Below are 144179 nucleotides of genomic sequence, written 5' to 3' on the forward strand. Positions count from 1 at the left end.
GACCAAAATCAGTGTGTTAATGGCAGCATGGTCCGTGAACAATGGACTTACACTGGAAATAGGCATCCAAGGCCCATAAGTTAAATATGGACCTGAGTGGGTGTTATCACACAGGATATGGTAGCCAAGACCTCTTTTAAGGTTCTGAGTGCAATTTTCGCCAATGTGCCGAAATCTGTCTCTTCTGTGCATAAAAGAAAGAAAAAAACACTGCCGACGTATGTCATAAAATAGACTGCAAGACACATAAAAAGTATATTTGGATACAATTATTTTCAAATCTTCCTCCACAGACCATCATTATTCTGGACCAACAGCTGCAACAATAAACAGCTTCCCACCAAGGCATGTATTCTTGTATTGATCAGTACCCGTTGACCGTTAACTTTTGCTGCAGCATGTACTACAGCAGATGCTCGATGTACGCTGGAGCTTTCTTCTATTGTGCACCATACAGCAACACTGTCGCCATAAGCCCCATACTGAACTCTTTAATTTGGGGTCACCAATAGGAAGACGCCCGTTATTGGTCAATGCTGGTGGAACAACGAGAAGGGTATACCTGCATCAAGTAAAGTTTCGATATAACATGTTGGTACGGACAGTGGAGAAGATAACTTTTGGATCTTCAATGGTTCCGTGTTGGCACAGGAGAGGGACTGTAAAGAGAGACCGCACAGGACGCGAAAGGAAGCTGTTACTTCCTCAGCCGTGAAGAGTCCAAGTCGATCTTCTAGGAGGAAACCACCTGACAAACTGCAGCTGTCATTTGGAAGAAGGGGAAAGTAGCAGTAGATTGATTGTAAAACATCTACGATGTTATATCATCTTTGTATGCAGATATTAAATTGTTATTGTTGATTGGTTGTTAAGCATGGAGTTAGCCATGTTGTAATATTTAGAGTTATGGATAAAATTATTATTTTATATAAAATCAAACCCACATAAATTTATATTATTGTGGTTTTAACGCAGCAATGTAGAGAAAGGTTAGTCGGAACCAGACCTACTGTTTCAAGTGGGATCCAAACCACTATGCGCCTACGCCAGTATTATCGATCCTGAGACCCCTTGATTGCAAGGCAATGATGTTGCCACTACACCATTAAGGAAACACAATATTATCATCATTTCATCTACTGTATTGTGAATGCAGTTTCCAAATTCAAATACTTAGGAGTAATATTAACAAATGAAAATTATATTAAAGAGGAAATAAAAAGTAGGCTTAATTCAGGAAATGCATGTTACTTCTCTCTCTTCATAAACTGTTGTCTTCTCGTTTAATATCTAAGAAACTAAAAGTTAAAATATACAAAACAGTAATTTTGCCTGTAGTATTATATGGATGTGAAACTTGGTCCCTTACATTGAAAGAGGAACATAAATTGAGAGTATTTGAAAATAAGATCCTTAGGAAAATCTTTGGACCTAAAAGGGATGAGGAGACAGGTGAGTGGAGAAGGTTACATAATTTGTATTTATGTCCAGATATTATTAAAATAATTAAATCAAGAAGACTTAGGTGGGCAGGCCATGTGGCATGAATGGGAGAGGAAAGAGGAGTTTACAGGATTCTTGTTGGGAAACCTGATGGTAAGAGACCTGTAGGAAGGCCAAGACGAAGATGGACCTAAGGGAAATCGGTAGGGATAGAAAATAGTATATAGAACTTTCTCAAGATAGGGAAAGATGGAAGGCCTGTGTTGCTGTAGCCATGAACCTTCGGGTTTAAGAAGACTAGAGAGTTAGTTAGTTAGTATTGTGAATGTGAACACCAAGTAAGAGTAATGTGTAAAAACATAATAAAATTATCTTGTAATCCATAAGGATAAAATGGTTGTACAAGAAAATTATTGGAACCATGATTTTACGTTCCTGGATTTATATATTTTCCTGCATTATACATTCAATCTTTGTGGTCCCAGTAGAGCAAAATGTTTAAAAAAATGTCGATTTTAATTAATCTCAGTCCCCTGAAAACAAATGTACAATCTAAATTTTTATTTATATTTAGATATACAATGATTTCAAGAGTTATAACTTTCATTGGAAAACATATTTGTAAAACTTTTGTAACTTTGCTTTCAGTACTAAAGAACCACATACATATTTATGGCGTAAAAGATCAAGATTTTGGTACAAAAACTGGGCACATTTCAGGCAAACTGTACGTAGTATGGAAAATAAACATTTCCTTCTAACAGCACATTTATGTAGTTATCAGAGTATTATGTTTATTCCTGTATGAAGGAGTGCATTTTTGCTTCAGAATTAATCAACTTTGTGATTTTGCATAACTCACACAATAATTCAAACTTCAGAAAGTTTTGTGTTAATAAACTAAATTTCTGGCTTAAAGAGTTTATTTTGCAGTTCATTCCACATAATTTCAAAACATGGCAAGAAAATACACCTCAAGCCATCTAAAACAAAATATGCATACCTCTAGCAGTTAATTTTAAAATGTATGAATATTCTGAATACAATTTCTATTGTTACATTAAGTATTCAAGCATTGGTATCGATATGGGTTCAGTGATGTTTGCTCACCTCTTCTGCCTAATTGTAGGTTATCTGTAATGTTCTATTTATAGGAACAAAACTAAAAACCACCACACTTAATGCAGCACAATAATCAACATTCAAGGGTGAAAGAGGAAGTTGTGTTTTCCTCCTGTGTAAGCTATGTGCCCATCCCTTTCAATTGGATAAGGTTCTTCACAAACGTGGGACAATAAAGTTTAATGTACACTTGATTTAGAAAGTAAAAATTTCTAGTGAGCACTGCACTCACACTTTGGACAATGGATAGTCAATAATCAACAAATAAATATGTTTTCAAAAGAATATATTCAAGTCAAATTACACAGTATATACAGGAAATATTTGACAATAATTTGAGAGATTCATACATACACTTACATCATGATACATTCACCCTTTTAACATGGCCATCAAAATTTTTTTTATAATGGAATAACCATCTTCACTAAACACCGGTAAAAAAGGCACTTCATCAATCCTTATTAACAAAACATGAATACTTTCAATAAACAATGTAGTTCGAAAAGAAAAGTTACAAGAAATATATACATACATATACAAATTTGTGATTCTTTACATCTTATTTCCCCAGTTTTAGCCACTTAGGAGCTTTTGAAGGCAGCCCTGCATTTGTTTTACGAGGGGCATAATCCACTGGATGCGGAGGCCTCACTGGCTTCATGTCCGGAACATTGTGCAGAAGCACTTCATCCTTGTGATCAGTGCTATCTTGAGTCTCTGAAGGACATTGTTTCCTGAAATGTATAAAATCTGTCATGTTGTTTGTTACCATGCAGGTTAATGTACATCCTAAACCTTTGACTTGACTTATCAATTAAATCTTATACGAGACTTCAATTCTTGTTGTGTTACGTGCAAACAAACTATGTTTTCTTGAAGAAGCTCCAAATAAATTGGTATGGAATTTTTAATATAGTGTCAATTAGGGCTGAGCTGATACCACTTAGAACCAACACCCATAATGATACTGGTGCTAGAAAATTGTAATAACTAAAATTTGTTAAAAATATACAGGGTGATCCATTTAAGATGTCAGAAAAGTAAACCGTTGTGTACAATAGGTTAATGTAGGTATCTCTGAGCAGTTGTTGTAATACAAGGGCTGCTGGAAAAGTTTCTACAAACTACCACCAACAGTGGCGCTAGTGTTCCGCTATAATAAAAATCGAGAAAAATAGACCTTTTTTATGTTTAAAGTATCTTCAATTGTTTGTTTAAGCCTATTCGTTTATTTTTCACAGCAGTTTGAAGTAGTAGTTTTGTGTGAGAAATGGAAATTTCTCGTGAACACTTTCAGGCAATGATCTTTATGATTTCAAATGTAGTTTATCTTTATGATTTCAAATGTAGTTTAACACCAAAACAATGCATCGAGCGACTTAATCTGGTTTTTGGGGATGAAGCACCATCCAATAGGACTGTGTACAATTGGTTTTCCGAATAAAGCGTGGTCGCACATTTCTCAGTGATGAATTTCGTGAAGGTCGTCCATTCATGTCTGTTATTGTCAATAATGTTGATGCTGTGCATAAAATGATTGAGAGAGATCGGCATGTGACATACCGTAAGATTCAGGCATCCTTGAACATTGACATGAAAGCAATACATACGATTTTGCATGGTCATCTGAACATATGGAAACTTTCAGTTGGATCCCGCACAACTTGACTGAAGCTCAAAAAACAGGCTCGTGTAAATTGGTGTAAAGAAATGCTCAAAAAATTCAACCGAGGCAAGTCAAATTTGGTGTACTACATCGTTACAGGGGACGAAACTTGGATCTATTCATACGAACCCGAAACTAAACAGCAATCCACTGTTTTGGTGTTTCAAAGTGAGCCGAAACCAACAAAAGTTGTTAGTTCGAGGAGTGCTGCCAAGCAAATTATTTCTTGTTTCTTCGGTTATACCGGACATGTGGCAACAATAGCTTTAGAAGATGGAAGGACTGTAAATGCTGAGTCATATACAACAATTTGTTTGCCAGAGGTCATCAATGAATTGCGTAAAACAAACCAAAATTGTCGCATTATTCTTTTTCTGACATCTCAAACGGATCACCTGATAGATTAATATTAGTGTGTACATATTGCATTCCAATTATTAGCATCAATTTATCAGAGTTCTGTTTCAAAATATCCAAGAAATACATCAGAACATTAAAAAACCTCTGACATAATCACAAAATACAAGTTTTCCACACAATATTGATTTAAAACAAATAGAAACTTTGAATCTGGCATAATTTCAGGGATAATTAGACTTCACAAAAGTGTTGCGTGGTATCTTTTCGAACTCTGCAAAAGATCAAAATGTCAAACATATCGGTTAGTATCAGTAAATAAGATCCAACCAAAACATTGGCATCAGTATCGACTCAGGCCTAGTGTCAATTTGACAAATGTAAACAATGAATGGCTATAAAAAAGTAATGAAACCATTACTTAAAAACCATTTACACATCTCAGTTCTCACCAAGAAGATTGGTGGCACAGTTGATACGGTGTCAGACTGCCACATGAAAGGTCCAGTTTTCGGGGCACGAGGTGGATGATTTCAGGCAAAAATATTCTTCTAAGTGACTTTGAAGCCTATCCAGTTTCTAATCAATGTGTGTGTATTGAGGAGGGGGGAGGGGGTAAAACTGGCCACAGCACAGTGCTGATCACATCACTTCCAGTATTTATTTATGTACTTTCAGATACAATATTGAATTAATATTTCATGCTGAAACTGTTGTAGCAGCAGAAAGAACACAAGTCAACACAGGAAAAAAATTACATGCACACTTTGTTAATGATTGTCAGAAACTGTGTTCTGGCAAGAAAATGACATTTGGAGGTAGGATGTTATATAATTGCAGAAGCTTATAGAAAAGAGGGTAATGGGGACAAAAGAACCTTGTAGTGCGATTCTGGGCATACTCAAAGATTAATTGATTGATTAGAAATTCAGTTTTAATTTTGCCATCAATGATTGTATGCAAACATGGCCGAGATCAAGAATGCGTGGTGGAATATCTCCACGTGCCTCCATGGTACAGTGCAATGCACAGGGTTTAACTTTATTTGATGCATTTATTCCATTGCGTAATCAGTGTCCTGATCCACAGAGTATAAATATTTCTAGTCAAACTGGCCGACTCATGTTGAACCTCTTTGTCATCTGAGCACTTTCTTTAGGATTTAAAAAAACACAATCTAAACCAAATAAATTACCCTACTACTAACAAAATATAAATCATAACAAAACAAATAAAGTAAAAAAAAGAAAAGTGCTCCCCTGTGCTTTGCACCATGCCATGAAGGCATATAGGAGGGGTGTTGAGTTACGGCACCACACTTTCTTGATCATGGCTGAAGGTGGGGGTGATGTGATCAGCACCATGCCCCTGCCACCTTTACCCCAAAGAGTTTCCTTCAGGTATGCACTTTACACAATGCTGGGTCAGTGCCGGATCTACTTGAACAGGTGATGAAAAAAAAAATACTGTTATCCCCTGTCGAGGATCAAACCTGGGGGTCTCTCATGGTAGTCAGAAGCCCTAACAACTGAGCTACCATGGCTCTATTACAATATAAATACATAATGTTTGGAGAAGCAAATGGTATCTTGGAGATCAAACTCCTCCACACACATGCATGCTATTTATGAAATAGGGGTTCTTGAAATTGATATATATATATTTTTCCACAGTTTTGTAGATACCCAAATCTTTGTTTTTTATACAGATTTGTGAACTTTTCTAGAGCTATTATTAAAATATCAGGTTAGTTCTTGTAGAAAACATTACCAATAAACGGATACCTACTTGTGGGTAAAACTTAATCAGTTAATTATCCAGGTAAAATATTCCACTTCCTTGTTTTGAAAGCACTATTTGGCTAGCTGTAAGAAAATTATTACTTTCAATATCATTACTTTCTGATAACAAGACCTGAATATTTGAAGCTATCAATCTTCTTGAAAATTCCTTTAAAAACAAAAAAAAAAATTCAAAAGTTTTGTTAAAATTGACAAGACGCTATTTTAAATTGAATCCTTTATTTCAGAAACTTCCTATCAACCACTTTTGGCGAAAACATTTTTAGTTTTATATAACCCCTACGAAGATGCATCATTTGATGTAGAAACTGCTCATATAACTGCATCCCTAAGGCAGGCAAGTGGCCTTGAAATATCCATTTACTGCAGAAACCCCTCAAGCACTGTGACACAGAGGCTTTCTGCAGTAAAGATGTAACTTCAGTTTAACTGATTCAATCGCATGATCTGTACAGTTGGTAATACTGCATTGTATCCAAGAACAATTGTTCTCCTGTAGAATGGTGTGTTTAGCATTGTCGTGAATTCAGTAATGTGCCCAAGGGAGGGAGCTGGGTGTCATACCCCCTTTGGCCCAGCATTCCTGAAGAAAAGAACGTCAAAAGCAGGAAAACGTGGTGGCAAAATGAAGGCTGACGACTAAAAAATGTATACATAGCCCCCCTCCACTCGAAAATCCTGGGCATGTCTTGCATGAATTGTTGCCTGGACAGTTTCTCCTCAGCTACCTTCAGCAAAAGCCAGTAGGAAAGGTCCCCATAAACAGGAAGAAACTAGACTATATTTCTAAGTTGCTGGATTACACACAAAAATATGAGAACTTCTATGACAACTCTCTGCTGTTGCCAACACCAGATACTGAATGCTTGAACTTGGGCTATAAGGAAGATAGCTACTACGTATTTTGTTCTCTGAAAATGTGAATTTTTATCTGTTAATGTGGAAGATTTTCTCTTTTGTTACCCTTAAGTTTAGCTCAAATAATTTGAATAATGATTATTCTGAAGAAAACAATACATGAATAAAAAATAAAAGTATTTTTAATGATTCGTTGCAATTTTCTATCTCCATAAACAAAATAATAATAAATTAGCATTATGAAATCGCTCAGATAATGTTGTAAAACGAATGTACAAAAGTGGTTTACTGCAAAAAAAAAAAAAAAAAAAAACCTATGTAAAAATTAGGAAAATAATTATTCCCCCACTACTAAATATCGGAAACCCTCAAAATCCACATAAAAGTGTTTGGACAAAGGGAATTAAGTTTGACCAATTTGCTTTACTGCACTCAAATATTATGTGGGACAATAGCACTGAAGTTTACAAACCAAAACCCTTCTTTATATGAAGTTGCTACTATTCACACTTGTCACTTACCGCATTTTCATTGCTGCAGCTGCTGCAGAGTTTGGAGAAGACAATCGACTCAGGACATCTTGGCGCAGGAAGGTCCCTCCATCATCCTTCCCGACTCCAAAATGGAGGACTGCAGTTGGGACAAGGTCCATTTTCAGTAGCATCAAAGATGGATCAAGGACTTTTTTTGGTGGTGTAAGATCTGCAACCAAGGGTGGATGTGACTTATAACTACTTGGCATTTGTACACAAGTACAGGCATATTTCAAAATATAAACACTCATTTGTGTATGAATTTGAGAAAGGAGCCACATACAGAGGTCAAACAAAAAGAGCAATAAAGGTAAGAATGGGAAATTAGGCAAGAAGAAATCTGTAAGGGTGTAGAGAACGAAAATTTTCATCAGAATTGGAAATTCAACATACCCTGACAAAACCAGGAAATTTATGGGAATGGGATGGTCAGGATTTCCCAACACTTTGTATATCTCAAATTCTACAGCATTTCTCTATTTCTTCCTTTCGCATTTCTGCAATTTCCAAGACATTTCACGTATTTATATTGAAGAAAACCTCTAGAATTAGGCACCTTTTTATACATGGCCATTCAAAACTTCCCAACTGTTCAGGATCCCAAAACATTGGAAAAACACTTCCCAATGTCAGGATTGAGACAAATAATTTTTTCGATGCCACAGCTCCAGAAATCAGCATTAACTATGTATAATAATAAATTAAAAACATTGTATAAAGAAGGTAATGAAATTAACGGAAATACTCAATTAGAACAAAACACCAAGGAACTACCCATCAAAACAAAATGTTGAAAAATATAAGACTTTAAGGCACTTTACGTAATCTGGAATTATATTTTTTCCAAGGCAAAGTTAAGAATCATCTGTTCCACATGAATATATTAAAGAACATAACATTCAACTTGTGATTTAAAATTTCTCTCAGGTTTGTGGATTATCGATATTAGTAAATGTTAGACATGAACCAATATGAAATTTTTGCCAATACTGACAAAATATTGATATAAAATTTCCTGATGCTATAACCCAATATTCCACCAATCTGATGTAGAATTGTAAAAAAACCTGAATTCTATAATCAAAATTGATTATCAAATTGGTGCAGGCAATCCGTATTGAATCGATCATTTAGTTCTGCCAATAATTATGAAGAAATTAAGCCCACTTACATAAATAGCAGTCCATATCTGGATTTTGGAGATATTCTTTCACAAAGCTCAGGACTTGACTGATTTTCTCCCATGGTTTGAAAATTCCCTGCAGGACAATCCTGTCTGGAAACTGAATGCGGATGACTGTGCATTTGTATCTATTTAACTTTAACAATTCTTGCTTTGTTGCTTCCAGCTCTCTATACGATTTAGTTTGCAAATGCGCATTCTCCATGTCAGTCCTAAAATAAAACACTGAACATTAAAAACAAACAACTTATTAATATTCTTTATATATGACCTGGATATGGACAGCTCACAGAAATTGAAACAAAATTCAGTGGAACCTCGATTTTATGTTTTTCAGGGAACCAAGCTTAAAAAACTTAAAATGTGAAAAAGTGTAAAATCGAGTAACATTTTATTACATTTTGCTGTGTTGTGGCCTTCAATTGATTTGATTGATTTGCTTTATTTTACTTCGCCTTTCTGCCACTTTTGGCTAATTTGCAAAGATGTGGATGAGTGATGATGTGATGAAATTGATGAATGGACACTTACAAACATCCATGCCCAGGCTGGAATTTGAACCTGGAACCCCTGGCATCGTAGTGTGTCATGGGGGTCATCAAGTTTGACTGTATAATGTGGGAAAATGTAAAATCAGCGTTCCACTGCATTTTCAACATTTCACAAACTTCTTGTTTGCATCATCAGGGACTGAAGTATTCACACCACAAGATCAACTCCCTTTATTGGGAAGTAGAAATATGAAGTTATCATAATGTTGCCAGGCCATCTATTTAGAAATGTTCGGTCTTTTAGATGAAAATTTCATTTTGTGATAATTTGTAAAATTGTGCAACGCGGAAGTACGAAATCTTCTAAATTTCACGTAAGTAATGTTGTTTACGTTACTTGGTATTATAGTGCATTTGAAACTTATTGATAATGTATTTATTTCAGTGTAATGTAATACATGTTATTGCCTATTTCATAAAGCAGACACCAAAGTTAAGAAATTTTCAAGTACATTTAGTGTGAAAAAAACAACAAAAAAAACACACAAGTGTTTTGCCATGTTTACAACAGGGCATCTAGTTTTTGTACATCTGCTTTTGATGCTATGTACAGCTTTCCCCAAAAAGAAGGAGCAGATTACAAATCTTTATTGTGATAACATGGTACAAACATGTGTTATGCATCATGGTAAGAATCAGTTTTAATAACCTGCATAGAACTTCTGTTGCATTCCCCACAGTGCCGCTGGAGGTGATGTAAGCAGCATGGTGACTCCCAAGGAGAAGTAATTTTGCATTCCAAGTGTAATTCCACAGTGCAAGTGCATTCTGAGCTCAATTCAACAACCAGGCACCATGCCATAAGCAAATTTACATGTGTCGCAGTGAATTTGTGGAACATTTTGCATCTACAAAAGAAGAAGTCCAGGTCGTTCATGACTTCCAGACACTGTAGACCAGTTGAAGCACGTGTGGAATGAAAGGGATTAATGACGTTTGTTCACATGGTGCCCATATTAACTGCATTACTCTCTTTGGTGACACACAGCACATGTTTGTAACTTTTACCGTGTGTCCACATTAAAGTCTGTAATCTGCTCCTTCTTTTTTAATGACCCTGTATATCTCCAATTGCATATCATTTGATTGAATCATGCATAAAGAGCAACACATGCACTCTGTTGAAACATGTTTGCTTTGTATTTTGCTGCCCAAACATCAACATCTTATGAAAAAGCCTGAGAGTACTGTGCTAGTGTATACCTTGTGTGTAAATACAGTATCGGATGTAAGATAATACCACCTTGTGCACATACAGGGTGACAATTAAAGAACTATATGAAATAAAACAGAAATTAGTGACAAACCACGTAGTATACAAACTGTATTGCACATGTAAACGGCACTACAGACATTCGGATTTAGGTTATGACATGTTCGATATGTCTGCCATCTCTGGCGATGATGTGGGGCAGACGAACAGCAAAATTCTGCATGACCCGCTGAAGTGTCGAAACATCGATGACCTCCTGAATGGCAGTTTTCAGCTCGGCAATGGTTTTGGGGTTATTTCTGTACACCTTGTCCTTAACATAGCCCCACAAAAATGAGTCACATGTGTTCAGATCCGGGGAATATGGCAGCCAAGCGAGTCCCCTTCCAGTGGCCTCTGGGTAACCCAGAGCCAGAATGCGGTCCCCAAAATACTCCTGACCGTGACATTTTCACTTGCAAATGGCCGACATCAACATGTTGTGTGCGCATACGCATACAAATTCCCATCATGCCCTGTGGCCAGCCACGCAGTTTGGACGTCATCACGCGAACCGTTCAGAAATTACGACGGTTTTATTTCATATAGTTCATTAATTGTCACCCTGTATGAGGACTCTTGATTTTACAGTACATGAAATACAGGCCCATTAAACAAACTCCCTCCTTACGTACATATGCTCATTTCAAGGCTTCTTTCAGAAACAGCAGCAATTCTATTACATTCATACTTCAGGTTAGTGCAACTTACTCACTTCTATTTATATTCTTTCATATTTCTAAAAATTAAAAATACAAAATTATTTATTACTTACGTAAAATGAGTATCAATTTTGTACACCGACAACATTTTGGGAACCACTGTTCCCTTCTTCAGGTCCTATATTTCAGCTATCCGAAAATCACCATAGCCTCGTCAATTCATACCCTCCTCAGGAAAAGGAATTGGTATATTATAGTAAAGGTAAAATATTTGGAAAACGCTAAAATCTTTCCTTGACTCATGTTTACTGCTATTTGTTAAAATATCACTATAAAACCCTTCCACTTAAAAACCTGTGCAAGTTAAAACTTTTAAAAAAGAAAAGATGCCCCCTTATCACACTATTCCCATGCGGTCTGAACACGGTCGTGTGGCCACCAGCTGTTACTTCCTTATAGAAAGCCGTGTGAGGGATTGGAATTTTATAGTTTTCATTTGTGTGGAGGTTCTTTATACTTGGTGCGTACTGAAAGTCGTGATCAACTTTTTATTTCAGACGTAAATGTTTACGTAGAGCGATGCGCTGTATAAGACAGTTAGAACCATCTATTGTGACAACATACACTTGAAAGTGGGGTGATCGGCGCAGTACGATGCACATTAGCGAGTAGTGAGTAATGGCTCCGTTTGACACGTCATTTCGCCAGCGTGCAGTAATTGAATTTCTGTTGAAGGAAGGAGAATTGGCATCAGATATCCACCGCCGATTGCAGGAAGTGTATGGTGATCAGTGTATGGCTGCCAGTAGCATCAGGCGATGGATAAAACATTTTAGAGGTGGAAACACAGACATCAGTAATCTCCCTTGCACAGGCTGCCCGAGAACTGCCTCGAACAACAGGAACGTGGCTCGCGTCCAGGAAATCATCCACGGGAACAGGCGTGTTTCGGTTAGGGAACTATCACACATTGTTGGAGTAGGGCACAGTGCTATCCAGGAGATGATTGGTGTACTGGGTTACCAGAAAGTGTGTTGCAGATGGGTGCCAAGGGATTTGAATGCGGCACAAAAATGAAACAGAAAAGATGTTTGCACGGAACTTTTGGCACGGTACCGAGCAGAGGATGGAGGCGAGGGTTTCTTGAAGTGTTTGATTACTGGAAACGAAACCATTTTCCACCTCTACAAGCCTGAGAGTAAACGTCAAAGCCTGGAGTGGCGAGATCAAACATCACCAAGAAAGAAGAAACCGAGGACAATGTCATCAGCTGGCAAAGTAATGGGAACTGTCTTCTGGGATTCGGAGGGTGTTCTTCTCGTGGACTTTCTCACTCCAGGGGAAACAATCAATGCTGCTCACTATGTGCGCACTTTGAGAAAACTTCGTCGTGCTATTCGTGAAAAACGTCCTGGCAAGGACAGTGTTATCCTCCAACACGACAATGCCAAGCTGCACACAGCACAGCTAACGAGGGATGAAGTTGCCAGATTTGGGTGGGAACTCCTTCGACATCCTCCCTACAGTCCAGATCTGGCTCCTTCTGACTTTCACTTGTTTTCTTTTCTGAAAGAACACATGCGGGAAAACAGATATGACACCAACAAGGAAGTGGAATTTGCCGTTAGGAGAATACTCAGACGTGCCCGAACGGAGTTCTACAAGAGAGGAATTTTCAAACTTCCAGAACGTTGGCAAAAATGTGTCGATTTAGATGGTGATTATGTTGAAGACTAATAAAGGTATGTACTTTAACAGGCATATATTAGATTCTTTTTGGTACAGTTTACTTCCTTCTTGTAACATGTTGATCACGACTTTCAGTACGCACGATAGTAAGACGGTATGGGATACGATCAATTTATATTTGACGAGGACAAGTTATATCCAATTATGTTTTACCACTTCAACCCACACCCTTTTCCTTGTTTGATATAACCTGATGTGGCAATGTGGTAATACGTGCCTAAGGAAAGCCTGAAGAAGGGAGCGGTAAGACCCCCAAAACGTCACATTTATCGACGGATGGTACTCACTTGTCGTAAGCTACACAATTAATTAGTCAGAAACAACTTTTGTTTTTAAATTTGCAAGTACAATTGACAGCTATAGTTCATGACCGTTTTAATTCTTTTTGTATTCTAAATCGTATGCTTCCTTCAGGAATGGAATTGTGTTGAAGCTCAAGCAGATATTCTCCTCTGATTAGTTTCTAATTTTTTTTTTCCAATTCATGATTGAACAAACCTTTGCCATCAGCTGTACACAATGTAATATAAATACGTGGGTGAATCAAAAAGTAAGTTACACCCCCTGTAAAAAAAAAAAACACATTAGAAAGAAAAAAATATTGGACGAAAACGCATGAACATTTAACTTTTTTCGACATAGACACCAAGGTGTTCCAAGCACTCTTGGTATTGTGTAACAAGTTTTTCGATTCCTTGTGTGTAAAAATTCCATCCAATTTCTTTGAACCACTTTGAGACTGCTTCCTGCACTTCCACATCTGACGTGAAACGCTGACCCCCTAGGTCTTGTTTGAGAGGACCGAAAAGGTGGTAGTCACAGTGTGCCAAATTGGGGCTATAGGGAGGGTGAGACCACATCCCACTTGAATTTCTGCACTACATCCTATGTAACACCAGATGTATGGGGTGTACCATTATCGTTAACAAGAAACAACCCCATCACTCAATCTTCCAGGCCTTCGATCTTTAATGGCTTTTCTCAGCTTCTTTAAAGTCTCGCAGTATGTTGCGGCATTGATTGTTGTTCCTCGGGGCATAAACTCACTGTAAACAAAACCTTCAGAATCGATGAAGATCATCAGCATGACCTTTCAAAATGTTGGGACACGTTTTGGCTTTTGTTGGTGGTGGCGAATCCTTGTCTCCATTCCATGGATGCCCTCTTTGGTCTCGGGAGTGTACTGGTGCACCCAGAACTCATCTCCTGTGATGATTTTGCTCAGAAACTGCAGACCATCCATGGAATAACAGCGCAGCATCAACAAGCGTGACACCCAGCGAGAGCACAGTTTACGATAACCCATCTGATCACAAATCAGCATAGACGCACTACCATAGGATATGTTCAGTTCACTTGCAATCTCTTTAATTTTCATGCGGCGGTTAGCAACAATGATTGCATTCACACGCTTCGCATTGTCGATAGTGTTCATAGTTGCAGGCTGTCCGACACGTGGTTCTTCGTTCACGTTCGATCTTCCCTCTTTGAACATCTGACACCATTTTGCGATCATAGGGCATGACACCGCATTCTCACCATACACCTCGACAATTTGGCGATGGATTTCACTCCGATTATGACTTTGTGCTGACAAAAATCGGACGACGGAGTGCAGCTCAATGTTGGACGCCACCTCAATATGACGTGCCATACTCGCATACTAAACCAGCTGAAGCACGGCTGCTCCTGGTGTGTGAAGAAAACATTCCAAACAGTGTTGTCACCAAGCGTGATTATTTTATCTCTCTTAGTACAGGAACACAGGTCGGGTGTAACTGACTTTTTGATTCACCCTAGTAATAACAATGAGGTAAGGTAAAACTATATTAAAATCTACTGTAACGTTACTCACTGCACACAAATTACCACACTACGATGACTACAAATTTAAATGAAAAATATTTGTAATCTCACATGAGGTCCTTTGAAAAATTAAGCTTCTAAAAAACAGTACGAGAATATGAAACCACATGCCTCTTTTTCACTAATTCTGCCTGCAATTTCTGAAGTTCATGGGGGGTTGGTTCAAAAAACTCATCAGGAAGATCAAGGAGTGGCATCACGTTTGCCATTTCTAAACTGAAAACAACAGCACTTCTTTCACCAAGCTAAAAATAAAAGGGCAAAAATATTAATATCCAGCAGTGAAAACAGACCATTTCTTATATTTATGTAAAGTGTGCAGATTAAGGGCAAGTCGATACCAACAGCCATTTGAAATTTATAACAGTTCAAAGTACTTTAGAATATTTATTACTTTTAAAATATAAGCATTCCAATGGAACTATACCTCTGCTTTAAAATATTCATTACTTCACATAAGATAATAATTTAATCGGTTAGTTCATTTCTCCCCATAATGCTGTTGCAAAAATAACAAAAATTATGAATTTTGTATAATACATGTAATTTTTACAGACTTCAGAATTGTACTGGCCAGCATTGGTGATTAAATTCCAACTGATATTTCTCAATAACGATGTATTGATATCTGTATTGGCTCAGTCCTGGCGCAGATAAATACAATTCATCCCTTCCAACATGTATTATTTCATTACAAGTTTAGAAAGCCAGAAAAGAGAGATGGTGGAACTTGTGTTGACCACGAATCACCCAACGAACAGCACTTGGCATGCCTTGGCACTCAAAGGACTGTTGTGTCCTTGAGCTTCCTTTCAACAGATTCAACACATTAATCTCCGCCTACTACAGCTCTTCAAGGTACCAGCATCTGCCACAAAGTGCTTTAGGCAGGGAGGGGGTTATACATGGTCAGTGCAAATGCAAATGGATATGACATTTCCCCAAAGTTGAAGGGTTTGATGGATAGAAAAGTTTGGAGACCAGACCTCATACCTTTTAGACTTTTACTTCTGGGGCTACATCAATCAAAATATGTGTAGTGTTTGTGTCAACAATTTTGAGCACCTGAAATCGAGAATCACGAGAAGTTGTTCAAACTGTCAGAGCTTATGTGCTTAGTCATGCATGGCAAGAAATTGAATGTAGGGCAACGGACGGAAGAAACACTGAATTGCATAAATATACAAAGAAAAGAAAGGAAAAAAACCTTACAAGTTGGTCTTTCATTTTGTACATATTTAAATTGCTTACTGTTCATAGTTCTTTCAATAAATAGTTTTGAAACCCCACCATGACTTTACAGACACACTGTATTATTAATAAGAACTGTTCCTTTTGTCATTAAACTTGCTTATTACTTAACAATTTAGTCATTATAAACAAAACATAAAAGGCAAACTCTGTGAGATTAGATAATTATTAGATTATTTTATTTTAAAAATATATGCAGTAAGTCATCTGATATAGTAACCCTTGCCTAAAAATCACATGTATCTTACTTTGGGTCTCTCTTGTACAAGTTATGTAGGGATCGGAGGCCCCTCGAAGGGCCATCCGCTTTATTCAAAAGTAACACAAGTAAGGCACTGTAAAATTCATAAAAACCCACATGAATGGAAGGCAATTCCAAATGTTGGAACACAATCTCTCCTGAGGCCCATGTTGCCGCCATAGAAGTCTCTGTAACATCGGTGTACACTCAGGCACTGGGGCACACTGCGAACATGTTTTAAGTGTTGCCATGCCCAAGACCACCAAGCCGAAAATTTTGAGTGTAAAGGTTAGGTGACACAATGAGATAGAGAAGTGGTGGCCTGCACCCACGTGATGTAACCTCGAAGGACACAATCAAGGGGTCCTCAGTTCGATCCCCAGCACGCATGCTGCATGGTGGTTCAGATGCCACTTTAAGCTGTAGTTCCAGTATCAATCAGCCTATCTGAGCATAAAGTGGACATAAACAAACCATACTTCAATTTTATCCAAATCTTTTGATTTACTCCGATCCTTCACACATGAAAAGGTTGTTAAAGGAACTAAATCAGAGATCGCATCAATGGAGAGTGGCTAGGCACCATTTCGTAGTGATAATAATATAATGAAGGGACATTTATTCTCATGCCCAGGCATAGATTAGAACCTGGTATCTTCAGTGGTGAGATTATGAGTTATTCTCACAGTGACTGTGGAGAAAAACTAAAGAAAGGTACAAGTTGTGACCAAGCAACAAGAACTCGGCTACAATGGACGAGCAACGTATGTCACCTGGAAACAAATTTTCAGAAAAAAATGCAACCTTTCGTAACAGCGTGACATGACAAGCTGCACATGTCTCTCACCCTGAGATGTTTTATCACTTGCGCCCATCATCTCATTTCAGTCTGTTGGTCATGCTTGCGCAGACTAGAGGAGCTAGTGTTGCTTGTCACTTCGACGTGGAACCCCCACGTTGGTTGTCATTTGCAGCTTGTTACTTTGGTCTGAAAACTCTCTAACATGTTAGATACGAAATATCAACATTTTTTATTAACGACCTACCCATCTTTTTGTATGATAAGTTTCAAATATTTTTCATCTGGGCACTGATTAAATAACACAGCCAGATGCTGGACACATCTAGTACAGTCCTCTGACATGACCAATATTGCCATTACACCTCATAATTTCAAAAACAAATACTTTTTTATGAATATGTCATAATTAACACCATAACTCATCTGTAATGCATCAAAAATTATCATTCCTTTATCAGTTTGATAAATAGCCACAGACCATCAATACACATTGAAAATTTTTGCAAGCCACTCCACAGTTGTCCGTTATCCATGTTTGTTTCTACTTTGTATAATTTTTTTTTTTTTACACTTTAGAAACTTTTTTTAACATGATTTTCTTGTTTAATGTTTTAAAAATATCCACAAAGACAAAGTTAATACACAGCGTAAGTTTCATGTTTATTGCATTTTACAAAAGTTGTGTACATTCAGTCTCAGTTGACTTTTTTGGACAGTCTGCAGTTTATTGCATGAATTGGTTATTTTTACACCAAAAAATTTAACAATTTACTTACAATGATGGGTTCCTCCACAGCATCTACTGCCATGCCATCATTAGGCACGGCTGGTTCATTTGGCCTTTCTTCATCTGCCAGCCGCTTTTCAACCCTTTCTCTGCCTGGATCGGCATCAATTTCCATCTGGTCGTGCGCAATGTTTGTTACGTCTTTCAATGTACTCGAATCTCCAAGCTTTCTACCAGCTGTTGTTGGGAAATCTTTCATTTCTACACCTGTTTTATTTTCATCTAATTTTGTTTCTGGATTTGCCAGGGGAGGAGTAGCAGATCTTCGAGGCAAAGTAAGAGTTTTGGATGTTCTCCCCCCAGGATTTTCTACATTGTTTGTTGATGGAACTGAAGATACTCGCAGAGGTTCGGAAACGTTGGCTTGCTTGTGTAATTCCTCTTCTGTTCTGTGGACGAACCTGCAGAACAAAAATTGCTTGCAGCAGCAGTCTAGTTCACTATAAAATAAACTCCTGTGTCCACAATTTTATCAAAGCTACCACCTTTAGTCAAAATTACTACAAAATAACAAGACTTCTTGCGTTAGTGGTTAAACACATTAAGTGGTCGACTTAAGGTCTGCCCATTAAAGGTTCTGGGTTTGAGTCCTGAGCTGACCATTTCTTAGTGGATGTTCATTCATCAATTTCTTCTATGAACACAAATAAGTATCAAAATGTGACGGAAAAGTAACATAGACCTTAAAAACACAAATACAAAAAAAGAAGAAGACAATGAAATAAAACACACATGTACAAAGAAGTTTTGTAAAATAGCTTTGTTAGGTTGTCTTGGCTTCTTTCAATTGATATTATGTAACACATTATTTCTTAAATTCTTACATGTCTTAGTATAGTTAGGACAAAGAATATGTTCTCTAGAAGTGTGCAATTTTGATGAGATGAAACAGTGTAATAGTATGGAAATAATATAAATACTTGCTGACAAAATATCACACAGAAAATGTTTCCGGAGTCCTGCCCTCTTGAGAGATATTCTAAATGCATTGCATTGTAGTTCGCAATATGTAGATATACGGGCAGAGAAATCTGATAAAATGTGTTGGAAGATAATTTTCAATTTTATGACTCCGTATCATGATAATTCACACAGCACAAATATCACTTGAGCAGGACGATTACCTTATCAGAGCTCTTCCACCAGTAAGACCTAGACTTCTTAAAGTTGTCTTTTCCAGAGCCTCTGAGCCAATAACTTCTCTCCTCATGTAGAGGGCAATGGGACTGGACTCTGGATCTGCTTCTTCCGGAGCTAGCTGGCTGATCACTGTCCACAGATTATCTGAGATGACAAAAAAACATCAGTCATTCTTTCTGAATCTGTGCATTAAATACATAATCATAAATTGGCAATATTTCAATACTCTGCCAGTCTTTTTGTGAAGCTACGTAACTGATTTTCTCTACATGTAACTATGCTTTCTTGTATATATGTTAACAGTAACACCAGAAAATTGAGAAAATCAAAACAAAGTGGGTACATAGATTTGAGGTGGTTACATAGGCAGATTTTTTGGCAGAAGTACAAGTACAACATACTTACACTTTGTCATGCACAATTTGTTTCCGTGCCTCCCTGATGGCATATTGGTCACTCTGTCAACTTGAAAGGAGCTGTGGGTTCAATCCCGATTAGCCTATCTGTGCATGAAAGGGACTTAAAATCAAAACTCAAACTCAATTATTATTTGTGATGGCAATAAGAGCCAAGGGTTCAGAACTTTGCCACAATGTAGCTGAAAGTTTACAAAATCCACAGGCTAAAATTACAATGCCAGATATCAAGCAATCTGCAAAAATTGAATTTGGCACTTACATCTCAAAGTGACAACATGATTGTATTCATACTGAGATGCTTCTAGTTCCATACCATGGTACATTCACCACTTTGCTAGAGCGACTGGCTCTTTTCAATACTTCCACTGTTATAGGTGTTGGTGTGAATAGCAATGGCTTTGAGTTGAGGAGGAGTCTTGTTGACTGTAGTTCAAAGCTGTAGATTTTCACTTGTTCTCATGCACAATATCTCTGGCGATTTCCACTAAGGCAAAACAAACTGACTGACTGCTCTTGACTATCTACACGTGAAAGAAACCAAAGGTTGCTTCAGGCACTTTTATAAAAGTATTACAGAGAAACCTAACCTGTTGGAAGAAAAGTTCCTGTTCTTCGATCGCCAGATTCCAGCTGAAGGCCAATTGTAACTGGTGTTTCCTGCCTAACTTTCTGTGCTGCCACCATCTCCAACTGTGCATTGTTTGGAAGCCCTGAGTACCGGAAAACAACATTTGCATCCAGGGGTTTATTTAGATGTCTGGAAAATATGAAAAAACAATAATGTTCCAAAATGAACAAACTTGAAAACAAGAATTCTGCATCAATAGTCTAATAAAATGAACTACTAAATAAAACATTCACTTTCCACAACTTCCACTTCTTGGATACCCATTACATAGTTGTTCTTAGTATCTCAGGCATATTGTACATCACAAAGGTCACATCTCTTTTCACATAAAAATTCATTACTGGTAACTTCAGATTAACTGATACCCAAAATCTGCAGTAAACATCTTTGAATAAATATAAGATAGTGTTATATGATCTAAACGAGAGAATATTACATGGCAAAATGTTGTAAAAAGTGAACAAAAAAGAAAACCCCGTTGAAGAGAAGTTTGTTTGTAACACATTCCTCAAGTTTTTTTTCATTTCTTTTTTTCCATAAAGTTGCAATTTTTTAAAGGAAACTTGGATTTGAAATTGTTTTTAAGTCTTCAATAAACTTGGAATGCACATATAATGAATATAAAATGTGAGAACCAGTTCTACCTAAATTGTTACTTTTAGCCTACTGTTTTTGTATTTGTTGTGTAACTTTATAAAACTGTTCAACATCAGGTTAATGTTTTAATATTTGTTACTGAATTTAGATGGCAAATCAGTAAAAGTTTTGTTGCCATCGATGTAAGTAAATATGCTTTGTGCATATAAACTTGTGGCCGAAATTGCAGACATGTTTAAGAAAAACTCTGTTTCTAAGGTCTGATGACTCAATTTATTTTCGAAGAATAGTAGTGCCATTGAATTGACAAGGTAGAATACAATGCAAAAAACTGTGTTAAATTATCTTTATTCTACAAAAAGTTTTTATGCTTTTCCATCCGAGTGAGAACAGCATTTAATGATGCTATGTGTACATCGGGACCACAGTTCCATGTATATTTTCCTACTTTGTAATGTATATAAATCCTCAGTCTATGCTCATAAATAAAAAAGAAGTGCAATACTTACACAATGTCATAACTCTTTGAATCAAATCCCTTCTTCTTACAAGTTTCCTCCAGAATCTGAAACAAAAGCAAACTAGTTAATTCACTCTATAAGCAAGTCACCTTCAATGCATCTACCAAAGCTTTGCTTACAATGTATATGGTGATAACTTCTGCCCAATTTAAAAATGTGACAATAGATTTGCTATTGTGTTAACCTACTCACATAATCATTTTTATACGGAAAAAAATATTTCAAACACAAATGGACAGAATATGTAAAGCAAACTAATCTTACTTTGTACTCTGAAAGACAACTGAAAATGCAGAAATGCACATAACACAAATGTTTCAAACATGGTAGCACTATGTAGAAATTTTCAGCTAAAAATGCAGGCTCGACCTGGACACAAACTCGGGTCTCTGGCATACGGTGCCATTGCTCTTCCACTGGGCTACCTAACCGGCTTGGCCTCTCCTGATTTTTCACTGTCTCTGTTTTACCTGTGTGGAATAGTCTCTGCCAGTGCTACCGCAACAGGGTGTGTTGCCTTTGAAACACTGTAGACTTCGACGTTGAAAATTTCAATGTAGTACATCTGTGTGTGCCTAATCTTCAAGAATGGTAGCACTTGTCCATTACCTAGGCACAAAACATTGCAGCACCTGTTCATTACCTTGTCATAAAACACAGCAGAAAAAGTCCATTACCTAATCATGAAACATGTCAGGACTAGTCAATTACCTTGTCATAAAACACAGCAGCACTAGTAACTTACATGGACAACAGTTCACAAATTGCCGCATCATGTAAAAAATATTTACGATAGTATATGGGTCAGTGCAATATTCTACAAAAAATAAAAAAAAGGACTAAGTAAGCATTTATTAAGTCCCTGCAGGATGTGCATGCACCTGTGTAAGGATTCAATATGATGTAGAACAGGCACATCCATAATGATGACATTAGCATCCAACAACTGTGAGTTGAGTCAAAATTATAAGCTGAGCATATTTTCAAACAAGGAAAAATGGGTGAAAAGAAGTAAAGAACACAGTCCTCCATGAAAGTATTGGGACCAAACTTTGACCCTGTTGTCAATTTTCAAAGATATAGATTTAGTAAAAAAAATTCGCTCACTTACTCCACTCAAAGATTTTCTATCGGTTCGTAATCACAATTAGCGCAAAACCATTCACGGATAGCACCTCTGACCATTCTCGGTTAGGTTAGGTTTAAGCAAACATAGTTAAAATTTAAGGTCGTAAAACCATGCACGGGTAGCCCCACAAACCATTGACGAATAGCCCCATGAACCATTCATGGTAAGGTTAGGTTAGGCAAGCATAGTTAAAATTTGGGGTTGTAGTAACGTCAGGAATATATATTTCGTTCCTTAAGTATTCAAAACGCAAAATATTGCGATAAATAATGAGCAATCGTGCATTGTCGGTTGCAATCACGGACCCCCTTATTTTGCAATTTCTACGCATGACCCCCAAATTTTAACTTCAAATTCGTGATTAGGAGGCCTCAATTAGTCAGTATGCAAAATATTACAAAAATCGGGGAGGGGTCCAGTATTGTAAATTCACTCCAAGAAAAAGAAAATGTGTAGACGTGTGCCTGTGACATGAATCCATGATGGGAGCCCTGAAAAACCGCAAAGACGCTACATAGGTAAGGAATTTGTATGTTCTGCAACAGAAGAAAGGAACCAAAAGAATTACTTGTAATGGAACCAAAAGAATTACTCTTAATGTGAAAAATCAAAGTTATTTTCGTGTAAAAATCATAATGGCACCTTCAACTATGTTCCGCAATACACAATTGGTAAGTACGAACCATCCAAAACACAAAATGTTCGATTTTAATGTGTCTCCGATACAACAGACATTTACCGATTTTTTAAATAGAGTAGCACAAAAGGGAGGTGATATCCAAGCCAATCTGTGCACGCTATATAATCGGTGCTTCTTATAATGTGTGTCAAAATTCTAACTTATTATTGCATCACACTATAGTACACAACAAGTTTAAAAACCTGAATTGGAATAGGTGAGCATTTTTTATGATGACAAAATTGCGATTTTTCTATTTTCATTACTGATGATTTCAGTGTAAGGTACTACTTTACTATACCGGAGACACCTATCAATGATTAATTTCGCAATTTTTTACATTGCTAACGTACTATTCTGCATTGTGAAACATTTCTTTAGGTGAAATAATGAATTTCTAACGAAAATAATGTCTATTTCTTACATTAACGAGTACTTACTGTTGTTCCTTATTTCCCACAAACCATTGACGTTAGCCCAAAAATGCACAATAGCCCCACGAACCATCACGGGGACGAGGTATGCCTACTAGGTTAGGTTAGGTTAGGTTCCATTAGCACTCCTTTCGTTCAATTTAGCATATACGGACAAGACGAGAGCGTATTGTGCTCTCGTGCGAAAGCAAATGGCGGCGGCAGCAGCAATAGTGCATCGGAAATAGATTTTTGTAGAAAACCACATGCATTCACATTAAAATGGATCAAAACTACATTCCCGAACGCTACAGAAAATGATTTGCGTAAGTACTTTCTCCTGTAAATTTGAAGAAATCCGTCTCCGGTATAGTAAAGTGTTACTCAGTGTAATTTGGCCACTATATGTTGTATCTGAAACGTTCTCAATAAATAGATAAATTTGTATTTTACATGATGCAAGAGTGGAGGAATGTGGTGACAAATGGTGTAGACTAATCATGTATACTACCATACGAACTCTAATTGCAATTACTTGATAATGTTTGACACCATCGTCCATCGTAATTGTCGAGATTAGCATAAAGAGGCAGAAAATCAACGTAAAATAACAAGATAAAAAACAAAAAAACATATTGTGCTTGGTAATGGTAATCCTTCATGGTGGATACTACAGGCAAAGCATGTAATAAAAAATTAAAAGCTATCAACAACATATAATAATCTTTAATATGTTCTCCTCTCCCTTCGTGATCTTCTTACCTGCAAGATTGTTATATCACTTGTAACATTTAATTTTACCCGATGCCCAGTTGGTGTTAAAACTGTGACTACTTTATTCGTAGCCATTGTGCACTGTTTCTTGTTTACTGTTGCGCAGTATCTGTTTCTCTTTTGTTTGAGTACCAGACAGAAGAAAAAGAAAAGGGGCATACGTTTGGAAATATCATGTGAAACCGAAGAAGCAAGCGGTGAGGGGCATGAAGAAGAAGAAGAAGAAGAAACCGAAGAAAAAGGAAAGCAATCTGTGCCTCTGTGGTTTGTAAAAGAAATATCTAGACGCTCTAGTATTCACTTTGACTTTTCTTGTTTACGGAATATTTCTTTTGTAGAAAGAAGCTCTAATTGAACTTAACCATGGCTGAATTCGTCGAATTTAGGGCAGAGGAAATGATCCCAGAGTTGGAGCAAATGGAAAGACTTCATTTGTTGGAAAAGCATGAAGTCAGGTAAACAACACACGTATGCATTTGTAAAAATGTGGAGTTTGTCGTTCGAGTTCCTTGGGATAACATCATCTGTGTCATCTAGTGTAATCAGAACTGCAAGTAACATTATAGTATAGGGGTGACGGATTTCTTCAAATTTACAGGAGAAAGTACTTTCGGAAATCATTTTCTGTGGCATTGTGGAAGTTCGTGAATGTAGTTTTGATCCATTTTAATGCGAATACATGTTGTTTTCTGCGAAAATCTCTGGGTACTTGTTTACTATCCTTCGGACACATTTATTTATTTTTACAGAAGAAACTACGGTACTACTTTACTATACCTGAGACACCTGAGAATCATTTCTTTCGCACTTTTTTACATTGCTAACGTACTATTCTGCATTTCGGAACACTTATTTAGGTGAAATAATTTAATTTGTTAGGAAAGTAATGTATATTTCTTACATTTACGAGTACTTACTGTTCTTGTCTATTTCCACACACAACATGGCGATAGCTTACCGTTGATCGTTCCTTGAGCCAGAAAAACCATTGACGTTGGCCCAAAAATTCACGATAGCCCCACAAACCATCACGGGGACGAGGTATGCCTACTAGGTTAAGTTAGGCCTGTTAGGTTTGGTTCCATTAGCACTCCTTTCGTTCAATTTAGCATATACGGACAATACGAGAGCGTATTGTGCTCTCATGCAGGAAGCAAATGGCGGCAGCAGCAATTGCACGTCGGAAATAGATTTTCGTACAAAACCACATGCATTCGCATTAAAATGAATCAAAATTACATTCCCGAACATCAACAACGCTACAGAAAATGATTTGCGTAAGTACTTTCTCCTGTAAATTTGAAGAAATCTGTCTCAGGTATAGTAAAGTGTTACCGAAACTACTTACCGTAATAAGTTCCTGTAGCATTGTCGAACATCGGGAAGGTGTTTTGTGTGATGTTGGAATGTTTCATAGCTGAAATTCATGTTGTTCGTTGAAAATTAATTCTCCGACAGAGAATAACTAGCCCCGCGATCCATTAGCGCGTGGATAGGTTAGTTCTGTTAGGTTAGGAAACATAGTTAAAATTTGGTGTCGTGTTAGTATCAGGATCTAGAAATTGGAAATAATTGCGAACCATTGGCGCTAGCCCCACGAACCATTGGCGCGTGGTTAGGTTAGTTCTGTTAGGTTAGGAAACATAGTTCAAATTTCATCAAAACAACGTTGATACACCTTCAGGAATGTTCCGCGAAGCAGATATGTAAGTACGAATGTCAAAAATTGACAAAACGAAAAAATTAGAGTTGTCCGAAGGATAGTAAATTTTTACCGGCATTTCAAAAATGTACTTGCACCATGACAACCATTACAACCTTCTTTAAGACGTCCAGTGCTTCTCATGAACTGCGAGACAATCGGTGGGTGAATCACGAGGTTAAAACGTGAAACATGCTTCAAGACCCGGCCACAGACAGTTGTTGTTCAAGAAAACATTGATGCTGTGCAAAACCTAATACTGCAAGATCGTCATGTGACATACTGTGAGATTGAGGCAACCATAGGCATTAGTTCCACCAGCATATATAAAATATTACATGATCATTTAGCTGTGAGAAAGGTATGTTCTCGTTGGATCCCACACAATTTGACAAAAACTCAAAAAGACGCTCGCGTCAATTGGTGCAAACAAATGCTCAATATATACAATCATGGTGCTTGAAAAGACGTATATAAGATTGTAACAGGTGACGAATCATGGATATATGCATATGAGCCGGAACGTAAACAACAGTCGACTGTATGGGTGTTTCAAGATGAACCCAATCCAACAAAAGTTGTTCGCGCTCGAAGCACATCGAAACAAATGGTCGCCTGTTTTTTCTGGAAAACTGGTCATGTGGCAACTGTGCCTTTAGAGGAACGTTGAACGGTCAACTCTGAATGGTGCACAACAATTTGTTTGCCAGAGGTCTTCGGTCAAATACGGAAAACAAACAAACGCCGTCGGATCATTCTTCATCAAGACAATGCCAGCTGTCACACATCTCGTCTAACAACCGACTTTATGAACAGTCAAAAAATCGAATTGATGGGTCATCCGCCATACAGTCCTGATTTGGCACCCAATGACTTCTTCTTGTTCCCCAATGTCAAGAATAAATTGCGTGGACAACGATTTTCGTCGGCGGAAGATGCCGTTGATGCGTTCAAAATCCATATTATGGAGGTGTCTCCAGAAGATTGGAAAAACTGCTTTGACAAATGGTTCGAACGAATGCAAAAGTGTATTGACCATAAAGGAGAATACTTCGAAAAACAATAAAGCAGTTTTCAATGCCAAATTCCTGTTTTTTCATTGTTAGGCTCAAAATATAAATAGTGACCCTCGTATCTAATCGTTACCCAAATCTTTGCACGAAAGTATGTATTTTCCGGTGAACGAGATTGCAGCACTGCATAAATCGACAAAACACTCGCACAACGTGCCCTAAACCATTACGCTATCGCCTGCCATAATGTGTTACAGAATCGAAATAACAAGTAACAGTAAGTACTCATAAATGTAAGAAATAGACATTATCTATATATTAGAAATGCATTATTTCACCTTAGGAAATGTTCCGCATTCCAAAATAGTACGTTAGCAATGTAAAAAGTGCGAAATATATGATTTATAGGTGTCACCCCCATACTATTTGGTCTAGGAATTAATTCGTGGGCCTGGACAAGAGATGGCGTAACGAGCATATCGTCCCACAGTTCCGTGTATCCACACATGCGTTGAGAACTCCTGTCAGCGCGCATCGTTCATAGTATAGGGCAGTTGATTGACGCATCAACAACAGCATTTTGTAATCAACTGAACATGGAGCAGTTAGTGCCAGATAAAGTGTTTTTGCGGGGTGTTCTGCTTCATTACTTTAACATGCAGAAAAGTGCTACCGAAAGTCATCGTATTTTGGTGGAAGTGTATGGTGACCATGCACTAGCTAAGCGAACGTGTCAGAAGTGGTGATTTCGGCCTGGAAGACCAAGAGCGACCTGGACAGCCAAAAAAAATTTGAAGACGAAGAATTGAGACCATTGCTCAATCAGGATTCGTGTCAAACGCAGGAAGAACTTGCAGAAGCATTAGGCATTGATCAAACAACATTTTCCAAATGCCTCAAAGCCATGGGAATGATTCAAAAGATGTCACATTGGGTTCCACATGAATTGAAAGACAGAGACGAAAGATGAAAAACCATTTGCGAATTGCTGCTTCACAGACAGAAAAGAAAGGGGGTTTTTGCATCGCATTGTTACTGGCGATGAGAAGTGGATCCATTACGAGAACCCGAAACGAAAAAAGGCCTGGGTGAAGCCAGGTCCATCACAAACGAAACGAGATATTCACTGTGCAAAGGTTATGCTGTACATATGGTGGGATATGAAAGGTGTGGTGTACTATGAGCTGCTGCAACCGGGTGAAACTATTAATGGAGAACGTTATCGACGACAATTAATGCGTTTGAAGCAAGCTGTGGCCTGGAAACTACCAGAATGGGAGAACAGACATGATAAACTTATTTTTCAACATGATAACGCTCACCCACATGTCGCAAAACCGGTCAAAACCTATTTAGAAAATGTCGGATGGGAAGTTTTACCCCACCCGCCGTATTCACCAGACGTTTCTCCTTCGGACTACTACTTGTTCGATTGCATGAATAACGATTTGATTGGACAGCGGTTCACTTCTTCAGAAGATATCGAAAAATGGGTCTCTGACTGGATCGCTTCAAAGGATGAGGACTTTTATAATAGTACCAAGGGTACGATACTAATCTGATATTCCCCGGACAGATTTCTTCATTTTTACAGAAGAAACTACTTACGGTAATAAGTTCTTGTAGCATTGTCTAACATCTGGAAGGTGTTTTGTGTGATGTAACGGATTTCTTCAAATTTAAAAGTTTGGGGCTCATTTGGGAGCAGGTGACTCCGGCCAATTTCTAACATGCCTTTAACAGGGACTCTATAGATAAAGCCGGAGAGCTGGAGCGGAGGCGGGGCTGCATTATCAGTTAGGGGCGGTAGGTCAATTACGCCAGGGGCGGAGCCTGGAATTGGTGGGAAATTTGGACTCAAAAATTTCAAACAAAAATAATTTTTTAGTTTGAATTTCAAACCTTTTTCGGGATGAAAAACATGAATACACCTTAAAGAATGTTCTGCGAAGCAGATAGATAAGTACAAATGTCAAAAATTGACAAAACGAAGAAATTATAGGTGTCCGGGGAATATCAGATTTTTACCCTGAAATTGCCAAGTGACACACAAATCACTACAAATGTACGGGGTATCCTTTCTCATGTAACCCAAAATACACTAGTGTCCAAAAGTTAAGCATAATCAGAAAAACAGATAAATGAAAGTGGAGAAAGATAAGGAATCCCTGTAACTCGTTTTCAATTAGTGTGACTCACCTTACTGCATTGCCACAAGATTTCACCAATGTCGAATAAGCCCATGGTCGAAAGGTACAATGTACAATCACAGTACATCAAACCCAGATTGTTCTCATTCGTTAGTGTTCTCTCTTGGTGAACAGAGGTGCTCTCGTGGTAAAGTGTGAAGTGTACAGACGCAATATGCCACCAAAACTCCAGTTTTAAAACCCTGTTTTAAAGGGTAGAATAATCGGACGCCTTGAAGCAGGTCAGACACAGACCGTAGTCTCAGCAGCTCTCAATGTGAACCAAAGTGTCATTTCCAGGCTTTGGCGACAGTTTCAAGACACAGGACATGTTAATCGTAGGTGAGTACAAGGTCATCCAAGAGTAACAACTCCGCAACAGGATCGATATCTGTCCTTAACTGCACAACAAAATCGGACGATGCCTGCACGACAACTGTCCTCAGAGCTTGCACGTGCCTCAGGAGTTAGAGTTTCTCGACAAACTGTGTACCGCAGGCTCAGGGCAGCTGGGCTCTATGCCAGACATCCAGCAGTGTGTGTCCCACTCTCTGAAGTGCACAGGCAGGCTCGTTTACAGTGGAGTCGGTAACAGTTTGATCTTGGTCGAACACATTTCCTTATTTTTACAGAAGAAACTACGGTAATTATGCAATATCGCCCGAACCCTCTCACTAGTTTATTTCATTAATTTTAGCATTGATACTTACCTATTCTGCATTGCTGAAGAATCTTTAAGGTGAAGTTATGCCTTTTTCCATAAAATAGTGTCAGCTTTTCATATTACGAGTCATTATTTATCTTCCTTGTTGTGTTTGGGTAACAGACAATATGGAGTGCACTCGTCATGGATCATCGCGCGTCGTGCTTGTGTTTTGTCGATTTGGAGTGGGTATGCAGTGTTTCAACCTTCTTCACCGAAAAAATACCTACTTTCGTGTTCATTATGTCATCACAAACCATTGACGGATAGCCCCAAAAAACCATTCATGATAGCCCCACAAACCATTGACGGATAGCCCCAAAAATTATTCACCATAGCCCCACGAACCATTGACGGATAGCCCCAAAAACCATCCACGATAGCCCCAAAAACCATTCACGATAGTCCCACGAACCATTGATGGATAGCCCCAAAAACCATTCACTATAGCCCCAAAAAACATTGACGGATAGCCCCAAAAAACATTCACGATAGCCCCATGGAACATTTCCGGCAAGGTTAGGTTAGGTAAGCATAGTTAAAAAAAAGACGAGGAAATTCTCGTTAAAAAAAGGCACGTTTGGAAACACTGTCGAGACTGCGTGACTTTCGATGTTTGCTCCATCTGCATGTACATAATGGAAACAACGGCATAATGTGGTCGCTTTACAGAAAATGCAAGTACCTTACATAAAAAGTGATTATTTCTTGTTCTGCAGCATTCTATGGTGAAGTTTTCAGTTTCCGTGAAAGAAAATTCCTCTAAGAATTTTGACAATCCTACAGAAACTGATTTCAGTAAATAGTTTCTCCTGTAAATTTGAAGAAATCCATTTGGGCGATATCGCATATTTACCGAAACTACTTATGGAAATGAGTTTCTGTAGCATTTTGAAAGTTCATGGAGGTATTTTCTTTCATCGTGGAATCTATTTCACTGGGAACTCATGCATTTTTCAAGAAAAGTATCTCTCCGATGCACAATTGGCATTGTTGCATATGTTTGATAACGTAACCCCCTGTCAGTGTTTCCAACCACGCCGTTGTTTTGCAAGAAGATGACGTGTCCAGGATGTGTCGTGAAGTTGTTGCTGGGTATGGAAGATCCAGTTATTTTTTTATTTCAATATGGAATTGTGAAGAAAAAATAGAATGTCCAAAATGTGGCAGTGCATGTAAGCTACACATTCGACCAAATAGGAAGTGGATACATGCCAGGGATGTAGTAAGTTAAAGTACAACCTAACCTAACCCATGCATGGAACCCTTTTTTTTTTAACTATGTTAACCTAACCTAACTATGTTAACGTAACTAACCTAACCCATGGATGGGTCGCGAGAAACTATGTTAACGTAACCTAAACAAACCTAACCTAACTCGTGCATGGATCGCGGGGTATTAGCATAATTTCGAATCCGGGGAAAAAATATGAATTCAGTAACACGAAAGTAGGTGTTTCTCAGTTTAGAAGGTTGGAAACACTGCATACCCACTGATAATCCACAACACTACTCAAGATGTGCCTGCCATATTGTGTGTTATGCAAGTGAAAAAAGGAAGAACAATAATTACTCTTAATGTGAAAAATTGAAATTATTTTCGTGACATAAGCAGAATAGGTAAGTACGAATGTTAAAAGTTATGAAATAAACACGTGAGAGGTGTTCGGCCAAGATCGAACAAGTAATGTGGAGTCACCACATCACAATTGGACACTGAATGAATGGTGGAACGTGCTCTTCACAGATGAGACCAGATTCAGTTTGCAAAACTATTCCTGTCGCACAATAGCCTGGAGAGAAAGTGGAAGCCAATATAATCTCAGCAACATCGTGGAAAGGGACCAGTTTGGTGGTCGTGATGTAATGCTGTGGTCAGGCATCGTATGGAATGGGTGTACGGAGCTGCACGTTTTCACTCAAGGTACCATTAATGCCCAGAGGTACAGAGACGAGGTACTGCAACCATATGTGCGACATTTTAGAGGTGCAGTCGGCCCAAATTTCATATTCATGGATGATAATGCCCGTCCTCATCAAGCCAACATGGTGTACGAATTTCTTCAAGGTGAAGATATCCACCACATGGACTGGCCAGCAAGGTCTCTGGATATAATCCCATTGAGCATGCCTGGGATACTTTAGGGAGACGAGTTGCAGCCCACCAACAATGCCAGACCTTTGCATGGCTCTTCGTGAGGAATGGGATCAGCTTCCAGCAGAGGTGTTGAATCACCTGGTAGAGAGCATGCCATGATGCTGTGAGGCCTGTGTGACCGTTAGGGGTAACCACACTCCATATTAACCACTCTTTTGTTGTGCAGATGCTATTCAGATTTGTTTTATCTTTTCAAATTTGTATCTTTCCCTCTGGATCCTTCCTACCATGTTTGGTGCCATTGTGACTTGTCTTCAACAACATATTTTGTAAAATCTTAATTATGCTTAACTTTTGGAAACTAGTGTATATATTTACTCTCGGCTCAAAATTTGTACACCTGAAATTTCCGTATAAGTGAATAATTTGCTTTCACTACAAATTAAGAAGCAGCGTCACAGTGGAGAATGCTCACAGTACAGTATAGGGCACATGAAGCACAAACAGATGCCACATGATTCCCATCAAGGCAGTACCAGCAGTAAATCTCCCACCCAAGTTTCATTTCTATCTCTAAACCACCAGAACTCCTGACGATGCTACTTCATAACAGTTGGGCTGAAAAGTTCGTAGGCTGACTCATAGATGGCGTTACTAGAATTAAATCCATGTGATTTTTACTTAGTACTAACCTTCAAAAGATACGTGTATAAATTTCACAGCTGCCGGATAATAGTTCGTGAGATATAGCATTGTGAGTGAAGCAGCTTTTGTTATTGTGAAAAAATGGATAAAGAAGAATTTCGTGTGTTAATTAAGCATTGCTTTTTGGCGAAAAAAATATACTGTTGAAGCCAAGGCTTGGCTTGATAAACATTATTCGGACTCTGCACCAGGAAAATCAACCGTTGAGAAGTGGTTTGCTAAATTTAAACGAGGCGAAATGAGCATCGAAGACGATGCACGCAGTGGACGCCCCAAAGAGGCTGTTACCGAAGAAAACATTAAAAAAGTCCACAAAATAATTTTAAATGATCGTAAAGTGAAGTTGATCGAGATAGCTGAGACTTTAAAAATATCAAAGGAACGTGTTGGACATATTGTGCATGAATATTTGAACATGCGAAAGCTGTGTGCAAAATGGGTGCTGCGCGTGCTCACAATCGATCAAAAGCAACAACGTTTTGATGATTCGGAGCAATGTTTAGCGATATTCAACTGTAATAAACACGAATTTTTCCGTCGATATTACAATGGATGAAACATGGCTCCATAACTACACTCCAGAGTCCAATCGACAGTCAGCCGAGTGGACTGCATGTGATGAACCGAATCCAAAGCGTGGAAAGACGCAACAGTCGGCTGGCAAGGTTATGGCATCAGTATTCTGGGATGCGCATGGTATTATATTCATCGATTACCTCAAAAAGGGCCAGACCATCAACAGCGATTATTACATAGCGTTGTTGGAGCGTTTAAAGGATGAAATCACGAAAAAACGGCCCCATTTGAAGAAGAAAAAAGTGCTGTTTCATCAAGACAATGCACCGTGTCACAAATCAATGAAAACGATGGCAAAATTATATGAATTAGACTACGAATTGCTTCCCCATCCACCATATTCTCCAGATCTGGCCCCCAGTGACTTTTTCCTGTTTTGCAGACCTTAAAAGAATGCTCGCTGGAAAGAAATTTAGCACTGATGAAGAGGTAATCGCCGAAACTGAGGCCTATTTTGAGGCTAAAGAGAAATCGTACTATAAAAATGGCATTGAAAAATTGTATGACCGCTATAATCATTGTATCACCCTCGAAGGCAACTATATTGAATAATAAAATCGAATTTTGTCAAAAAAATATATTTTACTATGTTAGCCTACGAACTTTTCAGCCCAACTGTTAAAAGGACAAACATGATGTAATTACATGTAACTTGCTTCCAAATTTTCCATAAACCATGATGCAAAAAAAAAAAGTAACATTTTATAAACCCAAATAATGCCAGACTTCATGGTGTAGTCATTAGCACAGCATGCTATGATGCCAGGAGCTTCAGGTTCGAATCCCAGCCTGGGCAGGGGTGTTTTTGTGAGTGTCTCTTCATCATTATTGTCACTCATTCTCATTTTTGTAATTAGCCAAAAGTATCAGAAAAGCAAAGTAAAATTAACCAAACCAATCAATCGATCCAAATAAGGATGCATCATATGTATACTAGCACCAAGATTTCTAAAACTTTGGAAAATATGCAAACTTCTGGCTTCACAGTGACTTAAACAAGCGACACTAGCGCCACTGATCCCACACCAGGGTTTCAAATGCGATGGTGGATCCCTAATTTCCCACATAGCTCGTATCGCATGGAGTGACAGTAATGTATTAACATTGCCACCTAAAATCCCCTCATAATTTCACCATTTTAACACATCTCCACCACCTAAAAACAACAGAAAATGTTCATATAAAACCATCTACCTAGACTGTGCAGGAATTTTCACTTTAGCAGAGGTATAAAGGGTCAAGAAGATCAGCAAAATCTTCTACGAAGAAGTGCCAAAACTCATTTCATTCTCTTTTGCTGCAAAAGTTATTTAGGTGCAAATTGCATCTAAATGCTACAGTCCAATTTTGAACCACCAATCTTAATTTATATCTGGTTCAATAGGAATTTTTCTTACCAGTAATGTTTCTCATATATATTTTTGAACTTTTTGTAGGAATATAATGAAGAGGAGAAAGGATTATGAGTACAAACTTCAGAGGAGAACAAAATGCAAAGAGGACTACTTATCATATATTCAGTTTGAAATGGATGTTCTGAAACTGATTAGAATTAGAAGGGAGGTAAGTTACAAATCACACATTGTGTAACAAACTGTACATATATCACCAGTTTCTTGCTAATGTCAAAGAGTTTAAAAGTACACTTTTTACAAGGGTGTGACCATCACCTCCGAATTATTCCGTGCATAATATACACCACTGTTTTTTTGGGGAAAAGTGTGCATTATGCATGAGTAAATGCAGTAATTTTTCTTCAGAAATTTTGGAATATTCCGGTTCCTCCCCTCCCCCGCATCCATATTGTTGTAATCCCGTTTACCTGGGATCTGAGGTCACAGGGAAGTTTCAATTATACATTTAGGTAGAGCTTAATTGTATCTGTTGGCTGAACCTGCTCCGATTAGGAGGGTAGAGATATGGAAAGTTGATGTAAAGGTTATTTACGCTTGTTCATACCTGGTAGGTGTGTGATGTTCTTGTCCTGATGCTTCTTGCAGACCGAATTGTGACAGGTGCCAAGGTTCTATCCTTCGACCCTTGGCTCACCAAACCGAGCGATCCCTTGCAACTTGTAGCATGCTAGGCAGCCGTAACTCCGTGTTCCATCGTCGTAGTTCAGTAGTGTTAATGTGTTGTAAAGTAATCAGAGACTAATTATCCATGTGAGCGTCGATTAGAGTCAAAATCCAAAAGAGAGCAAGCTCCGGGAGTGAGCTTGCTTTTATAATCTTAGGCTTCGAAAGGTTGTTAAACCTTTCGAACGCGCTAGATCTTGTTTTGATCCACGCGTCTGCCTTTCAGTTCCTTGTTTAACGGAAGTTACAAGTTAGCGCATTCTTGGGATCACCCGCTGGTTGGACAATTCCAGGAAATAAACAAGCGTGAATATTACCATGACGAGGTTTTCTCGGTTTAATAATCTCCATATCTCTACAATATATACACTCAATGTGCATAAATTGTATCTAGTCCGAATCTTGGTTCATTCCGCATATAACGGTACTTGATTCATCCGTCAAGGGCATCGGTTCTTGAACTTTCCTACACCGCGGACCCCCTTCAGATATCACCCTCAAGAATTAACTCAAAGTTTAAAGCCCGGAATTTGCATCATACATATTTATGTCTAAGTGTTTCATCACTGATTTTTACCAGTTAAGGAAGGGAAAATTAAATGAATGCACACATTTTATTTTTATTTGCATTTTATTGTAATGTTAATTGTAGCAATTACATTCAATTAATTAAAAGTATATAAAATACAATTTTTGTATTAATAATGAATACTAACAAGAGATGACACAACACTACTTGTTAATCTTATTTCCTGTGAAAGGGATGATGCTGCATTTCACTGACAAGTTGTGATATATCGGGCTTAATGGTAGAAACCTGAATCCTAAGTTCTGATCCTACATTTTCCAGATGGTTTCTGTACGTGTTTTAAGATAGGTGAGAGCAGAGAATGATTTTTGACATAAGTGGGTTGTTACAAAAGGCATTAATACTTTCATGGCCTTCTTTGATAGTCCAGGAAAATCATCCTGTAAGTAAGCTCAAAAGTTTGCAAGTGTCGTTTCTTTGAACTGCATGTCTTCTTCTACTTCATGCACGCTTCTTGAAAATAGATTCCTGATCCAATTTTTGCTTGCATCAGGCACAGGAAAATATTCTCTGAACGACTGCTGCAAGTGTTTCAAATGTTGTGCGAAGAGTGACTTGTCATTTTCTTGACAACTCTTCTTCCGTGCAACGAAGGAAATTAGAGAAGTTTGGAAAGGTCTCCTCATATTTTCCATTCAGTATACGCTGATGCAACAACTCCAACTTTTTGATCATTGCTTCGATTTTGTCTTCAACTAAAAAGACTGTTACTTTTTGTCCTTGAAGGCTTAAGTTTAGATTATTTAAATGGATGAAGATATCTGATAAGTATGCGAACTTGACTAACCAGAAAAAAATCATTCAAACGATCGCTGAGATGAAATTGCGTATCCAAGAGATATAGTCTTATTTTGTCTCTCAATTCCCAGAATCAAGACAAAACTTTACCTCGTGACAGCCAGCGAACTTCACAGTGAAGCAAAAGTTGATGATATTCACTGTCCATTTCTTTGCAGAGCTGCTCAAAAAGTCTTGAATTCAGTGACTTGCTTTTTATGAAATTGACAATTTTCACTGATTCATTTAAGGTCTGTTGAAGCTCTTCTGGTATCTTCTTGACCACTAGTGTATCCCTGTGTAAGCAGCAATGGAACCATGTTGCTGACGGGGCAATTTATTTTATTCGTGCTGCAAGTCCAGTAAGCCTTCCCAACATTACTCGTGCTCCATCTGTGCTAACTCTAACGCATTCCAACCAGTCCATATTATGAGATATTATAAACGTGTTTAAGCTGGCAAATACTGTCAAGTAGGAGATGAAGAGTAAGTCCTTGTAAACACTTTTGAGATGTTCATATCTAACGTAACACATCAATGTTGCTTTGTTTGTAATGTCTGTGCTTTCATCCAGTTGCAAAGCAAAAAGGGGGGACATGCGAACTCTGTCTAATAACAACCTGAGAACGGGCGATGCTTAGTCATGTCTACGTTTTCGGCTTATCTACTTCAATTTCTTTTACCTCAGTAAATAAACACCGTAAATTTGTATAATTTTCATTCTCTCATAATTCATTTTTAGTATTAAAGAGTAGATGCTCTTGTCTTAGTATTTTTCCGAACCTTTGTGGAACACTGGGAGGGTTCCGCGGACCCCCTGAGAGGGTCTGCAGAACACAGTTGAAGAACCGCTGGTTAGGGCAATTAGCCTCCAATATACAGGCATTTCAAGGTAACTCTGCAATCCGAGGCTTGAGTCAGTGGCACACAGACATGTCGTTTGGGGGGCTACAAGTCGTGTTCTATTGCTCGTATGATAATAGTGCAATTATTTTCTTGTTCCAAACATGCCTGCGATCATTACCATGTGTATTTTGACAATGTCCTGTACTTTATTGTCCAGGGGCGGAGGGGCATTTTTCTTCAGAAATTTTGGAATTTTCTGGTTCCTGCCCTCCCCTGCATCCATATATACACTCAATGTTCATGAATTTTATATAGTTCGATTCTATGGTTCATTCCCCGTATAACTGTACTTGATTCTTCCATCTAGAGCAATTAGCTTTGGACCAACAGTCATTTCAAGATAACTGACCATTTTGCTGAATGGCTCAGTAGCGTACAGACATATCGTTTTGGGGGTACAAGTCGTGTTGTATTGTTCATATCATAATAGTGCAATTATTTTCTTGTTCCAGACATTTCCATGTGTATTTGTTGTCCAGCGCGGAGGGGTGAAGGGCCATTTTTTCCTGAGGTTTTTGAATTTTCCAAACCCCCCCCCGCCACATCCATATATACACTCAATGTCATAAAGTTTATATCGTCCGATTCTATGGTTCATTCCGCATATAATGATATATAATTCATCTGTGTAGGGCAATTTGCCTCTGATCTACAGTCATCTAAATGAAACTCTGCATTTTGTTTAAAATTGGCCCCGTACCGGGGAGTTTACCTGGCAAAATGAACTTGGTAATCAAAAGGTTAATCATCATCGGTCATTCATTTTTGTGTGAATTCTGTTTGTGCTTCTATTTCGGCTGTTTTATGTTGTTTTTTCTACCTCCTAGGTAATTGCAGCAAAGATGATGAATGAGGAATTGATGAAATTGATGGGACAGACACACACACATCCGTGCGTTACCAAGGATTCAAACATAGGATTCTTGGCTTGATAGCATGATATGCTAACTACTGTACCGCAGAGGCTGACTCGTATCTTTTGTTATGGGTAATATCAGCATAAAAGTGTTCTGTTAAATGTGAGACTTGTACAATTGAACATCTTCCCAATTGAACAGCCTGGGAACTGCATCAAAATTTTCCAAAATCCCCTTCTTTTGTTTTATTTTGTACATTTATGATCTCAATTCCTCATAGAAGTAATATTGTAATAATTATTAATTCCATTATTTTTTACAATTACTTTAGAAAATGGGAATTACACAGAAGAAAGGTGACATTGAATATGCTATAGCCAACAGAGTCAACAAACTGTTCAAACATATGCTTTTCCGTTTTCAAGATGATGTCAAGTTATGGATTTCTTACATAAAGTTCTGCAAATCAATGGTAAGTATATTCTAGTGTATGACGTTTACTTTTGTACAGGTTTCTGAAATTCAAAATCAAATACAGTGGAACCCTGATTTTACATTTTCCCACGTTATACATTCAGTTTTGATTGTCTGAGCATAGCAAAACATTAAAAAATTTCCCCAATTTTAGAGTTTCCTGCTTTTCAAGTTTTTTTCAGCTTGGTCCCTTAAAAATGTAAAATTGGGTTTCAACTCTATCTATTAGCCTGTTTTTCAAGTTCTTAATATCACTTCTTCTTGACTGCTCCCTATCTGAGCCATGGCTTCTAAAACTAAACTTCGCGGCTTCATTCTTGCCGCCGCTCACCATACCTCCATAAGTCAAAGCAATCCACAATGAAAAATAATAATAAAAAATCCTCAGTTATGCTACAAGTTTTCCCTTCTATGGACTTCCAGAATTTTATAGGAATCTCCTAATGTTGTTCTCTCTGAGCATTGATAAGTAAGTAGTACTGAACCAATACCAATATTCTTTCCAATTTCCACCAATACCGATGTTCCAAAACTATAACCAGTAAAAGTTGTTCAAAATGCTAATTAATGTTAGTGGATGAGTATTACACTTCAATTTTATGTGTCAATTTACCGTTTTTCTTCAAAATATTGGAAAATAACATAAGAATATATTATAATTCCGGTTATGTATTCACAAAATGCAATATTTAACACAACTTGGTGCAAAGTAAATGAAAACTTTGAAACTTGCATAACTTCCAGGATAATTAGAACTCGTGCAGCATTTTTGTGGACCCCGCAAATTATCAAAATGCCAGAAAAGTATTGACTGTTATCAGTAAATTAAATCCAACAGATATGTTCTGCTACCGATGCCACTAGTATCTGCCAATACCGATGCATCGGTATAGGTGCAACCCTATTGATAACAATTAGTATGTAGTTCTACATTGGTTAATCTACACTCAACAAGCATTACTGTAGAGTGACTACATGTGTATAATTGTGTGTGTGTGTATCTTGGTGGTATGAGCTGGAGAAAGTTTTAGGGAACTGGTACAAAATATGGCACTAAGGAAATAATACTTTAGTAGCAATAGTAACACCACCTTGTTTTGTTTTTGTTGTACTAGAAGAAGAAATTCAATCTCAAGACAGACCTCTTGAGTGCTAAGGCCTGCCAAACAGGTTAGCATTGTCAGTGTATTGAGTCCCATTGCCTCTGTTTTCTTTTTCCTGAGAGCCAGCTTCTGTGGCAGAGTAGTAAGCACTTCACGCTACAATGCCAGGGGACCCGAGTTTGAATCCTGGCCTGGGATGGGTGTTCTTCGTGAGTATCCCTTCATCAGTTTCATCATATCATCACTCATCCATCATCACCTTCGCAATTAGCCAAAAGGTACAGAAAAGCGAAGTAAAATTAATCCAATTTGTAATAAACACATAAGATGGCTAATTGTGTCATTGCACATCACTGCCTATAATGCAATTTACAAATTTATATTTATAAATTGTGTAATACAGTCTAAGTATTACATGCTCAGAGTCTATGTGGAGACAAAACTTGGAGACTTTCTTTACATGCATATATATGAAAGTTATATAATTTGTAATCTTTGTACAATAAATGAAGGAAAGTGTTAATATATGTACACACTGTATTACAAAATTGATAAATATAAACCTGTAAATTTCATTACAGGCACCATAGTGCAATGACACAATTAGCCACCTAATATGTTATTACTGAAGTCTCGAAAAAGATAAAGCAAAGGAAATGAAGCTGTTTGGCAGATCTTGGTCATCGTGAAGGCTGTTCCACTAATAAGTTTAGGAATAAAAGTTAAAAGTTGTAAGAGGGCTGGAAGGACCATATCGTACTATGCTACAAGAAGTGTTTACGTATAGTTGGTGATTACATAGAAAAGTAATAGCTCTTGCATTGTACTTTTAAATAAATACAAAATTAGCCCCAAATGTTCTGTACATTAATACTGCTGCAAAATATGTTCCAAATGATGTAAACAGCAAGGTAGTGCATTTTGTATGTCTGTCTGTGTTTTTGCTTGGTGTACTTAGTGTTTCCTGAGAAACTTGGATAATTTGTTTATATGCCATTTCTTACAGGGATTTTACAGTGCAGTAAGCCCAATGTTGGTAAGAATGCTACAGGTTCATGGAGATAAACCACATTTCTGGAAGCTGGCAGCAAAATGGGAATATGAAGAAAACCACTCAATTGAAAATGCTCGCCAGTTTTTTCTGAGGGGTCTAAGATTTCACCCAGAATCGCATCTGTTATATACTGAAGTGAGTTTACCTTCCCTTTTATTCTCTACAATATGCAATGGAACTCCCTATTTTATGTTCCTGGACTTTACATTTTCCCACATTATACATTCAATATTTGATGATCCTAATATTGTAAAATGTTATGAAATTTTCCTGCATTTCAAATTTTTTCATCTTGGTGCCCTGAAAAACTTCAAATCAAGGTTTCACTGTAATTATTTGTTTTGTTTAAGTCCACTTTATTCTTTGATAAGTTACTTAGGACTGAAACTACAGTTTAAAGTGCAATCTGAACCACTGTGCAATGTGCCTCCATCAGGGCTTGAACTCAGGTCCACTTGATTATGAGGTGACAACATTACTGCAGCCATAATTTTAATTTCATTCATTCTATTAATACTTCACAGAATCACTGCCTGACAGTATTTCATATGTCCACATAATATGACTCTTATGGGTGATTGAATTCAAATTGAGATCACTATCTTTATCAGTTTTACCCTAGTTTCAGACGAAGTATTGGAAGAAGAACTTTTTATCCCATTCCAATAGCGTAATGAATACATGTAAGCGAATCACTCTCTCCATGAGACTTGCTTTTAATGGTTCCATTAATTTCGGTGGCCTCTGCCACCATCTACTTGGAAACTTGTTGCTTGTTGGGAACGTGTATTTATTTTTATCCTAAATTACTTGTAAATTGTCCATGTAGTAACATTCACAGTAGAACTGATTAACCTTTACTGGCCTGATGATACCATATGGTATCATGGTGCTGATTACGAAATGAATGTGCTTTTTGGACCTTCATACTCTTATGTTATGGTGGAAACTCTGACACAGGTCTGGAGCAAGCCTGGGAAATTCACATTGATGACTTCCCCTCCCCCCTTTCCCCCTCCCCGCAACATATCCATGCCACGTTTCCGAACAGAGTTTCACATTTTGGCTCATTATTCAACTTGTATGGCACCCAGGAACATGAAACATGTTTCATTCTCTTAGGAAACGTCCATTCTTTGAAAATATTACTAAGGTTTGCGCCTTCTCCCCAAAATAGCAGGAGAAGAAGGGGCAAACTCCAGATTTTTGTTGTTTTTTTCCATTGAAATTCGGGGGTCGTGCCCCCCAAGCCCCGCTTCCCCGGTCCGGTGTTCTGAATTGTACACGGTTGTATGCGCTGATGTTTTAGCTGCAAAACAAAAGTTATCTGAAGTAGATTGCTCCCGTAGTGCCTGAGTTATAACAATTTTCCTCCAAAGAGTTTCGAATTTAAAATTCCCGCTGAGAAACCTGGGTCAGAACCTTCATCAACCTGCTTGGCCATCTAAAGGTTAAAACTATACACTTCGACACAATTTCACATGTTTCTGCAAACAAAAGGAATATAATTTTAATTAGTGCACTTTATGATCACTACATAACCTTACATAAGGTTTTTTGTAGAGCTGAGCCGATGCCACTTTCAACTGATACCAATACTCTCACTGATTCCCACAGATACTGATGGTTGAATATCGTAGTAATTAAAAGTTGTTCAAAATATTGATGAATATTAGTGTGTAAGGAGAATTCTACTCAATTCATATGCATCAATTTACCAAGATTTTTGCTTTAAAATATTCAGGAACTACATCCGAGTATTAAATTCCATATTATGTTATCACTAGAGACAGGATGTTTAGGCACTAAAAACATATAAAATAGGCAGGCAAATAAGCACTTATAATTTTAAAAATAGGCAGTAAAATAGGCATTTAAATACAAATAGGCAATAAAAGAGGCAATGAAATTTAACTCAAAATAATGAAGATTGACATACAAAAAGAAATAGGTGTTTAAAAAATATAGAAACATACCTGTACATTCTTTATAGTTGCTTAAAATAAACCAGGAGCTCATCATTAGAGACAGCAGTCCAATATTGTACTTAATAAATCACTACAAACAGGAGTCACGTCAGCCCAAAATTTTCCATTGTATAATGGCTACACACAATAGTCTGGCAAAATAAATTGTTGGCTACTTCCAACCAGTACGCAAATTATTTAAATATACACTTTATCACTGCACGCAGGGTTATTCCAGTTAAAAAATTTACGCTATATATTCCACACAGCAGTTCGAACTATGAAACTGTTTAAATGCATTTCAAGTTTGTACTGTACGGTTTGGCAGTCTCTGAATAAGAAGCACTAATTGTGGTTGCACATCACAACAAGGTATTTCTTCAGGTGATCAACCGACAAGTTATGTCTGCGATCGGACAACACATTTTTTAGAATTGAAAAAGATCTTTCAACCTCCACAGATGTTACCGGAGCACACTTAAAGCACGCGAGAACATGTGGATCTAACTCAGTTTGTATATTTTCACCTTTCAGAACTTGTTGAATTGCCCTTAATTTGTCCAAGTCCTTATTAGCTGCAATAACTCGCTAACTGTTATTTTTAAATTTCTTGGAAGCATCGGAAACTAATCCTGGGAACAGGAAATTGTATGCACAGAGTTCAGTCATGTCCCAATTTTAAAGAAAATGCCTAAAATAGGCAATATCTGGCATTTATGAAATAATATAGGCAATATCGTATGAAATAGGCAAAATAGGCAAAAATAAATTGCCTTTAAATGAAGCTAATCCCTCCCTCCTGGCCTTCGCAACATTCGTTTTCATCATATCTCTAACAGGGAAGAATAGGCATTTTGCCTAACATCCGGTCTCTAGTTATCACAAAATTCAGATTTCCACACAAAACTGGTGCAAAACAAACAAAAAAAACTTTGAATTTGCATAATTTCCAGAATAATTAGACTCTGCTAAATTGTTGCGCCACATTTTTGTCTGTGACAAACCAAAATGCTGGAAAAGTACCGACTGGTATCGGCAAATAAATTCCAACTGATACTTTCTGATACCACTGGTATCAGCCACAACACTAGTTTTTTGCTTTTAGTAATCAAATTTAGCTTTTTCCCCCGCCTTTAAGCCATCATTTCTAAAATGTGAAGGACATCTTTAGAGCCATTTGAAAGTTGTTGATTCTTTGATTGCAGGCATTCCAGTTGGAGCTGGCCCATGCCCAGATGCTCCAACAGCAGAAGAAAAATGAAGAGAGTGAAGAGCAGCGACAGGCACAGGAGGAGACAAACGAGCAAGAGATGGACGGAGGAGCAGCTGAGGTTATGTACATGTCTGCCAGGAGGAAGATACAAGATGTTCACTTCATTGTCAGTATGCTTAAGATTGCACAAGGCTTTGAATTCACCAAGAAGATACAAGATGCAATTGTGAAGTAAATACCCTTATGTACTTTAAATATACACAGCAATATCATGCACTTGCTAACCTCCTCAGCAGAATGGCTAGCACACCATGCTTCGATGCCAGGTCATGGCCTGGGCATAAGTGTTCTTTGTGGCTGTTTCACTCATCCTTATCTTCAGGGTTAGCTAGAAGTGGCAGAAAAGCAAAGCAAAATAAAACAAATCAATCAATTTCCTGCAGTGGTCTAGTTTATAGAAATCTGACGGCCATGTTTGATTACTGGGGTGATGTTCTCTAAAGCCCAAGTGGCTCTGGGACTCACTCAACCTCTTGGCAGTCTCAGAAAAAAAATCCAGTGTTTTTGTATGTGTTACTTTTATACTCAAATAAAGCCACAGGTTCACGAAAAATATATATATTTCAAGGTTTTATTTGAAGCTTTACTTCCCTGATATATATTTGGTGGTACTACCATGTATACAGGTATTCAAGTGGTGCCAGATTTGATTCTCAAATCAGCAGGTAGTGCTCTAATTTCCACTTAGGCTTATCTGCATTGAAAATGGATTTAGATCTTTGGTTTGAACCTCCTTTTCCATCAGAATTTTGGTTGTTAGAATGGAATACTAAATATCTTTTTTCTGAACTTTTATGCTAATTGTGTTATTTAACACGTAACCCCTTATTCAGCATCTTGTTATTTTGCACATCTAACAGGATATCAACAATGCTGTAGGTTTGTATCAGTAATTGTTAACTTTTTGTTTCAGTGACTTGTTGGCACATTTCCCAAAGGAGAAACTCACATGGGATATGATGGCACAAAGGGAACTGAACGGGTTTCCATTCACAATTCCAGGCACTCCAGAATCAATGGATGGAAAGGCAGAGAAGCCATGTTTGAAGGAAAGGATCCGGTAAGTTACAGGAACTCATTTTGTTTCTATTTGAATCTATGTTGCAATGCTTTGCTTTCCTGTGTAGTAGTTACATTAATATTTTAATTTTGTTTTTGGAAAACTAGTGATTTGTGTCTTGAAAGGTTCTTATTAATACAGATGTAAACATTCATAACACACATTGACAATGTCATATTGTACTCCCGACTTGAGCAATTCACTTGCGCTTGTTGAGAGCAGGGAGTGCTCGCTCACTCTTTCCTGCACCCTGCATGAACACCATCGACAAAGCCTCCTGCCTCCTGTTCCTCTCTTACAACACTCCAGTGCTGTTGCTCGCTCCGCAGTCTGCATGCACAATAAGAGCAGGTTGGCCCTGCCTAGCTTACATAATAATGAAGAGGATAAAGTTATATCCAAATCAGGGCTGAACTGATAGCATTGTGAACAATACCCACACCGATGCTGATACATAGCAGATATAAGTAGTTCATTGTAATTATACCGTATCCAAGTTTTGCTTTAAAACAGGAATGGACAGATATGAAATTGTGGCAGATTCCACAGTACCAATACTGATGTGATATTAAATTGCAAATGTTCGAGGAAGAACATGAATTATTGTTGATTTTATCAATGCACCAATGCGTATATATTGGCCAGTACCAGTAGAATGCCAATCATTCTGTTACTTTGTACACAATGTGGTGCAGAATGAAAATAAATTACGCGTTTAGCAAACTACATGAAATTGTCACACGCACATTTTTGCATGCTGGAAGATACCAGGATGTTGTCCATGATTAGCATTAGAACCAAAGTTTTTTTGATACTCTTACTAGTATTAACTGATACATCAGCAATACTACCACACCTCCCCCCATTTCTGATCTTTAAATTCCATCACTGAGTTGTCATCAGGATGCCTAGTATGGTGGAAGCGAACACTAGATAATCACTATATGGCGTACGGTTTTAGAAGAAGTTCAGCCAATACGCAGCCTGTGCTGTCGTGCTGTTGCCAACCCAACTGCTAGCGGAAGGAAAACACATTGTGTCATATTATGCAACTTTCTATATGTAATGCATGCATGTGATATTTGAGTACAATGAAATATATAGTGAAGAATTCTACACAGGATTATATCATATCACTGCAGCATATAAGAGAAACTCATACCTGAAAGAAGTTTGAAGGTATTTATTATAGAGGAATTGCAAGGTCATCATCGTTGCTCTCGTTTCTGTGTTCTGTCATATTTCCCAGAGATTTGAATAGGGGTTCATTGATTTCTGTGGTAAGATACTTTACGCTGTTTTATAATACACAACACAGCATGCACGCATACACCACACGCTTTAGCCGTAAGTTCTCGACTATAAGAAAACACTGTTTCAGCACGCACATCTTCCGATGCTAATTCCTTGAAGTAAGAATACACTTTAAAACTAAGATTTCTGTCTTGTGAACGTAATATTTTTCCCTTGGTGTCTGTACTACTGGTGCTAGGTTTTGAGAGCATCATTATTAATTTAATTTGATTTGCTTTGTTTTATTTTATTTTATTTTACTTTGCTTTTCGGTCACTTTTGGCTAATTGTGAAGATGGGAATGAGTGATAATATAATGAAATTGATGAATGGACACTCGTAAACATCCATGTCCAGGCCAGGATTCGAACCCAGGACCCCTGGAGTCGTAGTGCGATATGCTAACCGCTCCACCATGCGGGGCCAGCGCGACATTATTAAATAACACTCACGGAACACACACTATTGCACAACTATCGAACATAAGGGCTGCATTGCACAGCATGCTGTGATGCCAGTGGTCCCGGGTTTGAATCCCGCCCCAGGCATAGGCGTTTGTAAGTGTCCCTTCATCAATTTTATCATATCATTACCCATCCTCATCTTCACGATGAGCCATAAGTGACAGAAAAGCAAAGTAAAATAAATCAAATCAATCAATCAATCAATAAGGGCTGTATTGAATCCTCTCACAACTGTTCTTTGTGGCGTACAAGTAAAATTATCTTACACCGCCCTTATTACGAAAACGCTGAACTCAAACTGACTCGCAATGTTCGTGAACTCCCACGACAATGAAGGGTCATTGTGCATATTCATCTGAATTTAACACTCATAGCGTTACCAAGACACCACAACTCAGCGGGGTCAAGACGGTGGTAACGAAAAAAACAGACTGATTACGGAATGAAAACGAAAGGCCATTGTGTGTGTGTAAAGACATGTTGTTTCCCTTTTTCTTCGAGAAAACGAAAGGCCATTGTGTGTGTGTAAAGACATGTTGTTTCCCTTTTGCTTTGAGAAACGATAACTCCGGCTGTAGGCAATGGAAATTCATGGGACTTGGACTGCCAGGTTCAAAATGTCGTGCCCGTTTTATGAAAACTTCTTGCGTGCAAGAAAAATACAGAACACGGCATTTAACTTGCACGCCGCAGTTTCCTGACTGTACAATGTTGCACTCCTGCCATTGGCTGATCGCCAAGGACACGCTCTCTGTAGCTCCGCCAGATATTGCTTCTAAAACAGCGTCGTATAGAGGCACATATTTTTGGTAAACGGTACAAAACCAGAGCCAATTTCGGGTTCAAAAGCGGTAAATAAAATAAAATTTCTGTTATATAGCCATGAAAAATTGGATCAAAAGCAGTATGTAAAATTACATTTTGGTTTTAAATTTGTGAATATAACTCTAAATTTGATTTAAAAACAGCACTTACCACACAAAATAAACATATCCCTTCTAATAGCACATTTAAGTAGTTACCAGAGTATTAAGTTTATTCCTGTATAAAGGGGTCCATTTTTTATTCTCAAATATTTACAGCAGAATTCATCAATTTTCCGTGAATTGCATAACTCACAGGATAATTCAAACTTCCGAAAGTGCTGCATTGGTACATAAACTCTAAATTTCATGTTTAAGAGTCTATTTCGCATTTTGCATTATTTCATGACAAAACAGGGTAGGGAAATGTACCTCACGCCATTCAGAAATATGAGAAATTAACATTACAATGAGTTATTTAACATTTCGTATTTTCGTCAAAAACAAAATATGCATGCCTCTAATAATCACTGTTGTCAAGAAATGTACTAGGAATGAGTCTTCAGAGTTGGTCATTTCTGTCTGTTAAATATGTCTTCCTCTTTATGTTAACCTTTGGAAATAATAGCTAATGTGTCGTTGTTTTTTTTTTTTTTTTCTGTGTTTGGCCTTTTGCAGTCGATGCTGTGCAGTATACAATGCTGCAGTGGAAGAGATGAAATCAGAGGGGATGTGGTCGCTTTATTTGGAAGCTCTCCTTCAACTATATCAGGACACAGTTCATCTTCCAAAGTACAAAAAGAAGCTTCTCCTAACTGCCCTCCAGGGTGCACATGATGCAGGATTGCTTCAGCAAAAATTCTACCTTCAATGGGTGAGTGTTTCATGTGCCATGGATATGTTCCAGTATCCAACACTCTTTGTTTGTATGTCCTGTCTACATTTCCAGTTTTAGTTAATACCGAGTAACTGCATGAGAGGAGTTAGTAAGTAGACTATGAGTGATATTAGTAGTGTACTAGAACAGATAAAACTTGAAAACCATTTATTATTACATCTGCGTATATCCTTATTTCTCAACATAATTTCCCATGTTACCAGTGCCTCTTTTCTCAGTTAAATTTGCACCTTTTACTCAGCCTTATTATTTTGACTTTCACCATAAGCACAATTTTCAGAAATTTGATCATGCATTATTCTCTAGGCTAAACCATGAGAACACTGTGTTGTAATTATGACATTGTTTGATGAGATCATCTCCCCTCTCCCTACATTTGCTATGGGCACAATCTCAACAGGATGACTGGACTGTCTTCATCTGTAAGTTTAGAGAATCCTTGAGTATGCTTTACAGGCACAGTGACAGAAAAGCATAGTAAAATAAACCAATCAATCAAGATATGTCTCCATGCTAATTCCTCTTCCCGACTGTTCCTGTTGGCATCTAAAAAAGCTAGAGAGACTTTTATTGCCTGGTTAGAGTTCACTTTGGAAATTAACTGGATTAGTTCCCTCAGGGGACTTCAATTTAAAAATTACTCATATTTTGATTTAGGTGTACTGAAATTCACTAAGAAAAACAGTCATTGGCAGGGAGGTATTTGTTTTATACAGTATCAGACTATTGAGATTTTCCTGCAAGATGGATCACAATTTTCTGTTCTATATGGATTTTTTAAAACTTTTTTCGTTTTAAATAAATATGGAGAAACTAGTTCTCACTTTTATCCACGAAGCTGTTTTTTCTTCTTTTTCGATTAATTTCATTGGCCACTGCCACCATCCTCATTGGAACTTGCTGCACTGTTGCTTGGAGTGCATCTTTTGTTCGTAGTTCTCTGGTTGCCGCTAAGTGCACTGTGCATCTTGGTTTGTCGTCTGCTATTTCCAGGCGATAACTGCTGTAGTAGGGGAATCCAAGTGTGGTGCACTTGCCCGCTATCTATGTTTAGTTTGTGCTGGAAGTGCATTATGGCGTGCGTTTCCTTGATTTTGGTGTGTATGAGCGTGTGGGCAGTGTGTTTGACTCGAACCTTTTGAATTTTATGGCTATTGAATTTGATATGTTTAGCAAGACCAGTAGTGGGTTGGGCTTTCTTCGCATCTGCTAGGTGCTGTTGGATTCTTTCATTGACAGATCTGATCGACCTGCCGATGTAATGAGCCTTGCATTCACACTCTGCATTGTATACACCTGGGTTGTCAAGGGGGGGAGAGGAAGTACCGTTTGTGCTTGTTCAGTTTATCAGTTATTTTGGAATTGGGTTTGTGCGCTACTTCGATGCCATATGGGAGAAGGGCTTTGGCTATACGGTTGGAAGTGGTGGGATGGTAGGGGAAGGCAAACCATTTATATTGGTCACTGGGGCTTGATTGTGGTTGGGTTGCTTGTAGATGGGTTGATTGTGGTTGGTTAGGGTGTCTGACCTGTATTTCCGCTTTACTGCACCAAGTGGAAAGTTGTGATTCAGTGTAGCCATGTTTCAGGGCTATTTCAGTGATGGTGGCTATCTCCTCTCATAGATCCTCTTCTTTGCCACAGTAGGAGAAGGCTCTTCGATAGAAGTTCAGCCACACATTGGCTTTTTGCTTATGGGGATGGCTAGAGAGAACATGTATGTACTGGTTGCCTGCATCCGGTTTTCTGTAGACTGTGGTTGTGAATTTGTTAAGTGCACGGCTGATGGTGATGTCCAGGAAGTTGATTTTACCAAGTTTTTCTGTTCTACGGTGAAGTTGAGCCTGGGGTGGATGCTATTTAGCTTGTTCACTAGAAGGTTGAGTTCTTCTGTTTCTTTGTATATGACTATTGTGTCATCTGGGTACCTTCCATATCAGATGTATTGTAGTTCTGGAGTGTGGAGTATCTCTTTTTCAGCCAGGTGCATGACGATGTTGGCTAAAGGAGCTGATAGCAGGTTGCCCATCGCAAGGTTCTCGGATTGGTTGTAGAATTTATCCTCAAACTGAAAGTAATTGTTTTTTAGACAAACTTCCAATAGCCTGGTTATCTCTTGTACCTCTAGGGCAGGGATTCTGTTAGTTGTCAGTCATCTTTCAACTGAACGCAGTGCTAAGTCTGTGGGGATTGAACTGTACATATCTACTATGTCAATGCTGGCTAATTTTGCACTGTCAGCTTGCACTATTGAAGTCACCAGATTTTTAGCATCGGCACTGTTGCGGAACATTTATGTTAGTTTGTGATTGAATTGAGATATTTTGTTTTTTAGCCAGTTTGTTAGGTGGACCGTGGGGTAATTGAAGCCAGCTATTATAAGGTGCATGGGGATTCCAGGTTTATGAGTTTTAAGAATGCCATAGGCAATGGCAGGTGAAGGGTGGGGGTTGAGAAGGAATTTCTGGTCTTGTTCACTAAGTATGGCACTAGATTTCACTGCATTTTTCACAATTCTATTGTACCTGTCTGTGGGGTCTTTTTTGATGACACTATACGAGTCACTGTTTAGTTTGTCTATCACTTTCATAGAGTAATCACCTTTGTGCATGATTACGAACTGGTTTGTTTTGTCAGACTTTAGACACCAAACGTCATTGGTGTTCAGCCATTTGCCAAACTCGGAGAGGACAGAAGAGATTTCTTGGTGCACTGGATTAGGTTTCCTGGTTTCACTGTTGGTCATCACTTTTGCAAAAATTCCAGCTGCTGACGTTCTGATGTTTTCAGAATCTTGGGGTTTGGGGGCAAAACAAGCTGCTTTTTCTGCCGCACATATGAGGTCGAGGGTGGGTGGCTTACTGTTTTGTACATTAAACTTATCACCGTAGGAAAGGAGTTCTTTGAATTTGTTAGGGATCGAGAGATTCGACAGATTTATGATGTTTTTTCCATGTCCGCCATCTGGGTTGATTGTATTCTCACTCGGCCATGTTCCTCCTAAGTGGTGAAGTTTGTTGCGCAGAGATCTAGTTTTTTTGGTTTTCCAAGATTTGCAGCATGTATTTGATGATGTTCCCACCTAGCGGGTGGTAGCGTGGTTTCCAGTCGATTTCTTTGTCGTTCGCACGTGTGAGACAGTCGGCGAATTTCGGCATGTTTGTCAGAAATAACGGCGGAAAGCGCACGTTTTTGTGAAATATGGATAACGTTCTTCATTCTGTAACTGCTATTTTGCACTTTCCACTTAATGAACTTGGGAAAAACATCGCACTGTTTGCACGCTTTTAAGAAAATTACGTCCAATCGACGCACAATACAATACCAATAATAACAATCATGTGTTGTTAGAAATTTGAAGTTGTTCCTAATGGAACACAAATATTTCGTTCATGCGATGCTAATATCTGGATGACATCTGTTGTACACTGTTCCACATGTGTATTGACATATGAAATAATAAATTGTTGGCTTTTTAATTGGATGTTGTTTTTATTTCAGTTGCCTGGTTTGCAAGTCCAATTTTTTCATATTTCTGTGTTGAATAAGTTCAGGGTGACAATCTTATCCACATAGAGTTTCATTCTCTGAGTGAACAGCTAAGTCCTGGTGGAGAGTGGTGAATGGTTATTGTTTTGCTCATCAGCAGACCTATATTATTGTGCCAATTGATCTACTAATCCTGTTTACATTATTATATACAGTAGATCCTCAGTTTTACCTTCTTAGAGTTTTTGTAAAGATTTAGTTATGTCACATTTTCCAGGATTTTACATTTTCCCACATTTTCAGTTTTTCACCCTGGTTCCCAGAAAGAAACAACAACATAAAGTCAAGCTTCCACTGTATTGAGCTGACTTTGTGCATATATTATACCAACACAGTATTATACAGTTATACATATTTCAACTACAGTTTCTTACATAACTTCATAATCCTGTCACCTTGTTATCAAAGGGCCCCAGATTCAATACCTGGTGGTAGTTGGCATCCCTCTTTAAATTGTAGGTCCAATCCCAGAAAGCAGATTTAGGCTCAAAGTGAAACTTTTACAAAAGATAAATGCTGTAGCACAGACTCTCTTCTATATTTTATCATCTTCTTCACATAACTCTTATCAAGTTCCTAATGTTGTTAGGTTTTAGTTCTAATTTGTTGTGTTAGCATTTTTAAAATAGAGGACTGGGGCGGTGTGTATGTGTTTATAAACCTGTGCCATTTCTTCTAGGGCTGAGCCAATGTCAGTGATATCACTATCAGAAAGTTTCACAGGATCTGCAAGAGTGATGTTCAATACTTTTGCATAGTGTAAAATTCCTGAAAATTGTGCATGATGTATAATTTTTAATTATGTTTGCAACAACTTTATGCAGGGTTCCCACACACCTGGAAAACCTGGAAATCTCAGGGAATTTGAAAAAAATACAAATCTCAGGGAAAATCTTGTAATTGATTAATGGTTCCCAATGAAGCAAAACTGAGGGATTATAATATTCTCCTGTCTGTGGATAATTTAGGCTGTTGTAGCATTTCTCTTTCAGCAAGGAACTCGTATCTATTTGTTTGTCTGTTTCTTGTTTTTAAATGTGATTCCAGGGCTGGTGACCAAGTGTATACCCTCATAAATTTTGCACTTTATAAAATTTAATTAGCTGATTTCGATCTTTTACATGAAGTAAAATATATTTCAAGATGTGGAAAACACATAATAAAGATAACCTGATGTCCAAAGTTAACCAGTGTTGATCTGATTTCCCTTATTAGGGAGTAGTTTTAAGTTTTTTCTTCCTTCTTTTTTTACAAAATAGTATAAAAATGGAGTGTCCTGTTTAGGGAAATATTTATTTTCTGCCATCTTTTGTGTACAATATTGTTGATTGTGTATTTACTGCATTTAGAACAGAATTTTAAATATTTACTTACTAGTGCCATATATGAATTATGTACTGTTCATAAATACTTGTTGTTTTTGATCATGTTCAACTATTGTTATAGTCATGACATGACATGTGAATTTTTACATGCCTCAAAAGCTCACATATGTGTAAAATGGAATTACTTGTAGGACCAGCAGATCTACATTAATATCATGAGGTGAAGGCCAGTCGAATGGTGTATACTTAAACCCCCATCACACTTGCACTTGCAACTGTCACTAACTTACCATTACGTACTAGCATTCCTCACTTCTTTATCTTAGATTAGGATTTTTTGGAGCACTGTTAAGTTGGTTTTGATTTTATCACATGGCAATGCATATGTGGAAAGTGGGTTTTCTGTAAATAAGCAGGTTTTAATAGAAAACTTGAAAGAAGAGTCTGTTGTGGCTATTCGGCAAGTTTATGATGCAGTGAAAGTGGTAGGAGGAGTGTCAAATGTAGAAGTAAGCAAATATATGATCCAGAGTGTTAAAGGTGCACGTATTACATACGAAGAAGCATTGCAGAAGATGAGAAAGAAATGTGATCACAAAGACGACAAAAGGAAAGAAATGAAACGTAAAGCAAGTGAGATCTGTGCTTTACAAGCCAAACAACAAAAGATGCAAGAAGAAGAAAAGGCTATTTCAGAACAATTAAAAAAACTTGAAGCTTCTGAGAAGTAAAGTTTCTTAATTTGCTGTATCAGACCTTAAGTACATTTCTTGTTTTATATTTCAGTCTCAGTAACTTATTATTCCTTTTTAAATCGGTACTAATAATTGTCACTTCATTTTTATGTTTTAAAAATTCCAATAATTTGTTTGTCTTAACTATTATTGTACGCATTACAGATTAATTGATATTGTATCCATTTATAAACATGTATGAAAAGTGTGAAAATATTTCAATGTTCTATATCAGATTGATGTCTTAGAAATTGTTTGAGAGTTGTTTAAAGTTCTAGAAAACTGGTCATCTTTGTTCTTAATAACATGCAAAGAAGTGTAATTGTATTTTATTATTGAACTAGTTTTGTTATTTGCATCAGAAAACAACAGTAATAGAGAAGGTGAGGATGGTATGGCTATGAGGGGAAATGGAGGAGGCCATTGTAAAATTATAGTAGTCATTTACTGTGCATTCAATACTCTGGAAAAAATATGAGGATTCTGGAAAACTCAGGGAAATCTCAGGGAAAATGGATTTGGAGTTTGCGTGGGAACCCTGTTTATGGCAACTTTATGGGATGGTATGGATTGGGTGATTAAATGATCGTCTCATATGAAATGATTGATAGTATAAAGTAAAACTATACAATATGATGATAATGGAAAAATTTGTTTATTAAATTCATCACTGATGCGGTAAAAGCAGTTTAAGTATTACGTACATAAAGTTTCATGTTTTCGCATTGCAGATTGGATAGTTTTTCTAATTAATTTTGAAGGCTCCCTGCCTTCATTCACTAAGGGTACGGCATCTGAAACGGAGATGGTAGCATGTCACTTCTTTGTTTGTTCTCGACGACAGAAAGCACAGCAGACAACACAAGCCAAGAAACACACATCAGCACCACCAGACAGGAGAAAATGCAACTGCTGCTACCTGGAACCAGTGCTACCATCTCCGTTCCAGGTACCCTTAGTAAATGAAGGCAGTGAGCCTTTGAAATGAATCGGAAAAAACTATCCAATCTGCAACGCAGAAACACAAAACTTTAAGTATGTAATTGTTTATTAAAATTTATAAATGCTCTGAACTGTGTCGCTTGTTACAGTTTGCAAGTATCAGTTGAAGGTGGTAACGGCTCAGTCCTAATTTCTTATTCTGCAGTGTCATTCCTCATTTTTATTTTCTTTCAACTTCCAGTTCGATATCCTGAAATCCGACGACAAACCAAAGAAACTTGGCGAGATCTTGAGAGAAGCCACAGAGCGTCTTCCTATGAGCATCGAGCTGTGGCAGTATCGCCTGGACTTCCTGCTGACCAAGTTGAAAGAGCAAGAGGCGGTGATGGTGTTTGAGAGCACCATTGCCCACTTGGGGGATATCCCCGAGTGCCTGCCTCTGTGGAAGAAGATGATCGAATTTTACCAGACAAAGTCTGTGGCCAAGGTGGAGCAGTATTTTCAGAGAAGCTTGCTATGCGCGAGTGCTATCTCCATCCCACTCAAAGCAATGTACATAGAGTGGATCACGTTGACAAAAGGTATGAATATTGTTATGTTGACTTAAACCTAGAGTTTATCTGAATCAGTTTTGTCTGTTACTTTTCCTGTGTATAAATATACTGGAAGTATGCAACATTTGTCAAGTTTAGGAATTACAATGTGTTCATTTTAGTGTTTTTCCTTGTTGATTCTGTAATTCATATTGTAGGCATTGGCGCTGCACGGAAACTGTATACAGAGATTAGCATGCGCCCCCCTCTGTGCTTGGAACTTCACCAGAAAATGGCTGCCATGGAGAATATGCAGCCAGTGGTTAATCTGAAACAGACAAGGAAGTGCTACGAGCTGGCTTGCGACCAGTTTGGAAAGAACAACACAGGTTAGAGTTAATTTAGTTTAATATAGTTAATTTTTTGTATATCATTTATAAGCAACACATTTTATAAATCAGGAATAGGACCATGTCGAATAATGAAACCCATAGGAGATGGTTGATTGTTGATAGAGACGATAACAATGTACGAGATCGCAGTTGATGTTCCCACACTCAAAATTGAACCCAGAACTCTTAATTACAATGGAACCCTCCCCCTATCATTTTATGAAAATCATATAGATATGAGCAGCATTTATGTCCCCTTACCATCCACTGACTTTTGACAGGAATTAAATGACAAAATTAATTATGCTAACCAGTCTACACCATGGAGGCCAGTACATTCCCAGTGTAATACCTTCTATGCATTTCTTACTCATTACTTGCGCATATTTCCTCAACAATTTCACTACTAAATATATTTTGTACATCTTTGTTTTCTGCAGATGTGTGGATGGAATATGTGAAATTTGAACTGAGAAAAGGCTCTCCAGAAAACGTTGCCAACATCTACCACAGAGCAATGAAGTCACTGGACCAAGTGGAGTCAGATTTGTTTGCCAGTGAATTCAGTCTACTCAAGACAGGGATTGTCAATGGCTAAACATATTGGTGAATTGCTAAAATGCTGATGTGCTCTTTCTGTTACCGGCATGACACATTTAGTAAAAACACAAGTGATAAATGTATGAGGGAGAGAAGAGAAAAGTAATTAATCTTCTAGTGCATTAGAAGGTTCAGCTGTTCTGTACAAAAAAAAAACAACCTTGATGATCTATTTAAAAATATATTGATAAGATGAATAAAGTAATTTGTTTTATACATATTTTGAAGTCTATGTTATTTTAAGTAACTAAATGCTCTTTGTACTCTACATATTTCATACATACACACACACAAATATATTATTTTTTGTTTTTGAGGAAGCACAAAATGTGAAATGACACACTGTAATGTTCATTTTTCACGTTTCTCAAAGGTGTGAGGTGTATTTTCCTACCATATTTTGTTCACAAAATAATGCGAAATGAACTTCAAAATTCAAAATAAACCCTTAAGCTCAAAATTTATAGTTATTTATGGATGTGACACTTTCTGAAATCTGAATTATCCTGTGATTTATGCAAATCATGGAACATCGATTCATTCTGCTGTAAATATTTGAGAAGCAAAAATGGACTCCTTTACACAGGAATAAACTTAATATTCTGACAACTACCTAAGTGTGCTATTAGAAGGGAAAAGTATATATTTTGCAGTAAGTTTTGAAATCAAATGTAGGGTTATATTCACTATTTAACATCAAAATGCAATTTTATATACCACTTTTGATCCTGAAATCTACCCAGTTTTTGTACCGAAATATTTATCTTTTATTCACAATAAATTTATTAATATTCTGCTTTCAAACGTAATTATTCTATTACTACTATTACCTTTTTGCATTATAATTCATTTTTAAAACTCCTTCCTTTCAAATTATCCATTACTGTTTTGCTGTACTACTATGGTCTTTCCATGTACCTTAGGAAGTCTCCTACAGTACAGTAAAGTGTCACTTTTTAGGATATGAAATACAATCACTGCTGTCAGTAGGTGGGGGACATGTCCCCCTGAATAATTGATGAGGGGACGATCGTTTCCCCCAATATTTTTCCTACTTTCGAAAATCGTATTAGTTTTTTAAAGAATGAAGTAATGTTTTTTTGTTGTTTTTTTTTTTCGAAAAGAATGGTTTATCAAGTGGAACTATACTCATAAGCACGTATAAGCAGTTGAATAGTGTCTATAGTCATCAATTTTTTTTTTTTTTTTTTTTTTAATCCTGGGACATTCTACCTCTTTATTGAATTCATTAGAAGTTGTATTTCTTTAAAACCATCTATGAAAATTCTTAAAAAGTCCATGACAATTAAAGAATCTGATTCCTGACAGGCAACTTAGTAACACAAAGATACGAAAATGCTGAAATGAATAGAGAGCCGTGGTATTCTTTACCGCTAACCATACTTACGCTTTCATCCACTTTCTGTTGACATGATTGTTACATTTCCAACGTGAGGATCGACAAAGTGGGCAGTGGGCAGCATAGTAAGAAAGTAAAGGAACCGAAAATGATTGTTAATTAACTGCATTTCATTGTTATACTGAAATGTTTCTTTGTGGAAGTTCTGCTATCGTAACTTCTCAAAACGTGAGCATTGTTTACAAGGTCTTTTGTAGATTAAATGTTGCGGTTCTTTCTTCGATCAAAACATGTGTGGTTTATGATTTCGACTATGAGGCTGTACCCTCCTGCAGTTACCATTTCTTGCTTGTTGATTTCATGGGGCTGTCGTCTGTTCAGACATTGAATATGGACAGATTTGTAATAAAGATCACAAACACCGATAGTGGTAAGGAGTTGGATACAGAGAGGCCAAAGAAGAAGATAAAAGAAGACAGTGGAAATGGGAGTGCATCTCGTGATAATAGTTCTTCTTCGTCAGTTGAAATTACGGGTTCTGAGTGCAGTGCCAGTAATCAACAGCAGACATAGTCTTCAACAGCATCAGCACGACCAGTTACACAAGATTGTCAATTTCGAACTGCTGCATGTCCTGAAACGGGGTTAAGTACGCCTATGTTTTCCAGTTCGCCACTGGAGCCAAATCATGTACTGCCACACGATTTTAGCAATCAACAACTTAAAGGACGTGTTTTAAAATTTCAACCAAATTGGTTTGATTCTTACAAGTGGCTTCATGTTATTAATGACAAGGATGGAGTATTTTGTTTTTACTGCCACAAATACTATAGTATCGCTCCAACGAAATGTTTAGTGACAAAAATGGACTTTGCCTTTTTGACTGCAGGTTTTCGTAATTGGAAGAAAGCATTAGAAAAGTTTTTCTGCACACAAAAAGAGTTCAGCTCACCTACAATCAGTTAGGGGTTTCCACCATTGAAAGTGCCCTATCAAAGCTACCCTCAGTAAAGTTACTGCCCTTAAACAACGGCCTAGAAAATGTCTGCTCCACAAAATTTCATCAATTCGTTACTTAGCCCGTCAAGGACTAGTACTGTGAGGGGGCACAGGTGAAGAGGGCAATTTAGTCGAGTTTTTAAAACTTAGATCAGAAGACTGTCCTAAAATTCAGTCTTGGCTCTCTCAAAACAAACGAGGATAGATGCTTCACCCAGACCATCAGAATGAGATTTTGGCTTTGTTGGCAAACAAAATCATCAGATTTTACCCATGAAATTCTCTCTGTTGTACCCTTAATGTTTTCTTTAATCTGTGATGGCACAAGAGATACCGATAATGATGAGCAGGGATCAGTTTGTGTTAGGTGGATAGATGAAGACGTAGTAGTCAACGAAACATTTTTAGGGCTGTACTTAGCACCAAGCACTACTGGAGAGGAAATAGCCACCATACTCCGTGATGTCATCCTCTGACTGAACCTTCCTTTGTCAAATCTCAGAGGCCAATCATATGATGGAGCTGCAATTATGTCAGGTGTTACCAGAGGAGTTCAGTCACATGTGGTGCATACTGTATTAATTTGATTATTAAAGAAGCTACCGAAGCTAGTGTATGTGCTAGAAATGCCTTCCAATGGGCTAATGAACTGGGAGTGCTCAATAATACTACGAACAAGTTTAAAGATGTTCCCAAACTCAAAGCTCAAACTGAAAGAGAATCAGCAGCCTTGTCTCATTTCAAATATTTCACGAATCAAACCACTTTGTCCAACCAGGTGGAAATATAGGGGAAAGCAAATTCGTACTAGCCTATCTTGAAAAAATATTCCAGCATTCTTGAGACCCTTGATGAACTGAAATATACTAACAGTCAAGCAAGTGCGTTACTTCATAATTTCAACTGTGGAGAAACAGTGCTTTGGTATCTGATGATAAGCAATTTAATTGATGTATTAGAAAAGTTGAACGAGTCTGCCCAAGGGAGGCAAAGAACTGTTTCTGGTTTGCTTCAAGCTGTAATGTTGTAAAATTGTCCATCAGCAATATGAGAACTGCGAGGAGTTTCAGTGAAATCTTCCACAAAGCCAATGAATAAATTGAAAAGTTCGACCTCCAGCCTATGATATTGCCTAGGTTTGGTTTGGTTTGAGTTGCTGTTTTAAGTCCACTTTATGCACAGTAAGGCTAATCGGGACTGAACCTACAGTTTAAAGTGGGATCCGAACCACATGTGCCTCCACCAGGTATCGAACTCGGGACCCCTTGATTACAAGGCAATGATGCTATCACTGTGCCATGGGGGAGGCCCGATATTGCCTAGGAAAAGATACATCCGTAGAAGGTTAAGTGACACTGACAACTACAGCCATACATCTCCAGAGAACTTCTACAGGACATAGTACTTTTGTATTATTGATACTTGCCTCTCAGGACTGGATATAAGATTCAACCAATCAGACATGTAAAAAAAAAAAAAAATTAGAAGATTGTCTTCTCAAGCAGGAAAATCTTAACACCTGACTGGGTATCCTGAAATTGATGTACAGTCACTAGAACTGGAATTGAAAATTTTTTCACAAAATTTTTTTTGTGGTGTCACTGAGAGATTGTTTAAACCACCACCTGAATATGTCATCTGAAACAAGGGCATTATCAAAAATGTTGAAGTGCTGGTGAGATTGCTTCTAGTGATCCCAACATCTTCCTGTGAGGCGGAAAGGAGCTTCAGCAGTCTTTGAAGGTTAAAGACATACCTACGAGCATCAATGACAAAGAAGCACTTAAACAACATAGCTGTGTGTCACATTCATCAAAGTGAATTGGATAGAATTAATCTGCATGAAATAGCAGAAACTTTTGTATCCATTAACGATTTCAGAAGAAAAATATTTGGGTCCTGGTCCTTTATGTAATTCAAAATGTTAAGGATGTAATAGTATAAGCTTTGTTCAACAGTAGTTAGTGAATTGAAAAAAGTTTTTATTACATTTATAAGCAGTCCTGAAATCACTCGTATAGTTACTGTAATTAAAATATGTTATGAGACATTATTTCTATTATGAGAGTCAATAGGAAATATTGTAATATTTGTAGACCCAGTGAGTAACATTGACCAATCAAGAGAGAAATGTTGAATAATGGTTCATTTCATATTAATCAGTTAGTTTACCGTATTCATATATATTAATTAAACATCTGTTACATAAACTTACTTCTTTCATTGTATGGTTTGAATTTCTTGCATCCCCCACCCCCAATAATTAGTACCCACCGATGGCCATGAATACAATACTCCATATTTGCTAGTTTTCTGATTCATTACAGCAGAGTGTCATTCAGTCTTACTTCCTCAGGGCAAAAATATCCAGGATGACAGGTTAATAGAATAAAAGGTCAAAATTTGAACTAAAATATTTGCCCTGTGCAATTTTAATTACCATAAAGTATTTGAAATTATAAATTTTATATACTGATAGTGCTGTGATCTCTTACAGTAAATATTTAGTTCAGAATTTAATTGACATGTTCACTTTCTTGATTTCCATCAAAGTTGCTCATAAACAACCAGCCTTGGATGATGATAAGATCATTATCACCTCCTTAATGTGTGTATGTAACTTTATTCTCGTCATCCATTTCATGACTCACCCTTATCGTTGTAATTATGCCAAGTGGTAAAAAAAAATGACAAAGTTACTTACAGAAGAATGTGAATATTTTGTATTCCTGCCTAATGAAATTTAGCAAAATATCATTTTTCTGTGAACCTGGGTGTTTAGAGTTGACTTATTTCGTGAATATTCTTGTTTTGAATGTTTTGTTAGGTTTTCAACTGACAGGGATTTGCTTCCTGAAAGCACATGTCCAGTCTACTGACTACAGGCCTGTAGTGAAGAGTAGGCTAGGAGGCTGAAGCCTAGGACACCATGCACGGGGCGTGCCATTCAAAGCTTTTTTTTTAGACAGCAAAGTCAGAATATGGAACAGAGAAAATTACACTTGGCAGTGGTAGGAGGAGAAGGTAAAACATACACACTAAGACATAACTGAGATATTCTTAAATATGCTAAACTTTTTTTAATAAAGAAATGGAAACTACAAATCTTTAAATATACATTCATTCATTGTTTTCTGCCCAAGTGCAGGTCTTTCCTTGCAACCTCCATTCTGCTCGATCTTCAACTCTTCACTTTGTAGCAGTTTAGGACCCATTTATTTTGATGTCGTCAATCATATTTAAATATAACCTATATTATTTTTTAATGAGTTTTTTTGTTTTCTCATTTCAAAATCTGTATGGCATAAGAAGAAAATATCGGACACACAAAATACCAGTGCTAAGTAATGGGCTGACTGACTAGGCACATTAAATTTCTGAGCTTGTATTTGCCCAAGTTTGCAGCAAACCTTTTCTTTTTATCCAGTATGCACATACAATATTGTAGAAAGACCTTCATTAAAATTTCAAATAAGTTTTATTTTCTTTGTACATATTAGGATTTGATATCTAATTGCACTAAGTGTTATTTCAATTTTATTCACTAGTACAAGGTGCAAGGTAGTATCTTGCACTGCATTGTTTCAATCTTCAGAATTTTCCTTGGAGGTTTGAACCAATTCCAACAGGGGGGAAAAGAAACAAACTTAATCACTTTCTGATGATGATGATGATGATGGTGGTGGTGTCTCTTCCCTTTTCCCCTTCTTTGGCTTTTTCCCTTTCTTCCCCTTTTTGGGTTTTTTAGCCTTCTTTTTGGGTGCCGCTTTCTTGGGTTTTCCCCTGGCTTTTGGCTTCGGCTTCTGCTTTGACTTCGGCCTCGACTTCGGCTTTCTTGGTGGTCCGCCTACTTTCCTCGCTTGTGCAACTGGTCTCATTACCACCCTAACTACCTTCTTAGGCTTTGGATGGTCGTATATGAAACGTCTAAGCAAAAGTGCAAACGCAGCTTGTAAGATCTGAAAGTAACAAAATAAAATCAAACTGGATATTACTCCTGTTGTCATAAGTGCATGTTGGAATGTGCAGTTTACTGTAGAGCAAAAGTTAGAACAGATGGCAGTACAAGGCTTAGCTTAGCAAAACCAACCACGGCATGTTATGACTTTGTCCTTACTGGTACTGTGTGTTTCAACAAAATACGTGTGTGACATGAACAGAGTGTCTACCAGTCTGGAAAACCTGGAAAAGTCAGGGAATTTTATTGTTCTGGAAAAGTCAGGGAAATATACTATTTTTCTGGAAAAAATTGTATTTTTGTTTCTGGGCCATACCAAAGTTAGTGACTTGTTACTGGCATTTCAAGAAGGTGTAAAAGGTATCAATTTGAAAAACATAGTGCAAATATTCATGGATGGACCAGCAGTTAACTGGAAATTTCTCACCTTTTTCAAGGAAAACATGGCTATTAATGAGCCAGAAAGTACAACATTGCTGGAAATAGGAAGCTGCGGACTTCATGTTCTTCATGGTGCTTTCAAAGCATCTTTCCAGAGTTCTGGTTGGAACGTAGTGGTATTCTTAAGAGCAGTGTACAATTTATTTAAAAATGTTCTAGCTGAGAGAGAAGATTTCACAAGAATTACAGGATCAAATGTTTTTCCAAAAAAGTGTTGTCCAATTTGGTGGTTAGACAATGAAAGTGTGGTGGAAAAAGCACAGTACCTTTTACCATTTCTGAAAACCTTTGCTGACAGAGTTTCTGGTAGCAAGGAACAACAAAGGTGTGAAAGCTTTAAAACTATTAAGTCACAAGTGAGGAATCTTCTGATACAGTCAGGCTAGCTTTCTTTCAGACTAATGCAACTGATATACTGTAGAACCCTTTCTTGTCAGGTTTCAGTCTGATTCATCAGTGGTGCCTTTCCTTTATGAACATTTGCTCAAGCTACTGAAATCCCTTATGTCCAGGTTTATAAAGATGTCCATTCTGCTTGAAGCTGTAAGTTCTGAAGATCTTTTGAAACTAAATGTAACTGATCCAGATTGGTGGGGGTTCTGCAAAAGAAGTTGACATTGGATTTGCAACCCGAGCATCATTTAGATCTGTGCAACTATCTGACGTTCAGGTGTTAAATTTTCGTGAAGATTGTCTGAAAATATTACAATGTTTGTGTAAGAAGATATGTATGAGATCACCATTGATATAGGTTCACATATAGTGCAGCATGTCTCTCTCCAGCATCTGTTTTGGATGGAAAAGTAGGTGAAGACCAAGCAAATGTGGCATTACAAGTCCTAGTTGAAAAGCACCATTTTTCTGGCTCTGCTGCAGATATATATACTGACTTATGTAGGAATGACAGTGTGATTGCAAGAATAAAAAAAAATTGACATTGCTGTTGATCGGCTGGATCAAATGTGGATGACAATTCTTGAGGACTGTAACAACAGTTCCTCTGTACTCGAACAAGTGTTCTCGGGTTACTAGCCAGGTTAAATTTGAGTTGGCTTCCAACATTTCAAGGGCATACATTACTCTCATCTTCAGGGAATGTAGAAATGGAGGCCAATGTAGGTTAATATACATGACTATAATGTGGCGGAGTGTGGATTCTGTCTTCATGAGCTGGAGTCCCACGTCCCTGTTGAGATTGGTGCTTTCCCATGTTATGGCTATTGCTTCCTTTACCCGTCGGTCGCAGTAACCAGCATATTTGGATATTATTTTTGTGTCGGCTAATAAAATTCTTTGTCCCTCAGTGATGCTGTGTTCCGCAAGTCCTGACTTTTCAGGTTGGAATAATTGAGAACACTTGTTTGAATCACGTCGCCAGGAAAGCTAGAATTCCTATTTCCTTTATACTGTTTGTCCTGAAGATTTCAATGTTTTCACATGGAAATGCTTCTGTTGAGCGCAGTTTCTCTGTAAATAAGCGATGCCATGTGGATAATCTTCATGAGGACTCACTTATTGCCCAACGATGTATACATGCTGCAATTGTAATGTATGGAGGGTTGAAAAAGTCCCTATATATAAGTCCCATGCAGCAAGGAATGCAAATGGGAAGTGGAAGGAAGCATGATACAACAAAAACTCCGAAGACTCATTTAGAAGAGAGGAAAAGAAGTATATCAGAACTGAAAGAACTGAGTACAAGAAAGCTAAAATCTTGAGAGATCAGCAAAGGAAATTCCAGAATATGATGAAAAGATGAAAGCATTAAAGAATAAAATAGTGTGTGTTTTTTCGGGTAATGTGTTCTTTTGCATTTATTTTAAAGGAAGAAAACTGTTTTACAAAATTACATTCAGTTTATAAACACATATTATTTTTCTTGTGACTACTGAATTGTTATGGAAATAAATTAACTCCAAAAAATTGGTAAAACAATTATTTTATAATGTACGGGTGGATTGGATGGCTATAAGGGGTGAAGGGAGGCCATCAATAATTTCATATAATGTGATAATGTGTTGAAAGCTTGCTAGTATATTGGTAAATTCCCATAAATCTACAGGTACAAGAGGATAAAGTATGCTTTGTGGTGAAAAGATTAATCTGATGTACTACAGTTCACGGTTATAAACTTGAGTGTGACTAAATGTGAAGTTTCATCTAAGTGCTCTGATTTTCTTACATATATCACCTTTGACTGGGTGCCAAAACTTTGTGGTTGGGGCAAGGACATTTAATGTTTTCTTGGTAGATAAGGGATAGCATTAAGAGATCATACTGGTGGAGCAAAAAGTAGGGGGACAATCCCCCCCCCCCTTTACACACATTCTCCTAATCGCTGCTACTGTACATACATGTTCATGTACATTAATTGCCCTAATGACTTGGTCTGGAAAAGTCAGGGAATTTCGTTTTCACAAAATAGTAGACACTCTGATGAAGGTTTCCTTTGTAGGTGTGTGTGTTGTGGTCTTAGTTTTTGTGGTAGCCATGCTTCGTGCTGGAGTGGTTAGCACACCATGCAACGACACCAGGAGTCCCAGGTTCGAATCCCAGTCAGGGCATGGAGTTCTCCCTGAATGTTCCTTCATCAATTACATCATATCATCATTCCTCATTATCTTCATGATTATCCAAAAGTGGCAGAATTGCAAAGTAAAATAAACAATAAACAAAAGTGTTTGAAGTAGGGATGGGACAGCTTAATTCGTACTCCATCTGTATTGGATGATATAGGCATGTCTGTGTATCGGTAAAATTATCAGTAATTTTACTGATCCGATATATCTATAAATATCTTGTAATTTATTGCAAATATTCTGCCATTTTGTTACAATTTTTATGGAAATGAACATATAATCTCCATTCCCTATGCCAACCTCAATGGCAGAGTGGGTAGCACAGCATGCTACAATGCCAGGTGTCCCAGGTTTGAATCCTGAGATTTCTTTGTAAACATTCCTTTGTCAGTTTCATCATATCATTACTTATCCTCATCATACATTTATTACATAGGTCAATGAACCATTCATTTTCTTCCAGGACTATTTGGAACTTTATATTGGATCGGTAGAATATCAGTTATCTGTAAATTTTATATCAATACTTGATCGGTATCAGTTAACATTTCATATCAGTCCAAGATGCAGGCAGTGGAGATGAAATTTTTAAGGAGTATATTGGGGAAGACTAGAAGGAATAGAATAAGGAATGAGGAGATCTGACAGACAGTGGGGGTTTTGAAGCTTCAGGACAGGATAGATCAGGCACAGAACTGATGGTTCGGGCACATAAAGGGGATGGATGGAGAAAGACTACCACCAGTACAGTACAGTACAGTACAATGCACAAGGAGTGTGAATAAGGCCAAAGGGGAGACAGTGGAGAGTGTTAGGAGAAGAGAACAAGATTGGAACACTGTGGAAAAAGAGGAATGGTGGTGGAATACCAGAAGAAAATGGAGATGCTTAACTTGTATGCTGACCCTGCCAGAGGCAGGTAACAGCGGAGGATGATGATTTTACACTATTACATCAGTTACATACTATATAATTAGGATAAGCTGGCTGTGAACCAGTATATATGAGACTAAATAAGTATAAGAATACAGGCTTTTTCTGCCGAAAGAAATACACATCACACCCCTTATACAGCGCAGCATCTTGACATTCCATGCTGAGTCACGTGCCGATACACTGGTGTCATCGGCTTCACTGCAGAAGCACATTTCGAGAATTCCTTGCATGGTGTTTCATCAGTTTGCTTTTGAACAATCACCACCATCTCCTCCCTCGCATCCGAACATAAAAATCTTCCATGCTGAAAACCTCATAGAAGCACTACAAGCACACACTGTGATTGTCCAAGTCTCTGCGCCATTAGTAATTATTGGCACATAGTATGTGTTATATATTACCTTCTTGCTTTTCATAGGTACATCCCTGTTCCATATTAATCTTCGAATGCTTTGATAGAGTCCACCACTCATTTGTCCTCTTCTGTTTACCCCCTCATCTAATCTTCCACTTCTCTCAATTATGCTTCCTAGATATTTGAAACTCTCCACTACCCTCAACTCTTCCATGTCCACTTTTATTCTTGGTACATTTCTGACTCTGTATGTTCTTTGTCGTTATTAGCACCTTACTCTTTTCTGCACTGAATTTTGTTCCTGCTCTTCTGATTTCCTCATTCCAACTATCAAGCTCTGTCTACTTTTTCTTCGCTGTTTCCACATATTACTAAGTCATCAGCGAACAACAGGGCCTTCATCTCTTCCTCTCCTATCTTTTTCCCCATCTCTTTGTTAATTATATCCATTGTAATTATAAAGAGTAGAACACTTACCCATTTTAGTCCATTATTTATACTGAACCACTCCTTTCTTCCCACTGGTGTCTTCACACAGCTGCAGTTGGCCTTGTATGTGCTCTGCACTCTACTCACTATCTCTTCCTCAATTTCTTTCTCTCTTAGAGCCAGCCTTCCAAATCTTTGTACTGTCCATTCTATCATATGCCTTTTCTATATCTAGTAATGCCATAATCAAATCATTTCCATACTCGTAATGTGTTTCCTGTAATTGCCTTATGGTGAATATCAGATCTACTGTTGATCTGCCTCTTCTAAATCCATACTGTTCCTCTCTCATGTTCAGCTCTGTTACTTCCCTTATTCTTTTCTCTAATATTTTCTCATACACCTTTGCAGAGTGACACATTAGTGTTATTCCTCTGTAGTTTTTACATTTCTTTCTGTCCCCCTTCTTGAATATGGAAACTATTAGTCCGTTTGTCCAATCTCTTGGCACTTCTCTCTCTTGCCACACTGTGTTCATACTCTGTACAGCCACTGTACACCAATCCCTTATAATTAACCTAAATTATTTATGGTTTGCAATAGTGATCCTATTTGGTGGTGTATTTGTTAATACTAATAAGGTATGAACACATGCAATTTTTTTCTTCTCTGCACCTTACAGTTACTGGAAAACAGGAGGCTAAAGTTTCAGAATTTCGCATGGTGACACATGATAATCTGAATCGGTGGGTTGCATTTTGAAATTTTTCTGGGTGATTTAATGTCAAATAAGTCATGAATAAAATACCTTAGTTTATTAAACTTCTGAAGATGTGGAACTGAAATGTTGGCTTTTTGTCAATTCCAGTACCAGTTTCATTATCACAATATGCCCATTACAACAGATCGGTAATTATCTTTGTCACATTCCATCCCTAGTGTGCAGTAGAACTACACCTTGAATATCTGCTATGATTAATACATAGCATATGTGCATAAAAAATGCATGACAACTGCCTAAATGGATAAGATAGGCATGATAGACTCAGTTTATTCAGACATTTAACAGTCAAATATTCCATGACTTCAGAGCATATAAAAATGTACATGTCTGACCCAAACTGTAGTCTTCATTTAATATTTCTGCACCATAATAACCTTACCAGAAATTTCATAACAACGGATGAGGTTAATTTTAACTTTTGGTTCTTCTTACAATCATTTCTATGTTTCCATGTAACAGACATATTTATTTTGTAGAAACATAATGCCCCCACAAACTTTCTGGTCATATCACAAATCATGTTCTTAACAAATGCAGTGTAAAGTACATTAATAAATATTAAATCTGTGAGGCAGAAGCTAATATACGCAGAAACCGAATACCTTGACTGGTAGCATTATGGCACATTGTGAAAATGTTTCATGGATACCTTCTTACACCACCTGTTGAAGAGAACATACACATTTTTCTAATCTGTGTATACCCAGATGCCTTATTATGATCCACAGGTATGACATACAGGTAAGACAAACGTGAAAGTGTAACGTTATCATCACCTACCTCGGCAGCAAGAAGTACAACTGCTACACAACCGAGTGCTCTAGTTTCTAATTGAATCCTGTCTGAAATCTTAGTCCAGCAGCCGTCACTTTTGTATTCACCCAGGTTACCTTCATGGAAACAAGACAGTGGTGCAGAAAGGTTGTTGTAGTCGTAGTCTTGGGGTCCAACTATTCCGCAGCAGTCCCACTGGAGAGAGAACAATTTCAAAACACCAATTAAAAATCACAATGAATTAGCAGGTGAAATATGTTCAAGATTTTCATCCCACTATATAATAAGAAACTGTTCATAGCATCACTGGCCACAATATTACACATGTTGTAAACATTTAATCCAAAAGTTGCATGTAAACACACATTTTTTTACTAACAAGTAATGATATTAATAGTACTTTTCTTTGTTTTCACATGGATAAATTTTCTCCCAGAATAATGTGTTGGCTTCATTTTGTAGGCCTTCGTCAGGCTTTCCACAAAGTTTAAAATGTTAAAAAGTCAGTGTTGGTTGAAAGATAAAAAGCTTAAAAGGGTAATCAGTGGTTAAGCAAACATTCAAGAAAGGGAGTCTTATTACACTTTATTAAATTCCAGATAAGTTAGTAGTGATCAGTGGCATACACAAGGAGAGGGGGGGTTACCAGGTTTAACCCCCCCATTCAGCTTTTGAAATATGAAAAATGCTGTAGAAAAAAATTAAAAATGACTAATTTATCATAAAGAACTGCAACAGTAATAATAATGTTAGTAGTAATAATAGTAGTAACAATATTAACAATACTAATAATAATTTGAATTATAATACCCATGCAGCATGGAGAAAAGCACAACATTTCAAACACACGCATCTTTAATAGTGAATGCCTTGAGAATTAAATACGAGGGCAACTATGATTTAAAAGAAAAAAAGTTGTTTTGTACATCACCTGCAACAATGTTCAAAGAACATGCATTTTTTTTCTGTGAACCATGAGCTTTAACTAAATAAAGTTCTTGGTCCGTTGTAAGCTGCTAATGTAGACAAATGCTAGGCCTATAAGAATACACAATCACCAGCCACCTTCCCATTGTTCGTGCAGAACATTTGAATTTCTGAATTCTAAATACAATAAGCTTAACTTTTGTGAAATGTTTTGTTGGTAAGAACAACGAGACAACCAGGTGTGAATTATCGTGCCCATGCATAGTAGATTTTGAGAGCGGCATTGGCACGTTTCTCATAAATCTTTACAGTGTAGTTTGAGATCCGTCGATATGTCTAAACAATCTTAAGCGGCCACAAAGTTCAATTTTGCAATTGTAGTTTGGGATCCGTCGATATGTCTAAACAACCTAAGCAGCCGCATAGTTCAATTTTGCAATTTTTTTGCAAAAAAGTCGTGCACTTACTATCGCGAGAATTGTGAAAATTCCTTGCTTCATCGCAGTATGCCGACGTTATTGCAAACATTCTTCCCAGTACTGATTTCACATCCCCTTGTCAACTCTTAAGTGATGTTGAGTCTACATCCACATCATTAAATAATGTTGAAGAAGTGCTTTGTGAATCACCTAGAAGTGATAAATGTGTTGGAATGTCTATACACTTACTTTTGAAAAAAAAAAACATACTCAGTGGAGTGGAAATTAGCAACATGTATTCTCGTGCCTCAACATCATCCATAGGTAAAGGTAATGTAAATTTCCCCGTGCATATAGCACTGTGTCATTAAGGCATGTGTAGTGGTGTGGTGGGGCTCCACACATTCTCAATCTCGGCCATTTTGCAGGTGATGTTATCAGCACCATGCTCCGGCAGCGTTTATCCCCACAGGGTTGCTCTCAGGTATCCATTCATATGAGGCTGTGTACCGGGACAAGGCTGGATAAATTCCAACCAATTCTGGGGATCTCCCGTGAGGTTGTCAGACTAGACTACCACGGCTCCTTGGATGAGTTTCATATTTTGATTATTTCAATTAATTTAATATATTTGATTGTTTTTATGGATTTTCTTCACACTTAAAATGTCTCACCTATCATATATAAATAACAGTTTACTAGACAATTATTTCGTAACAAAGAAACAAAAAAATGGTCCTAGAATTTGTTAACCATCGAATGACTAGAAAGTAATTTTGTTCTATTGCTTTCATAAATATAGATCTCTACTACTTAATAATAGTAGTGATATTAGTAGTAACAGCAGCTGCATTAGTAGTAATTAAGCTAATTAATTAATTATGGATATTCTTAATTAATTAGAGTATAAAAAAACAATGGTAATGTGAATTTGGAGAAAGTTTTAGAAATACCCCCCCCCTTGATGAAATCCTGCATACGCTACTGGTAGTTATAGATACAGCCACAACCACTTGTGGGTTGTAATGATTCCTAGGGAGTAATTTGAATTATTACAACCCAGAAATGTCCATGACTGTACATACATACATATATATAATGTCTGTGTGTGTAATTCTTGATCTCATATAGACAAATTCACATACGAGGGCCTCAGGGTGATTCAAAAGTCCATTAACACCCCTATAAAAAGTAAAGGAGTTAGGCTGGGTACAATTGGTATATGATAGAAACAGGTTAGGCTTAGGGGGAACCACGTTGGTGTGTTCCAAGCGGATGTCCACCATATTAGTGGCCGCCATATTGAATTGAACTCAATTTTTTTTTTTTAATTGGGAAGGGGGTGATGTGCATAGGTGCCGATTTTTTAAGAGATTTGGAGGAGGGGAGTAAAGCTAAGTAAAGGATAAATACCGATTTCTTTCTGTTTGCAGGAAGAGGGGCAATTTTTTTTCCTTAAGGTGGAACCTAATACAGTTGAATAAATCTTTGAAGAATAGTAATTGCAATAACTGTCTTTGACAACAAAACACATATATCAGGGTACATTGAACATTATTAGCTGGACAAAAAATTCACTGCACTACTATGATTATGTAAATATACAACATAATACTTTACATGTAACTTTTGACTGAGAATTTTTTATCATATTCTGTTTATAATACTTATTCTTACAATCCTTTATAGGAGTTTAATATCTTCACACATATTTACATAAAAGAGGAAGGCCCAAGATAAAATTTTCATCTGGGCAAACGATTTTTGACATTTCCAAAGGGAAGCAAAGGTGCCTATTTTGCAATAGACTGCAGTATTCCAATGCTTCTTCCTCTATTCTCGCACATATTCATTCATAATATGGCATGCATTTTCCTTAATTTATTGTTAGTTTGAAAAAGGAAATACTGAAATAGTAAACGCACAAGCACAAGACACACCCTCAAACTGAGTGATAGACCCACATTTTTGATTGTGCCATTTCAGAGCAGAATCGTGCGTAATTTCCCACATGTTGTGTGCAAAGTTTCTGTGTGCAAAAGTTATGTAATATGTTCGAAGATATTCAATGGGCCCCTTATAGGAGGGTCAAACGAGAACTGGATGGGCCCGGGTCCCTCTGCCCTTCCATCCCGGTTTCGGCACCGGTGGAGATGGAGATGTGATATATATATATATATATATATATATATATATATATGCATCTAAGTTTTAGGACTGGAATGAAAAACATACTTACAGGAAAGCAATCAAAACTTTTATTGTTTATTCTTCAGTATACATCCCTCCTAAGTGGACACATGTTTGCACGGTCATACAGTCTCTGGATGCCGTGGTAGAAGTCACCTTCAGGAATCCAGTGTAAAACACACGTCATGCCCTTCTCAATGTCACAAACAGAGTCGAAAACATGACCTTTCGATGGGGATGTTAATTTTGGGAACAGAAAATAGTCTGCAGGTGCTAAGTCTGGTGAATAAGGGGGGTGGTCCAACACAGTCACTTTTTTTGGCCAGAAACAGCCTGACTATTCGGCCTTTCTGCTCGTCAGTCAGGGAATGTGGAACAAACCGCAAACAAATCTTCCTTTTTCGCAAATCTTCCACAACAATCTTCCTCGCCGTGTCCTTGTTGATATGTCCGCTATCATTCTGAGTGACAGCTGGCGGTTCTCAAGAAGCAATTGTCGAACTGCATCGATGTTCTGTTCATTTCGACGCTCAACTGGATGGCCACTCCTGGGATTGTCTGCAATGTTGTCTCGTCCATCACGAAAGCGTCCATACCATCGGAACACATTCGACTGGAATAATGCTTGATCCCCGTAAGCTGCATTTATCATCTCAAACATTTCTGTCGCCGTTTTACCAGATTTGAAACAGAACTTAATCGCTATTCGTTGCTCCTCACTCGCATTCATGACTGGCAACTTTGACACAACTCTGTTCAATCGCACACGGCACAGACACTACCACACTCGCATTCACAAAACACTGCCTGCAACGACTCTACACCTATTGCTAACTGCTTCCGTACTTGGCCAGTAGATGGCTCTCCTGACAGTTGCACAGCACCAACTGTCTTAAAACTTAGTAGACGCACTGTGTATATATGACACTATTTTCTCACAGCTGTAGAATGTTACATTTATTACAATCATGCAGTCAAAACTCTTCCCTGATTAAAGATAGGTTGAAGAAACCTTCACCACAGCATTTCTTGTGAAATTGTAGCCTGATTTGATCTAAGGTCGGAATTTTTCCAGCTTTGTCCCTGCAAAAAGCTGATCCAGGGTCCACCCATCATCAAATCAAATGGTACCCGTTGGGAGGGGTGTAAATGTGGCCGGAGCGTGGTGCTGATCCCATCACCTCCAAGATGTCCGGCATCGAAAATATGTGGGGCCCTGCTCCCACATATCCTAAATGTGCCTTCATGACATGGTGCTACATGCACAGGGAACTTTAACTTTACCTTTACCTGTGTACACTGTATTCATTTGTATACCCATGAGTAACTACGTTTATTTTTTATATGTGCATATGCGAATCCTCTACGATGTCAATGGCTGAGGGCCCCCTAAAGGCTTAGTTGTCCCCGGCCCCCCACACTGTGGGGTTTTGCGGGTTGTAGATCTGGCACTGCATACATACATACATACCTCCTCTTGCAATTTGTCCCACTTTTGTGCACTGTCTTCATCCTTTGCATACTTTCGTAATGTACTGTTTAATTTATCCATGTAGCCTTTTTGATTCTTCTTGACATCTGTGGAAACTTTCAGTGCCAATACTCCAGCAATTAACTGTATGATCGCACCAACAATAAGCAGTATGAGGTACTGGAATATAAATAAAGCTTCGTCATTAATCTCCAGTTGTAACATTATATCGTAACACAGTTTTTCATGGTCAGCTCCAAATTTCTGACTTTCAGTAAAAGAAATGTGCATAAAGAAAAAGTTTGACCATCCAATGACTTCAAGATGATCTAAATATGATAGGAGAAGCTATTAATGTGCAAGTACCATAATAAGTCATTTAAATTTCTCCAGAACAACTTTTGATATTACATTTCAGTTTTATTTTTTTTTATTTATGTTCACATGAAGATATGACATATTTGGACATATAGGGTAGACCACAACAAATACAAAAAAAATGATGATTTGGTAGGTTTTGTGCATTCCAATGAATCAGGAAAGCCATCTGGTACCTTTAATCAAAATAAACGAAGCAGCTGGACTAAAAATAGCCAATGAAATCGAAAAGTATGATGTTTCGAGTGTTGCAGGTTGTTACCTTCAATCATTATGTATGTTGCTTCTTCTCCAGATGCCTCTCGCAAGTTAATAGTTTTTTAATAATGTAATAAAATGTCCTACATTTCAGACTAAGGAATAAAATCAGATCTCTGAAAAATTTGTTTATAGGCCCTTTGTATGTCGTATGCCCCCACCTAAGGCTGGCCCTGCCCAAGCTGAAACAATCTTTAAGATTCAACAATCTTTCCGTAACAATCCTATATGAGTTACACATTAAAGATTACTTTAACTGGTTTGAAAATAGCTGGCCTTGGGTGACAGTGACCAACCAGTATTCTGGTATCACATGTAAGTGATTGGTCATTGGACTCGTGGAATTTGCACAACTTAGAGTGCAACAGCCTTGCTTCCTACCTGATCCAAGAGTTGTTGGCCAAGTACTGAATTCTCCAATCATGAGGACATTGTGAAAAATGTGACAGTTCAACTAGTGGCCATTCTTAACACAGGGCTTCCAGAAATGTTTCCAGTGAAAGGTTTGCTCGGCCAAGTGCATATAGTTGTAAGGTCGTATTTCCATGGAGATTATGCAGAAGGTTGTTCGAGATATATCCGAATGACTTTCAAGGTGTACTGACTTCATGAAATGCCATTCTGTCACCACCGGTTATGTTCTATCGAACCACCAGCATTATGGACCATCACCCTACGTTGCAGAACGGGCATGGGAATTCTATGCCATTCCTCTCTGCAAGCTTTACAAAGACCAGGAACGTTGTGTGGACAGTAATATTTCAGACATCGTTTCAAGAGTCTGAATGCGCAGAAATCCATAGGACTGGCATCAGGGCTTTTCACCGGAATGTCTTGAAATTGGATATCATCGATCCCTGTTTCCCACTCCATCTCCTGATAGAAGCGGAGGAATATTTGGGTGATGTGGCTTGAGGCATTTTCCATATGAATGCACACCTGTTGAGTGTACTTTCCATGCAAATGAGGGAATATTGGGGGTCATAATGGATGATTGAAAGTAGGCAGCATTCACCTTCACATTTCTGTCCATCTTATGTATCGGCAACTTCAGCTCATAACCGAATCCGGTGACAACCATTAATCCCCTTCAAAAGGTGTCCTGGCAGTAGTGAACCAAGTTGCTAGTTGCTGCTCCCCTTGCCATAAGTGTTACAGTATGTAATCGATCGAATGTGATCATTGCAGTGGCATAGCGCAGTTTCCTGTGGCCAAGTAAAATGTTGGGGCCCCCTTGGTGAAAATAAATTATCGAGAATATTATCACGTATATACACGTAACTAGATATTTTGGCACCCTAGGCAGGATTGTGGTTTGCGCCCCCCTCTACCAAGTGGAAATGGATCGCAGAGAAAAACATTTCGGGGAAAGTAGAGAATGTAAAATATATATCTATATGCAGGGTAAATCTGTAACTTTGCATCAAACTAATAAATCGAACAGGATTTATGATAAGAGATCTTTTCGTGACGTCATCGAACAGGGAACCTCATGTACAGAGTTGAATGGTGGCATCAATATTCACGTGGTGACCCCCCAAAGGAATATCTAGGGGTCGCCTCCAGTGGCAGATCCAAGTTACCTCACCTCAATGAGAATCAATTGTAACCCACACTTGCACTGTATTATGTAAACAAGATATAGTACTGTAAACAGGAACCAAGTTGACTTCCATCTTCTAGAGATTAGCGTATTGTTTTGCAAAGATATGGGATCAAGGCTGAAATAGATTGTTATTATTGTATGCGGTTGTCATAATGTCCCTCATTGTCATTGCCACGGTAAACTGTACGATGAGACGACGAGTAAAGTGCATAAATGGAGACAAAAACGTATTCTCTCAAGGTCTCGGGTTTTCAGGCATATTGCACAGTGGTTCGGTTCGAAATTTAAACTGCAGTTCCAATTCCAATTAGTCTACCATGAGCATAATGTGGACTTATTTTATATTCTCGCACCTGTTAAACTTGATGATAGAAGACAGAATATTAGAGTCTTCAAAGGTATTAGTCATCCCCAGCTCATTTCATTCCATCCTTGCTGATCCACACAAGGATTCTTCCTTCTATCCCAAAACTCGAGCAAGCATTCTCACAGCTAGGAATTTCCACTTCAAGCACTGTATATCACAATATCATAACACACTGGAAAATAACTGGTTTGACAGAAATGTCCACAAAATTTCTATATGGAAGAAAAATGAACTTAAAATCCCCAAATATGATGGTGACATTTACTGTATTTGCCAGCGTACAAGATGCACTTTTTCCTTTCAAAATAAGTCTGAAAAACATGGTGTGTCTTATCCGCCGATACTCAGTTTTTTACTACCTCCATTTCTGGAAATTTTATCTGTTCTGAGATTGCGACGATTTCTTCCTTTCTTCCTTGCAGTGTGTGACGAAGAAGATTAAAATGTATTCTTTTCTAGTTAGATTGGTAAGTTATTTGTTGAAAGTAGGCCTACATATTTATTACTTTACATTTGCAATACTGTAAATTAATTATAATATTCAGTGATAAAACTTTTTCCTCGAAAATGTGTACAAAAAAGGGTTGGCAAGTACGGTAACTCATACGTTGCATACCTTGTGAAACAGAAGAGAGTGTAATGACCCTTTGGATAAAGGGATAATTGCCCCCTGGGTCCCGCCTCCTACTGAGTTTTTGGGCCTCTTTGAAGTAACATGTAACAGGTTTGAGCAATATGAGAAATTTATCTCAACTCTTATTTGAATATGAAAAGGCTTAGCGCCCTCTTGAAAATGGTTGGTGGAAAGTTAAATTTCAAATATCACACGTAAAACTAATACTATTGGTAACAAGTTTGAGTGTTTATTGTGCAGCAATAAGGTGTCGACTGGTTGAGCAACTGAAACTTTCTACTGGATTGATACTGTAACTGTAGGCAGTTGACAGAGTATACGTTTGCCACAAACGGTGTAGCTACGAAATGAGTTTTTTTCCTTTCGATGACCATCTGCGAGCAAGTAAGTCAATTCTGCATTTAAGGGGAGGGGAGCTCATGTCAAGTTGCCCGGCACCCTCTGGCTGAGCAGATATTGCTGCATGATGTTACTGGAAACCAGATTCTGTTTTGTAAATATAATGTTTTAAATAATTGAATTTCTGGGATTTTATAAAATTTCAGGAGCAGAGAGAGGGAGAACATTGCAGGGCCCCTATACCTCGGGGCCCTCCTGCATTGCGGGGGTTGCGGGGGCAACCAATACGCCACTGTACCACTGCCAGTGAGGTAAATGTGTGCTTCATCCAATGTGACCACAGTCTTCCATTTCATCGCTGCCAGGTGGTGTCTTTTATAGAGTTTTCTGCAGTTGATCCTGCTCTGGCAATGTGGTGCGGAAGGAGGTGGTGCTTGAAGGCCTTATGAATGCACGCCGCAGCACAAGATGGTTATGGATGGTCATGTTCATAGTGCAACGATCCATGTCCGCCCTCTTGGCCATCTCACGTTGGGTTCATGGATGGATTTTTCTGGCATACCATTCGCCCAATCTCTCAGAGCACAACAGGCGATATTTTCACTGATGTCCTCTTCTGTGTGTGTCTTTTGTCGGTGAATATTTACCAACAGGCCCCGGGACACTATCTCTTTCACAGTGGCTTTTCCGATGGTCAAACCATTCGCCCAACACTGTTTTACTATTTGAAAATACGAGAAATGTACATAAGAAAGGGTCATGGATATACCCTTCCCAATAACGGTTCACTTCTGGCACCATTTGACAGCTATGAGAACAACACTCCAGTTCACAAATGGCAGTGGAGTCAAAGTCATATGGATATATGCCAAACAACCTTCTGTAGTTACAACACAAAAGGTAAGGAAAGGACTGTTTTTCTTCCTAAACTCTAATACTTTTTAAACATACCTTGTATATTTCATTACTATATTCTGTTTGGAAGTTGTCTTTGATCGCTTATAACATGAGAACTTGGAGAGATATTTACACCAGATTTTCTTCATTCTGAAACCTCTTCTATTGAGATATTTAAAATACTTCATATCGCGAAGAGTAATGAATAGTTGAAGTCAGAGTGATTTTTTTTAAATCCAGAATTGTAATTTGGCAGTTTCTCAACCCTAATGCCACCCCACACTTATACAGAACATCAACTGGATCTGTCCACTGCAAGAAGTATTCATCAGAGCATCTCCAAACGCAGGTACATGACCATCCCATTGAGTTGGGCGATTTCAACTCGTTTGTGAATAAGACAACCTTTCAATGTTCAAAGCTGCCAATCAATGTGATGACAGGGATGAATCACAGATTTGCTGCATTGTGCCATGACATCAAGTCGGTTCTCAGGCATTCTCAAGTTTCATTTCTTCAACCTATTCCTTACAGTTTAATCAGATACTGCCACTCCTACTACCATTATGGGTTCCTGTGGGAGATCCCTTCCTGTCCATTTTGATGTTGGATTATCTATTACCATTCTCTCTTTGAAGTAACACCACATCCAACGAATTACTGGAAAGGTTTAGAAAATTGGCGACGTAAGAAACACCACCGGCCTCTGTGGCAGAGTGGTTAGCCCAGTGTGCTATGACTACAGGAGTCCTGGGTTTGTATCCCAACCTGAGCATGGATGTTCTTTGGGAGTGTCTCATCATCATATCATCACTCATCCTCATCGTGATTAGCAAAAAGTGGCTGAAATATGAAGTAAAATCAAATCAATCAATCATGTGATAAAATATCCATCTTCCTTGGAGTTAGACAGCAGCTTTCAGACATGTAGTGTATGCAGAAGTGCTGATAGTATGGCCACAGTGGGTGCTGAAAGTGTTATTTGTTGTTACTTTATGCTACTGTTCTGCCACTCTTTTGGCTAATCATGACAATGCGAATGAGTAGTGATTAGATGGAATTAACAAAAGGGCTCAAACTGGGAACTTCAGGGACGAAAACCACCACTTAATGAGCTTGGCCACCAAGCCAGGCCCTAATTCTTTTGAGCAGTTTAAAATAAATGATGTTTATAATTTTTGTTTTGTAATGCACTGATTGATTTTGGATCCTCCTTGCTAGTAGAATGGTACCAGTTTTTTTTGGATAATATGACTACTGAAACTATTTAACTTACCCATTTAATTGCCGTATAGGACTCCTGCATGGCACCACAGCAACCAACAATCACAAGGATAAATATGTACAATCCGACAGCAATCAAGCATCCAGCAGGTGCAACCTGGCTCGGATCGAAAAGTCCTTCATTTCGCCTGTCGTTGCCTATGATCAAACTGCACAAAATTATAAAGGCGAATCCCATGAACTGTAAGAATGAAAACAAGAACAGATTAGAAATGTTCAATGTGGTATTTGAAAATTTTCCACTGTGTATAATGGGGAGGGGGCAGGGTTGTTTGCAGTAATATCTTTTAGAAGGATCGAGGTATCGTATAAATTATGTGTGTAGCATCCTCCAAAAGGGGGGGGGGGGGATCTCCCTCATCTTTCTTACAAATACCACCCTGGGAAAATAAATGAAGGGTTCGGAGTATAAACATGGTAAGTGACATTTTGGTCCTTATTGAATTTCTTAAACAGAAAGGCTATTAAAAGCGTACTGTAGATAAATTGTTTTCGTGGTGTGTTTACCAATTTCGGAAGGGATCAATGAGCACAATGGAAATTACAAGCGAAAATTGAAGAATGGCCTTTTTTACTTTGTAACTCAATAATGACCAAAATCCCACTTACCATGTTTTACCCCAAACCCTTCAAATATTTACCTAGTCATGGGCTTCGGGAACAGGGAATCATACCACTTCAGTAAATTGGGGGCAGGTTTGCACATTACAATTTTTACACTGTCATTAGGGCATACATGTTAATTTTTGTAAACTATATCTTCAGTATGTTGCAGATTAACGATCTCTCGTGACGAACGATAGTTTTAATATATGTTGACCTTTTTGTTCATTGACGACATTTTCTTAGTTTGAGGGAGCTTTCAGACCGAAGCAACAAGCGAAACGGGCCCCATCCAGTCTGTAGAAAAATATTCACTGTCTTGCCACCTTGGCCTAGTGGTCACGCATGCGGAGTGAATCCTTTACTGTAGACTTGAGGGATCACACGTCGCTTGTGCTTTCGGTGTGAAATCTGTGTGTCGGTTCAGTCTGAAAGTTCACTTAAACATTTCGGAAGCTATTTAAATTTGGATCCGAACCACTATGCAATATGCCTCAAAAGGAGATCGATCCCTAGACCACTTCAGAAAATAGGCTTTTGTTTTTTCTTAGCTTATTCACTTTACTCCTCTTAACTGACCATTGAGTTTTCCCTGGCATGAAAGGAATTATGAAAAGACATGTTTTAATAGACCGCGTCCGACTCGGCAGCTGATGTCGCCTAAACGCACGGCCGCCATGAAATTAGGTGAGTGGCAGAAGTTCGCGCTGTTACCACGTCGGAGCACAACACTGTGTCTTCAGCGGTTTAAGAGAATGAAATATTTTGTTGTAGAATTGGTCTTTGTAATCCATGTGATACAAATTTACAGTGGGCCCGTTCCGAAAGTCGCACGAGTTTAACGCGTTAAACGAGTTATGGTAACTGGGTGTCCCATAAGTGCTTCCGTGCGTTTCGTGAGTTTCATTATGCTGTCCCAAAAGTCGCATTCCGTGCGTTTCGTGCAAGAACGAGATTCACCAAACGCACTTGCCAGGAGGCTGGTTTGTTCCGTGAGAATCGTCTGCTCCTTGCAGACAAAGCGCGTGCTGATCGATTCAAACTGCACTAGTTCGGAATATGTATTATGATTTTAATAGATAGCGATATGAAGCAACATGGACAAGATGAGTATGCCTTGACCGTTCTTAGAATGTGATTAAAATGAGTAACAGTGTCCACAGTAGAGTTTATTTTTGCCATAAGGACATTCCTTCCGCTGACGCCATGTGAAAACTTTCTCTAAAGAAAACGCTGGGCCTGCAATTTCGCCTAAAGTGAGAATCATAGAACTTAAGACCTTCTGTAAACAAAAGCACGTGTACCCTACCAGTGTTGCAAACTTATGGAAAAAAAATAATCCACAGAGCCTACAAGGTGTAAAAACATTCCATTTGTCAACAGATGCGGAATAAGCAGTGTATCACTGAGTGATGACCTGTTGAAAGTTATTGAATGTATGTTTAAAAAAGTTAAAAAATGTACATCTTGCCTGGTGCTCGATTTTCAGACTCATCACCGAAGTTCACTGGCTCGAATTCCGGCATGGGTGTTATTTGTGAGTGTCCCTTCATCAATTTCATCTGACGATCCCTCATTCTCATCGTCGGGATTAGCCAAAAGTGGAAGAAAAGCAACGCTAAATTAAAAAAATCAAATACAAAATTTACATCTTATCCCCCAGAAGTAAGACGATTCCGTACCAAAGGATTAATTTTCTCTCATATTTTACTAAAAAAAACTTGCTAGAAGAATGTGACACATGAGATAAATTATGTTTTGAAACCGGGGTTTCTTCATTAAATTTATTTGATGTTGGAAAATATTATGATTTATTATTATAGATAATGAAAATAAGCTAATACATATGATTTGATTGACTAAATTAATAATTATGCAGCAAAGACACCAAGGGAAACTAAAACGGCAACTTAGAGAAGCATAAAAGTGGGGAAAGAAGACTGTAGAATACAGAAACATTTTGAGGCAGTCACATTTTATTGTGTGGCCGCGGTGGCTCAGTCGGTGTCGACCTCCGTGGCGGAGTGGTTAGCACAGCGCGCTACAACGCCAGGGGTTCCGCGTTCGATCCCCGGCCGGTTCAAATCCGGTAACTTTTCTAACGTTGGAAGCGGCTCCGGCGCCCACCCAGCGTCGAATGACATGGGTACCTGGGGGAAAACCCTGGGGGGTAAAGGTGGTCAGGGGCGTGATGCTGATCACATCACCCCCACTCACGACCGGATCAAGAAAGTGTGGGTCGTTACACCCACACCCCCTATACGCCTTCATGGTCTGGTGCTAAGCACAGGGGAGCACTTTACCTTTGTTTTTATCACATTTTATTGTACGCTACATATAAAATAAAATGCATATTTGGGGGTGAATTTTTAAATATTGTCACATTTTTCTTCTCTCTTGTTGTGAGGTGTTCATTTTAAATCAACCTCCCTCGCCCTACGGCCTGCCCTCCTTCACCCGCAAAAGTATTCCGGAGTGTGAGGATGTCACCATCCGGATGGTGAACACCTCTGGATTATAGATCGACTCCTGCGTCCCACCCCCTTCCCCATCCCCGGAGGATCGTCACTGACAATGTGAAAGCACACTATCATATGCCGACAATCGACATACCACTTCCGTTTCTGTACTTGACTTAGTGAGAAGTACTGTGGTTGGCAACAGCCTAATAACGGATTTCTTCCGCATCATGTAGTCCGTCCTATGAAAGTACGCTAATGGAAGAAAAACGTGTAAATTACATTGGATTATACGTTTTAAAATATATTTTCATTAAAGGTTTCTGTTTATAATAATAATACGTGATTATTGTATAAATTACAATCGATCACGTGAATAGCAAGAAAATAGCGCCAGTTTCGAACATGGCGACTTCCATGCGTGCAGGAAGGTCTCCCGTGTTTTCAGAGTAGTCTTTCGGAAATACAGCCGTTTGAAAAGTGGCAAGAAGCAGGTTGTTCTTAACGTGTATGTGACGTTGTGTCGGTGCTATCCCGAGCAAGCAATGAAGTTGGTGTCCAAATGTAATTGTGTGTCTGCGTCTTTGTGTTTTCGGTGTGGTGAAAGCAAGGAAAACCAACGGTCATGTTGTGAGTCCCGCGAAAAAAACACGTTGTTCATCGTATAAACAAGCACACCGATTTTGAGATAAGCGCAATACAATGCGAGGTGCTTTCGTATTCTTTCAATCAAAGAGCCGTTATGTCCACTGTGGAGAAAATGTTGATAGTGATGATTGATGACGATCTCCCCAATTTTAGCAGTCGACGTTATATTCGCCTCTTGTGCCACGTTGAGTTCCTTTTCGGCAAGCAAATTTGACAGACCGTACTCGGATAGGATGATGTCTAGCGCCGAAAATGCCTCAAGTTCAAAAAGGAATTACTGAATCAAGGTAAGAAAATACATTACTTGCATGAGACGTGTGTAAATAATGTGCTTATTATCGTCTTCTTGTTTTGTAGTGTACAAGAAACCGAGAGAAAGATAAACAATCTCTTTTTATTCCCTGGCTTATCTTTGTTTAGCTTCTGCTAAAACTGGCGGTATATTTGTTGCACAAAGGAGAAAACAATACTCCACATGTCAACAATGTTGGCAATAATTTAGTGGAAATAAAACCAAAAGGCTTGAATTACTGAAACGAATCTATCTCTCTCTCTTGTGTAACTTTGGCGCTGTCATACTGAGTGAGGAGGGGGGAAGGGGGATCTGTTAACCCAGTGTCAGATAAATTGAACTTTTGGCGTAGAAAAATATGTTCGTTCTTGAACAAGAACACGTATTTAATCACTTGTAGAAAATTTATTATACTTCAATGTGTAGATTAACAGTTAAAAGAAGAATACGTTTTTCCATGTTACGTAAAATTAAAGGTTGCGAGTGAGCAGCATATGATGGCCGCACCATTCACGAACAGCTGGCGCGGAGTAATACGTTACTCGAAGTGAGATGGTTGTTTACAGAAGGTCGGAAGGTTCGTGATTCTTACTGTAGAGTGTCCCATAAGTCTGTAAAATAACTGGTTTCACCAGATTCACGAGCCCAGTTATTTTCGTTCAATGCGTTCGTTTCGTTCGCACCCAGTATTTGCTCGAAAGGTCAGGGATAACACAAAAGCGTATCGGATAAAGGTTGGTCTGACGCTCGAACTAGGCAACGCAGCCCGGTTGACGTTGCCACACAGTGTGCGAGAACCAACGACTTTTGTCCCGCTCTCGCTTTGCTTTTCCCATATGTGACGCCAGTGCAATTCTGCCCATCCGTCTATTTTCATGGTCGTGCGTTTAGAGCACCGTTCCACCCGCGGAAACCGCCTACCAACGTTGTCCGAGTTCGCGACATAGATGGAGTTGGAGGGGAGACGTGGAAGGCGCGATAACGCTTCAACTCGCTGTAACCCTGCGCTTGGCGGCCATATTACAACTTTCACTTTGCAGAGGCAACGTTTACTGAATAGATGGTGTTAAACTCAGTGATACTTCTTGGGACATTTTATCGATAACACTGTATGTAGAAAACTTGTAAAAGAAGAAATCATATGCCACATTTGTAATATGAATAGTAAATACATGGAAATCATTGTGATTTTTGGTTGGCGCTTCCCTTTTGCTTTCGTACGGTGCGCCTGCACCCCAGAGCGCAGTAGGTGACGTTCGAGCTGACACCTGGCAGGAAAAGTGGCAATCGTACTGCAAGACGGCACGAGCTGTTAGGGACAGCATTAGCACCTTGGGAAATACATGCTAACAACACCAAACTTGACCTGTCTAACCTATCCACGTATGCATATAATAGCTTAAATAAATAAACTATAACTTAACCAAACCTATTTACATGCTTATTTATACTATTATATGCCTACGTGGATAGGCAGGCCAGGTTTGGTGCTGTCAGCATGTATTTCTCAAGGTGCTAATGCCGTCCCTAGCCGCTCGTCAAGGCGAGATGTAGATTCGGGTGATTTCGACGACACAGAAAAGCAATGGGAGAGAATGAAACAGAGCGCTTGTCAATTTGGGTACTGCTATAGCCATCTTTTCGGGTCCATGGTGGCGTAACGGTAACTTCGTCGCGTTGTAATCAAGGGACCCCTGGTTCCGCCAAGAACGAGATATCGCACACTTGCACTTGTTTGGAAAAGCTGTTAAAGCAGTAACTTATCCATCCCCACCCCCAAATACGTTACCCTAAAAGAAATAGACAGTTTAAACGCTTTATAAATTGAAATTTGTTTGTTACATCAGAAAGCATTTAGTACTGTTGTATAGAGAAAGTCTTCAAGTTTACGCTTTTAGTTTGTCTTCGTGATGTCAGCATCATGTGAGCGCCCTTGACGTAAGTCGAACAGTATGGGCGCTATACAGGTGGAGAAGGCTTTCTGCGTGATTGAATTTGCAAAAACAAATTCTGTTACTATCGTGCAGCGTCGTTTTAGAACACGGTATGGTAATCAACCACCCTCAAGGCAGACAATCTACGATTGGAGCAAGAAATTTAAGCAAACTGGTTGTCTGTTCAAGGGGAGAAGTCCTGGGAGACCATGAACTGGACTATTGCATTGATATCTGTCGTGTTTCAAAAGGCTCACACACAGAACACTTGTAACTTACCAATGTAAACTTCAGGACGTACTCTTCAAACCATGTAAGTATTTCAGCCCTATTATTAAGACTTCAATTTCTCTAAAACTTTGAAAGTGTCTACTTTTTTAGGCTAACCCTGTGTGTATATATATTCTTCAACACCTCTACATTTTACACAAAGGTCCCATTTTTTGGTAATTTTAGCTTCAAATTTACCCTTACACTTCCCCAGATGGAAAATTCTGGATAGCTACGTCCCTGTGGAAAACCACTTAAGACTCAGCGCCCTTCTTACGGAGAAAGTTGCTAACGTCACATCCACACGTCATTGTTTGCTGGTGTTATGGAGTCCGGGACAGCTTCATTCTAAAGCTAGGAACAAGTGGAAGTCATTGGGTGCAAGATCAGTGCTATAAGGGGGGATGGTTCACACCTTCCCAACTGAATTTCTCCAGAAGGACTGTTTTCTCAATGGCTGTGTGAGGTCTCGCATCAGAAATGAGCACATCTGGACTTTTCGTCGAATGGGGATTGGGGAATCTTTTAACTTCATATTTCGCCACGTCTGTAACACACTGCTTGCTTGCCATTGTGACTCGAGCGCTTATGAAGCGGCCACGCTCAGCTTGGACATTGCTCCCCCCCCCCCCTCCTTACTCCTGCGCATGTGTGGCACAGGCTGTGGAGACTACGTGACGTTACGTGTAACAGACAATCAGACGGTACATGCACAGCCAACAGCAAAGATAATGGTAGACAAATTGTCCATCACTATTTTCATTTTTTTTTTGGTTCTACATCCCGTGTTGTTTTAAGGAATGGAACTCTCGTGATGTGTTATTGACGTTTCTGTTTCATTTCGGGATTATCACATTCTGGAAAACAGACTAAATGAAAATGGTGATGGATAATTCGCTTGCTATTTCTTTTGCCGTTTGGTGTACGTGTGTACACTACTTCCGAAAATATCACCACGAAAAACTTATTTTCGGATCCACCCTTACGTATATATATATATATATAATCTGCTCTTCTTGAGGATTTACGACAGAAGCATAAGTTCATTGCCCCTTTCAGAATCCAAGCTTATGACCGTAACTGAGTTACTTTTGAAATGAGTAACTGTAACTACAATCTAGTAACTTTTGAGCTAAGCAACATTTATTGGCATGTGGAAAAGTCGATTCTATTCTTTGGGTGTCTAAGGTCCGCTTTAAACGAAATAATTTATTTTAGCATTATTGTATTGCTATCATAAATGCTTCCAAAAATCTTAGCATGTTTTATAGCAGACATTACATGGGAGCATTTCACGTAACATAACGTTAGAACTCGTTCGCAGCAGAAATGTAACTAAAAATGGCAAATAAAATGCTTTCGTCTGAAGCGGGCCTAAGCCAGCTTGCCCGTGATTCTGATTCTATCACCGCCGATATCTGGAATGTGTGGAACGCCCGCTTGTTCCTCAATCGAACGATTTTGCGTAGAGCAGTGCAAAGGAGACAACTTTACTTTCCTTCTGTTCAAATACAATGGATTTGTGAGGCAAAGTACTTACTATTAGTAGTGTGTTTAGAAGGTAGAAGGGAACTTTCACGACACACTTGCACATTATGTTCTTTTGTGTTTGCTAGAAGATTCACGCTCAAATACTTCTGCGAATTTTATTTTGTGGTGCTATGTAATTAACTATATTGTTGTATTCATAACAATGGATGTTTTCTGAAATCGTTCTTTGAATACGTGTTTGTTGAAATCCTCGTAGGTCGGTTTTGTCTTAATAAGTGAACTTTGTTTGCTACAGTTAAAGAGGCAAGAGTTTGTTGTTTTGCCAATCGAGTACGGTGCCAGAAAAAATATGGATTGAATATTTTCTGGGGGGGGGGGGGGTTGAGGCAGTCATATTTGATATACCACTAAATACCATGCAAAATGCATATTTGGGATGCAAGAGCATTTATTCATCAAGTTCTTGTTTGCTGGAGGGACTCTCATCCCCTCTCTGGCGTTTTTACTACGATTGCGTAGGTATAGCCTGACAAGTTAAGTCCCGATATGCGTAGATCGCTGCGGAGCACTTCCTACTACGTCATCCTCCACACCACTCTTCTACGTACTGGTCTGGCCTTGAGACTACGAGTGGTGCCAACTCAGCAAAATTAAGCTAAAACAAATATGACAAATTATTTTTACTGTGTAGATTGTCGGTGCCTCCTCATATCAGTTTATCAGTGGTTAATTTGAATTTAATCCGGTCTGAAAATGCGTGCGGTGCGCGGATCGTAAACTGTAGTATTACGCACGCGCGTTAACGTTTATAACGAAGAGAAACTACTGGGCGAGTGACTTCATTTTCTGAATGCGACATCGAACAGTGGCCTGGTTTATTTAAAGCCGAGTGGGGTGTGGGTTCTTTTGTTTATCGAACAACAATCACTGCGAGAAGGCAATCGGATAACACGCTTGCCTGTGTTCTTTTTTTAAAGCACTGAAATGTTCTTGCTCTTTACTCTTGGCTGCATATTTTTGAAATGCAAAAATCAAATCATGCCGGGTCCAACGAAATCCACAATCTGCTCTGGAAAGCCCCTTAGAGGACAGGCCAGAGAAATTGTTTACAATGTTGCAACAAATTTGCGAAATCAGAAGGAGTATCTAAATGGATGGTTTCTCAAGTTTTAAAAGAATTGGATTGGATTGATTTGTTGTTTTAAGTCCACTTTATGCACAGTAAGGCTAATCGGGACTGGACGTACAGTTTAAAGTGGGATCCGAACCACTATGTGCCTCCACCGGGAATCGAACCCGGCATCATTTGATTACAAGGCGACGACCCTACCACTTCGCCATCGGGGAGTTCTAGTTTTAAAAGAAGGAAAAGAGTAGTTGGCGAAAGGTGAGCTGAAGTTCTGTACATCGACAGGTAGAAAACAGCCCAGGAAAAAGCTAATACAAATTTCGTTGAAAATCCTCAGACCATTCCGATCCCTGCAGGTTGCAACACTGCGAACCAACGTCGCTGCGAAGAATGGAGTGAGGAAAAGTGGTGTGAGCTGCGCAACAGCTATTTTCAGCGTCTTGTTTTTAAACTTGTCAAGTTATAGTACCTTGGAAATGTTAGTTTTCATTCCATAAATACAAAAAAATCACTTCAGCGAGAAGGAGTATGTAGAATTCGATATTTTCACTGTGTCGGAAATTTGACATCACAAAGCATAGTCCAATCAAACGCATTACGTAACCCTGACCAGGTAACTACACACCAAAGAGCGTTCTGTACGCTCTTTGCTACACACACCCATCAATGCACTGCAATGGTCCTTTCCAGGGCCGTATCAAGGTTTGTGGAGGCCCCTAAGAAAAATGTTTTGTGGGGGCTCCCCATTTATTATTATTTTTTACTAGCAGCTTTATTAGCTCAATATGTTAACCACCAATTTTCAGCAGTTGAAATGGTAGACCTGATTTTAGAATCAGTAGTCATTCACAATCGAACATATCGCAGATAGGGTTGCAGAGAGAATATCGCAGTAAAATAAAGTTACAGGACGAAAATTATAGCCCAATATCAGCAGTAAAATTCTGCGTCTAAATGTCTACAGTATATTATAAAGAGTGAACACCGTAACTACAATATATAGTAAATACTAAGGGGCATAAGCGCAGACTCCATGTGGCTTGGGGGGCTCGAGCCCCCCAATTTTAACGATGTGGGAGCAGAGCCCCCAAATAATTTTGCTTAAGAGGATCTAATGTATTATTTTGCTTCTCTTGTAAAGTTTACTCGGAATTGTGCCACATGAACTTTACTTTAAATACACATTTGAAATGTTCTAGACTAGACCATCAACTTTGGGGGGCTGAGACCGCTAAACCATCAAATTTGGGGGGGCTATGGCCAGAGACAGCAAAACACATGACTTATTACTATATACTAAGTATGTAATTATGACTCTTTTTACTAAAAGAGTTTCAAAAGACGATGTGCATGAACTAGGGTAGTGGATGGGATGTTCGGGCTACAAATGGCTCTTGTATGACATTCAGAACGAGATCATTGATATATTAGGGAGATCTGTTTTGCGCTCCATGGTATTAAAAGTCGGGAATATTTTGCTATTATGGTTGACGAAACTTGTGACATATCCATCCGTGGACAAATAGAGGTAAAGGTGGTATTATGAGCCCATCCCCCCAATATCTTTTCATGGAGCGCGCTCAATCTGGCGGCGACGATTTGAACTGCTAGTTTAGTAACGTGTTTTGTCGCCAGAGAGTTCTTGTTCAGTTGCAGCTGATAGTTTATGAGTGAACGTGTTCTTTTTGTTTTCTCGATCCGAAAAACTTTGAAAGGTAAGTGTTTTGCTTTTAATTACAGAACTTATTAATTTAAACTCATCCTAGTGCATTATTGCATTGGATAAAGCATGTTTAAAAGATTGTGTTTGTGTAGATACTATGTAATTTTGCAAGTAACAAAGATTCGTTATGCGTGTTCCAATTCCAATATGGCGAGGGTTGTAAAATGAGCCCCCATCGTGCTTGGTATATGAGCCCCCAAACTTTAAGGGGCTCATATTATATACACTACAGGAGTGGTTTCAACTTTGTCTTTTCAGATGCCACGAGAAGTACTAGGCCCAAAAAACAAGCCCAAAAGAAAAAACAGGAATGCTGAAGATATGGTTAAGGCGATCCAGGCCGTAAGAAACAAAGATATGGGATTGCAAATGACATAAAAAATGTTTCTTGTTCCAAGACCTACTCTTCAAAAACTTCTTCGAGTTGACAAACCACCGGAAGAAGCCGCTTTAACAAAATTAGGGAGAAAACCCATAATGGGCGAGGAGCTAGAAACAGAGTTAGTCGAGTATTTACTTATCATGGAAAGTAAATTCTATGGTCTTACCAGATAAGCTGTTCGCAGAGTAGCTTACCAACTGTGTGAAACAAATTAAATTAATCACCCATTCACAGAAGAGGGGTTAGCTGGTAGAGCTTGGTTCGACCACTTCATGAATCGTCATAACAATGTTTTTTTAATCTCTTTTGGAACCTGCTGCGACATCATTTTCAAGAGCAAATGGCTTTAACAAAGAGGCAGTCGACAATTTCTTTGATATCCTGGAAACTGAGTACGCCAAACACAACTACCCGGCAGATAGAATATTTAATGTCGACGAGACAGGAATATCAATCGTTCAAAGCAAAATCCCTCGAATCGTTGGGTTGAGAAGAAAAATACAAGTGGCACCTCTAAGTTCTGCTGAACTGGGCTCTCTTGTGAGTGACAGTAGTTTCCTGCATGAGTGCAGGGGAACTTTTGTACCTCCTATCATCATTTTTCCCAGGAAAAATATGTCTGAGCTTCTCATGAAAGACGCTCCACCGGGATGCGAGAAGGATATTTACATTTGCGACTTTTGTAAATAGGCATTACATTACAAAGAAACAAAATGAAACTTTCAAATGGTTTCTTAATGACCCTTTCAATTCATTTTTAATGACCCTTTCCATTGGTCTTGTAATGATTTTTTCAATGATTTTGTTATAAACTCTTTTATGGTATTTCACATCATAATATCTTTTTTTAAGGTTTTGTAATGAATAAAATGTTGTTTGTATGATTTAATTTGTCATACACTATTCTAAACCAGTTATTCTATTATTTTTTCCTAGTGGCTCATATTACCAGCACAAAACTTTTTTTTTTCCACAAAATGACTTTGTATTTTATTATTTTTCATATCCTTAAAGTTGCTCAAATTGGTTTATATTTTAACAGTAGTTTTATCAAATGTTGTAGTTAAAGTTATCATAAGAATCTGAACAAAAAAGTTAAAAATCAAATTTAAAAAAAAAATACAAAACAAAATGGGGGCTCATAATACCGCCTTTACCTCTACTATTCTGCATTCTACCCCTGCTAAGGGGGTTCAAACGGAAACAGAGACTGAGCAGTAGACTGTACTTACGTACATAATTTATTATAAATGATATTATTTACAATTAACAGTAAATATGTCACTACATATGCACAGTCCATCTACTGGACAATTACCGACAGGTTCATTGTGGAAATAGTAACTACACTTTTTTCAAGAAAATTTCCAAAAGCTTAACACATAGTAGACACATTTATCTGGCCTTTTTCGCCGAAAATTCATCTACTATATTATCGAAGTCCAATTCACGAAGAAGTTCATGTTCAATGCCAGGGTTGGCATGTTTAAAACAATGTGTTTTAAACATGTTTTTTTAAAGAAGTGTTTAAAACACATTTTGGTACGTACGAGAGAGCATTTGCGCGCGTGCTGTAGAGATCCAAGCCTGTCCAAGCTTTCCCTCCAGAAAGACAGCAAGGAATATAGAGTTTTTTATGCCGAACCTGCCCGACGTCCAGGCAGGAAAGGCATTGAAAAAAAATGCTGGAACGAGTGTTGTTAGTGGATCGTTGCAAGCGGATCGCGAAAAATAGCTATTATAATGTCATGAAGGTCAAACATATATGAAATTAGTCAAGATTTACTTTATATTTACAGCATTTACGTATTTTTGACATTTTAAATCAGGGAACGCCGGGCGTATGGGCGTACTATAACGCTACGCCACTGAAGATTGGATGCCTGAATCTTCAAAACGCGATTTTAATATATTTGATTCCAGTGCCATCATCAGGAAATGGTTGAACTACACATTATTTACGTCCCATAGAATAAGATTGAATACCTCCATGTTTAAAGCGCAATTTTAATATAGTTGATTTCCAGCACCATCGTCGGGAAATGGCTCAACTACAGATTATATACGTCCCATAGAATAAGATTTGAAAATTCCATGTTAAGAGGATAATTTTAATATATTTGATTCCAGCGACAACGCCGGGAATGGCTGAACTACAGATTATTTACGTTCCATAGAATAAAATTGACAATCTACATTTTTAAAGGTTTATTTTAATATAGTTGATTCCAGCGCCATCATCGGGAAATGGCTGAACTACAGATTTAATAATTAGGTCCCATAGAATATGATAAGTGTATCCCATGTTAAAAGGGTAATTTTCATATAGTTGATTTCAGCGCCGTCGTCGGGAAGTAGCAGAACTACAAATCACTTACCTCCTTTTGGAGGTATGTATCCTTTCCCAAAGGGAGATGAATGTGTAGTTCAACAATTTCCTGATGATGGCGATGGCATCAACTATATTGAAGTTATCCTTTACATATGTTGGTTCCCAATCTTATTCTATGGGACGTAAATAATATGTAGTTCAGCCATTTCCCGATGATGGCGCTGGAATCATCTACATTAAAATTACGTTTTAACATGGAGGTTTCCATTCTTATTCTATGGGACGTAAATAATCTGTAGTTCAGCCATTTCCCGACGATGTCGCTGGAATTAAATATATTAAATTTACGCTCTTAACATAGAAGTTTCCAATCGTATTCTATGGGACGTAAATAATCTGTAGTTCAGCCATTTCCCGACGATGGCGCTGGAAAAAACTATGTTAAAATTACGCATTTAACATGGAAGTTTCCAATTTTATTCTATGGGACGTAAATAATCTATAGTTCAGCCTTTCCCGATGATGGCGCTGGAATCAATTATGTTAAAATTACGCTTTTAACATGGATGTAGGTATCCAATCTTTTTCTATGGGACGTGTGGCGGAGTGGTTAGCACATCGCGCTATGACGCCAGGGGTCCCGGGTTCGAATCCTGGCCTGAGCATGGATGTTTGTGAATGTCCATTCATCAATTTCATCACTCATCCCAATCTTCGCAAATTTGCCAAAAGTGGCACAAAGAGCGAAGTGAAATAAATCAAATCAAATCAAATCTATGGAACGTAAATAATCTGTAGTTCAGCCATTTCCCGATGATAGCGCTGGAATTAAATATATTAAAATTACGCTTTTAACATGGAAGTTTCCAATCTTACTCCATGGTACGTAAATAATCTGTAGTTCAGCCATTTCCCGATGATGGCGCTGGATTTAAATATATTAAAATTACGCTTTTAACATGGAGGTTTACAATCTTATTGAATGGGATGTAAATAATATGTAGTTCAACCATTTCCCGACGATGTCGCTGGAATCAACTATATTAAAATTACGCTTTGAACATGGAGGTTTTCAATATTTTTTCTATGGGACGTAAATAATCTGTAGTTCAGCCATTTCCCGATGATGGCGCTGGAATCAAGTATATTAAAATTACGATTGGTATCCAATCTTTCTGTATGGGACGTAATTAATCTGTAGTTCTCGGCCATTTCCCGAAGATGGCGCTGGAATCAGGGTTGGCAAAATTTGTGTTTTTTCTTTTAAAAAAAGGAAAAACAACATAAGAAACAGTCTTTTTGTTTTAAACATGTTTTTATTGATTTAAACAGTGTTTTAAACAAGAACTGAAAAATACATGTTTTAAACAAATAAAACATTTAAAACATAATGCCAAGATACTTACTTTCTAAGAATAATGGTTAATAAGGAATCTGTTAATAATGCAAGGAAGGACTATGTTCCTAGTTATAAAGTAATAGCTTTACTAAGTTCTTAAAATACTTATTTTTATTAATCTTGAAAGTTAAATCTCGCGTGTAGGCTGTTCAAGAAGCTTCAAGTAATGCAAAGTTGCCAGGCCCTACTCTATCCACGTGGTAGCTACTCTGTTTTTCCGAATACGACATTTTTCCGTGAATGCAACAAAATATTGACATTAACAACTGTGTGCAGTGTATTAAGTGAGGAACAAAACTGTTTCATCCATACAGTATTAATTTTTATTAAACACTTGAAAAAAAAAAAAAAGAACATACCCAGACATTTTAGAGAGGCGCACGAGTACTCATCACGATATGTTTCTTTGTTAACTGATTATACATTTTCAGCCACTCAACAGATTTTTGTGCATAATAAACAAAATGACACGGAATGAATGCAAAGTTACAAAACACGCAAATAACCACAAACTATCAAACATCAATTATCAAAATGTGTTTTAAACAAGTCTGAAAAAATGTTTAAAACACATTGTTTTAAATGTTTTAAACATTTGCAAAAACAACGAAGCCGTCTGTTTTAAACGTTTAAAACAAGTTATTTTAAATACTTTTGTTTTAAACATGCCAACCCTAGCACCTGTTAAAAACGAGTTGCTAGTAGAGCACACATACTTTTTGTAAACTAAGTTCAAACTTTTCCACCGAAAAAGTAGGCCTACACTTACATCATAATCTAGTCAAAAAAGAACTCAGGCTTTCGGACAATACGAACACCTAGGGTTACCAAATCGCTGTAAGGGAAATGTAGGACATGCTGTCCCAAAATGTAGGACATTAAGTCAAAATGTAGGACACAACACATTCTCAATAAATAATACATATTTCTATAGAACACGTTAGAAAGTAGTTGAAAAATGACACTTTTCAGTTTTTAAAAAATTAATTCTCAATGCATTTTTAAATGCAAAATTTGCAAAACTTGCAATTACTAATCAATGCACCTCTTACTACTTGATTTAAGTGGTACTTCTCAGAGGAGACACTTTGTATCAAAATTTCAGGTTTAGCCACACTATATATTTATGTTAGAGTGGACAGTCAAACTCTTTGAAATTATAGGGACCAGTACAGACTTTATGAAAAAATAATTTCTCTTGTGAGTCTGTTGTGCTGATGGTAATGAAAGTACTCTCTCAACATTTGAATTATGACCTGTAATGGCAAGCAAATATTCAGCAATTACCGTAATTTAAAATGGTTCCAGAAGTTTCATCTTGGGTAGTTTTTAGTTCAATGACAGGGTGTCTACCAAAATAATACATCCAGAAATCTTGATTTTTCTGGACTTTTCTAGACCCCTACTTCGGTAAAGTAGGAAATGAGTAATTAAGAAAATAAATATAGCAAAGGGCCAGTTAAGAAAAAAATGAAGCTGAATTTAAAAGAATTAGATCTGCTATTTCGTATTAATTCATCCTGAATTGTGGTTGGCAGACAAGCGAGGCTTTGGCGTCTGGACTCACAGCCATTATAATCTTATGTGGGGCTTGTGTCGGTTGTCCCTATATGTTTATGACTATCCATTCATCTATCTTATCTTACCACCATTCATCCTCATCTTCGCGATTAGCCAAAGGGACAGGAAAAAGGGAAGTAAAATAAACTAAATCAACCAATCAATAGCAAAAATTCTTGACCACACGAATAATTTATTGCCTTTTTATTGACTTCTTGACCTACTTGTTAATTTTTTACTTCTTCTTGACTTCCATTAATTTCTTGACTGGCAGACACCCTGAATAACTTTTTTCTCTATACCCCTGATTTACAATCAAATTATATTGAATATTGAATAAGAATGGGCAACACCTTGTTCCATCAGTTTAAACCCTAAGGCAAGAAATTCTGCTAAGGCATTGAACAGTGACGTTATCAGAAAGTCGTCCCAAACTTTGTTCACTAATTGCTTCCGTTTTCCCGTTTGTTTAATAGCAGGACAAACTTTTTTCTTTTTGTGCAATGACTGAATCAAAATAAATTTCACTATTGAGTTTGGAAGCGCAGTCCATAGACTTGTAACTTGCATGATTCTTTTCTGTTACGTATTTTCCTAATTAATATGTGACGCTCAAAATGTAAGATATTTATGATATTTTTGAAATTCCTCCCGGACGCCGGACATAAGGCTAAAATGTAGGACATGTCCGGGGAAAACCGGACGTCTGGTAACCCTACTCAAGGTCGACATCGAGATCATCGTCGGTGTCCACTAGTGGAGGTTCATTTGAATCCTCATTGTCAGAAGAGCTTGAGACTTTATGCTTCCTTCCTTTAACTTTCTTCATCTTGTTGACGGCAAGATCCTCTGTTGTGTTGTCCAACTAGTTGAGGCCTGAGTAGAAATTTTGTGGCCTTTAGCAGTATAAAAATCTTCCAGCTTTTTCTTATAAGGAGAGCTGGTCAACACCACGCTCACTCCACCCTTTCGTTTGCGGGACGGTGGTTGCACTTTTGGTAAGGCTCTTATGTCCTTGGGTGAGATTACAGCATGGAACGGGACGGAGATGGAGGGGGAATGAGACTCGGATGGGGTATATCATGATCAGCATTATCTTGTCCAGGCTCACACTCAGCATCAGAAATAGGTTCTGGGCGGCTTTCGTTCACTTCCTCAATGAAATCAGCTTCGGTAAATACAGAGTCATTAAAAGGATATATATTATACCAGCGGCGCGAAAACCACTTATAGCATTACTCATGGTTGCTGCTTTGATGTACGCTTTGCACATAAGTTCGGCGGCTTCATACTGCGTCACAATTCTGCCCTCATTACTGGAAATCCATTTCTCAATTTCTTGATTGTAGAAAGTTTTGAATGGCTTCATGAAATAAAGATCTAGTGGCTGCATCCTGTGCGTGCTGTGAGCTGGCAGGCAGACCATTATGATGGGATTTTCTCGATCAAAGTTTATCATTTCCAGGTTCCTAGTATGCAAGTAGTGGCCATCCAGGATTAGTACAACCAGGTCTTCTGCTGTAGGTTTGACAAAAGAGGCAAAATGTTTCACTGACAGAGCAAATCACACTGAACCCAGTCTGATGGGTGAAATCCTGGAATAGCTCCAGGAGGAGCTCCCTTCATTAGCTTCAAGTCCTGCTTCTTTCTGGGGAAAACTATCATGGGAGGAACATACTGGCCGACAGCAGACATACAGGTGACAATGGTATTCAGCTTTCCCCTCTCTGCGGATGACATTTTGTAGACTGCCGCTTTCCCTTTCGTGCAAATCACTTTGCACATTTTTGCTTTGTACAGTTGTTATACCAGTTTCGTCTACATTAAAAGTTCTGGCAGGGTTGAACTTGATTTTGTCAAGTTCTGCTCTAATAATATTAAAATAACATTTCACGCTATCTTCAGTGAACCCTAAGAATCTGGCTCTTGACAATGACTGTGGAGTTCGTATTGTCAACTGGGAATTCCTTTTCAAAAACAAGTTCAACCACTTTCGACCTGCAATGTTGGTTGTTTTAGAGAAGGGATGGGGAAGATTGTTCCTTAAGGCAATTTGGAAGGCCATCTGCTTTACGTCATTTCGAGTCAAACGAAGAAACTTCTTTTCCATTTCTATGCAGTACTGAACAAGTTCTTTATCTAAATCGGACGTCAGCACAGGTTTCCTTCCAAGTGTCTTTCTTGGCACTGAATTTTCTTCTTCGTTTTCCCTTGTTGCACTCTTTTTAATGTAGTATCGAATCGTTGATCTCGGTACTCCAAACGCTTTTGATACTCTCAGCGTTCCCATTTCTTTGTCCCGAACAGCCCGACATGAAGCCTCAAGACTTGAAGTGCTCTACGTCTGCCTTTTCTTCTCTTCCCTTGACATCTTATGTATGAGCCCTACAGCAATAGAAACGAAGAATTTAATGGAATGAAAACAAAATTAAGAAGAATATAAGATTGAAAAACTGTGAGGTAGATTCGTAAGAAAATGGCAATAGGTGCTCCTAATATCACCTAGTCGATATTAGGATCGCGTTGGTAGGCGATATTAGGAACACGATATTAGGAGGTTAGAAAACAACTTTTTTTCAAAAATAATAATACCTTTGGAATTTCATGCACTTTCATGTGTTATAAACGGAATTATGATTTGGAAACATTTACCTGGTCATTCCCTGGATTGATTCGAGACGGAAAAAAACGTTCATCACAGCCTCAAACACTTCAGACACCATATTGTTGTTGCTGTAAGTATTAGGAAGCTACGCTGAAAAAAAAACCAGACCATCAAGGTAAGTACATACACTCATAGATGGCGCGCATAGTAGCTTGGAAACACGAGTAGAGTATAATTGGTACAGGGGCGATATTTGGGACGCCTACTCTAATCTTTCGAAAGAAAAGAACTAAAAATCTGCTACTCCATCTGCCCTGCAATTGGTGCCTACACATTAACATGGGAATAGCGATCGGTGTCTACGCATGAAGAACAATAGAATGTTAGTACACAATGTAATACTATACGTGCACGATTCAATGAACTTTAACAACATGATGACGACCCTGGGCTTCACAATCGGTTCTGTAGAAGCGAAATTAAATTATCCTATGCTTCAGTTCATGGAGAATTAGGAACATCTTTCGTTGAATACCAAACAATATACGAAATATTCTCGTGACTGAGGGAAGTGTGCTCTGTCTATTTAACATTTTCCAGAACAAAATGGCACGAGTTCAGAGAGAAATTTGATGTTAATAAATATCAACGCACACAAAACCTACGTTATTATTTTCACGCGCAGTAATACAAGAATTGCAGCGATTACCATTGAACTGTCCTTCCATGTAGCCTAAATGAAGCCGCCGAACTCTATTATTGCTACATGTTGACTACTATCTTCCTCAAGGAACAAGAAAAAGCAATTTCAAAGTAAAAGGCAGCGTGTCGCAGTGGTTAGCGCACGTGCTCCGTATTCCAGAGGTCCAAGGATCGAATCCACCAAGCGGCGAGAACTTTTTCAGTAACCAGTAATCTGCCATCATCCTCAAGATTCGACTGCTTCAATCATCAGACAACTGTGATCGTCAAGTCGCCGGAGAGGCCAATGAAAGAGAAAAAATAAAGAAACAAGTACGGCAGCAATCTAGAAATTGAAATAAGGAGTTGAGAATGGGTTGGGAAAAAAAAATATTGTGGTTGCGATGGGGATCGATCTTTGGACCTCCGGAACATGGAGCAAGTGCGCAACCACTGCACCACGATGTCTATTTTTTCGATTCGAACCGTCAGCATGGAATGAAAATAAAAGAATTCCACCATGTCCTTGAAAATTTCTTCCACTCCCTGCTGATCCTTGGACCTCTGGAATACTGACCACCTGCACTAACCATCGCGCCACGAGGCCATTTACATGATACCTGTCATCCACGGAATCTTGACCTTCACAACAGTCTAGAAAGCATAATAACAGAATGCTCCAAGTTGTTGAAAAAAATTTCTACCGTTGTGGAGGCTTGACGATCCTTGGACTGTCGGAATACCATCATTCACCCAAACCACTACACCTCTGGCATTTACTTCAAGCTTTGCTTACTGGTCGAGGCATTTTCTCGTCGTTGTGAGCAGAGATGTCCAGCCTCCAGAGGCCCGGCCTCAGCCTCAGCCTCGGCCTCCAGGAGCCTTGCGAGGCTGAGGCCGTGTGAGGCCGAGTTGGAGTTCGGAGGCTGAGGCTGTGTCAGGCCGAAGGCCGACCTTGAGCTTGGAAGCTGAGGCCGTGTGAGGCCGAGATGGAGTTCGGAGGCTGAGGTCCTGTGAGGCTGGAGGCCGAGATGAAATTCGGAGGCTGAGGCCGTGTGAGGCTGGAGGCCGAGATGAAATTCGGAGGCTGAGGCCGTGTGAGGCTGGAGGTTTGGCCTCGCAAGCAAATCAAATGAACAGCTCTCACTACATGATAGCAGAATCCGATCTGCATCTCGCTTCCAATGGATTGTACTACGGGAATTTTTAAGTAGTTCGGACTTTGTGAAACTGTCTTTGTCCTTGAGAAAGGAAGCCCGCCTTCTACCAGTTGTTGATATGAGCCATGCCAGTGGTGATTTTTGGCCTCGAAGGGGAGGTTGCATTCCTTTATTTGGCATCTCGCTTGGCTCTCTCTTCCTTTTTCTCTGTTTTACTTTGTCAGATGTTATTTCGAGTGTATTCTGAAAAGAAAGTCCGCAATTTCTGGACTATCTAGAAACCATATCCAGAAATTGTACAGTTGTTGTCGGGTGCCTCCTGGAAAGGAAAGTATGCTCCTGTTCACCACCTCTTAATATTGTGTAATCATTAGCCCCTTCTCTTAACAGACACACAGGATTTCCTATGAACTGTAGAAGAAATTGGCCAACTTCTTGTCAGTTCAGACAAGAGATGTCCAGCCTCATGAGGCCCGGCCTCAGACTCAGCCTCGGCCTACAGAAGCCTTGCGAGGCTGAGGCCGTGTGAGGCCGAGGCCAAGTTAGAGCTCCGAGATGAAGCTCGGAGGCTGAGGCCGTGTAAGGCAGGAGGCCGAGATGAAGCTCGGATGCTGACGCCGTGTGAGGCTGGAGGCCGATATGGAGTTCGGATGCTGAAGCCGTGTGAGGCCGGAGGCCGACCTTGAGCTTGGAGGCTGAGACCCTGTGAGGCCAAGTTGGAGGTCGGAGGCTGAGGCCGTGTGAGGACAGAGGCCGACCTTCAATTCGGAGGCCGGGCCTGGCGAGGCCGAAGTCAAACGGCCATCTCTGGTTGTGAGTGGTGGTTAGGGACGAACTGATTCTCTTGCAGAGACCTGCTCCACCCTTTGGGTTTGAGCTTTGAGGGAGGAAAGTTCTTTTACGTGCAATATTTTCAGTTAGTCAAATCATAGACATGTCTAGCGATGAAGACTGGCCTTAATGTTTGACGGCTGTGGTCATTTGGCTAGGACTCGGACATTTCTACATGATGACTACAATAGGCGCCTTGGGTGGAGTGACTCTATGTCCCCTTGTTGTAATCTTTCGAAAGAAAATAACAAAAAAATCTGCTACTTCTTCTGCCCTGGAATTAGTCCCTGGGAGTAGCGATCGGTGTCTACGCATGAAGAACAATAGCATGTTATTATACAATGTAATACTACACGTGACTAGGTCACGTGATTTTCGCACTCGTTGTTCATTTGTTTAAAATCACGGAGATAGAAAGCCAGCAAGTTGTTGGTTACAGTTCTTCTAATGTGTGGAGATGTGTACGAACTTTTGAAAATGTTATGTGATTTATATGGTGAAAAACAAGTGTTTAAAACGCAGGGAAAACAACGAGTACTTAGTTTTATCTACTGATCGTATTTGGAGCTGCAGTCGAAGTGCACTTCGAAAGACTTTCACTTCCAGTCCACGACTTGAAGTTCGCACTCCAAGACCATACTCGTAGGATGCTCGCTTCAAGTATGGTCTTTGACCTTTCGGACATGGTCACGGCCACAGTCTGCTTGTTCCAAAATAGGCGGCGAACACACTATGTTTGCATTTGTTCGTTCGTCGATTTCAACATCCAGGCCCATACCCAGGATTTTTTTGAGGGGGGTGGGCGGGGGGGGGGGGGTGGGCGGGGGGGGGCAAAGCCCGAAACCTTGGTTATATACAGTATGTAACAATGTTATTCGTACACATAGAATTTCCGAGGAAAAATGTCATATCTTCTAGTAAATATAATCATTTACCATATAATCATTTTCATATTGAAACCTACACATTTGTATCAACATAAAACTAGATTCCAATATTAACATTTCTTGTATTTTTAACTTAGATATGGTACATAACTTTTTACAAACTGTTTACTATATTCGATAGTCATTTGTTTCATTTTGAACACGTACGTTCATAAATTCACATTACAAACTCATCATAACTCAACATAACACAACACGTACGTTCATAAATTCACATTTCAAACTCATCATAAGTCAACATAACACAACATTGTAACTATTGTGCTCGTCACAATATAATCCCCTCTCTTAGGAACATTTTCTGCGTGAGACAATTATTAATATATATTAAATTGTCGAACAAGAAGAAAATTTACAATAAAAGGGGCACGATTACACAGTGCTTTCTACAAACACTAACGCAATACAACATTTGCGTTCAAACATGCCATTCATACATAATTTAGGCAATTTTCTTTGTCATATTCTCTTTATACAAAGAAGCAAAATTTATGACTTTCATAAATATACACAAATATTTCATTGAGAACACAGAAAATAAATACAACATTATACACAAAAATCATTTGGGTTACTCATTTTTTTGTTTCAATAGCTCTCTTCTCTTTTCTTCTGTACAATTAAAAAGTTTAAGATTTGTTAAGTTCTGCTTTTGTTCCTTTGCTGGCGTCGACAATGATATTAAATGTGCTTGGTTATTCTTAACTTCCTTGACTTGATAAGGACCAACATACAAGCTGAAAAATTTGTGAATGCTATCACTAATAGCTTTGCTTTTAAGATGGTTTCTAACAAGAACCAGGTCACCAGATTTTATCGGATGCTTAGGTTCATTAAAATCCCTTTTAATCTTTTGGTTTTTCTGTTTTACATTTGCTTCAGCCATTATACACTTTGTCTTCCAGGGTAAATGTTTCAAGTCATCTGGCCAACTTATTTTGTCTATTATTTCATCGTGATAATCAACATGCATAAAAAGTTCAGATGGTGTGAAACCGGTTGTTTCCGATTTTGAATTATTCAATAGATGAACGACAATATTCACATAATTAAACCAAAGTTTATGGTTATACTTACAAAACATTCTCAATAGTCTCACCAGCTCTTTATTGTAACGTTCGACAGGATTGGCAAAAGGTGCATATGGTGAAGTTAACACATGTATAACACTCACAGAATCCAAATAACTTTTAATTTCAGTTGACTTAAATTGCGAACCATTGTCGGTGAGAATTACCTTACACTTTGGGTAATGATTAAAGTAAATTCCAAACTTGTTAATTATTTCCTTTGAGGTTGCACGTCGAAGACAATAAACCATCACAAATTTACTCATTACATCTACAATAACTAATATATGTTGGAAACCTTTAGACAAAGATAATGGACCAATTAAGTCGGCTGAAAGTAAGTAGTGAGGTTTGGTTGAATACACATGTAATTCTTCCTTCGAAAATTTAAAGGTGCATTGCTTATCCCTTACACATGAAAGACAGTTTCTTAAATAGTGCTTAATACTTTTACGCATTTTAGGCCAATAATAAAACCTTTTACAAAATCTTAAATTTTAAAATAGCCGAAATGTCCCTTTAAATCATGCTGTTTATACAAAACATCTCCAATTAAAGCACTAGGAACTATTATCTTCCAATCATCATCTACATAAGGTTTGACAAATAGTATGCCATCATGAACGGAATACTTCCTTTTAATTATCAGATTTACTTCTTGAGACTCCAATTTTCTTCTTAACGACGAACAAAGCAGATCTTTCTTTTGTGCACTTCGCCAGAAATTGGGTTCTATATCAGAGATTACGTGATTTACGTACATTTCATTAATCGTAGTCACTGGTGATTTACTAATTGGATAACGACTTAACGTATCAGCAACTGGATTTTGAGAACCAGATACATGTTCGATTGTAAAGTTGTATGATTGTAGCTTAAGTGCCCATCGGTTCAATCTGGGGTTCAGTGTCCTTACTGATTCAAGCCAGCACAACGATTTGTGGTCACTGTAGATTGTAAAATGCCTTCCAGTAATATACACTGTAAACTTTTCCACGGCATAAAGAATAGCAAGGCATTCTATTTCATGTGTACTGTACGTGGTTTCAACTCCTTTCAAAGTGCGACTGACATACTGAATGACATTTACATTTCCATCTTCATCAGGTTGCCAAAGTACTGCTCCTACGCCGATCTTAGAACCATCAACATTAATACAGAATTCTTTATTAAAATCAGGTTGTCCTAATGATGAAGATGATAGGATTAATTTGTTTAGGTTATTAAAGGACTGCTGATGATCTTCCGTCCAGCACCAGTTTGAGTTTCCTTTCAGTAATTGATACAAAGGAGCTGCAGCAGTTGCAAAATTTCGCACAAATTTTCTCCTCCAGTTAGCCAAACCCAGAAAACGACGAACATCCTTCTTACATTTTGGAATTGGAAATTCGGAGATTGCCTTATTGCTCTCCGGATCTACTTTTATTTCGGTGCCAGATATTATATGTCCTAGAAATTTAATTTCAGTCCTAATGAACCTGCACTTAGACAATTTTACAGACACCTTATGAAGTGTCTGTAGCGCATATTTTTTCAATTGCTCATAATGAGAAGACAAATCAGGTGAAAATATAAGAAGATCATCTATGTAAAAGATGAGGAACGAACTTGTAGATGGATTAAAAATCTGATTCATTCTTTCCACAAAAACAGATACAGCTGACGTTATGCCAAACGGCAAGAATTTAAACACGTACTGTCGGCCTCTGTATGAAAATGCTGTATACTTGTAAGAGCACTCTGTAAGTGGAATTTGGAAATAACCCGACGATAAATCCAAGGTTGAAAACACTGTAGCTCCTTGGAATCTCTGAAGTAGTTCATTAATCGGTTCCACACGAACTAGAGGAGATATCACATGTTTATTTAAACGACAAAAATCAACCACTGGCCGCCACTGTCCACCAGCTTTTGGTACTATATGTAGCGGATTTAAATAAGGTGAAGTCGATTCTTGAATGACTCCTCAATACTTCCATTTAGTGATTTCCTTCTCCAAATCATCTCTTCGAGCTATAGGTATACGATATATGGGAGCCACAATTGTTTCTGTTGTATTTAATTTAATCTCGTAAGGCTCTACTTTAGCTTGCCTTGGTTTATCAGAAAACAATGTTCTGAAACTTAACAATAACTTAAAAAATAAATCATACATTTCATCAGTAGCAATCAACAAACTATTATCAGCTAAAGTAGCTTTAAGATCGGTTTCTGATGCTAAGTAGTTTTCATCCTCTTCTTCCTCAGAATTCTTATAAAATGTTACAAAGTTACTTTGAAGAGAACATGAAGGGAATGTGTCAGTCGTTTCTAAAACATAATTATATTGAACTCCCTTATCACTTGATAATGTGATATTTTGCTTCTTGAAATCAATTATTGCTCCGAAGGGCCAAAGGAATGGCAATCCTAATATTACTTCAGCATGTAACTGCTTAATAACATATAACTCTATATGAAAGTGCTCTGAAGCTATTATTAAACTAATATTCTTAGAACCAATAACTCTAAATCTTTTGTCACCAGCAAAAGAAAATAATTTAACATTATCCACTGAATCTAATCTAGCAGTAGGAATAATAGTTTTCACTTTAAACCAAGTTGCATAATCCATTAAATTTGCTTGACTCCCACAATCAATAATACAGTTAATGGTTAAGTCACAAATTTGACCTGGCAACACAATAACTCTTCTGTTTGAAACAAGAACACCGTCATCGTCCATTACCCATTCTGGTTCAGCTTCATACCAATCGAGTACAAAGTTTATAGTAAGAACTTCCTTTTCCGAATGGTTGGGAACAATAGATGTGTTGCTATGAAAATTGACATTATCTTCAATTGATGTTGGAGTATAGTGATGAATATGGTCCTTGTAATTAACTGGACAGAAGAACCGGAGCTAATTACTCTGCCTTACATGTTTAAGGATGAGTGTTCACTTGTATTAGCAGTCGTTCCTGTTAAATTGCACACTCCACTACTCGAAGGTACTTGACTTTGGGTCACGTTACTGCTAGTCCCGGGTTGTGGTAACAAATTGGAATTATTACCATACCATAAAGAGTTATTCGCTGGATATATACTTGGCTGAGTTACTGTAGTACTGCAAGAAGTAAATGGTGTAGTCCAGGGAGAGAATATCCACGGTTGAGTAGGATATTGCACCATGGAATTTAAATTATTTGCATTCCACTGAGGTAAAGGTACAGATGGTTTCACCTGCATACTCTGCGAAGGCCTTAACCACGGTTCAGCTAAAGAAGGTTGAGATTGTTGTTTAGATTGTTCAGTGTTGCTTCGTACTGTGTTCCAATTACATCTACCCCGTTGGTTCCTTACTGGACATTTGTTATAACCACTTTGTGTATTTGGTTGAACACTATTCGGAGATGAAAAGCCTTCATCCGTTCGTAAAGTATTTTGGATCTGTTGATTTGAGCATGGATTTGATTGCTGAACGTTGCTCGAAAATCTACTTGCACCACCAATTGTTGCAGGTTCTGTATTTTGGGAAGATGTAAAATTTCTGGTCTTACGAAAATCTTGCGTTTTGACAGAAACTTGTCCAACATTGAATGATTGTTTGGATTTGTTGTTCAGAAATTTGGTTGTCTTATTTCTTCTCATAAATTCTTCCTGGTCCTCTGGAACTCTAAAAGATTTGTTTTTTCCAGAATGAACCAAATCAATTCTGTCTAAAATAGATATCAGTCTGTCCATACTTGGTATGTCATGACATGACACATATTCTGACACATTTCTCGATATTTGTCGCAACACTAACTGAATCATATCAGATTCAGATGGGCCTTCTTCCAAATTTGAATAGGCAGAATAGAGTTTCAATTCAAAAGTAGCTAAGTTTTCATCAACATTGGGATCATATTTTCTTGTTCGTAGAGCTGCCAATTGTGCTTGTATTTGTTCAGAAGCATAGTGATGCAAAAACTTTCCTACGAAATCCTGAAAACTTGAAAATCTCTTCTTATGAGAATTATACCATAACAAAGCCTTGCCGTAAAAACACTTATATATACTATTCAGCCTGTATTCCTCCGGAACTCTCATTAGATTGAATGTTGAAACTAACTGATCAATATAGTCTCTAGGACTTTGTTTCTCTAAATTTCCCCCGCCCGACCCTGTGGCCGAGTGGTTAGCACATCGCGCTGCGACGCCAAGTGTTCCGGGTTCGAATCCCGGTCGGGCTTGGTTGTTTGTGAATGTCCATTCACCAATTTCATCATTTCATCACTCATCCCCATCGCAAATTAGCCAAGAGGCACAAAACGCGAAGTAAAATAAACTAAATCAAATCAAATCAAATCAAAATCAAATCTAAATTTCCCCCGAACTTTGGGAGTAGGTTCAAGTCACTCACTTTTAATATGCGTTGCATAGTCTCATTACAGCCAGTTACTATTGCTTGTGGAGGACGGTTATTCAACGAAGTCATCGAATTCTGAAGACGGGGTGTCATTGGGTCAAACGGTACTATAGTTACTACTGTGCTATCCTGATTATTCAGACTTATGAAGTGTACATTACTTCTGGAAGTACCAAAACCTCTGCCGCGATTATATGTAGCATTTATTCGTTCAGAATTATTGTCTAACACACAACTATTTCTGCAAACTGTTAATGGGCAGGAATTGGTATGAATGCTACAGTTAATAGAATCCGTAGTGTAGCATTTGTTGAACAGTCCGGGAAACAAGCATGGACATTGCTAGTGCAATTGCCAGGCGAGTTGTGAACAGAACGGGTGTTAAATTGCCCTTGTAACGAATTATCACAACCACATAAATCTCGTGTAACATATGAATTAGTGAAAGAAGTACTTGAACACTTTTTAGAATTAACATTATTGATGGCCTGATAACGCTCCCTAACTAATCTGCTTCTCTTCGTTCTCTTGCCCTTGTACATTTGCTTTACATGCGTAGTATTCGAATCTTCACTCCCAAAATCTGTTACATCTGTATCGGATGAAGTTGCGTTTGTATTTTTGCCTTTAAAAGAAACAAATTTCTTCTTTCTCTTAAGATGGTTTCTAGTTAAAGCTGTTATTGGAGTAATTTGTGCAGTTTGAGAATTGACATCGACTTGATTGGCTTCAGACACGTCAGATATTTTATCAACGGTTGGTGCATTATCATTCTCAGTAGCTAACACTTTTGTACTACTAATGTGCCCTATTTTAGTTTTAATTACACCAATCTCATCTTCTAAGCGAGAAATAGATACTTGTTGTTCATTTAGTGTAATTTTAACAGCACTTATATTGCAGGCTTGTTCTTCCGCTTGTGACGTTAGTTCGACGAGATGTTCCTGATGAGAAGAAGTCTTTGCAATAAGTGATTCTATATTAGACTGCACACCACTTAATTCCTCTTTAACCTCATTTTTAAGGGCGTTAGTATTTATTTTGCAAGCATCAGCCACCTGTTTTATTTCTTCTCGGAGTTCAGCGCGAAACGTAACAAGAGACTGATTGAAACTTTCTGAAAGAGTCGCTGTTATTAACTCCTGACTTTCAGAAAACTTTTTCATTTGATCAGTGAGTTGCTGTTTCATATGCTCTTGGCTCTGTAAGCTGTTGTTTCATCTGCTCTTGGGTGTCTGTAAACTGCTGTTTCATCTGCGCTTGGCTGTCTGTAAGCTGCTGTTTCATCTGCGCTTGGCTGTCTGTAAGCTGTTTCATCTGTGCTTGGCTGTCTGTAAGCTGCTGTTTCATCTGCGCTTGGCTGTCTGTAAGGTGTTTCATCTGTGCTTGGCTGTCTGTAATCTGCTGTTTCATCTGCGCTTGGCTGTCTGTAAGCTGCTGTTTCATCTGTTCTTGACTTTCTGTAAACTGCAACTGAACGTCATCCATTTTATGAATTATTGTCTCCAATAATGCATTGAAATTAGTATCTTTATTGTGTTCAGTCCCATGATGGCTAAACATCGGATCGCATACTTTGCAAGAGTACTGATCAAATGTATCAGAATTACTGGAATGTAACCCTGCTAACTGTAGACATTTATGGTGATATAACTTTCCACATTTGCGACAAGTTATACACTTAACATTCTTATCTGGATCCTTACAACAACCCAAATTTTCAACATTGATTTCCACATTGTCAGAAATCAAGCTTTCATCAATAGTGTCCATTTCGTGTTGATCTTTTCCCTTTATCTGTCATTACTTAACTATATTATTAAGAAAACCGCATAGCTAAACACTTACTAATTCGAATCCTGGAAACTGGGTCGCCAAATTATTAAAACCTACACATTTGTATCAACATAAAACTAGATTCCAATATTAATATTTCTTGTTGATAGGTTCGGAGTGAAGGACATGGTAATGTAGATTAATGTAAGTTGCACAAGATAAAAACCAGACGGTGAACAATTAACATATTTAATATAAACTGGACGTTATGTCCGAAACATCCAAATATATTGAACCCATGATATAGCAAGAATTACACAGAATACATCTGCTTATGATTTAGCTATCTTCTTCTGTCCGTGAAGACCATACCTTGTAGCCATATGCTTAATACCTAGACCGTATCATCCCTCCACGTGTCCCATTAAAAAAAAAAAATCAGGTATGCTGGTGACCGTATCGATCTGGTGGGCGGCGAATCCTGGTAGACCTTCTCTGAGACGAGTGAGGTGTGCTAGGACCTGGTTCTGTGTATCCGGCTCTGCCTGGGGTAGGTTCTGGTACTGTTCCACCGGGGTTGGCTGAATTTCTATTTGGTATTGTAACGTTGAAGTCGTTGCCATCTGTAGTGTCGCGTGAAACACGTATCTTCAACCACCTGGGATGTACCACTCGTTTGATTCCATCTTCCAACATTATCTCGTAGAGATACTATCCCCAATTCGACGAATGACAACTCCTGGGATGTAATTTGGAGTACCATGCTTAGGTGATTGAACCCAAACTGCTGAGTTGATGGCGAAAGTACCATATTTCGACGAATAGTCGTTCCGAAACTTTGCTGACTTCCTCGGCTTGAACGGAGATTCACTCGACAGAGGCACTTTGTTTGGTTCCCACTAAAATCTGGGTTGGTGTTTCAAGACCGAAAGTGCTGGTAGGCTTCCGTTTCCACCCAGTCGCGTGTTCCGAAGGATGAAAAGAAGGTTGGCGAACCCCGTATCAAGTTCAAGCGTGGTCAGATTGGGTTTGTCAGTTATAAGCTTGGCAAGAGCGGTTTTGACAGTACGAACGTAACGTTCGGCTAAGCCGTTGCTAGAGCTGTGATAAGCCGGTGAAGTAACATGTTTGATGCCATTCTTAAGACAGAAGTTACGAAATTCGAGAGAAGTGAACGTTGGGCCGTTGTCGGATACGATAGTATTTGGTATCCCTAGCGTGGCGCAAGATTGCATAAGCCAGCGGATCGTTTCCTTTTTGTCCAATGTGTGTACAGGCCACAATTCTGTCCACTTGCTGAAGGCATCTACTATCAGTAGGAACTTACGCCCTGCAAAGAAAAAGTGGTCTTCATGCCATCTCTCGTTCACGTACGAAGCGAGAGGCCATGAGGAATCGGGTCCGTTGCGGACCTTAGGAGCATTAGCTCGGCATGTATTGCAGCTCGCTACAAAATCCGTAATCTCTGCTGACATGCCTGGCCACCAAAATCTGGATAGACATAACTCTTTCATACGAGTTGAACCTATGTGTCCATCGTGTAAAGCTCTAAGAACTTCATTCCGTTTAACTGTGGGAATGATAAGTCTACCCGACCACATGAGCGTTCCCTGCTCGTACGTAAGATGAGCTCTTCTTTCGAAGAACGTGCGAGCTTCTTCCGTTCAGTAGACGTGTCGAGTTGATCTGGCCAACCATTTACTACACAGGTCACAACTAATGAGAGCAGTGGGTCTTCTGAAGTGGCGTTCTGTATTGAGTCTCGAGAAAGAGGAGCTACAGCGTCTTCAATGGATCCGAAATATGCATGAAGTTCTTTTTCCCCAGCTGGTATTGTGTCACGTGTTTGCGTAGGCAACCTGCTTAGCATGTCAGCTACTTCTACCTTGCTGGAATGAATTATATTATATCGGTATGAAGATGAAAGTAGAGCCCATCTCATCAATCTATTGGATGAATGTTTTGAAATGGCTCGATCCGGAGAAAATATAAACTTTACAGCACGTGCGTCTGTAACAATCTCGAACTTGGATCCGAGTAAAAATTTGTGAAATCGCTTGATACCGTGAACTATGGCTAGAGCTTATCTCTCTACCTGGGAGTATCTCCGCTCCGTCTCACTGAAGGTGGTAGAAGAGCAGGCGATGGTCTGTAGACCGCTTTCAACTCGATGACACAATTGCGCGCCACAGCCGAAAGGAGAGCCATCAGTGATAAGTACAACTGGCTTTGTTGGGTCGAAAGGCACATTAGGATTTACCTGTCGAAGTTCCGCCATGATGCTGTCGAATTCGTGTTGACAGTTATCGTCCCAGTTCCAAGAGACGTTTTTCTTGAGTAAAGAAAGCAAAAAGTGAAGTTTCGAAGCTAAGTTCGGTACAAACTTTCGATGAAAGTTGATCATCCCGATGAAGGAACGTAATTGTGATTTGTCTTGAGGTGGTGGAGAATTTAGGACGGCCTCCAAGTTCTTGTCTGACGGTCGTATACCAGTGACGTCAATCTTGTACCCTAGGTACTCGATAGATGAGGTTAGGAATTGGCTTTGCTGGTTCTCGCTTTGACATTGTGTTTGGCCAGACGATTCAGGACATCACACGTGCGTGTGAAACATTCTTGCAATGTTTCACCTCCGATGATGACGTCATCAAAGTAGAAGGAAACTCCGGGTATGTCATTTAGGATCTTCGCTAGGACCATTTGAAACAAATCTCCACTTATGTTTATGCCAAAAGGTAGTCTGTGAGGTTTATATAATCCCCAAGGTGTGTTGACGACAGTGATGCGTTTGGCAGCTTCAGAAAGCTCCAACTGTCCGTAAGCCGTTTGAAGGTCAATTACCGTAAAGTATTTACACCTGGCCAACTTAGAGAAAATATCCTCGACTCTAGCAATTGGAAACTTGACGTTTTCAGTCATTTTATTCACCGTTCCTGAGAAGTCAGTGCAGAGACGAAGTGAGCCATCTTTCTTGGTAACAACGACAAGTGGTGAGGCCCAATCAGAATATTCGACCGGTTCCCATAACCCTACTTTCACTAGATTTTGAATAGAATCCTGAACACAGCCTCGAATACCGTAAGGAACTTCGTAAAGTCTACGAAATCTCGGTGCAGAGTTGGATCTTAGTGGTATATCGACCAAATAAGGTGCAACGGGTTTGGACAAATCACCATCAAAGATTTTCTCGTATCTAGAAGAAATTTCTCGCCTTAGGTCGTCGGCACCAGCGTTAGTAATAGTACCTTGTACTGTGTTAGTTGAAAGAACACTGGCTGTAACTAATAATCGCCTCCAAGATGGTTGAATAATGTCCAACCATGTACGACCGATCAATGGATATAAAAGTTTCTCCTGACAGAGAAAGACAGGTAAAGTATAACTGTATGTATGCTGTATGCTGTAACACGTACATATCCTTCGTTTACACCTCGTAATCATAGGCTAGAATTACATTTAACATAGTGTGGAAACAACTGATCAAAATACTTCTCGTTGAAAAGAGTAACAGCAGACCCAGTATCTACTTCACATTTAACAATACACTTATTGATTTGGAGATTTATTATGAAGCTATCCGAACTGATTTGGTGCTCCAAAATGTGTTGAGTAGAAGTAATCAGTGTGTGTGGAAGGATGACTGAGAGCATCAGTGTTGAGATGGTTGAAGCTGAACGTAGACAACTCATCGGGTGTTGTGCTCCGTGAGGTTGAACTGGACGTTCTATTCACAGCTCTATCTTTCTGCTTCTTTCTGCATCGTATATTCCATTGGCCTTGTCGTTTGCAGTAGCTACAGATTGCGTTTCTTGCCGGACATAGACCTTGTGGTGATTCTTTGTGCAGTTGCCGCACTGGGAGTGAGGATTTTGCTTGGTAGCAGTTGAGTTCTGAGGTTGATTGCGGCTGTTCTGCTTCATTTCTCCCGGGCGTGAACTCGTCGAAGGGTATGTGTGGCGATCTAGATTCATCCGCGTCATATTTCTTGAGCTGGTGGCAAAAGTCACAGAATGTGTATTGTACTTATTCGAGAATAATTTAATTTCTCGTTCTAATAATTCACAATGCAAAGCAATTTCTTGACATTTAGCAAAGGAAAGATCACTTTCAGATAATAATCTTTTTCGAGTACTGTCAGATTGTACACCAACAAGAAATTGTTCAACAAGTGCCTCATCTAAATACTGTTCATACGCACATTTGGCTGCTTGTTGTTTGATTCTCACTACGAATTGAGTATCGGATTCTCCTGGAGACTGAATACATTTTCGAAACTTGAACCTCTCTGTAAACTTGTTTGTTTTGGGCCTGAAGTGCTGAACCATTTTGTCGTGAATGACAGCATATGTTAGATTATATGGCATTTCAGAAGCCGTAATATTGCGAAGTACTTGGAAAGCCTTAGGACCAATTACTGCTAATGGAACTGCTGCTTTTCTTTCATTTGCCATATTCTGGACAAGGCAGAGTTGATCAAAACGCATGAAATAACTCTCGATATCTTCATTTTCTTCAGCAAATTCGCTGAATGTAATGTTGAGAGCCATGTTGTTGAAACGTCAAATTACGTTAACTGATAGAAATAACTGGAAAATATAAAAGTTACGATGTGTAACTGAAACTTGCTTTTGCTTAAGCGTGAACAAAATTAGCAAACTGAATGTTACCTGTAAAACACCGTGTTGTTGATTTGCTACATGAAATCGTACTTGTCACTATCCCGTGCCGATACGATTAGAATCCTTCAAATCTTCTGTTCACTGTCCACAGCGCCAAATTGATAGGTTCGGAGTGAAGGACATGGTAATGTATATTAATATAAGTTGCACAAGATAAAAACCAGACGGTGAACAATTAACATATTTAATATAAACTGGACGTTATGTCCGAAACATTCAAATACATTGAACCCATGATATAGCAAGAATTACACAGAATACATCTGCTTATGATTTAGCTATCTTCTTCTGTCCGTGAAGACCATACCTTGTAGCCATATGCTTAATACCTAGACCGTATCATCCCTCCAGGTGTCCCATTAAAAAAAAAATCAGGTATGCTGGTGACCCAGGGGGTGCTCGTTGCTATGTGAAGTACGTATGCATTACGTCATCTGGGAGGATCGGGTTTGACGGTGCTCCTTGCTATGTGCAGTAAGTTTGGTGCGGGGTACATTTAGCTACTAACACGTCGCAAAAATCGGAACAAGCAGGTTATTGATTTTGTAGCGTTCGATATATTTTTATTGTATTATTACTCTTGAAATGAGATTGTTTTGTTCATTCCACCTATAATCATGCCTAATTGTGCAGTAACAAGCTGTGAGAATTATAACCAAAAAACTAAAGGAAGTGATATAAAATATCATAGATTTCCAGCTGATAATCGTGTAAGTAAACAGTGGATTCGTGCTTGTGATCGAGAACATAATATTAATATTAAAAATGCGAGAGTGTGCAGAGCCCATTTTTGTAAAGAAGACTATGTGCGAGATCTAAGAGCAGAACTTATGTGTTTGCCAACAAAGAAAGTACTGAAGCCAACTGCAGTGCCATCACCAACATTGCACCATATTACTTCAGTGCAAAATAATAGAGAATGTGGTGTACAAAATTCTCCTGAACCTTCCTCTTCAAAACATGAATCATTTTTAGGATGTGCTGATAAAGACTGTGGAGATGTACGCTACGAAAGGTGTGAAATAAGGAAACGTTCCTTAAATAAACTAAATACTATGTCGCCGAAAAAAATAAAAGTAGACTTAGGTACAGAAACTGCTAGCAATGTTTCGTTGTTGGAAAACACTATTCATCGCTTACAGAAGAACAACACACGTTTACATAAAGAAATTAATAAGTTAAAGATTAAGAACAAGCTCTTGCAACTTGCTTTAACCAAAAAAACTAAACAAGTTCAAAATCTTCAACATAACCTAACCGACAATGTAACAAGAAAACTCACGAATATCTTGGGGAAAGTGTTCAGTGACACTCAAATACAATACTTAGTACACGGTAAAACGAAATTCCTATGGACTAAAGATATAAGCAAAGCGTTGGCTCTTCGAGCCGTTTCAAAAAAATGTTACGTTTATTTGAGAAATACAGTTGGTATACCTTTACCTGGACTTTCTACGTTAAGAAGATGGGTGTCGAATTCATTTCGTTGCCGGCCAGGTATATTAGGTGATGTTTTGCAATTGATGAAATATGTGTGAACTCTCTCTAATTTTAAATCACATTACACTAATAATTTGTTTAAAAGTTTGTTTTATTTAATTTCGTATTAATTATGTTCGGGTCTCTGAGTTCCATATTTTCGGAAATTTTACGTAGAGGAGGATGAGGAAGTAGAGTGTAAGATTGGGATTTCGTGCTACAAAATGTGTGTTGTAAATAAAACCCCACCTTGAAAACGCAAGTCCAGTTTGTAATTTCCATAAAATGTTAATTTTCGATATCAAAGTGAGGTTGTACAAGTTACCGTTCTGATAAGTTACAGTTGTGTGAAATCGTTTTGCGTATTGAAAGCAATAATACGTGTACGTGCAAGCGAAGAGCGAAAGTGTACAAATACGAATGCAACACCCTTAACTAGCCGAACCTACTCGAAACTGGATGCTAAGAACACCAAACCTAATTCACCTAACCTACTAATTCAAGCGTACAGGAAGGGATTTACGAACACACAGAAAATTTAGCTCATTGATAATATTAAGCAAAGTCAAAGCGAGATGCAAAGGACAACACGGTAAGCTCACGTATAGTCAGGAGAATGTTGCCACTATTACTGCATTTTTTTGTTTTCAATTCCATATAATTTATATTCCTTTGCGGTGGACAAGCCAGGTAATGGTAAAAATCAAACAGTAATAATGCCTTTGAGGATAGGGTGTGTATAAATTTCATGAAGTCCCTAACATGACAACGGCAATCTACTTCTGGCATACATACAGTCATATAGTACACATGTACCGAAATCTTGTCATGCGATTTTGTGTGTAATGAAGAGATTATCACCCTGCAATCTAAACTTAGGCCAAATTACGAATTCAAAGGACATAATTAATTATTCAGAGAATAGTTTTTCTATTAACTCTGTCCATTTAATCGATAATCATTAATTAGATTTAACTTGATGTTCACTGATATTACGTAGATTAATAATGTTGATAATTATATTTCTCCCTTGTACATGTGACATTTAGAACAGGTTAAGATAATATATCTGAAGCATAAATGAAATTATAGCAAATAAGTTACAAGATATCACAATGAAGGACTGTACAAGGGTATGAATCGTTAAATAGTAAAATTTCATTTTTGGACTTTGCCTTGGATTTTCCTATTACATTTCCAAATACATTTTAGTCGTCTATAACCAGGAAAAACTATTCTATATGCCGAGCTCGTGGCACAAGTATATACTTCGTCAACTACACCACAAAGAGCTTACTGTTTTAAAGAAAATTTTCCACGAAAGGACAGTATGACATCCATTGTTTACACTGAGTAGAAAGGTACAAAATCATCCACATCATATTTGTGAAATATTAAATTGAACGAAGTAGTAAAACTTCATTAATGGGCATTATATTTATTTCATACAATGCTCAATATCGTGTACATAATGTTATAAAACCGGAATATACATCTTATTCAAGAAGTGTAAATTCCTTTACTGTCGTTAGAAGGCAATTACGTGACATTTTACTATCTTGTCTTCGCGATTAGCCCAAAGTGGCAGAAAAGCGGAGTGAAAGAGTAGTACAGGTGGCCCGGTTCTAAATCCTCATTTGGGGCTCGAATCATCATGTGGGGCTCGCAGTGGTGCCAACTCACCCCCCGAAAATTTCACCAACTGATATTTTGAAGCCTTTCACGGTGTATGTTAACCTCACAAGCAGTGTTGCTAACTCGGCGTAGCCTTTTATGGTGTATGTTAACCTCACCAGCAGTATTTCCAACTCGGCGTAGCCTTTCACGGTGTATAATTTTTTTAGCTTTTTTTTGTGTGTGAGTGTACATGTGTTTGGGCGAGGCGTAGCCTTTTATGGTGTATGTTAACCTCACCAGCAGTATTTCCAACTCGGCGTAGCCTTTTATGGTGTATGTTAACCTCACAAGCAGTGTTGCCAACTCGGCGTAGCTTTTTATGGTGTATGTTAACCTCACAAGCAGTGTTTCCAACTCGGCGTAGCCTTTTATGGTGTATGTTAACCTCACCAGCAGTATTTCCAACTCGGCGTAGCCTTTCACGGTGTATGTTAACCTCACCAGCAGTATTTCCAACTCGGCGTAGCCTTCTTTGAGGCTTGGGTTTTTTTGCCAATTTATTTAAAGAAAATTCTACTATATAATTTTTTACTGGCTAAGCTAACCTACAAATAGGAATTGGCAGCACTGACGAGGCTCGAATTATTATTTGACGCTTGAAACAAATCGCTAAATATAAAATAAAATAACAATGCCTATGAACCTGTTTGGCTTCAGGAAGCAGGCTATGGAGGCATTCGCCCAAAGTGCACCGTCGCCACCTGCGAGCTTGGACCTGTTACCCTCCCTATTATCTAAACTCAACGGTTTGTTGATTATACACTTGAATAGCATCCTGACCCAGTACGACGAGGATGTGGGCAAAACTTTCTACATATTCAACAACAACTTGAATTATTACCAATTCCCCATCTCCGGCAAACTGCAGTTTGACATGAATCCCGAGAATAAAGGAGAGGCCAAAATTTCCTCCGGCAAGAACATCTATCGCATCAAACACGATAGGATGAACAGTACCACCACGTACGATGTATCTGCTGGCGATCGCCTGTACATAGAGCTCTTGGACGACTACGACAAACTCATCCCTTTTTTCATAGAAATGAAAATTAGCTATCCTATAATAAATAACAATAATGCCTAACGATATTTTTGGCCATACGAAACGCGACGACCATGGCGACGAGCTTCTCATGCTCGACGTCAGGGTCAAGAAGTTGCGAAGCGATCTGCAGGCCCTCCAGTCCACGCTCAACTCCAGCCTCCAGTCCGAGATAGCTAGCTTGCAATCTCAGTGCTTGGACCCTGTACTCAAGATTGATGCAGAGCTAAAATCGCTGCTGCAAAAATACACCGACCTTGCGTCGATAGACAATCTCGACAAGCTGGCACTGAGTGTGGGCAATCTGCAGAACGAACTTCTGAAGCTGCAACAAACGCAAACCTCAGACGTTGAACAGCTGAAACAACGCTTGCAGGACCAAACAAGCAACATCCAGACCGAACTGCAAACTATCATCCAGAGCATTAAAACACAAGACGACTACGATCGCGTGAACGCTAGTATTGCTAAATTGCGCGAACAGTTTCAATCTTTCAAAATCCCTACGTTGGAAAGCATCAAGGCTGAGCTACAAACGGACGCTTTGCATGCGGCCATCAACGAAGTAAAAACTAAACTCCAAACACTGGAGGATTTTATCAACAATCTACCGTCGTCTAGCGAACTGAACGCCATTGCCCGTAGCGTGGCCAACATCAAAGTCCAACTTGAGACCTACGAGGATTTCGGGAAGCTGCAAGGCACCATAACCCATATTGAGGATGCACTTGCTGTCATTAGAAATGATCTGGCGAACGTTCACGATGAGCTGGAAACCAAACTGCCGGGCATCAGGGATACACTGGCCAACGTTCAACAGCAAATCGCCAAACTGGAAAATCTGAATGCAGAATCCGAGTTGTCTCATTTCCATCACTTGATCGACGACATACAGACTAAGTTGGAAACCCTGCAACAATCTACTCCCACCCAGGATGACATAACACAACTGCAAGAAGGCATACGTGCTGCTGCCGATGCCTCCGAGTTGGACGCGGTGAAAAAAGCTTTGGAATCGCTCCAAAACACGGTGGCCACCCTGCCTACCTCTCAGGAATTGAAAAGCGTGAAGAGAACTCTCAACCGAATACTCAAATCCGACGACATCAAAAACATCCAATCCGAAATTGAATCGATACGGGGGTCTGTCGCGACTTTACCTACCAACCAGAACATCACCGAGCTGCATGAATTGTTTGCGGAAATTAGAACCCAGGTCCACGACCTTGTAATACAGAGCTCCAAGTTGACGCTTGTAGAAAGCCTGCAGCAGATTATTGCCAGCGTGAAAGAGCAAATTGGGAGTATCGAGGCAAGTCAGGAATCGACTATAGCTAATTTCAGCACCCAACTACATGACTTAAATGAAAAATTCAAGAGCCTTATTGTCGATGTAAAGATCAAACCAAACTACGACACTGTTGTTCACGCTATCGAGGAACACCTGGAATCGGTGAATGGCAGATTGGAGGATATAGAGACCGAGGTTCGAACCAACGTAAACACTTTAAATGCCAGCATCGACAATCTCAAGTCTACGATTGTCATCGAACTGTACAGCATACCAAACAGAGAGTTCTCCTCCCCTTTCAATCCAGGTTACAAACTCTACATGTTGACTCCTGCAAAAGCTTATCATCAATTTTTCCTCGCTGGCACACTTCAGTTCGTCAAGGTTTCCTACTGGTCTTTGCCTCACGCAACCCACTACCCAATCATGACCGTGACGAACATTGGCGATGAGCCTAAAATAAGAGGAGTTGAGCTGGTCGATTTCACACACCCCGAAAGTCGCGAGACTGCCTATGCCGAAGATGCCACTCAAATTATCGACATAGAAATAGGTGACAAGCTGTATATAGAAAACCCAGCATTGTCTGCAGCCAGAAATCCCATCCAGGCTATATTCTTATTTTCGCGCCATGTCTAGGCAGGGTATCGTGAACGAGCTGCATAAACCTGCACGACGAAACTACAAACGACTGGCGGTGGTGACCAAAGGCGTGGATGACCTTTGGCAGGCTGACCTTGTGGAAATGAGTAGCGGCAACCTGAAAAATTTACATAAAATCAACAAAGGATACAAGTATCTTCTTACTGTTATAGATACATTTTCAAAATTTGCGTGGGCTTTGCCCCTCAAGGCTAAAACAGGTGTGTGCGTAATGGAAGCATTCAAAACTATTTTCAATGAAAGTGGCAGGCGACCTCGATTTCTTCAAACGGATAACGGAAAGGAATTTTACAACTCGATATTTCAACAGTTTGTTCAGAAACAAAATATTCAACATTACTCGACTTTCAGTCACATCAAAGCCAGCGTAGTGGAACGTTTTAACCGTACTCTCAAAACACGCATGTGGAAACGATTCACGCTTCAAGGTAACCACAAGTGGGTCAATGTGCTTCCGGAACTCGTAAACGACTATAATCACAGTTTGCATAGCACGATACGCATGAAGCCTGCCGATGTCAGCAAGTCTGATGAGGCACGACTGATCTCTACTGTTTATTGCCCCAAGTACCGGCCCACTAACAAAAAACCGAAATTCAAAATTGGAGACCAAGTAAGAATTAGTAAATTTAAGCGCATGTTTGAAAAAGGCTTTACCAAAAACTGGAGTACGGAACTTTTCACTGTTGCTCGATTGTTACCCGGTAACCGTCACACGTATATAATAAAAGATAATCGCGACGAAATTTTGAAAGGGCGATTCTACGAGGAGGAACTCTCTAAAACAAAATACCCCAATACGTATCTTATCGAAAAAGTATTACGTAGAAAAGGTGACAAACTGTTGGTGAAATGGCTGGGACTCGAGGAAAAAAGTTGGATCGATGCAAACGAGGTGATTGTGTAACGGGTGCTTGGGATGTGGTGAGGCGACTACCAGATTTTCCCCCGGAGCGTCAGGCTAGGAAAAACGGCGAACTGTTGCCGGACAACATTCGCTGCCTTATTGTCGGACCTTCAGGGTGTGGGAAAACAACTTTACTTATTGATAATTTTCTTCTTGCTCCCGACTGGTTAGATTGGAAGAACAGGCACTTGTATGTTTTTTCCAAAAGTTTGGAGCAAGCAAAATATCAACAGCTGACAAAACTGTACGAAGGGCTGAGCATAGCTACTTTTGCCTCCGAAGTAATGCCACTAGACTGCTGCCATGAAAATTCGGTGGTGGTCTTCGACGATGTCATCCTGGAGAACCATAACGAAATTCGCAATTTTTTTACACAGGGGCGGCACAGAGGCATGGACTGCTTCTACCTTGCTCAGACTTTTTCTAAAATTCCCAAGCAGCTTCTCCGAGACAACGCTAATTTTATTTGCTTGTTTCGTCAAGACCACACCAATTTAAAACATGCTTACGATGATTATGTAGGCGGGGACATGAACTACAATCAGTTTTCCAAATTTTGCTCTTCATGCTGGAATCAAGATGATTTCGGATTCGCCACGATAGACATGACGAGGAAACCCAATGACGGAAAATACAGAAACAAAATAAACAACTTTCTAAACGTTGCGACGTTACAAGAAACGTCTTGACGTATTATAAATAACAAATGATGAAACGCAAACTCGCAGACGACAACTTGAAGCTGCGCGACTACCTGGCCAAACGCTTCAGGGGTTGGAAATCAGAGAATCGCGGAATTTACGAAGAGAAAAAGCGACAGGACCAACCTATTATTGATGCTATAAGTGGACTAGGTAAAGACATCAAAGATGTTACCGAGCAAAATAAAGATTTAATCAACGAGCTCGTGCCACTTGCTGCTCGAAATTATGCTGTGCCTACACCGATATCCAGTATTCACACTACCCCGTTCGAACTTGGAGCTGCACCTCTGAGACGTCAGGTTCTAGGCAGTACCTCTTCGGACAAGGTAGTTGAATTAGGTCCGTTGGCGAGAGATTACCTGAGCACTGGGAAATTTGAAAAGGACGAGGTGTTTGGATTGTACCCCTCTGTGGAACTTAACGAGGGTGTGGTTTGGAAAATTGGAAAGTCAAAAGTTACGTTCGAAGGTGACGACGTGAAAATTAATTTGGGCGAGAAGAACAGCTGGACTAGGTATCCTGGCACTGTGGGCCTGTGGGAACTTATCACCAAAAAGCAACCTAAAGATTACACAGACGAGGATTACCAAAGTTACACAGAAATTTTAATCATGACGGATGCCCTGTACCAAAACAACGATGCAACACAGAATCGCGTAAAATCAAGCAGTGGAGAAAAATACAGGAACCTCATCAAGCCAATATGGAACCAGCTCAAGACTGGCAGCGGTGTCAAACTCTACAATACCCTACCTAAAGAGTTTGTTTGGGTAGACGACGTAAGGAAGCTTGTAGATCGATTGCTGGTTATCGCAGGCGAGGAAAATGCAGGCAATCGCAACTTCCACAACGAGAAAGTGGGCATCATGGACATGATTAGCACCAAGCTTAGCAACTTTATTGTCAACGACAACAAAGGTATAGGTTACCTTATCAAAATCATCAACACCCTGCCTCCCAAATTCTGGAATGTGGCCGAGGGTCGAGGTCTCGTGAACGACATCATCAACAAGCTACCCTTCGAGATGCACCTACCAGGTTACCAATACTGCGGACCGGGTACTAAACTGGAACGGCGACTGGAGAGAGGTGACAAGGGGGTAAATCTGCTGGATGCTGCATGCAAGGATCACGACATTGCTTACAACACATATACGAATTTAGATGCGCGTCACGATGCTGATAAAAAATTGGAGCATGCCGCGTTCGGGAGACTCGTCAGCAGAGACGCCTCGCTGGGTGAACGGGTTGCAGCATTGGGCACGACCATTGCCATGAATACAAAACGAAAATTGGGGTGGGGGCTGTAATTAAATAACATACAGTAAAAAATGTCTACGCATATAACAGATTTACCAACAGAAGTGTTATACAAAATATTTACATTTACTTTCGACGATAGTCACGAGGATGTTAAAAAGCTTATTGATTTAGTTAAAATAACACCACAATTTCGCTTGCCCTGTGAAATGCTACTTCTGGATCATCTGAGAAAAATAAGCGATGTAAAATCTTCTTCTTCTCCCTATGCTCTTTTTCGGGCTGCTGATGAAAAATTGGCTGATAAGATGGACGAACTTCACGAGTGGAGACAGGGGAGGACATGATATACAGACGACTGGTATGCTTCAAATGCTGAAACCAGTAGGATCATCGATCACCTCATCGCATTAGGCAATGCCAAAACTTTTTTCTATAAATAACACACTGTAAAAAATCTACGAGACCAAAAAAATATTTCTTCGATATGGGTGAAAAAATTAGTGACGTCCAGGCATTAAAACAAATGCTAAATTTGTCAGTCGAGTATGTAAAAATTCAGGAATTGGAAGTGGACAAACCTTACGCAATAACTTCCGGTTCAATTGTTGCAACCCAGTATGGTCCCAAAGTACGTCTGTTGCTCAACGGACAATACAGTCTATTTTTACCAGATCGATACGCTAGCATGTTATCCGACGAGAAGCTATCTATTTTAATCGAGAGTACAACTCGAATCGTGTACAAGGGGACAAAAGAACTTCTTGGTAAGAAAACAAAGCACATAATAGAATTTGTTTAATAGCTGCAAAGTATATATAAATAACATACCGTAAAAAAAATTACACGGGAGGGAAAACAAAAAATCTCTGAACATATATAAAATAACATACCGTAAAAAAAAAATTACATCATGAAGCCCAAGGGCGTCGTGTACCAGATACCATATTCGAATCTGAAAACGCTGGGTGCCCTCGATGGGTTACTCACCAAGAAACAACGCGAGAAGAAACGTTCATGCTTGTCTAAAGGACACGGAATGAAATTGCTGCTCAGCACTCCACAATTGAAAAAGTTGCAACATTCGCGGAAGCAGCAGAAGATTGGAGGTTTCATATTCAGCATTCCGGCCATCTTGGCAGCTTTGGGTGCAGTGGGCAGCTTGGCAGGAGGCAGTGCTGCCATTGCCAAAACCGTCATCGATGCAAAAAAGAACAAGGCCGAGCTGGAAGAACAGAAACGTCACAACCTGGCTATGGAAAAGAAGGGGAAAGGTGTGACCAAAAAGCGAAAAAGCAACCTCGATGCTTTGAAGAAATATAAAAAAAAGAAGAAGCCCTGTCCAACTTCGATATTGAATCTCTGATCGAACTGTTGGGAATAAGGAACTTCAGGGGTGTTTTCATGTCCGATTCTCTACCCTCTGCTGTGAAGAAAAAGGAGTATGGCGTGGTCAACCTGGACAGTTACAAAAATCCTGGTACACATTGGATATGCTACCTCAAAATTGACGATAACAATGCATTTGTTTTCGATTCGTTCGGTGGCACACCGCCTGCCAGGTTGGTGAAGTATCTCAGTGTTGCCAACCTCTACTACAATGACAAACGCATCCAGGGTTTCACCGATGTTAACTGCGGCCACCTATGCCTTTCCGTTCTCGCATACATGTCTAAAATAAATAACCCCTCAGTGGAGCATTTTCAGAAAGCATTGTGGTACCTAAAACACCATGGGAGTGTTCCATCTCACCAGCGAGACTTCGGTCTTGAAACTCGCGTTGCATGACGACATCATTTATCCTAAATCTATTGCTCTTCGTGCATTCTACAGCATGTACCTGATACCCAATGTCACGGAGCACAATAACAAAATTACTGTTGGAAATGAAAAAATAGTTATCACGCCAGGACAGTACAATCTGTCTACCTTGCAAGCCCAATTGCCAAGAAATATACTGCTATCTCAAAATTCTGTAACTCACAGAGTTGAAATTGTGTCTGCTACGGAAACAGTAGACCTAGGCACTGTTGGAGAGCTTCTGGGATTCGAGAACAACACAAAGCTCGAACCTGGCATCAAGCACATCGGTGCCAACATTCCTAAATTTCTAGCCATCGAAACTCTGAACATACATTGCAACGTGGCAGAAGGCATGATCACCAAATCCTCGGATGGCATCCCAGGCAGCCACAAGCAGACAGGTATCATCGCTACGTTCAAACCAAACTCTGAATTCATGGAACCGATTATATACACACCCTCACCACCGATATACTTCCCTATATCTCGTAATCGCATAGACAACATAGAATTGGCAGTGACAAACGAAAAAGATGAGGTGGTGAATTTTGCCGGAGCTACTACCACCGCCGTCGTGGAGATTAACGTATAATAAATAACAATCATGGAGCAAATCGAAAGTTACGAGTTGCAATCTTTCCCACCCAATCGTCGCACGTTCGCCAATTTGAACGAACCGAACAGGGAGATCGAATACGATGTGGACGTCGGGGATGGGTTCATTCACCCTCACAGAGCTGATTTGTATATCAAGTTTGATGTGGTGAAGAGAGACAACGGGGAAGCATTTAACGCCAATGCAAATTTAAAACTTGTGGACAATTTTGTGCCGCATCTGTTCTCGCAAGTGGAAGTTAGAAAGCATGGCACCGTCATCGATAGGGTTGACTACCCCGGGATTACTTCTACAGCTGTGGGAACACTGAAACTCTCCAAGAGCGATGCGGCATATTACCAGGCAGGGGGATTCGAAGCAGATACAAAAATCAAAACTCGAAGCCACACAGTACTGTTTCCCATGCGCTTGCTTCCAGGCTTCTTCTCCGACTACACGGAGATTATGTGGAAGGGTGGCTTGCGCGTCACTTTTCGCAGAAGCGCCAATGACAACGATGTGCTGATGCGTTACAGCACCTTGGGTGCAGACGGTGCAGCACTTGCCAACACACTACCCGACGCAGCCAAGTGCGTCATCCAGTTCATGGAGCTGCGCATGCCTGTGGTAGAATACGAATCTAACTACGGTCTCAAGTACAAAGCCGATATTTTGAAGAACCCCCAAGTACCCATCCAATTTTACGGCTACCAGTGCGTGCAGAAACCTGCTTCTGGCAGCCATTTTGAATTTGATGTTACTACGCAGTTCAACAGCATCCGGTACGATATGCCAGAGTTTACCGTCGTGCTCTTCCAGACGGGGAAAGATAATAACCAAGAGAAAGATTCTAGCCAGTTCGATAATTGCAAAATTAAGAATGTTTACCTCAAAAATGGAAGGAATGAAGTTTTTCCACGCGAGAATTATAACTTAAACATTACAAACGATGATTACCTGAAACTTTACGAGGCGTACACAGCTTACAAGAGAGTGACCTCCGGCAATGTGGACGTGTACTACAACCCCGACGAGTTCATAGCTCGCAGACCCATGTTTGTCATCAACACATCTAAAAGAAAACAGGTGGTTGTTAACGATCGTACCAACATCAAGATTGTATGCGAGTTCCACGACGCCTTGCCTGCAGATACTCTGTGCAGTGTCATTCTTATTGCAGAGAAAACATTTGTGTATGACGTCAAGAATGAAAGAGTAACTGAACAGTTTTAGATACAAAAAAAAAAATTAAAAAAATAGCACACAATAAGAAATGTGGAATTTTATATACACAAGTACAAACTACAATAAGCAGTTTCCCAGAAGTTTAATTTTGCTGTGCCATGCATGTAATCGAGGAAGTTGAAGTAAATTAAAATTGATTTTTTTTTTCATTTTGCATTGCCTATTACTTTTTGTTGCACTCTGGGCAGGCCTTACTAGTTTGCAGGCGATAGTGGCCCCACGGAAGTGTATGGACCCCACATTCAAGAATACACCTCTTGTCGTCGTGTGCATCCAGAGCAACTTTCCTGACAATATTAGTTGTAAGCACATGATCGACGCTTTGGATACGATGCTCTTTTTGTAGAATGGGCGATTTTGTTCTGAGGCACTCGAGGTAATCCTCAAACTTGAGGTGCTCCCGAACCACTTGCCTGCTTACACCCTTTGCCTTTTTTGTTACAGAACCCTCAGCCCGGATCGCATAGGCTTTGGCACGAAGTCCAGCAAAGTCCACAATCACATCCCCGTCTTTCTCGTCCTTGAGTTTGCCGGGTATTTTTTTGTTTCGGGGCAGAATTCCATACCGGTTTGGCTGGGGATAGCCCGATGTGTCGAAGAGCTTGACAAGAGCTGGAACTTTGGCTATATCACCATACGCATCGGCCGTGCGAACATGGTACACCAAGCTGTCTGTGTCTGTGTAGAGGAGTGAGATATTGTGGTTGTAGTGTGCACGTAGTATGTCGTAATATGTCTCGAACATGCACAACTTGCTCAGATCCAAAACTGCAGCTCCCACATAGATGGGCTTGTTGAGTAGCACCTCGCCCCGGTTCATGTGAATCAGAGACATCTGTTCGTTGTAAATTGTTCGAGATCTGAACAGCGAGCTTGCAACAAGTCGACGACACTGTGTTTTCTTCGTCACCAACCTCACATCAACGCGATTTCGCACATTCTCCATGGTCTTCCCAAATACCGCATTGTTCATTAATTTGAAAAAATCGCGATCAAGTTCCGAAGTGGCAGCAGTGCGATGTTCGGTGTTCAGTTCGATGTACGGCTTCAACCATGGAGACTGCCTGAACAAGAGCACGCGGTGAACTGCTTTGACCGAGACCCCTTGCTGCATTAACCACTGGAGGTTCCGGTAGTGTAGCACATAACGCTTTTTGGGCTCCAAGTCCATGACGAGCTTTGGTTGATCTGAGCCAGGTGGACACTTGAATTCCGGAGCAGGCGAAAGGTCACAGAATGTATCCTGCAGCTTCTCGGGGAAGTCAAGGTCCACCTCGGCAAAAAACCCAAACTCGTCGCACTCTTTTTCGATGTCGTGGTATAAAGGATCAACCCACTCAAACTGTCCTGTTGGGAGTGGCTGCATCATGGAGTGCCCGTAAAGATTATTCACATCAGTGTACATGATGTAGCTTGATGGTTGGGAGCGGTCGTAACCAGTGGCCATGTGCTGATTGTTGGCGTGTGCGAAGCGTTGCGACACTTGGACCATGCCGCCCCGGATAGCTCTCTCGATGAAAAGCATGATATCAATATCGGAGATAAGGGAAAGTTTAACTTTAGTCAGCAGGAGCATGGCCGACCATGCCAGTCCAGGAAGGCTGTAAAAATATACAGGGTCCAGGTTGTAAATGTTTATCGCAGTCGCCCGGAACGCCTGGAACACATCGCCAAGAAGCGTCACATCAAGCTTCAGGTATGCATCGTGGTAATCACCAAAAGTTCGGCAACCCAACTTGACCCACATAGACTGAGCATGCTTGTACTCCTCGTCGGTAATACCTGAACCTCTCAGCTGGCTGTAGAATTTATCCTGGGGAGGCAGCAACTCTTCTTCGAACTTGGAAGGGTCGGTGACGTATTCGTAGGGGTAGACCCCTTTACGTCTGATGAGTGCGACATCTAAGTTCGGGAAACTTGATGTGGTAATGGCTAGTTGGTCGTCTCTGAGCTTCCCAGCAAGAGCATCCAGGCTTGCCTGGAGGAACCTCAGAGAGTCGAGGAACCGAAGCTCGATGCTCCTGTTTTTTGAGTCGCCGGGGATCGGCACCCACTTGCTGACGCTAATATAACGCTCCTCGTTTTGTGCCAGGACATTGATTCTTGCATTGTCGTACCCTAGATGTGTGACCAAGTGATGGAAATCATATCCCGAGCCATTGTGAAAAAAGACCGGTATGAAGCGCGGGTCCCTGGCTCTCAAGTTACACCTGCTGCACCACGGGCCAATGTAGCTTCCGGTCCCATAATGGTCATGGTGGTGGACCTTTTTGTTATCGTCAGTGAAGACCGAGTTGCAAACAGGACAATTTAGAGCTATTTCGTGCTGATGCTTGTCTTTGGGAGACAGAGGCAGCATGGGCTTGGGGGCCAACAGCACCTTCCCTATCTTGATGGCTTCCTGTTGCATTCTCTCCAGGAAGTGTTTGACCGGGTCGGGACCGCGATACACATAGGGCTCGGAGGCAATATGTTGGTCTCGCCACACCACAACATAGGAGTAACTCGAGGCCTCGTGGATTTGGAAAGGAATGGTAGAGGATGTTTCGGGGTTGGGCTCGCAGTTAGACAGAGGTTGAAGAAAGGCCTCGAAGTCTGCTACAATATAGGCAGGATGCTTCACCATAGCACTGTGCCTGCGAAAGCACTCTACTGCACCAGGTTCGGGCAGGATAGTTCGTGCAGGCTTGTTGGTACCACAGTAGAGCATGTGGCGAGCTAGCTTCTCAGCAGCAATGTTGGGACCTCTGATGCGCCGGTAATCCTGCTGTTCTCGATTGCGAAATGTAGACAAGCACCTGCGACACACCTCGACGTGGTGACTATCACTGCTCCGTTGGCTCGAAACAAGCCGAGAGAGCGAGCGAATGAGGGTGTAATGGTGATGGGTTTCGTCCTTGATGAGCAGGAGGTTGATTTCTCGTGCCTCGTTGTTGTTGCTCACGTTGCTCACGCGAATGGGGTAGACCTCATGTTTGTTCTCGAGACCGTAAACATTGATGGCTAATTGCAGGCCCAACAAGTCACGAGCACGAACCTCAAACTTGCGAATATGCGAGACTTCTACAGGGTAGGCAATCCCCGCCATTGCATCCTCCAGTTCCAACTCATACTGCTTGTAGTGTGCAACACGGCGTGGACTCTTTTCCCAAGGTATAGGGTGCAATGCTGCCAGCACCGACCAGAGGAAGCATTTGGTGTCTTTGTTCTGAATATTGAGAATAGCTTTTTTTGCTTTAACCTCGGGTGGCAGGGCAATATAGCTAGACCCTGCCAGTGGCAGGAATTTGTTAAGTTTCAAACAAAGTTTGTGGGGGTCGCCACACAGCGAACCGCCCGAGCCTTCAGCCTGATGCTCCTCGTGCTTTGCCACAAGCTCCTCGACAAACTTGTCGTAGATGCTGTCGAGGTCAGTGACATCTGCCTGATGCAGTGTTTTTGCTTTTGTGGCATGGAAGAATTTATATATTTTATCAGACGGTTTCTTATACTTGCAGCATAGCACAGCATAGAATTTAGTGGAGTGTGTGGCCAATGCATCGTTGAGGATGGATATTATCTTAGCTCGCTCGCTCCCCAGAAAACTACGCACATCGCAGAAGCTGTCTGATGTTATGTCAAAGTCTTCTAATAAATGCTCAAACGCAAACCGGTCTGCTTTCTTCGCCAGCTTGACGCGTTTGGCAGGTGGCGATGCATCGAGAGAGGTTACTTCTACCTTTCGCTTGGAAGGTTGCGATAGAGATGTTCCAGTGCTCTTGCAAGTAAGCTGGTGTCGCTTGAAGTTGGGAATAGAAATATTTTTTCCACACTTAGAGCACAGTTTGGTCGCACATATTTGTTTTCCCGGCACACAAGTACGACAGTGCCTTTGAAAATGTTTACTTGACACAGCAGTTTGGCACGTAGGGCAATTTTTTACAGAACGCATAATGCAGAGATTTTTTGGGGGTATGTTATTTAATATCCAATGCTGTGCAATGCAAAATATAATTGTTAACTTTTTTTTTAAAAAAAAATCTTTTTTTGAAATATTCTCTATGACCTTACTTAGGTTTTTTCGCCAAATTATATGCTTCTAGTCTCCTATACTTTGGTGGAGCCCGTTCAGGTTCTATCCCCCGCCATGTGGGTTCCTCTGCCAATCCAGCAAAGGTGAGAAATCAGCGCTGTGCTCCGGCTTTAGACAGCCAATAGAAATTTTGCTTACTTAAACCAATCAGAAAACACCACGTATAAATTATTAGCCAATCAAAATCTCTGTTATTTTAGCTATCATATAAAAAAAATGCAAAATATCCCAGTTTCAATTCGATCCATTTATCTGAATCGAAGAAACCGACAATTCACATATCCCCATATCATTGTATGCTTGCCCTATTAGCACCTCTTTTGCTGTTGTGCTCAATTAGTTTTCACTAATTGGCGATTTTCTTGAAGAGGTCTAATAGAACAAGATACGGCGGTATGAGAAATATGCAAATTTAAAGATATTTTAGCGAATTACGCCGGCATAAGCTAAGTTCGTATTGCTAGAAGGCCTTCGTCGTTGCAAGTCACCTAACCCATTCACTGGCAAAAAAAATTAAAAATGTTGACGTACTGAAAAAAAATAACTTGTCCCACTCAAGCATTCATCGAGTTCCAACATTTGTACAGAGATGGCTCTGTTGTTGTCGCTTATCAAATATATATATAATTTTGGAATATCTCTTAAACGGTACGAGATAGCCAAAATCTGTTTGCAGATTTGTAATGTACACTCGAAGATAAGTAAAAGTGTGAATACAACCTATGCTCGGAAATCCAAAATGGCGACCGGAAGTAGGTTCATCTCTTAAACGGTACGAGATAGCCAAAATCTGTTTGCAGATTTGTAATGTACACTCGAAGATAAGTAAAAGTGTGAATACAACCTATGCTCGGAAATCCAAAATGGCGACCGGAAGTAGGTTCATCTCTTAAACGGTACGAGATAGCCAAAATCTGTTTGCAGATTTGTAATGTACACTCGAAGATAAGTAAAAGTGTGAATACAACCTATGCTCGGAAATCCAAAATGGCGACCGGAAGTAGGTTCATCTCTTAAACGGTACGAGATAGCCAAAATCTGTTTGCAGATTTGTAATGTACACTTGAAAATAAGTAAAAGTGTGAATACAACCTATGCTCGGAAATCCAAAATGGCGACCGGAAGTAGGTTTATTTTTTAAACGGTACGAGATAGCCAAAATCTGTTTGCAGATTTGTAATGTACACTCGAAGATAAGTAAAAGTGTGAATACAACCTATGCTCGGAAATCCAAAATGGCGACCGGAAGTAGGTTTATCTCTTAAACGGTACGAGATAGCCAAAATCTGTTTGCAGATTTGTAATGTACACTTGAAAATAAGTAAAAGTGTGAATACAACCTATGCTCGGAAATCCAAAATGGCGACCGGAAGTAGGTTTATCTCTTAAACGGTACGAGATAGCCAAAATCTGTTTGCAGATTTGTAATGTACACTCGAAAATAAGTAAAAGTATGAATACAACCTATGCTCGGAAATCCAAAATAGCAACCGGAAGTAGGTTCATCTCTTAAACAGTACGAGTTAGCCACAATCTGTTTGCAGATTTGTAATGTACACTCGAAGATATGTAAAAGTGTGAATACAACATATGTTCGGAAATTTACAGAGTTCATAGGAATTGTTATTTTATAGAACATTGTCAGCCATAAGGTTAATTCACCCTCTTCTCCTCAAATCGCATTACATACATGTGGAAGACAGAGGTAAAAAAAAATTAGGTTAAATTAACCTCTCTCCGAGAACTGACCCCGAGCGCCCATTTTTAGCGAGCGCTATTTCAGCGAGCGCCATTTCAGCGAGTGTTTTTGTAAAGCGAGTTGGCAACACTGCTTGTGAGGTTAACATACACCGTGAAAGGCTACGCCTCGCCCGAACACATGTACACTCACACACAAAAAAAAGCTAAAAAAATTATACACCGTGAAAGGCTACGCCGAGTTGGAAACACTGCTTGTGAGGTTAACATACACCATAAAAGGCTACGCCGAGTTGGCAACACTGCTTGTGAGGTTAACATACACCATAAAAGGCTACGCCGAGTTGGAAATACTGCTGGTGAGGTTAACATACACCATAAAAGGCTACGCCTCGCCCAAACACATGTACACTCACACACAAAAAAAAGCTAAAAAAATTATACACCGTGAAAGGCTACGCCGAGTTGGAAATACTGCTGGTGAGGTTAACATACACCATAAAAGGCTACGCCGAGTTAGCAACACTGCTTGTGAGGTTAACATACACCGTGAAAGGCTTCAAAATATCAGTTGGTGAAATTTTCGGGGGGTGAGTTGGCACCACTGCGAGCCCCACATGATGATTCGAGCCCCAAATGAGGATTTAGAACCGGGCCACCTGTACTACTTGAAAGAAATAAACAAAATAAATCTATGAAACGATCATTTCCTTTTTAACTCTTTCATTCATGCAATTCTTCTTTAGCATGTTAAAATTATAGTATACTATGATTATAGAATGAAGCCATGGTAAATGAGAACATGCGCAACTATCTTTGTAACACATCGATCAAAAAGTTTGAAAAGTATGGATTTTTACAATTTTTGCGAGTTTTCAATTATGTTACTACTAGTGCCTCCCCGATGGCGCAATGGTAGCATCGTTGCCTTGTAATCAATCCCGGGTTCCATACCCGGTGGAGGGACATAGTAGTTCGGATCCCACTTTAAACTGTAGATCAAGTCCCGATTAGCCTTTATGTGCATAAAGTGGACTTGTTGAAACACCAACTCAAGCAATACAGTCATGTTACTAATCATTAAAGGAATGCCTCAATACCATCCCGAAGTTTCGATAATTAATAATTCCCCCTCCTCAAAGTAATAAAACACTTTCCTTCTCTGAACCTCGCATAGAAATTATAGCGGCCGTTTGCTTCGGCCAAGCCCCGAACGAACATAACCGAAGGGGCACCGAGCATAACCGATCCTCCCATAAGACGTCACGCGCTCGTGCATGATCGGCAATTTTCGGATGGCGCTACCTTATATATTAAGTTACCTTGCTGGTGACCGTACAAACTGTTTACTATATTCGATAGTCATTTGTTTCATTTTGAACACGTACGTTCATAAATTCACATTACAAACTCATCATAACTCAACATAACACAACACGTACGTTCATAAATTCACATTACAAACTCATCATAACTCAACATAACACAACATTGTAACTATTGTGCTCGTCACAATATGTATCTGGAAATTAATGTTAATGAAGGTTTCACCAACAAATGTCAATAAAAATGTATGTTCAAAGAGTATAAACAGAGCATATAATTTGTGTGAAAAGAGAAAAACACGCTGTTTCATGCAACATTGTTATTCGTACAGGCAAGAGTTTCAATCTTCCTTGCATACAGCACCACCGCTATTCGGGCGATTTCGTGCAGTTTGCAACTTCGTAACAAGTTTGAACATGCAGGCGCGCTCCCCGTCAACTGGAATGCTGGCGTAGGTATTATTGTAGGCCTATCGTCTATCTATCAGCGTGTTCGAAATGGACAAGGTGAAGGAACTTAAGTCTGCATCACACGGAACTGGATTTCCAGTAGGTATGCCCTAGTTGGCGCTGGGCTGACTACTAATTTGCTAGTTTTCCCCTCACACCATACTTATCAGCGTACTTGTCGATAGACTTTTGTTTCCATACGAGGGAAGTTGTAATGGCGGCCGGGTGAGATGTAAACAATGTATCACTTCACATTTTTAAAAGCCGATAACTATTCAACCGAGAGGAATAACGTTTCGTATAAAACGTTATTAGGTACAAAACAATGGCGCTACTTAAATACATACTTTACAACGTTTGCTGTACATGTATGGAAGAATATTTTAGTTGTTTCAAATGTAAACACCGTGCACTCAGCATAAATGGTGTAGCTCAACGCGCCATTCATGCTGTATACGTTATGCATTGCTGGAGTAATACTCGGAAACCACAGACAAATGCGCTCCTTTGCACATTCACAGATTATCTTAACATGGCGAAACTTTGCTCTGATTGGCTGTTCCACAGAACCCAGTCGATTAGAACATGTCCTATTCCTCCAAACCAGTCAAGCAGTCAGCCAGGCGGCCATGATTGCTACCTAGAAAGTTAGTTCAGCGCCAACTAGGGCATTCCTACTAGAAATCCAGTTCCGTGTGATAGGGGCTTTAGTTCCGATCTGAAGGATGTTATTATAAATTTGGCCCTTAGAGGTTATTCGTTATGAAAAATTGGACAAACAGTCAATAAATCACACTCCACAGTTCAATACATTACATAGTAAACAAATTTAGAGAGGACGGTTCAATACAGATTGTGCCGAGAAAACCAAAAGAGAGACGGTTGAATAAACGTGATGAATGCTTTATTTTAAAAAGAGTGCGAAGAAACCCCCAGACTAAGTGTTCCTCAGTTACGACCGTTAGTAGAAAATGTTGCTGGCAAGATGATGTCCGATCAAACTGTCCGACGTGCCTTGTGGAAGCATGGATATCATGGCAGAATACCACGAAAGAGGCCGTATGTAAATACGGTGAATCGCAGGAATAGACTTTCATTCGCAAAAGAGCACATCCACAAGGACCAGGAATTTTGGGATAGTCTCATATGGTCAGACGAGTCCAAGATTAATATATACGGGTCAGATGGGATAAATAGGGTCTGGACAATGATCACATTAACACAGCTAAAACAGTTAAACACGGTGGTGGGTCATTAATGATTTGGGGCTGTGTCGTCCAAAGGTGTTGGTACCATCCAGTTTATTGATGGTATCATGGATGCATATGTATATTTGGTCATATTGAAGAACAATGTAAAGCAGAGTGCCCAAAAAATGGACATGTCGTCTATCTACAGATTCCAACAAGACAATGTCAGTAAGCATAAGGAGCGAGTTAACATGAATTGGCTAATATGGAATGTGCCCAAACTACTACAAACACCAGCTCGAAGTCCAGACTTAAATCCCATTGAGAATTTATGGGCAATTTTGAAGAGGCGAGTCCATAAAGCAGGCGTCAAGTCCAAATAAGAGTTGAAAACTGTTGTGCAAGCCGAGTGGAATAAAATAAGCTCTGAAACTGGCTAATTCTATGAAGAACAGGTGTCAAGCAGTAATTAAAGTCAAAGGATACGCATCAAAGTATTAGAAGTGTCAGTCAATTTGCTCTGAATATACTTTTCTCTTTTATACCGGTATTATTAAGTGTACGAATAGAAAAGTTGTACAAAAAATGCCATGTTTCTCTTTCAGTTTCATTTATTATCAGTGACGTGCGGTGATGTCGACACTTGGGGTAGCAATCAGTGGCGTGCCCAAGGGAGGTTGGTGTGGGTCATAATCCATCCCCCTCCCCCCTTAGGGACCAGTATTCCTAAAAATAGAACATCAAAGAAAGGAAAGGATTGCAAAATGAGGAAGGACTACTGAAAAGAAGCACACGTTAATCCAACCCACTTTCGAAAATCCAAAACATGTTGAATTGACTATTAAGCCAGAGATCCCGGGTTCGAACCCCGACCTGGGCATGGGTGTTATTTGTGTTTGTCGCTTCATCAATTTTATCGTATCGTCTTCACGATTAGCCAAAAGGGTAGGAAAAGCGAAGTAAAACAAACCAAATCAATCAATGATTTGATTTGATTTATGCTACTTAGCGTCGCTGACACATTTGGTTAATCGCAAAGATGATACAATACTATTAAAGAAGAGACAAACGCAAATAACACCCATGCCGAGGTCGGGGTTCGAACCTGTAATTCCTGGTGTCATAGCGTGCAGTGATAACCACTCCCCCGCGGTTGGTTGATTTGGTGTTTAAGTTCACTTTATGTACATAAAAGCTAATCGGGACTGGACCTACAGTTTAAAGTGGGATCCGAACCACTATGTGCCTCCACCGGGTACCGATTAGGGACACTTGCACTCCCCCACGGAGGTAGGCCGACAACAAAGATGAGTGGAAAGCTCTAACTATTCGGAAACCAACAACAACAATTAGAACAAGCTTTTTCTTGCCCAAATTAATACATCGGCATTTATGACTGTTTAGCTTACTCATTTTTTTATTGGAGGCCAAATTATTAGCATATTTAAATAAAACACTACTAAAGCGAGAGAGAGCGTGAGCAAATATTTGTTATTTAATCATTATACGAGTATATTCCATATTTGAAAAAAGAGAAAAGAAACCATAACATTTTTGTCTGCACATAATACAAGTAAAACCAAGGTCCGTTGACTTGTTTGCCGCCTGCTTTGGAAGGTCTGTTCATAACGACCCTTTTGAGCAAGCCGAGGTGGTTGTAAAACTGTGACGTCATAGTAATGACAGATCGCTGGGGAAAGTTTGGTATCCGTAAGTTTTAGCAAGGGAAACTTGTTTCTCTGTTCTTTCCTTGCGCTTATATTCGTGTATTTCCAGTAATTTTTTATGCGTTTCATATTGTAATGTCTGGGTGACAATAAATAATGTCTCACTGTGCTGCAAGCGCATAAATAAGGTAAGTTACCGCAATAAGGCCCGGACCACAATAAAGCCCACTGACTGTTTCTCTGAAACTATGAAGAGCGACTACCAGATGGCAACATTGTATGAAAGCTGAAAGTACTCAAGGAAGAACATTGCCCATAATTCCCGTCTAGTATGAGTCATCGCGGAACTGGAGCAGTTCGAAGTTTTGTTGCTGTTGCAAAAAGGAGATATATAACTTTCAAACCACATATTTCGTCTTATATATGTTCATGTAGTGTAGACAGTAGGATAATACTTGGTCTGCATTTAACATTAACCGTGTCCATTACAACAACAAAGTGTATCCCATTGTACTTTTATTGTGCTAAGCTGTAATATTACGAAACGACATGTCGTGCCATGTTACACAATAAGGCCCAAGAGCTTGTGTGGTATGCGGGACATGATGCCGTGAGGAGTGTGCTGGGATACTACATCAGGACGAGGACATTTTCACTTGCCCTCGCTGCTAAACGGACTGAAACTGATTTGAAAGCTTAGACTTTTATTTCGCAAGTGGTTAATAATCTGATGAATCTGATCTTATTTTTTTTTGTGCTTTGAAGCATAGTTTTGTAACAATCTACCATCGGACTTTGAGTGTTGCTATGCGGGCCTTATTGTGAAATAGGGTACAAAATAAGGCCCATTGCAAACATTTTTTCATCACATTTTATTTTGCATTTAGAGGAATTGTACGACTGCTATATATTGATAGTCTGTAACCAACATAATAAAGTTTCATGTCCTCTAAAAATAATTGTCGATTTTTCTAAATTGACAGTTTCAAAGGCAAAAATGTTTAGGTGGGCCTTATTGCGGTAACTTACCTTATATATAAAAAAACGAAAAATTTCCATATTGTTTACCGCATATTTCCGTCCGATGAGAAGTTCCGAGCAAATGCTATTGAAAGACAAATTTCAGGTTGCAATTTTTCTTTTTATACCAGTGTGTTACGAATGTGATTTATAATCCGAATTAGTAGGAATTACAGAAAAGAAGAGTCTGAAGAAAGGCGCCGTTCCTACAATGATAATCTCAGTTACACTAGCTTAGTGACGATAAGTGTTCTTGCAAGACTTGTGAAGTTGGGGTTGTCAAATGCGGGCTTTTTCTTTTTACGGAGTATATGATCTAACTACCATTCTGGAGACTCGGGTTCGATCCCCGGTGGGAGAACTGGGATTTTTTGCACATGTTCAAGCGGCTCCGGCACCCAACCAGGATCGTATAAAGTGGGTACTTGGAGGAAACTCGGGACGATAAAAGCGATACTTAAAGTGCAGCACATTGAGACCTTTGTTAATAAATTTGATCTGAAAAATGGAAAATGGTTATATATAAACCTCTAACCCCGAAATTCACATAATAAAATTTCCAAATCGAGATTTTAGATTTCGGAATCCGGATAATTTTTGGCCATTCTTAGTGTGAAGGCAAGATTATCAGGAAAGAATATTCATTACGTAGCTTACCTGTAGTTAAGATCGGAATAATTTACATAAATGCAAGTGACCTGGAAATGAAATTAATGTCAAATAGATGAAGAATTGAATATTTATCGAATAACAAAAATGATGTTACACATAGTTGGAGAAAAGTAAGTTTCTGATTAATATTTTATGCATCTTATTTTGAGTAATAATGAACATAAATTTTCCTTGTAATGTAATTCAATGCCGTATGATCCCAATATAATCCTTGCCTTCTAAAAAGTTCAAAGGGAATTAATAACCATCGATTATGCAACAAATGCTAATATTTTAATTGCTTAATTTTCGTACTTAATAAGTCTCTCGGATGGGAAGGGGGGTCAGGACGTCCTAAATACGTTCCTGTCCTTCAAAGTCATATGATCCCAGTATTGTCTTCCAATAAGTTCAGAGGATATTATACAATAAAGGATAAACGAGTATATTTTCATTATTTAATTTTCGCACTTAATTAGTCTTCCGGGTGGGGAGGGTGAGGAGTCCGGACCCCCTAAATACGTCCTTCCTGCTCTGATTAAAGTAAGTTTCTGATTAATATTTTATGCACATTGAGTAGCAGTGTATATAAATCTTCTTTGTAATGTCCTTCAAAGCCGTATGATCCCAATATAATCCATGGCTTCCAATAAGTTCAGAGGAAATTATACAACAAAGGCTAAACGAATATATTTTTCATTATCTAATTTTAGTACTTGATAAGTCTTTGGGGAGGGGTCCGGACGATAAGTCTTGGGGGGGGGGGGGTCCGGACCCCCTGAACCCCTCTAAACACGTCCTTCGTTCAATACAAAACGAAAAAAATCGTAAATACAAACAACAGAAAGTACTTCGTGTTTTGTGAGGGAAGAACATTACTTTTTTTCCGAATTCTATATTTGAACCGCATGATCCAAGAATTAAAAGGAAAAATACCATCAAGCAAAAACAATGGATCCAGTGCTGCTCTTTTTCCAATTCTTTCCAGCACTAACCGTGAGTAAATTTGTGATTATGCTTACTTATAATTTTTTCTATGCACCATCACATTCATGTATTCTGTGTAAGTTGTGCCGCGATGCTCTTCAATATGTGTTTTTCTCTTAAAAACAAGAGCGTTGAATGCTTTACAGTGTTGGAAATAGCAGACACTCGAAGTCTCATCCTGATGACGTCACAGAGACCCTGCCGGGGCTGTAAACATGGGGGCTGAAAAGAAGGCGAGTTATGACCAGACCTTCAAGAGCGGGAGAAACTATAGCAGTCTACGGACCTTGAAGTAAAACTACATCCCATATTATACATACATATTGTACAACGTTTAAAAGGTTGTGTAAATACAGAGAACATAAGTACTGCAGAAAATTTTCCCCCGAGTTCTTTAGAGGATTTACAAAGGAATCGAAGGGAAACCAATCCCCTACCTGTTCTATAGGAGATAGACTGGAGGACCTGAAACCACAGGCTTTCAACCATTGGAGCGGGGGGCGAGGGGGCAAGGGAGGTACAGGCAGAAATCTTCCCTTTGCCTTCGGGCGGTTGTCTATAGCTATCTGGATCTGGTAAGGCGGCGAAAGAGCCAACTAGGGTATTCAGCCTTGCCAGATGATCACATCGAGGGAAGAGAAGCGCATGTAAAGAAGTGTTACATATGAACTGAGGCTTCAAGACAATAAATATTGTGATTTGAAAATAGTTAGAGACATGAGATTGATTGATCTATCTCTGCTCGACTAGCTACTCCTCAGTGCACGTCACTGTTTATTATTGTCATTGGTTATACAGAATTTGGGTAAATTTTTTTGTTCCTAATGACATTAGTTTTTGAATTGCAAAGAAACAATTTCAAAAGAGTGTATTTCCTTTCATATATTAAAGCATTTTCTTTGAAAATCCGTGTGTACGAATAAGAATGTTACATACTGTATATAATTGTCATGAAATATGTCAATTATTAAATAATATCATTAATTAATCATTTATCCAACCTCTGACAATAAAGTTCGGTTAATGATCCTGAATATCGAAAGTAGACGAATTCTTAATGAAACCTACCTTACTGTCCTTCGAAGTAGTCCCCTCCCATGGCTATGCACCATTGAGAACGGCTGTACATGTCCTGGAAACTTTTAGAAAAGTCATCTTTTGGGATGGTGTTTAAGACCCTCATCACATTCCGTTGGATGTCCGGAATATCCTCAAATCTGACCTTTCAAAGCGATTTTGAGGCGTGGGAAGAGAAAGAAATCTGGAGGATTCGGATCCAAATTTCTTGCAATGCACTGCTACAGAGGATGAGAGCTGATGTGTGAGGTACGACCCTGAAACGAAACGCCAAAGCATGGAATGGCGTTCTCCTGCATCACCCCGTCGGAAGAAGGCCAAGGCGGAAAAATTGTTGTTCCCTCCGGCAGGAATTCCTTGTGGATCATGCCATCACTGTCAAAGAAAGTGATAAGCATAGTCTATTTGCATCAAAATATTTCATCGCTCGAGGGGGGCCTTGCCCCCCTCCCCCCTGGGTGCAAGACTGTCAACATCGGTTTCCCGTGTCTGTCGTGCTTATTGATTACGACACTCGAAACATGGTAGACATTTTAGAATGAACAGTCTTGAATTTCAGCAAGAATATTATTGCAAATTATTTGTCTTGGTCAGTTTAACATTTCAAGTATCAAAATTCTTTTGTATTTTGCTCATATAAGACTCCCAAGTTGTTTTCAAGTCGTCTCTCTTAACAAGGGAGGCTAGTGACAACCCTACCCAGGGACCCCGCTACAGGGGGCTGAAGCCCTCAAAACTGACCTTAGCCTCCTTGTAAGCCCCCTCCCCCACCCAGATATTTATAGTATGGTAGATACATTTCGACAGAAAAGAAGAAAACTTGATGTTTTCTTACTTAATATTTCCAATTACAAAATTCACATTTGGCCAATCAATCAGTCGCCAAACTTGCTACTAAACTGTCATGATACTCTGATGCTCGTCTGGTAGGTATTCGGGGGCTCTGAGATTGTTCTCTGGTTGGAGGTTCAAACCGTGAAGAATATGTACATGTACAGCTATAATTGATTTTGATTATTTTTTTTTTATTTGATTTAGTTTATTTTACTTCGCGTTTTTGTGCCTCTTGGCTAATTTGCGAAGATGGGGATGAGTGATGAAATGATGAAATTGATGAATGGACATTCACAAACAACCAAGCCCGACCAGGATTCGAATCCGGGTCCCTTGGCGTCGCAGCGCGATATGCTAACCACTCGGCCACAGGGTCGGGCCCGTTATAAATTGAATCACTATTTTTAGGAATAGATCTAACAGGTGTGAAAAATGACTTTTTATAAGTAGGACAACAAAATGATCCCAGATTCGATCCCTTGAGGCACAATTCATTAAGTCAGGGCTTAAATGGAAATTTTTAAGAAACTTAACGCTTTACTTTCGTTAACATGGTGTTGTTTTTCTTTCTTTTTTTCTGTAATCTCTCACTACAGCGACAAAATTAACCCTCCCGTTGCCAAGCTTTTCGACACCTTTATTTTACCAAGCAGAGTATTTTGACTACCCCAATACAATTTTGTGATTTAGTGTAATATTTGTTTTTAGATTCTGTTATTTTCAATGAATATCTTTATTTAGTATTGAAATACAGTTTTTCAAATTATTAAAAGTATTTAAACTGAACATAAACACCATATGGTGACACTAGTGCAGCATTGCCATGTATGCATGCTCTTAATTCAACTCAACAATAGTAACATGACACAATAGAGAACAATATATGTTATTTGAGCTAAACAATGGATGTATGGTAAAACTCAACAATGGAAAAATTAAATAACGAAGATGAATGAGAGACATATTTCGAAAAATCTTCATTTTTCACAAATAAGAAGATAAGACATTTCATACCAAGCGGGTTAGCCTCACAACCCCACCAATATATCCCATCAGTAATAACTATAAAAACAAAAAAAATGAGTCAGTCACGAGTGTGAATACAATTTCAATCATTTTAGGACAAAGTCATGAAACCACAAGTATGCAGCTCTTCAGATAAAATTATTATAGGGAAAAATCAACCTGGGGTAGTCAGAATACCCCATTTGGTAATGCGAGGGTTAATGACTAAAATATGAATTAATGAAGAAAAAAACAAACTAATGGGAACGTTGACATTTCTGGCAAAACGGAACGGAAAAATTCCAGATATTCACAAACCAGAATTCCATTCTGGTTCACTCCTGTCCAGTTCGGATTTTACTATAAGCTGTGGATCTCATCCCAATTAGCCTCTGTGCATGTAGCAGACGTGAATACCTACGTACAATCCAACCAACTACTAGTAAATATCGCAATACAGTGCAAAAAGCAGCATGCTTGGGCAATTTTAATGCTACATATTAATTAATCATCATTTGTGACGTTAAAAAATAATTTCTGCAGTACTGTCATAGTATACTTGCCTCGTTCTTTGGAAACCCAGGCGGCATCGAAGCACGCTGGTTTCCTTTGGAAACCTGATCCTCCCACCCTCGAGAATATTGCAATCCTGCGACGTGTGCAGGGTGAGCATGCTCTCAACAGGCTGGACGTTGCCAAATCAGTT

General features: G+C 39.0%; 3 protein-coding genes across 3 annotated transcripts; 1 reads left to right on the forward strand and 2 right to left on the reverse strand.

Annotated features, from left to right (window-relative positions):
• Window positions 1-2840: 2840 nt before the first annotated feature.
• LOC145998845 (tether containing UBX domain for GLUT4) lies at window positions 2841-24536 on the reverse strand. Its single transcript, XM_083135514.1, has 9 exons — window positions 24417-24536; window positions 21422-21477; window positions 20275-20444; window positions 19253-19412; window positions 18118-18529; window positions 15159-15292; window positions 8956-9179; window positions 7773-7953; window positions 2841-3302 (listed from the first exon to the last, which is right to left on the reverse strand). Exons 1-9 carry the CDS (start codon window positions 24501-24503, stop codon window positions 3128-3130), a joined length of 1599 nt encoding a protein of 532 aa, XP_082991640.1. The 5' UTR covers window positions 24504-24536; the 3' UTR covers window positions 2841-3127.
• A 164-nt stretch (window positions 24537-24700) lies between these two features.
• On the forward strand, window positions 24701-57306 carry LOC145998846 (U3 small nucleolar RNA-associated protein 6 homolog). Its single transcript, XM_083135515.1, has 10 exons — window positions 24701-24883; window positions 34851-34977; window positions 38953-39093; window positions 41205-41387; window positions 44425-44663; window positions 45406-45552; window positions 48791-48986; window positions 55802-56141; window positions 56312-56482; window positions 56926-57306. The coding sequence occupies exons 1-10, from the start codon at window positions 24792-24794 to the stop codon at window positions 57081-57083; spliced, it is 1794 nt and encodes a 597-aa protein (XP_082991641.1). The 5' UTR covers window positions 24701-24791; the 3' UTR covers window positions 57084-57306.
• Window positions 57307-62800: 5494 nt separating this feature from the next.
• On the reverse strand, window positions 62801-88333 carry LOC145998519 (23 kDa integral membrane protein-like). Its single transcript, XM_083134945.1, has 5 exons — window positions 88217-88333; window positions 80463-80651; window positions 74708-74887; window positions 69707-69895; window positions 62801-63403 (listed from the first exon to the last, which is right to left on the reverse strand). Exons 1-5 carry the CDS (start codon window positions 88268-88270, stop codon window positions 63092-63094), a joined length of 924 nt encoding a protein of 307 aa, XP_082991071.1. The 5' UTR covers window positions 88271-88333; the 3' UTR covers window positions 62801-63091.
• Between the last annotated feature and the right edge of the window lie 55846 nt (window positions 88334-144179).

This window comes from Lepisma saccharinum, chromosome 14 (assembly GCF_977018435.1).
Source record: "Lepisma saccharinum chromosome 14, izLepSacc3.1, whole genome shotgun sequence".
NCBI classification, from domain to species: domain Eukaryota; kingdom Metazoa; phylum Arthropoda; class Insecta; order Zygentoma; family Lepismatidae; genus Lepisma; species Lepisma saccharinum.

Bases quoted from the DNA above. Each gene is read 5' to 3' on its own strand.
- LOC145998845 (XM_083135514.1), bottom strand. From the start codon at position 24,503: ATGGCTACGAATAAAGTAGTCACAGTTTTAACACCAACTGGGCATCGG. The intron at 21,478-24,416 runs GTAAGAAGATCA...CTTTTGTTTCAG, and splicing joins GTGATATAACAATCTTGCAG to ATTCTGGAGGAAACTTGTAA. The intron at 19,413-20,274 runs GTTAGGTTTCTC...TTGTCATCTCAG, and splicing joins AGGAACTTTTCTTCCAACAG to ATAATCTGTGGACAGTGATC.
- LOC145998846 (XM_083135515.1), top strand. From the start codon at position 24,792: ATGGCTGAATTCGTCGAATTTAGGGCAGAGGAAATGATCCCAGAGTTG. The intron at 48,987-55,801 runs GTGAGTGTTTCA...TTCAACTTCCAG, and splicing joins AAAAATTCTACCTTCAATGG to TTCGATATCCTGAAATCCGA. The intron at 56,483-56,925 runs GTTAGAGTTAAT...TGTTTTCTGCAG, and splicing joins GTTTGGAAAGAACAACACAG to ATGTGTGGATGGAATATGTG.
- LOC145998519 (XM_083134945.1), bottom strand. From the start codon at position 88,270: ATGTGCAAGTGTGTCGTGAAAGTTCCCTTCTACCTTCTAAACACACTA. The intron at 69,896-74,707 runs GTATGTATGTAT...TTCTCTCTCCAG, and splicing joins GGGACAAATTGCAAGAGGAG to TGGGACTGCTGCGGAATAGT. The intron at 63,404-69,706 runs GTAGGTGATGAT...TGTTACTTTCAG, and splicing joins TTGTACTTCTTGCTGCCGAG to ATCTTACAAGCTGCGTTTGC.